The sequence below is a fragment of the Panthera leo genome, chromosome B1 (genome assembly GCF_018350215.1).
Source record: "Panthera leo isolate Ple1 chromosome B1, P.leo_Ple1_pat1.1, whole genome shotgun sequence".
Taxonomy (NCBI): domain Eukaryota; kingdom Metazoa; phylum Chordata; class Mammalia; order Carnivora; family Felidae; genus Panthera; species Panthera leo.
Genome location: NC_056682.1, coordinates 1,680,912 through 1,810,227, shown reverse-complemented (window position 1 = coordinate 1,810,227; position 129,316 = coordinate 1,680,912). Strand labels below are relative to the sequence as shown.

Genomic DNA, 129,316 nt, shown 5'->3' with positions numbered 1-129,316 from the left:
GAGGGACCTCTCGCCTGCTTCCGGGGACCCGCGAGTAGGGCGCCGCGCACAGGCCCTGAGAAAGCGGGGATCCCCGGCCGCGCCGGCAGCAAACGTGGCCACAGCGCACTCCCCCCCTCCACGAGCGCTCCGCGGGGGCGGCGGGCCTCCGGGGGGCCTCGGGCTGGGCCGAGCTGCGTGCGGACACGCGTTGGGCCGCGGCGCTCCCGGGCCTCCGGGGGCCGTCTCCTCGGCGGCGGTCACCGCGGGGACAGCGCGGGGCTCGAAGCCCCCCGAGACCCAGCGCGGCCGCCGATTCCCAGCCCACTCCCACCGCACGCCCTGAGGGAGGCGGCCACCCGCTTCCCGGGGGAGTCCCCGCGGATCGGACACCCGCCTCCACGCGGGCGCCCGGGGGCGAGACGGAGGTGCGCCCAGCCCACTGCCCACACCCCCACCGCCAGCAGGGCCACCACGGCCACCTCCCCCCTCGCCCACCTCCCCCCCCTCGGCGGCCACCCCCTTCCCGCCCCTGCTGCCCCAGTCCCGCGCCTCCGGGGGCGTCTGGCCACCGCCTTCCTTCCGCGGGGCCCACCCCTACCTCGAAGCTCCGCGCCTCGCCCTCCACCCCGGGGCCCACCCGAACCAGGACGCTGAGCCCCAGTCGGTGGTCTCCGGCGCGCATGCGCGCGGGCCTCTTCCCGCGCACCTGTGAGAGCGCCCGGGGGCGGGGCGGCCGCCTCCCGCGCACCTGTGCGAGCACCCCGCGGGGTCCCAAGCCTCTTCCCGCGCGCCCGGGAGCGCCCGGGGGTCTTCCGGCTCTTCCTGCGCGCCGGGGGAGGGGGGTCCTCCGCTCCTTCCCGCGCGCCCGCGAGCGCCCCGGGCCCCTCCGGCTGCTGCCCGCGAGCCCCGGGGCCCTCCGGCGCGGCCAGGCCCGGGCCGGCGAGCCCTCCACTCCCCCGCCCCCCGCCCCCGCCGCTGGTCCCCGGGGAAGCGCGCCCAAGCCCGGCCCCCGCGGGGCGGACAGCGGCGCCCGGCACTCACCCTCGTCCGCGGACGCTCAGCCGCTCCGGGGAGCGCGCCGAGGCTCGGAGCCGCGGGGGCGGGAGCGGCCACAGCCTGGGCCGGGCGCGCGTGCACACGGGCGCGCGGCCTCCGGGCGGGAGCGCGAGCCCGCGCCGCCGCGAGTCCCGGCTCGGGGGAGAGGGTTGCGGCTCGGCGCCGGGGCCTCCTCCGCGCGCCCCGCCCGCCCGCCGCCCGCTTAACCCTTTCCAGGACCCCGGGACTTCCTGCCGAGATGCGGGCTGCAGGCGTGGAGGGCGGCGCCACCTGTCCCCACGACGGCCCCACGGCCGATGCTGGGCCCGAGCTGCGCCCCGGTGTGAGTGAATCCCCGCAGCCACCCCGCGAGAAGCGGAGAGCAGGTTCCCGCCGGCGGGCTCGGGGTTTCTGCCCCGACCACACTCTTTTGTGTCCTGCTTCCCCTCCCCCGCTCCTCCGTTACAAAACCGTGCGATAAAATGTAGTGTTTACATATGTTTGCAAAATTGGGGACGCTGCGTTGTTGGCATATTTAGTGGTTAAAAACCTACTGCCTACCTCCTTGCAGATTCCAGGATAAAAGACAAAAACGTTGCGAACGCTCAGAGGAAACTGCTGAACTTTGTTCTTCTGTCTGGAAGTGTGGCCTCAACCATCTCCGGCTCCCTGCAGCTCAGACCTGGCATAGGGCCAAGGGGGGACCCTCTGGACCTCACCGAGAACGTGAAGTGTTAGCTCCACAAAACCAGTGGACAAGGGAGACACTTCCTCTGACTTCAGCTGCTTTTTATTCCTACATACAGCTGCTTCCTGCCCAGGTCAGTTCTAATTAAGACTGGACCCCTGATGGCAAACGCTATTTTTAAGTTTTATGCAAAAATTATGATGATTACATTTCCATAGGCCCAGAGAGCCTCAGACTTGACTTTTTTCAAATTTTGCTTTTGACAGCCTTTGCTGGTTTCATACGCTGCGAGGCTTTTGGATTTCAGCGCCAGAGCTACCACCCTGAGAACATCCTTAAAAAACGTTTTCATTCTGCCAAGTGGAATACTTTACCTCGGGATTTGGATCAAAGGAAGCAGAAACCAAGCAAACTACTGGGATGTATTTTTTTTTTTTTTAATTTTTTTTTTAACGTTTATTTATTTTTGAGACAGAGAGAGATAGAGCATGAACAGGGGAGGGGCAGAGAGAGAGGGAGACACAGAATTGGAAGCAGGCTCCAGGCTCTGAGCCATCAGCCCAGAGCCCGATGCGGGGCTCGAACTCACGGACCGTGAGATCGTGACCTGAGCTGAAGTCGGACGCTTAACCGACTGAGCCACCCAGGCGCCCCGGGGATGTATATTTTTAAATTATCAGTTAACTATACCAGAAGCAGATCTTTTGGGGGCTGAACTCATTCCCATCATGCTCCATTTTTGTTTTGTTCTCTTTACTCCAAAAACATTCCAAAATCTACTGGGATCTTTTTTCGCGGATGTTCTGTTCACCTTCACATGGAGACTGTGTGTCACTAGCTCACCCAGCTCCATTGGCTTAAAGATGCCTGGAGTGGAGTTTTAAACTTATTTCCCAGCAATGCCTCCAGCCCTCACCCCCATTCTTTCAGGGGAAGCTTTAGGCTGACCCACAGCTTTATAGCCTCATCCACGTCCCCCACCCACTTTTGTGGATTAGAATCCAGTGGCCCCTAAGTTTTCCCCAACCAAAGGTGGAGTACTGGCCTGTCTTCTCTACCGTTCTTCAAACTTCCAGAGATCAGGTAATACGTCACATTTAACTTTTCTTCCCGCGGGATCTTACTATGCTTGCCATATACTAGGTTCTTAGTAAATGTTTATTGAATGAGTGAAAAAGTAAATGAATTAACTTAAAATATTCATCCAACCCATATGCCATCTGGTAGATAAGGTGTGTGGGGAACCCCATCCATTTTCAGACTTTACATGTTTTATTTTTAAAAATGTACTGTGGTCCCAATATGGCCAATGGAAATTGCCGTGGAACGATCCATGCATTTAATTAGGAAGTCATTCAAACTACAGGGACATCCAGAGTCCCTGAAATCAAACATGGGATCCAACAATACCCAGAAAAAGAAGGACTTGTCGTAAACATTAAATAACGTCCATTCCAACAGTATTTCAAGAATATTATTATTTTACTATTTTAAATTTTCCACTGCTCAGAAAGAGCCTAACCACGCATGGCACACTTGAAGTGTATAAACGAGCTGTGCAGAGCTGTATGAGGTATAAATGAAAATGTAAGTGAAACTCAGAATTGCCCTGGGTGAGATGGTGTCCGGCCCCCTAATAAATGCAGGGTCTCCCGGCCTGGGCACCAGGCTTAGGGGACTCTGACCCCCATCTGGAAACTGCATGGGGAGAGCAGAGAGCACAGCTTTGGAATTCAACAGATGGGATTTCAAACACCAATGTCACCATTTCTCCATCTTAAGAAATTTGCACAGAACCCCTGACCTCTCTGTGGTCTTCTGTCCTCTTCTGTCTGACCAAGGTGACACATGCAAGGCATTTAGCTCAGTGGGTCTTAACTCTAGCGGGAGGACAGCCCCACTCGTCACCTGTGACTTTGTCACTGCCCCTCTGGCTGAGTGTCAGCAAATACTTTCTGTGTTCCCAGTTCTGTGCTTCTGCATGTCGTTTTCATCACACAACACCCAGTACTTACAGAAGATTCAGGCGGCTGGGCAGTCCAGCATTGAGCCCTGTTTGGATGCTGGACACCGGTTTTCTACTTGTGCTGATGCCAGAGAGCAGATAGTTTCCCCAAAGCTTAATAGCCCATAAGAGTTGATGCACTCCTGCCTTCCAATAAGAAGCAATTAAATTCCAGTAGCTGTCAGGAATCGATCCCGTTGCTACATAGTGCTTTGAGTCTCTTGGCATGAAAAATTAACCAGAATATCTGTGTGTTGGTGTGGAAACATCAGTCCCCGCGGCCTTGAAAAATTCTGCCCGTGTCGTACGAACACGAAGCCATCTCCTACACAGAGCTCCCCGAAATTCCCCTGGCCCCACTGTGACTACCCCCTTCGGCTCTGATGGCTCTGGGTCCGTTTGTAGTGTCGTGTAAGCCATTTCTTCAACATGGTGAATATTCTCCTCAGGCCTGAGTTTTCCCAAGCATCTAATTAGCCCGTGCCTGAGAATGTTACGCGCGAAAAAGAGGAATGTAAGTGCCCTGAAATACTGTTGACGATTGGCCATTAACTGGTTGTGTACTGACCGTGTACTTGTGATGTCACTGCACACATTTTCTGTTACGGACAGTCCCGGGTTTAGGAGAATACCTGAGCGGTCCTGATCTGAATAGGACAATGGAGACCTGTCTTTTTAGCCTCAAGCCCCAGGGCCAGCACTGTGAGCAGATCAAGCTGTGCTCGGTGCTGGTCCAGTCGGTGAGAGGAGGAAGCCTGATTGTGCTGAGTGTCTCCCTCCTGCCGTCCTTCATCACTGTGGGCAGCGGAAGGAGGGGGGCAGGGGGTGCTGGCAGGCCACCAGGAGGCCAACAGTTCCTGTCAAGTGAGTCAGGACTGCAATCCCTAAGGGCCGTGAAGTTCATTAGTGCTGATTCTGGTAAACCTTCTCTTGGAAAAGACATACCAACTGAACAGTTATTTTTAAATACTTTCAAGGCATGTGTTTATCCTGTTAGAGCAAGTTATTTACAATCAAATACGATCTCACATGAATCTTCGCGGTATACCTACACGTAAGCGTGCATGTAACTCCGCAAAATACCCAGGTGTAGATACACGCACTGCCAGAGGGCAGTTTTACAGCTGAGGGAACGGACTCTCTCTCAAAGAGTCCGATGTCACTTTCGTGTCACGTGCGGCCGAGCAGGGATGCTAGTCCTGCCCAACCCCAGGCCCTTCTTCACATTGACAGTGAAACACCGTCTTTCCAAATGAATGAGTCCTATCTTCCGAGTACAGATCAAGGAGGCACAAAACCATACTTCGTGTAACGGGAATCGATGCGTTAAAAATCAAATTGGCTTCCTAGTACATCTCGATGGCTTCATCCTGCCACACGGATTTCCACCCCAAGCCCCAAACACTTTGTGCTGTGAGTGAAGGGTTCACTTTTCCAGCTGAAGCTGCCCGGTGGGTGAGTCGCCCGAGACTGGGGGCGGGGAGGGAGGGTGTTGGCCTTGCAACCTGGGGGGTGGGTCCTTCTCTGCCCTAAAAACCATTCTGCTCAACATTCCTACTTCACACAGTGGGCCTGCAGGAACTTTCCGGAAGGGAATCTCCTGCCGTTTGCCCACTGCTCTAGTAGGTTAGGGCCAGGACGGGAGTTCTCTCCTGGACAAGCAGCACTGGGGACGCCCAGTGGTGTGGGTGCAGCAGGAGGGCCCGGTGCCTTTACCGCCACGCCGGGAAGGCAGTCCCCAGAGCGGGGTGCCTGCTGTTCTCAGATCAGTCTCTTCTACAGCACAGTTGATTTCACTATACAAGGAATGCTCGTGGGGCGTCTGGGTGGCTCGGTCAGTTAAGCAGCAAGGTCAGGATCTTGCGATTCGTGGGTTCGAGCCCCACGTCAGGCTCCTTGCGGATGGCCAGGACCCTGCTTGGGATTCTGTCTCGCTCCTGCTCTCTGCCCCTCCTCTGCTCTCTCTCTCTCTCTCAAGATAAATAACTTAAAAAAAAAAAATCCAGTTAAAAAGAAAACAATGTCAGCAATGCCTTAGGTGAGGTGCAAGGTTAAATGAGACAAAAACCAAAATCAAAATGGAAGCACAGTGTTACTGTCTCCCCACTGATAACACAGGGACTGCAAAAAAAGTTTTGTTTTTTTCAAGTTTTCACACAGTAAAGGTCTAATTAGGAAATCTCAAAAGTATAAACTAAATAAGGACACCTTATCCAGTTAAACCCAACTTAAAGGTTCTTATGGGTCAAGTTGTGTCCCCCCGACCCCCGATAAAGGCATGTTGGAGTCCCAGCCCCTCAGAGCGTGACCTTATTTGGAGATGGGGCAGCCAAACTGAAATGAGCGAGTTAGGGCGGGCCCTAACGCAAGGTGAGCGGGTCCTTCCAGAAGGAGACTCCGTCACAGACGTGGACGGGCACAGAGGGAGGCCGAGTGAAGGCAGAGGCAGAGGCTGGAACGATACGGCCACAGCCGAGGATGCCGGCGAGCTCCGGCCCTCAGACGGCGAGGCCGTGACGCAGGGGTGCCGGCCTGGCCTACGGACCGTGGGAGGGCGCGTGGCCCCTGCCCCGGCCTCCCGCGGCCCTTCCTTAAGGCAGCTCTGGGAAAGCAGGACAGGGGTCTGGGGTCTTCGCCTCTCAGACGGTCTGCTGTGGGGGAGCACGTGGCTGTTTTCCTTGTTTTTAACCCGTTGAGGACTGGCCTTCTCAAAATACGATACAAATGAATGGGTGGACAAAGGAGAGTTTGGCAAGGATACACAATACAGACGGCCACTTCCTCGGGACGCAGCTAAATGGGCACACGGCATTCTGTCAAAATGTCACCCGCGTCTCTGCTCCACACGCGGCCTGGGGACACTCGGGGACCCGGCCCGGCTGGAGGATGTGGGTCTGAGGAGCAGCAGGCTGCCGGCTGGTCCTCGAGAAGCCCCGGGCCACGGCACCCAGGGCGGCACGGCTGGGCTCTCCTGCCTCATCTGTCTGGACCTCGACTTCCCGTGGGGCTGGGCAATGGGCTCGCGGAAAAGTAGCCACGGGATGGGGGAGGGGTGGTCACAAAGGGGCTCTAGACTATTTCCAATAAACATACACAGAATCCGGGGCGCCCGGGGGGGCTCAGTCAAACACCTGACTCCTGATTTTGGTTCCAGTCAGGAGCTCACGGTTGGTGAGCTCGAGCCCCACGTCGGGCTCTGGGCTGACAGGGCGGAGCCTGCCTGGCATTTTCTCTCTCCCTCCCTCTCTGGCCGCCCCCCCACCCCCGCACCGGCTCTCTCTCAGGATAAACGATTAAAAGTCTGTATGTGGACACGGAATCTGGCGGCCGGCCAGGGGGGCCTCCGCGTCTTCCAGCACACGGCCTCTTTCCCGCCGCTCCGGGGTTCGGCCGGGCGCCCGCCAGGAGAGCGCTCCTGAGGGACATCGAAGCCAGAGGGCCTGTGTGAACCCTGGCCTTTCGGGTGCGCGATGCTCTGGTTTCGTGGTTACAGAGATGCTGGACGCTGCTTCCTCGGCCCCCCACTCCTGCGCTCAGTCCCCCGGAAGCAGGGGGCGGCCTCGGCCGGAGGAAGGGCCGCCTGGCACAGTTGCAGGGGACGGGACCCCGCAGCTCACAGTCGTCCTGTGCCACCGCAGGAGGCCCGGGGCCACCAAGCCTTCCCAGCTCCCCCTGCCTTCCTCCCGAGAGGCCTCTGCCTCCTGCTGTGTCTCCCCTCCTCGGGCATCTTTGGGGTCCCGCTCCGGAGGGAGCCTCCGTGGGAGGGGACCCCCGGGTAAGCGGACGATGGCACTGAGCTCCTGCGATCATCCGGACCCTTCCAGCAAGGCCGAGCCGGGCGCCTCCGGGAGCCGCCGGACGAGATGGGCGGAAATGTCCACGCACGAAAGCGGTTGCGTTACGGGAGCCTCCCCGCCGCACCTGTGTCGCACCTGACACGGTGCGCGTCCGGGGGCTGCTCCCAGCTCTGCGTCCAGGCCCGCTCGGGGCCTCTCCGAAGCCTGTCCGCCACTTTTCCCCAGGCCGGGCCCAGACCCCGCTGCCCGGTGGGCGCGAGGTCCCAGAGCCGCTGGCTGAGGGTCCGTCCCCGCCCTGCCCGCCAGGTGTCCTGGGCCAGGACCAGCCTGTCATCAGAGACATCCTCGCCTGACGACTTTGTTGTTCGTGCCTTTTATTTCCCCTTGAACGTCTACCGTTTTGCTCTTAGAAAGGAAAAGAAAACATAAATGCGATTACTTTGGACAAGTGTGTTTGGGGAATGAGTTCCACAGAGACTCTGCTGAACCTCCAGTCGCCCCACTGTCCCCTCAGCCCGTCCCGCTCTCACGCCCCCTTCTTTCCCACACGTCACCTCTCTTCTGCCAAGCGAGGGGTCTCCCTGCCCGGCCACAAGGTTGGCCTGGGACTCAGGCCTCCAAGGGGACGGGAGAGGGTTCGAGGAGGCTGCGTTCAGAAGCGTTCAGAAGGGACTGTGCCGGCTGCAGGGATTCACTGCCCTCGCCCCGTGGGGCCGTGAGAGTTCACGGGGTCCCCTGCAGAAAAGATGCCATGGGCAGAGCTCCGGGAAGGCCAGGGGACTCGGGAGACGGCTGTGGCCCCAAACCACACCTCAGCCGCCGTGGAGAACAGTAAGGTGTCATTTTCACACGGCCTGGGGCCGCAGGGCCTGCATCTGGCTTCTGCCCTGAGTCCTTGGGCACTGGAGGCCCACCAGGCAGCGGGCGTGCTGTGGGAACACCCGGGGGGCTGCAGGTCTCAGAGACCCCCGACCACCACCTGCTCCATCCAGGCAGAGCACAGTGCAGAAAACAGGAAGTCGGGACGCAGTCCCCACACCTGGAGAGCCCGCTCCAAACCACGTAAGCCCTGCTGGGTCAGGTGGCACCCGGTGACTCCTGAACAGAGCTCAGCGTGCAGCAGCCCGGGGGCGCTGCTGGGACACGGGGCTGATGGTCACTCCGCGGGTTGGTGCCCCTCCACCCGGTTGCAAGAAGACCTTTCAGACGATCTGCTGTCCGGTCCCATCTTGCCCTTCGCCCCGGAAGGTGTCCAGCAGAAGACGAGAAGCCTCCGCAGGATTCCTCAGGGCCTCCAGCGTGGCCGCCATCTGACGGCACCTCTGCGTGGCCTAGTCCTGCACGAGTAAGAACTCAATCCACAGGAGGGTGCGGGTTCCCTGTGGTCGCTGTGACATGTTGCCATAAAATCTGTGGCTTCGGCTTCAAACAATACACGTTTCTTGCTTGCGGTTCTGCAGGTGAGAAACCCAACCTGGGTCTCCCCCGGCTAAAGTCGGGACGGTGGCAGGGCCGGTTCCTTCTGGAAACTCCAGGGGAGGCCCCGTTTGCTCGCTTCTCCGGCGTGCACAAGCCCCTTCCTCGGCTTTGCCCCTGTGGCTCTCTCCCTCACCCGTTTCCTTCTCTGACCCGCCCGCCTCTCCCTTGCAAGGACCCCTGTGATGGTGCCTGGGCCCCCAGGATCGAGTCTCGTCCCCTCATCCCAAGATCCTTAATTTAGTCACATGTGCTAAGTCCCTTTTGCTGTGTGAGGCAACAAGGGGTCTGGGCACTAGGATGTGGGCATCTGGGGGCCGTCGTTCGGCCCGGCACACGAACTCGCCGAGATGAGCGAGATCTGCAGAGGCGTCTGCACAGCACCGGAGCGGTGTGGCCCCGGGTGGGTGCCCCGGCCTTGGCCCTCCCAACCGGGGCCTGGCCCGCTGCAGGCAAGCAACACATCCTTGTGGAGAGGATGAACGTATCCAATAAGAAGTGAGAAAATCATGGGAAGATCAAAATAACCGTGGCCTGCAGGACGGCGTGGTGGAGACGGGGGTCCAGAGGGCAAGCGCTTTCCGGGGTGACGGCTGCCCGACCACAGGCCAGGCACTGAATCGAGACCTTCATCCGTTATTTTATGTAAATCTTACCAACCTCCTGCATTTTACAGGTGACAGAATTGAGGCTCAAAGAGGTAATTAGCCCGAAGCTGCATGGCCAGCAAACCTAAGTCGCGAAGCCACCGTCTGAATGTCAAAGCTTGTGTTCTCAGCCCCCCGTCTGTATTTCCTGAAAGCTGAAAGAGGTTTCAGGATGCTGGCACAAACCAGGACAGTGGCTTCAAATAATCTTCTGGTCGCTCACTTTGGCAGAATGAACGCTCCAGCTGCTCCCGGGGCGGGAAACGCAGACACACACGGCAGCCGGCACACGGGTTGCGTATGCTTCCTGGCAGTTCAGAGCCCCCGATCGCCAACTGTGGCCCCTAGAGATCCACAAACCCCAGGTGGTGGATCCTCGTCTGGAGAAATCCTGTCCTCTGAGGAATTCCGTAGCGGAGTCAGTCGTGAATCTTTGTGCGGAGACCAAAATTACCGTTTGTGTAAATCTGGACGTGCGCCCGTTGAACTTGCCCAGAATAGGGTGCCGAGAATAGCGCCAAAGCCAGGCGGACGCAGCGAGACGACGGGGACATCTGGGGACAGAGCAGGAATCCCGTATGTTCACACCAAAAAAAGAAATCGAGCAAGCGACCTTCCCTGGAGACGGAGAACGTGAAGAATTGGCGTGGCCTCAGCTCCGTCGGCCGGGGGCCGTCTGTGCACGGGGCGTCCAGCGTCCCCCCTGGCCTCGGCCCGCCTGCCGCCCTGCCTGGATGAGAACCACTGAACTGGACACAGGACACGAGTCCCACACACTTGGCACCACAGGAAAAAAAAAACCAATAATTTTTTGATGAGCAGAAAAACAGAAGAATAACTCCTCCATTACTTACCGGCCTAGAGCAAGGCGCACAGGGCTCTCTCTCTGCGTGCACGCCATGCACCAGCAGCCCTGCACCTCAGAACCTTCTAGAATTCGCCTGTCAGCGGCTGGGACACACTTTACCGGGTCCCCCGGCTCTGCTCAGACGCTGTACGGGAGCAGACCTACCAGAGCAGGACCCTCGGGGACCCCGCCCCTCCCCCAACCTCAGCTCTGCCCTCCCCCTCGCTCCCCTCCCCCACATTCATCACCGCCTGGCCCTGGGCTCTGCCTCGGCCCTCAAACCGCATTCTAGAACACCACGCGCGGCCTACGTCTGGTCATCCTCCTAGAAGGCGGCTGGCTCCGTGACGCTCAGCTGGTGCGCTCCGTACCGGGTCGTCTGTGTGAACCAGAACTTCTAGAGACCCCGTGCATCGTAACTGGAGACAGCCTGGTGGGCACGTTCAGCCAGCAAGCCGCTCGTACGGGTGATCCGTTATCTCTGGCGTTGACAACCCAGACGAGGGAAAAGCCCCTCAATCACGCGGAGCCTCGGGTCTCCGTGGGCACCACTGTGCGGGTACGCTGGCCGCCCTTCTGCCTGTCCGCTCCGCGGCCTGGCTGGACTCCCGGCAGCCCACCCACACGATCCCGGCCAGCGGGGTCCCCGCCAAGGGTCTGCGCCTCCCCCTTTTTCCCCGCGGTTCCCACCCGGTCACCCCAGTCCGGTAAATTCCGGTCCTGGCCGAAGGCCCACCCAGTCCTGCTGTCTGTCACCAGCGTCCGGCTTCCGCGGCTCCGTGCCCAGTCCCCTCTGGCGGGACGCCCGACCTCTCCCAGTCGCGGCGTCCTCAACCGCCCAACGGGGCACAGACCCCCTACCTCCCACGGCGACCGTCTTTCATAAAACCACAAAGCTGTGCCCACGTGGTGTCTGCCGACAGGAGGCGCGGAGAAACGCCGCTTCAAGAGTCAGACTCGAGAAAGTGTCCTGTACGGCAAGATGGCCTGTGACGCACAGACGGCTGCTCAGTCCCCGTGCCAAGTAGGCAGGGGCCACAGCCCTCACGGCACAGGTGAAAAAAAGTCACCTGAGCTTCCCAGGCCGCCCGCTTCCTGCCCTGGCTGGGCCCTCCCGCGCTGGGGGCCCAGGGCTCGGCACCTTCTCAGGAGGGACAAGGGGCCGTGTCACCGACTGCAGGTCCGGAGGGCGAAGGACACACCATGCGGACGCCTAGAAGGACCAACGCGGAATTCTCCCCCACGAAGAGGCGGCAGAAGGGTGCTTTCAACCCAACAAAAGCTGTCAGGCACCAAAGAATTCACCAACCTGCTTTTCAAGGGTTAATTCTTTCTGAGGCTCTTTGGAGAGAGCCAGCAGCAGGGAGCAAACTCAAGCCAGACCCAGGCCGAGAGGCTGCCTCTCTCTCTCTCCTCTTCCGCCTGAATAAACATTGCGCAGACAGGCCCTCGCAGGCGAGCACAGAGGCGAGTGTGCAAGCTGAGTGTGTGTGTGTGCGCGTGCCCAGGGACTGCAGGCGAGGCGTGAAAGAGATGTGGTCTGGAAAGGGGGGAAGTGCTCTGCGCCCCGAAGCAGAACCACCACGCTGGGTGTGGGGGGGGTGCTTTCCAACGGTCTCAGGCAGCCGGAAACAGTCCTGAAACTGTGCGGTCGGGGACCCTTCACGGACGGGTGGCTGGCCACCATCAGCAGCACACCTCGCTTCCCTCAATACACCTGCGCCCCGGCGCGGGACAGAACGCACTTCCCCGCACGTAAACCCGAAAGTCACCCGAAAACTATCTGCTCTCTAGGGCTTAAGCTGTGTCCGTTTTATAGGAGAGAAGACCGGCTAGAAACTACCCCACTTTCCTCAGGATCTAGGACACGCTTATCAGATTGAACCCACAAAATACTGACATACAGCAGCTTTGGGACATGATTTAGGAAATCAAATACGAGGACTCCATTTGCAAAATCCCATTTCTATACAGCCTGTCAGAAATACCCCAGAAAGTGAAGTGAGTCGCCCGTTCGTGACCAAGGAAACGCTGCTGGAGAGCAGGCCCCGAGCCGCCTGGAAAGCCAGCCAGCAGGCCCCGAGTTCACCACACCAGGAAAAAGGCACCGGAGTCTTGGAAGGAAGCCTCTCGCCCAGCTCTTCCCCCGTGTGTCTGCTGGGTTGGTGGCCGGGGGTTCAGAGGGCGGCAGCAGGCCCTGGCCGAGGCTGTTAGGACGTTTCCTCTCTCTCTGCTGGAAGGAGGGCCTCTCACGGGCCCGGGGTCTTTAGCACTTCTGCAGGGAACAGGGTTATCTCAGAAGCCAGGCGTCCCCAAAGGCTCAAACTGCGGAAAAGGCTGTGCTCCCAGCCAAAGAGGCAGACACAGGAGGTGGTGCGGGTAGAGTCCAAATGGATGAGGTCAGAGCTGGGTCCCTGCAGGGGACTCTGGGACATCTGCGTGTCAGCTCAGAGAGGGGGGGCTCGGAGCCACCAGCCCTGTCCAGCTACCCGGGACGGGGGGTGGGGGTGCAGAGACAGGAGGTGGGGGCGTCCCCCACGGGGTGGGGGGAGGGAGGCAGGAGGTGGGGGCAGGAGGAGATGGGGGTTGTCTCCAACCAGGATGGGGGGCAGACCTGTCACACCCCTGTGTCCGTCTCTTACCCTAAGTTTTCCTGGCACGCCATTATCCGCTGAGCTTGTGAGCCGGGCTGGGCCCGGGCTGGGCCAGCTCCTGGAGCTGAGTCCCTCATCAGGTCCAGTCCAGGCTCGGGGCACGGAGACTCCGGGGGCTCCCTGCTGTGCAGGCGGCCGAGTGCCAAGGAGCCTGAGGACAGGACCCCTGGCACCACTTAGATTTGCAGACGTACTTGCCCCCCCCCCCCCAGAACACGGAGCCCCCATCCTGCCTTAACTGTTCACAAGAACCAGATGTCCTCACTTCTTGCCCGCAAGTGCACACCAATCCTGCAGGCACACCGGTCAGAGTCAACCCCACAGGACGAGTCCACACTTCCGGGTTGGCTCCTGGTCCCTTCGGGGGAATGACAGCACCCACCTAACACGGGGGCGCCCTGGCCATGATGGAGGGTCTCGCCCCCGCCCCGCCCCACCCGCACTGACGTCCCTCCCCCTCGGCCAGCACCTCGGCAGGCTCGGTGGGGGGAGCTGGGCCCCATCCCCCACAGCACGGAGCACGAGGGGCCTCCTGGGTGAGCCCTGAGCTCACGAGGCCCCTGGGCGGCGGGACGGCCGTGCAGGGGCAAGTCTCCGGGTGCCGGGTCGCGGCCCACAGGGGCCCAGCGTGGGGTCGGCTGTCTGGGGAAGGGCCTCCTCTGGAAACGGGCCAGTACTTCAGCAGCACATAAGGCTCCAGAAACGAGCACCACCCTGGGGTGGGGGGGGGGGCGGTACGGGAGTGCCGGCGACGGGGGGCTACGCTTTACCCCTTGGGGCCGCAAGTCCAGAGCGGAGGCCGGGCGGGGCCGGTGTGTGAAGGGGGCTCCCTGGCTCACAGATGGTGTCTTCTCGCTGTCCTCGCGGTCCTCCCCGGCGGAGGGGGTGGGAGCTCTCCGGGGACCCTCTCCCGTGTGCGTTGATCGCGGCACGGGGCGCCACCCTCGCCACCTCAGCATCGCCCTCCTCCTGACGTCACCACCTTGCAGGGTGAGATTCCAACCTAAGAGTTTGGGGGCACCCATCCACGGCACTGGCCCAAACCTGGGTCTGACCCTGGCGGTCCCAGGATGCTGCTGGGGGCCAGGCGCCAACCACACGCGGAGCCGCTGAGGCCGCCGGGCCGGGGGGTGTGAGGGGCCCGAGGGAACCGGGCCTCGCCCCGAGGCAGGGAGGCAGGGTGGGGAGCCCCAGTTGGAGGAGCCAGGGCCGTGCCAGGCTCCTTGCGAACCGGGCCCCTGCGTGGGGCCCTAACTCTTGGAGCCCAGGAAGAGCTCAGGGGGCCGCGGGTGAATCGGGAGACAACTATGGCCCCAGAGAGAGGCCGCTTAGCGCCCAGAGCCCCTCACAGAGCGGGACCGTTACCACGGAAGCACCCTATGTGGCGTCACGTGGGGTTTTTTCTAATGACGTCCTTGATGTTACAACCCAAATGCAAACCTCCACCTGTACGGTCTCGTTCTCTCCTTATTTACGCCAGAAGAAAACCTACCGGTTTGGAGTTTTCTGAGACAGTATCAGGTCAGAGTCCTTCCGTTCCCCCGGCCCGTGAAAAGACCGAGAACCTTCACGGCTTCTGCCGCACAGACGTTACGGAGCTCGGGGGGCTGCAGACGCGGTCTTCGTGTTTTACACGAGACTCATTCAACCTGCGACGTCACTCAAAATGTAAAACGGCGAGTACGTGAGTCTCTTGGAAGTGTCTCAGCTCAGCACCCGCCTCAAGTCACAGCACCGTGTTCCTCTCACGCTGGGACTGTCTCTGGAACTCGTACGAAACTCCCAGGCCGGCAGGTGGCCATCCTGAACTTGAAAGGGCCCCTCAGACCCCCCCCAACTGCCCCTTTGTGTTTTATGGGGAAAAAAGGCAATTCGAATACTGTATTTTTAAATAAAAAGACTTTATTTATGACTTCAGGTAGCAGCTAACAGTTTAAGAAAGCTCGGGGAGAGATTACTCTCGCGTGGGGGTATATGTGCACCTTGGGAAATATTTGGCTAAGTCATAAAATTAGCATTTTTTAGTCATCTGTAAAGTGCTGAGAAGTTTATCTCCGGTGATGCCCGCATTGATGTTCTCAAACCGCTCAGTGAGTATGACACGGCGAGGTAAACCCACGCTGCACGGGGTGGGGCCCACCGCTCGCCCGCACGCCTCAACCGCGTGGGGGCTTTGTGACCGCAGAATGCAAGCCTGCGTGCTTGCAGGAGGCACACTGAGGCAGTGTCCCCGGCCTGTGTCCCACCCCAGCAGGGACACACCCACACTCTCTAGCACCATGAGTAACCTCAGAAGGCATATTCGAAGCAGGCACCGAGGTCCAGGTCAGCAGGCGCGGGAAACACCCTGAAAGAGCTGAGGACACGCTCAGTGTGCGTCTCCTACGAGAGGGAAACGTGCATTTCTAATGTGGGTGTTGATACTCTGCGAGGAGGAGGGAAGGATCTTCTGGCGTGGACGCTCGAGTCTAGATGTTGATAACGTATTGAGCATTTTGGTTCAAAGCCGAACGTTATTTGTGAAACGTTACAGACGATATATTGACTAAAACATTACCTGTTAATTTTTAATAGAAAAAAAAGGCAGTACAAAAATACTACTTTGTTAAAATACACAACACGCACATTATGCCGCTTTGGAAAACCCACTTCACTTCAGAAAGCAAATACCACCACCTGGACGGGGGGGACGTTAGCTGGCTCTCTTCGGCGTTACGGACTCTGTGCTGGAATTTAAAGATATACAATATAAATAAAAGGAGAGACTCTGAATCGAGTAAGGTTACTCTAGGAATTGTTAATAAGTTTCTCTACGACGGAATAAGCTGTATTTCCCCGTAAGTTCTGAGTCCGCGAACTCTCTAAGCAGCAGGGCCCGCGAGTGGGTGCGGAGCGTCTGTGTTTCCGCGTGGTCTGCCGCGCTCGCGAAGCACACGGTCGCCCCCGGACGCCAACACGGCTGCAACCCGGCCTGGTCCTCTGTCCCCTCACGGGCGTCTGTGCTGGCTTCCGCTCCGGAAAACACCACCGCGACGGTATCGCACATTTCTTCCCCCAAGACGTGATTTACCCTCAACCAGCGTAGACACGGCTACAGCCCTCGGGTCGCCCGGCTTGGCCGCAAGGACACGGCCACCCAGATGGGCCGCGGACTCACGCGTTCAGCAGGGGGATCTGCCAGACCATGATGGAGGCGGCCAGCTCCTCGGGGCGCTGCGGCCGGGCCTTCCTGCTCACCCGCCGGTGGCCCTGGCCCCCGCACACCACCAGCACCGAGCTGGCTTTCGCCCTCCTGACCCGCCGCCCTCTGCTCGGCAACATGCTGGGGAGCCGCAGGAGGTCATAGACGACGCTCTCCTCCGCTCTGGGCTCCAGGGAGCCCGAGCCCTGCGACGGGGTCAGGGACCCGGACGACGAGGAGAAATCGCTTCTGTGGGTCACGGAGCCCAGCGAGCCCCCCAGCCAGACGGCGTCTGGGCTGCTCTGACTCAGGCCGGGGCCCGGCCCCTCGCCCGGCAACACATCCTTCTGGTCTCCGTCCTGGGGGTCCCCGCCGGGTGGTGGGCTGCCCAAGGGCTTGTCCTTGTCTGTTTTGAGGGCGGCGGTGGCCATAACCAGGAACTTGACGGGCCCGTTGTGTGCGTGGTAGGAGACCATGCCTCTTCCTGGGGGATGGTGGGGGGGAGGGGTCATTCAGCAATCTTCAGCAATCACCGCGTGCAACAGCCCAGAGGGGGTCAACACGCATCTGCCCCCGTCTAAACCACAGAATCCCACACACGACTGGGACACCGACTGACCAGTTAACACGAGAACAGCTTCTCGCAATCTCGTGGATTTTTAGTTAAGTCCACGAAATCTTCCAGAATGACGGGCTAGGATACAACCCTGGTTTTCGTCCACAGCAGCTCCACCCCGACCACCCACAGGGGACTTTTCACAGCAGTGAAACAGCTGTTTTCCTGTTCTCTGTATAAATGCCTTCTCACTTGCTCTACAGAAACATGTTTAATCTTTCTAAGTCTTGATTGAAAATTTAAATGCCAGGGGTGCCTGGGTGGCTCAGTCGGTTAACCATCCGACTTTGGCTCAGGTCACGATCTTGTAGTTTGTGGATTTGAGCCCTGTGTTGGGCCCTGTGCTGACAGCCCAGAGCCTGGAACCTCCTTCGGATTCTGTGTCTCCTCCTGTGTGCCCCTCCCCGACTCACACTCTGCGTCTGTCTTTCAGTTATAAACATTAAAAAAATATTAAAAAAAAAACAACACAAAAATTTAAATGCCAGAAATGTGTCAATTTTAAGAACAAGATGCCTAAGTAAACGGCCAGTAGCTTCCTGCCATTTTCTGTTACAAAAAGGTTCTAGGAGTTACTTCTGTGGTTTTAATTACATTGAGGACTTTTTGATTTAAAAGTGACGTGAATTTAATTTTAAAACATCACCTAATCCAAGAGCACGTGTCAGAAACTACCTATAGGTCTTTTTCGAAACAAAGTTTATTTCCCCCCGAACGTCCTGACCCTACGTTGTCAGGTAGGAACAGGGTGTCAGCACTTTTTAAGTGGTTCACAGGTGAGGGGACCAGGATGGGAAGCATGTGTCCCTTTGTCACCAGATGCTTTAAGGCTGACACGAGGCCCTAGCCCTCACCTTCACCCCTCCTTGGCCAAAGCAGATTAAATCACAGGATTCTTTAGCCGGTGTGAGTGGCAGTGGCCAACCAGTAGGTGCTGGAGGGAACCTAAAGGGGGCAGGAAGGCTCGACCCCAGCTGGGGAGGTGTGATCTAAAAGTTACAGAGGGACAGACACGTCATATGTTATGAGGCAATTATAGAAAATGGAAAAAAACCAGCAAAATCACAAGTTTGGTTTTTTCAGGTACAAATTGGCAAAACTATACAGAAAAATCAACAGGACGAGGGTGTACGACTCAGGAGAATAGTCAGGTATGTCGTGAGGGAGGGGCCCCTGTGCCAGGGGCAGGTGCAGGGTGACCGCTTCATCAGCACGGTCCAACCTGTACGTGTTGGTTACGTGCAATTTCGTGTACGTGCAATACAGAGCTCAAAATAAAAACTGAGATTAAGAAATGAATGACCTGGGTCGCTCAGTCAATTAAATGTCTGACTCTTGATTTCGGCTCAGGTCACGATCTCATAGTTTCGGGAGTTCAAGCCCCACATCAGGCTCTGCCCTGACGGCACAGAGCCTGCTTGGGATTCTCTCTCTCTCCCTCTGCCCCTCCCTGCTCATGCTCTCTTTCAAATAAATAAATATACTTAAAAAAAAAAAATCAACAAAATTGGAATCCTTAGCACTAACAGGTGGCTCCTGAACTTAGGGAAAGATAAGTCTGTTAAAGCCCGTGGAGAAAAAAAGCTTTTTGTCTGATGTCACATGAAATACTCTAAAATTGTCAGTAGGAAAAAACTGTAGAAACAGAATCTTTATTGACATTTTCGTGAGTTTCCTACAAATCTTTCTCTTCTGAGAGTTTTTCCCACATCGCTGATGTTACATCATCAACGTAAAATTTGAGATCTTGGTTTTACTTATGGAATTGACGTTTTGTGTGTATCATTTAAAGCTCTCCACAAACACCATTTCTACTGGCTACATCATATACCAAAATGGCAGTGCAACCATTTTCTCAAGTATCTCTTTCCCCCTAATTTTAAGTTGTTTCCTATTCTGGGCTACTAAAAATTGAACGCTGTATCGAATATCTTTTTTGCATCTTGTTTTTGTTCACGGACTCGGCTGCTTACCAAGTCAGATTTCTCAACTGAAAAATCCTGAATCCAGACACACAAGCCTTTTCAGGCTTGTGATCTAAAATGCCAAATTGCTTCCCGAAAATCCTGTACCCAGTTGAACTCCTAGCAACGTTGTGCAAAAAAGCACACCTCACGTTGTCCAGAGGCCGGGCTTCCTTCTTGGCCACATAAAATATAAAAAGCATCCACTCCCACTGAGCAAAACCACACAAAAACGACAGAAACTAACAGGTGGCAGTTAAGGTAACATGAAAACGTGTTTGGGGGGAAGATTCTCCCTGGGCCACTAACAGAAGCAGCAGAAAAACAAAAGCAGGAATTGATCCCAATTAGCAGACAGTCCAGAGTATGCCAGAAAAGAAGGGAAAACAGAACCCCAGATAATCTACACGGTTTAAGCAGACCCTCCCCCCGGCTGCAAAAGCGCAAGGAGGCAGACGGGCTCAGCGAGCTGACGGGATGGGATGGTGCGTGCGGAGGGGTCCACTCACCGGTCACTTTGGGGATCCCCTGCAGACGAGGCACGGGCAGGGCCACCACGAAGCCCAGGCTGGTGCCGACCATGAGCAGGCCATGGCAGACGAGCAGGCTGGTCACTGACAGGCGCTGGTGCCCTGCAGGGGGCGGGGGACGGAGTCCGGTGTCTGCAGCAGGTGGGGGCGGGGCAGGTGCTCACCCCCACCCCCCGGAGCGCTCCCCGCCCAGCCAACCCCCTCCCCACCGGCAAGTGGCTCTCCAGCTACACAATGCACTCAGTCCCTGCCCATCCAGGAAGAGGAAGGCCACAAGCCGAGCATCGTTTCGGCCCTCCCCACCCCTGCCCCCTTGAAGGAGCGGCCTCACCTCACAGGTGACACAGAACTAACACGTGATCTGTGTTCTGTGTTCTACGTCATGCGCCCAGCACGACTCCCCTACAAGCTCATTGGCACAGCTCATCAGTGACAGCAGGTGACACGGAGCTAACACGCGATCTGTGTTCTGTGTTCTACGTCACGCGCCCAGCACGACTCCCCTACAAGTGCCCCGCAGCACAGCTCATCAGTGACAGCAGGTGACACGGAGCTAACACGTGATCTGTGTTCTGTGTTCTATGTCATGCGTCCAGCACGACTCCCCTACAAGTGCTCGTCGGCACAACTCATCAACGACAGCAGGCCACACCCCAGGCTTCTGTCGGGATGGGGAAGGACGTGGGGCATGGTTTGGGAAATGTCATATGGAACGGTGGCACCAGGAAGGCCTTCACGGCATGGCCCTCGGATCAGTTTGGGTTACAGCCACGGCCCTGTGGCCCAGAAGTGCACAGGGCCGCCTGGCTGGTCTCCTGTGGGCCTCTGTCCTGAAGGGTGCCGGGGGTGTCTGCGTGATCACCACCACTCCGCGGGTGGCACCACTCTGAGCGAGACACACGGCGACCCCCAGCCTCTCTCTGCCAGCTCGAAAGTCGGCGCGTGGACCAGACGGCTTTCCTTGTGTGTGAGGCCACGGTGGCACCTAAGCTGACATGACCCCATCCTGCACAGACAAGGTTCCTTCCAACATCTCTGCTTCGACCTCAAGTTCACCTCCCGTAAGAAACATGGCAACAAGTGGCCTGGTACCAAGGCCAAAGCTACATTAACACGACTATTTTTACGAATTTTTTTGCAATGGCAAAAACAAACAAGAAGGGGCGCCTGGGGGGCTCAGTCGGGTAAGCATCTGATCCTTGGTTCCGCTCAGGTCATGATCTGGTGGTTTGTGAGTTCAAGCCCCGCGTCGGGCTGTGCGCCGACAGCACAGAGCCTGCTTGGGATTCTGTCTCCCTTTCTGCCCCCCCACTGGTGCACACTCTCTCTTCCACTCTCTCTGAAAATAAGTAAATAAGCTTAAAAACAACATCTACAACGAACAAAACTTTTGGCTTTGTTTCTCAACACAGGCTTACATCCTGTCTTACAAGCTCATAATGGTTTACGTTCCCAGGACTTCCGAACGTCTGACTGAGGGACGTCATTCTGGAGATGGGTGGGTGCTGTGTGAATTCTGTACACACCACAGAGCACAGGTGCACAGGCACCGTCAGATGCGATGGGGCCAGCGGACGCGGCTGAGGGATAAGATCCTCAGCACCGTTCACAACCGCCATCAACGGGCGACAAGCTGGGGGGTGTCCACATGCTCGCGGTAGATACTCTAACAGAGGCAGGGAGCGGGGGCAGCACAGAGCCTCTAAGAGTGGGATGCAACGCTTCAGCAGGGTCCCTCTCTCTGCACGGGCACCCAGAACACCCCACAGGCAGCGGACAGGGCCCAGCCGATGGCTAACCCGGGATTAGCTGCTGGCTAACCCGGGATTAGCTGCTGGTTAACCCGGGATTAGCTGCTGGCTAACCCAGGACCACTTAATCCAGGATGGCAGCAGGAACCAGGATACCAAACCCCGTCCTCAGTTTTGCTTCCTAATTCACAAATCATCTTCAGTCTGGTTTAATTTGCTGACTTCCCCTAGGATGTGGTCATTGAGTATTTCTTTTTAAATTATACTGATTTTACTTTTTTTTTAATCCTAATTTGGCCATCGTACGCGGCCACGTCTCTCCTGGAAGGCAACGCGTTCGCTCCGTGGGGACACAGAAAGGCTGACTTCACATGACCTCTCAGAACTTCTCGGTCAAAACAGTCTCCCTGGAATATTCTAGACAAAGCAGCAAAACGTGCCGCTTGCATCGTGGGGTAAGTAACTGAGTGGGAGCCCCAAGGAACAAGGCCCCGTTACACGCTTTCGCTGTAAATTCTACACCAGCAATCTGCTCTCCAAGGTGTGTGTGCTCCTCCGGAGGCTGCGTTATCCCGTGTTCGACCACGTGAGGGCCGATGTGCTGTACGTCACGGAGCCTGGGTGTGATGGTTTTCAGAACGGAGCTCTACCCAGAGGCAGCAGACACGGCCCACCCAGCACAGCCACATCCTCCTCCAGGAAAAGCACGCTGGGGCCTCCAAGAATTATTCGGGTTCCGTGAAGTTCTGTTAACTCCCAAAAAAGGTGTGAATTACCAGTGTATCAGTTTTGTGTTCGATTTTTGTTCTTTTTGGCTTGGGCAGTCTTCACCTCCAGAACCTACTGGAATTTCATCGTCCGGTAAGAGCACAAAAGGGTAACTTCACATGTTCCTGCCACGTGTACACAACGAAACCCATGTGGGCAACCCATGAACACGACTCTCGGACGGAGGCTCCGGGTACGTGCCAGCTCTGGACGTGCAGGAGTGCGGGAAAGCCGCCGGCAATCACAGGCACCAGTGTCCAGAGAACGACACAGCCCAGCGGCCTCCGATCGGCGCACCTCCGTGCCTATAGAGTGAACACAGAGTCCCCCGAAGCCGCAGCCAACTAACGCTTGTCTCCAGGAAGCACCGGCCTGAGGGTAAGACCACCGGTAAAAGTTCAAGGGAAGACTTGGGGCTTGGGCCTTCTCATTCTCTACATCACAAAATGCAACGAGAATCAGACCAATTTGGGGGCACCTGGGTGGCTCAGTCGGTTGATGTGGACTCCGGTCATGTCTCAGGGTCGTGAATTTGAGCCTTTGCATCAGGCTCTGTGCTGATAGCCTGGAGCCTGCCTGGGGTTCGCTCTCTCTCCACCCCTCCCCTGCTCTAGTGTGCACCTGCTTGCTGTCTCTCTCTCTCTCTCAAAATAAATAAACTCAAAAAATTTTTTAAACATCAGACCAATTCTGGATCACATCTTTCTGAGGACTGTACCCCACAGCCACTGAGGAGACGAGACAAAGACAACAACATTCCGAGCATAGCGGACTTTGCTCTAACCACCCACCCCCCTCCAAGGCCGCTACACAACCTTCACGGAGAGTCTGAGACGCAGGTCAGGCGTAAGATGCCCCCGGACGTTGGTGAAATTCGGGAGAACACGCGTCACCCGAAGGCTCCCGCCCCTATCTGGCCTGGAGGCTTGCTGGTTCTCCACAGCCTGACGGCGACACGGGAATGAAGACCCACGACCGAGGGGACGTGTGCTGTGACCACAAGGACAGAGCCGAGCCCCATTGGACGCCGGCGTCCGGCCTGCGGAGGGTGGGCTCGGGGAAGCGTCTCACCGCACAGCCTCTCAGTCCCACCAGAGCCCAGGTGGGTCTGTGACAGCACAGGAGAGCCACGCAGAGGGAGGCAAGAGAGTCATTGACTGGAGGGTGAAACCAGTCACGAAAACGCTCGTGAGAAATGAAGGAAACACCCCCATGTGTGGGTCTGTAAACGCAGCGTGGACGTGAGGCCAAGTGAGGACAGGGACAGAGCTCAGCCCTACGAGAAGGGGCCCAGCCCGTGGCACTTGTGGGCTAGCCTGTGGGGGGTCTGGAACCGCCTCGACCTTGAGCAACAAGGGCAAGATGGCAGCAGGTCCGGGGCTCCCCTGGGGCTGCTTGGCCAGTGAGCCCCGCAGGGCCGCGGGGTCAGGACTCTGGGGGCTCAGAGGGCAGTCCCCCGGACGGGCCGGCCGCCCACGGGCACGACGAGAGCCTGCCCGACACACCATCTGATACGACGGATCCAGACTGCACACACCTGCTCCACCAGCTGGCGTGCAAAAGAGAACACACCAGGTCCCCAGGGAAGTGCCCATAAACCAGCGTTTTCTTATATGCAAGCTCGTAAGTTGTGTCAATCGGTGCTCCTCGCGAAACAAAAGCGCCCTATGGTACTTAAGAAACGACGTGTACACAGCTCGTCCTATGGATTAAATCTCCCGACCACCACACACGCGTGCACATGTGGAAACCATGAAGTGGAGAATGCGTTAGCTTGGTTGCGACGAGCCCTTCACGACGTGCACACGTGTGCAAACAACGAGCCACACGGCCGGTGCGGTTTTACGTGCCAGTCACCCCAGTACAGACACGAAACACAACCAGGGAGCAGCTGTCCCTCGCTCGCCGAGCCCCAAACGTGTCTTGTCACCGTCCCTGCTTCCCACTGTCCTCTCTGCCCCCAGCCGGCCCGCCTTCCAACTGCAGTGTGCTTCCCCTGGTCAGAGGCCAGCCTTTCTGGAACCTGAACCCAGACTATTCATTTCTCAATGCGTCAACGGTGACCGTTCCTCCAGTACCTTCCGCTCAAGCTACAGACATCTTCAACACTGTCACTGACCCATCTGCCACCAACCCACCGCCAACCCACCACGAAATCTGCCCTGAGTCTGTAAGATTCTGAGAACTTGTTTCGCTACCGACATGAGCAGGGGACCCAGACAACTTCAAAGAGCTTTTTTCCACACTCACGTACTTGCAGAATTTAAATGTCATCTGACACGTAATCCTGATTAAGAGGCAACTTGATCGGGGTTCTCTAACCTGCTCAGCCTTTCGTGATGAACTTTTCCAAAGTGAATCCTAAATTCAGTGCCTTTACTATCCTGGTTCCCCCTGCTCTCAAACACCAGCAGCACAGCTCCTCCTTCACATGTACACACACACATACACACATGCACAGGTGTGGTGCACACACCACACCCACACTCACCCACACCCACACTCACGCGTGCAAGCATGCTCACGTACACACAACAGCACTCCAGGTACACACACACTCTCATCGCCTGCGAGCACCCATGCACACAACACCCCCAGGTGCATACAACGTGTGCACACGCACGCACACCGGCACTCGGGCCGTGCGCGTGGCCGTCCCCCGCCCGGTGCTCCTCTCCTGGCCGCTTGGATACGCACTGCAGGGCTCTCTGCGCTCCTGACGCCCCCTCTGACTCTGCACAATCCTCTCACCTCCTGACGGTGGTCCCTGACTCTGTCTGCCCTGTCCCCCTGTCCCCCATCGCTCGCCGGGAGGGCAAAGTCCCACACAGGCCCCTTTCCCGACTCGTCGTCCGCATGCCAGCCCCTCCTTCCAATTTCCCACGGGGCTCCTTCGCTCAGCACCACACATGCTAGCTTCCTCCAAGCCGGCTCTGTGGGACCCAGTGTCGCTGATGACTTCACGTTCTTCCCGAAAACCCAGGCCCCAAATCTCAGGCTTTCTAGCCCTTCCTCTCCCCAGTCGGTCCCACCTCAGGTGACTCTGCTCACTGCCGCTTGCCGGGGTGCGTCCCTCGGGACCACAGGACGGCCCGCCACCCTCCCGTCCTCGCAGCCCGCTGCCGGGGAGCCCCTTCCACACTCATGACCACACAACCTTCCCGGCCTCCTCCTTCCCTCTACCCCTCCGCCCTTGCACAGCAGCCACCTGCTTACGCATGTCTGTCACACGCGGACGTGCCCCAGCTACAAGCCCGCACACACCAGCGATGTGTTCCGCGTACGACCTACACGCATGCAGGCACCAGGTATGCGCTCACACACACAGCTGCACGTTCGTTTATATGTGACACACACACACATTAACTACACGCCTATATGTACCAGATATGGGAATACACTCTAGCTCCATGGGTGTCCATACCAGCTACACGAAATACGAACGTATACATATTGGCTAGAAATTTATACACACTGGCCACACACCGGCAACATGGTCCTCGCATGTGCTAGGTGCCTGTTTGCACTTACTGGCTACACGCTTATGTACACACTTGCATATGTGTTTACACAGACACATATGTATGTATGCAACTAGGTACACGTTCACACGTGCCAGCCACGTGCACACACATACCAACCACGTGAATCTACCCGCATGAGCTACATGCACACGCGAGCCACACATGTATACACACTTGCCACCCAGACACACACACACACACATAAGCTACTTGCCACCTCACAGCCGCACTCCTGCACCTTTGCTGGTTTTGTCCCCTGTCCCACCCCCCCCACCCCCGCTAGCGGCATCCTTCCTGCTCTGTGTCTGGCGGCCTCCCAGCCTAGAAGCTGCGTCTCTGGCTTCCCTTGGGAGCTGTCCCCGCCCCAGCAGGTCTTTTCCTCCTCTCTGTTCTTCAGCTTGCTCCCAGGGTGGAGTCTTAGCAGGCTTAACTGGCGCACACGGGCTATGATCAACGGCTCCTGACCTACGAAAGTGGTGCTTGAATACGGTTCCACGCCAGCGCACAGAGTCGCGGTACGCACAGCGCCCTCGCCCGGAAGGGTCGCGCCTGCGCGCCACGTCCCCCCGCCGTGTCCTCCCTCGGGGGACATCCCCCACCCCGCCCCCGGGTGCAGTTACCTGGCAGCATATGGTGCACAGGCGTGGCTATGTTGATGTCCTGCAGATGCTTGAGCGTCTCCGTGTGGAAGAGGCGAAGCGTGGAGCCAGAGGTGAAGGCGATCCAGATCCCCACGCCAGCGACGACCATGTGAGAGACCACCATGCCTTCTTCCTGGTGGGCGTCCAGCTGATTCTGGAGAGATCAAGGAGAAGCGGTGGACGGGGCAGCGGGTGTGCCTGGAGCCCCGCCCACCGAGGAGGCACAGCCCGGCGGGGCGGGAGGGTGGGGGGCGGGGCGAGAGCAGGAAGACGGGAGGGACAGAGGGACGGAAGGCCCGGGAACAGGGAGACACGATGGCCAAAGGAGGCCAGCCAGCGCCCCCGACTTTGGTGGGGAGTCAGCAGCCCTCCCCCAAATCCCGAGCGGGAATGGAGGTCCACACCCCGGCCTTGGGCGGCCCCGAGACGGCCTGTCTGACCCCACTGCTCCCAGCGCTCCTGGGCTGCCCACGGTGTCTGGGTTTGCAGTCGCCCCTGGCCTGCCCACAAAGGCCACCTGCTACTTGTCTGTGTGACCAGGTCCTTCCTCCCGGGCTTCTGGCCGAGCTCTGCCCCATCCACATCTCCATCCTGACAACCCTGCTCTATGGGGACCCACGGGGGCAGATTTTGTGACTTGGTCACAGCGCGGATGGGCCAGCACTGGGCAGCTGGCGTGTTGTCTGCTAGGTCTGGAGGAGGGGTGTGAGCCTGGAGACTCCGTGTGAAGACACGGGGTCCTCAGGGCAGACCAAACCCCACACGGTCCTCCCCACACAGTCCTCCAGATGGAAACACTGGAGGCTGAGCCACACGGGAAACAGGCGGGCTTACTTCTCTGACCCAAGGGCTGGTCCCAAAAGTCTAAGCACGGGGGGGCTGTGTAGAGCCCGCTGAACTGCCCGCCTTCCCCGGCTGATCCTCTTGGGCCTACAACATGGCGGTCACTACTCCCTGGGGGAGGAAGGCACATCTGGGGGGAGGGTTGTGCCCGTTACACAAGCTCGGGAATCAAGGAGCAAAGCCACGTTCTGTCCTTGCCACGGACACTCCAGGAAAGACGAGGAAGCACAGGTTGCTGGCCCTCAATCCCGGTTTCTAATTCAGTAGGCTGAGGGTGGGGCCCAGAACTAGCATTTCCAGAATGTTCCGAGGGCCCGCCGCTGCTCCACACCCCCTTTTTTCCACTGCTTTCCGGCAAGTTACTTTATCCATTCACTGCGGTTTGTCCTCCTTTCTGTCCCGAGTCCCGTCACATGCGGCTTTGATGTGCTCCCAAGATGCCGCGGGCACGTCTCCAGTGCTGCTGGCGCAAGCTGTCCGCGACTGCCCGCTGACGTGTCTCCTGCACTTCGCGGCCGGTGGCCTGTCCTCCCAGAACCAGCTCGTCCTGCAGGCCTGCAGGTCCTGTGGCCCCCCCACCCACGTGCGTGGTCTCCAGCAGCACCCCCTTCCGCTGAGGCAAACCGGCCTTCGGAGAGCACGACTTCCTCACATCTGCTCACGTTAAAGCCCCTCGGTGGCTCACCATCCACCCAGCGTGGTGGTGTCCCTGCCCCGGCCAGACGTGGCTGCTGTCGTGGGACACCTCCCGCCCTGGCGGCCGTCTGCGATGCTCACAGGGACCGAGGAATAGCCCTAAGCTCGTCCGTAATGAACGTGAGGTCCCTTCCGACCCCACCTGTGCCGCCCTCTCTTCCCACCAGGCTCTCAGGCTCCCCCGACCTTTCTCGCACGTGACAGGCGTCCCTCCTCACAGGCTCTACGTCGTCTCCTTCCAGGAATTCTGCTCGGCCGGGACAGCCGGCGGCATAGGGCTCTCGGGCAGAAATAATCCAGCGTTTCTGTCCTGCCCTGTGTGTCCCTGGCATCAAAGCCACGATTCCGCTCTTTCCTGCCAGCTGCCTGGCGCGGCCAGAGCCACCGCTGGCTGACTTTCTGCCAGCTGCAGGAGGTGGGGTCTTGCAGGACTCTGGACTGGCACATCAAGGACAAGCCACAGAAAAGCTAGTTGTGGTCCAACGGAAAGTGCATCGACCTCGAGCCCGTCTGGGACCCAGCGCGTCCAGGTGTGGCACCTGGTGACTTCCCGAAGGCCTGCTGTCCTACGCCGCCCTCGGGGGTCTCGCGCAGTCTAACACCGTCCACCCAGGCCCGCGCGGACTCGGTGTTACTCTGACCGCGGTCAGCCCACGCTCCGTGACGTGAAGGAGCTCCTACAACGGGCTGGAGCCTTACGGTCCGCCTTCTGACGTTACAGAATCTGCCACCACGCGTGTCCGTGAGCGGGTTTCACGAACGTCTTGAAATGTGTCTCAGTGAGTGCTGGCAAAATGTCTTCAAGCCCCTGTCCTGGCTGAACCGGCGACCCTTCCTAAGGAGAGTCTAGACGAAGATTTTTGGAAGTCCACGATGACTAAAGTTGATCACGAGTTTGTGGAGATTGGCAACAGTCATTCCAAAATGCCCTCAGGGCCCTCACGGGGATGACGGGGACCCTCCCCTGGACAGATTCCTTTCTCTACCACCTTTGGCGTGATGCTCAGAGGAATTTTTATCTGTGACAGGATTTGTTTCATTGGCGGAAAAAAAAAACAAAACCTTTGCTACCTGAGTTCATTTAGAGTAGAGGTGAGAAATGGTCATGTGTAGACAGAAAATAATTAGGTACGTGCAACTTTTAATAAAAAAAGAAATATATAAAATGGGCAAAAAATTCAAAGGTATAATAAGTAAAATTCTTTCTCTCTCATCCCTGCTACCCTGCTTAGGACGGCTTTTTGTGTGTCTCTGAAAGTACACACACGTGCACGTGTTAAGCAACTGCTAACAACAGGTAATACGTAAAGCGCTCTGCGGGCACTCTCTGTACCTGTACGTTCACACAACAACACTCTGCAACCTGCCCCTCCTCCGCTTAACTGAACACCTGCCAGCGCTGCCCGCTCATTCTCTCCTGCCACTGCCAGGTATGACGTTATTTGCCTAGTTCTCCCACTGGTGCTCGTTGGGTATTTTCAACCATTCGTGATATCACACGACGTGGCAATACGTAACCTCACCCACACACGCGTGAGCTTATCTAAGGAGCAAACGTCTAGCGGTGGCATTGCCAGGAAAAGGATTGAGCCCTTTGAATGCCAGACGCCAACGCGGGATTGCCTTCCGGAGACGCCGCACAGTGGCCTCCCTCCACTGGCTGAGTCCCGGAGCCCTGGACTTGCCCAGGACCAGCCACGACGCGCCCACAGCTCGCCAACGCTGGAAAGTGAGAACGTTTCACCTTTCGCCCATTTGAAAAATGGCTCCTTGTTACAATAAGCGCTTTCTAGAGATGAGGCTAACACACGTATGCCCGTACGTACGGGTAAACACGTGTGTGAGTACACTGGCCGGGTGTATGAACACATACCTGTGCGCTGCACGATTCTTAGTTTAGTGCCCTATTCGTATTTTTCTCTGAGCTGCCTTATGTCCTCTGAACATTTTTTACTAGCTTGGCTTCTTTCTCTTAAAGTTAATAAGAATTCCCTTTAATAAGAACATTACCTCTCAGCCACAGATGTGGCATATATTTTCTTCATTTTCATTTACAAAAGTTTCTATACAAACACACACTTATTAAATGTGCACAGAAAATGTTCTAAAACCACACCAAATTTATTTTCTTTATTATGGCAACTTCTAGGCATGTGTCATGCTTGGAAAATCTCTCCCGCTACAAAGTAATGAGAACATTGTACTGCTTTCTATCTAAGTTTATGATTTTGTTTATGTTTTTAAAATTACCTCCATCTGTAATGTTTACAAGGGAAAAGGCTCGGGGCCAGAGGCACGGCTCCACATTTCCACATGGCCCGTTGTCTCCTGATCCTTTGTTGAACAATCCACGGATTGCACTGATTGGAAAAGGCCACTTCGATCAAATGTCAAGTTTGTCCATGTCCTTGAAGACTATTATGTTCGTACTGAGCACGTTTTTTAAAGTAATGTGTTTGTGGTCGTTAGCAGATAAATAAGCAACAGTTCTTTCATGGGCGTTAGCTGAGTTATCTACTTAATATGGTCTTCCTCAGATTTCCCTCCCAAATCTAGGAGGAATTTTCTCTCCGTGCAGGGCCACATGCAAGAGGCTGCCAGCATCAGCTGGCCAGAGGCCCTCTGACCGCCAGCATCGGAGGCTAACTGGGGCCAGCTCTAAGATGCGTCTCTTCTGTGCCACGCACTCAAGGGGCTTACCTCTATTGTGTGGGTCTCGGCGCTGATCGTAAAAACTTGACCTCCCGAAGCTGCCCATAACGTGTCCTCCGTCATTACGAGACTTCTAACTGGTAGCACGCCTAGTTTTATCACTGTCTGAGGTTCGGGACTCCAGGATCCATCTTGAAAAACAAAAATTTTACTTTCAAATTCAGTTATCTGTACACAGGGAGTAGGGACAGGATCCCAGCTCATTTTAAGTAACAGGCAAAATATCATCAGTAACCGTGACATTCACACGTGGTGCTGGGCGTCCAGAGTTCCACGAGCACCATTTCCACGAGGCAACTCAGCACGGTGGCAGAGCCCGGAGCGCACACGACCCCAGCCCGGCCACCTGGCGCGTGTCCCGCACAAACGGCCCGCGAGGTGGCCGTGACAGTGTGAGGCATGACGAGGTGATTGATCAGCTCAGCAAGGTGCCCGGCGCCCAGGTGTCTCATACGCCCTGTCATCTACAACACCAATACACGAAATGACCCCGTCGTCAGGAGGAGGGATCCACACCCACACGGTGCGGGCCAACGTCCGCACCTCCCGCTGCCTGCTCGCTCTTTTGAGCTTTCCCTTGATACGCATCCTGTATCATCAGGATGGACCGTATCTTCCCTGTATTAGAACAGTAAGTCAGAACTGGGAGGAGAGGCTTTCGCTCGCTCTGGTCCTGAAGCACAGGCCCTGATGAAATATGTCGCTTTGCAAATACTTTCAAGGATCTAAGGATGAGGTCTGTCATACTTCACATGAAGTAGAGTCAACAACTTGGAGAGCGGTAAAAAATATGTAAAGCAAGACTAGACACACGTTTTCAACGTGACTACATAATTGTCCTGTGAAAATTTAAAATAAATTTTTCAATTTTCAAAGCAACCACAAATTAAGCCATCATGCCTAAAAACATCTTTAAAAAATTGTTTTTTACATTTATTTATTTTTGAGAGACAGAGAGAAACAGAGCACAAGTGGGGGAAGGGCAGAGAGAGAGGGAGACACAGAATCCCAAGCAGCTCCAGGCTCCGAGCTGTCAGCACAGAGCCCAACGCGGGGCTCGAACCCACGAACCGTGAGATCGTGACCTGAGCTGAAGTCGTCAGATGCTTAACTGACTGAGCCACCCAGGCGCCCCTATGCCTGAAAGCATTTAATGGTTCATCCACCAGTGCCTCTGACTTCCTAATCAAACCAGAGCTTTGCTCAGGGACGAGGGAACAGTCTTGGTTCCGAACCAAGTTCTGGCTTCTGTGTTCTAGATCTGAAGCACTGAACCTTTTAATCCAATCCCTCTTTATGAATAACTTTAGCTGAGGTTGTGCAACCACCAGGAGGCAACCAGGCAGGTTCTGAATTCCATGGCACACTTTCAAGTTATAATTCAACTTAAATGGAGATGCTTTTATGCTACAATTAAGCCAAAAGATGTTGCAGGACAATTACTGGTTCCAGTGGACAATGACCTGTAAAATCATTTGTAAAATCCGCACTGGACCCGGAGTATCATCGTGTGGTTACACATGCGTGCACACACAAGCACACGCTCACTAGCAGTCACACGTGCACATACATACACACAGAAGCACACAGGCCTTCTCATCTGGGACTCAGAGCCCTTTGAGACCCCGCAGTCTCCACTTTCGATGGGATCACAGAGGCTCCGAGCTGAGACGCGATTCTCCCCAACACTCGCACGGGACTGAGAGAGCAGGGCTGTGGATCCCTGCTGCCCCTGCCCCTGCCCCTGCCCCACGGGGCCTGCCCCCCCGATGTGGCCACGTCCTCCGAATCAAGACGCTTGCTGCTGTCAAGTTATTTTGGTTTGGGACTAACTTCTAACAACTGAACTTTGTTTTCCGACCACCTAAGTCACTCCTTCTACAGATCCCGTACACAAGATCCTCTGGGGGCCACGGGGAGGGCACAACGTCGGTCCCTGGGATGCGGGCCTCAGCTCCAGCTGACACGCCACCTGTCTGGGGACAGCCTCTTTCTGCAGTCTTCCCTCCAGACCTGAGTCCTCAACCAGGCTGTCCAACCACAGCTGGGTGCAAACCCATGCCAATGACATTTTGAGCCCACACTTAAAAATCTGGAAATTTCCTACAGAACATTCCAGATTTCGAACGCCCTGAAAAGTCAGATGCTTGCAGCAGTGCCTGGCTGAGAAGCAGCCTTTCCCCCTCCGGCTAGGCACATCGTCACCCCTCAGAGAACACGACAGTGGGGAAGAGACACCTCTCCAAAGAAGACATTCAGACGGCGGACAGGTATGTGAACTTGCGGTCAGCACCAGCATCATCAGAGAAATGGAGTGAAAGCACAATGGGCCATCGCTCCACACTTGTGAGAATGACATCATCAAAGACACAAGAAACAACAGGTGTTGGCGAGGATGCGGCAAAAGGGGGACCCTCGTGCACAGCTGGTGGGAGTGCAAACTGGTGCAGCCGCTCTGGACGACAGTGTGGAGGCTCCTCAGGAGATTAGAAACAGAACTACTCTACGACCCAGCTGTCCCACTTCTGGGCTCTTACCCGAAGGACACGCGAACAGTAATTTGAAAAGGCCTGTCCGCCCCGTGTTCACACGGCATTATTTACAATCGCCAAGACACGGAGAAGATCCAAGTGCCCCCCAACGTGTGAATGGACAGAGATGTGCTATGCATACAACGGAATATCATTTGGCCATAGAAAATGAGCAAATCCTACTGCTTGTAACGTAGGAGACAGGTCAGACAAAGACAGACAAACCCGCTAATGGCTCTTGGCCGCCCTCAGGAAGGGCACAGACCCCTGCTCCCCACCCTTTCTAGCCTGCGCCCTTCCCGGGGTCCCGCAGCGGCCCGGCCCCCTGGCCGAGCTCCACAGGACGGGCACCTCCAGGCTGGCTCCACGGCCTTCCCGCACACGACTCTGACCCCAGCACCCCCCAGCGCTCTTTGGGTGCCCTGAGAGCTATGTTCACCTCTGGGTACTGTTCTGTTCGCCCCCGGATGTGAGGAGTAGGACCTGTGCCCATCTGCAGCCGCTGGTGACCAGCTCAGGGTCCCCTGAACCAGCCAACACTCAGACTGTCCCTGAGATGGTGACTGACCCCAGTACAGAGCCGGGGGGAGGGGGGTTCCCGAGGTGGACCACAGGCGGGCAGGAGCCAGGGCGGGGGTGGGGGTGAGTTTCCGAGGTGGACCACAGGTGGGCAGGAGCCGGTGGGGGTTCCTGGGGTGGACCACAGGTGGGTAGGAGCTGGGTGGGGGTGGGGTTCCTGGGGTAGACCACAGGTGGGCAGGAGCCGGGGGTGGGGGTGGGTTCCCAGGGTGGACCACAAGTGGGCAGGAGCCAGGGCGGGGGTGGGGGTGGGTTCCCGGGGTGGACAATAGCGGGCAGGAGTCGGGGCAGGGGGGGTTCCCGGGGTGGACCACAGGTAGACAGGAGCTGGGCAGGGGTGGGGTTCCTGGGGTAGACCACAGGTGGGCAGGTGCTGGGGAGGACCACAGGAGGGCAGGAGCCAGGGTGGGGGTTCCTGGGGTGGACCACAGGCAGACAGGCAGGTATCAGGAACAGAAAGGCCCCAGGGGGGCCAGGCAACCCCCATTCCTTATGGGGCCTCAGCCCTTGGCTTCCCTCACTCAACCCTTCTGATAAATTTGCCATTTTACTTTTCCTCGTCGGGGACCCAACTGGACACGGGGCTGCCCAGTTGCCGTGGAAACCAGCCAGGATGTGCAAACGGCCCGGACTGGGCAGAGGAAGGGTAGGTAGGGCGCTGAGCGCTCACACGTACCGTGTCAGGTGGGGCCCCGTGACAGGACCAGCGCCCTTGCAAGAAGGGGACGCCCCAGAGCGCGTGCTCCGTCCGCCGCGTGAGGACCCTGTCCCTCGGTGGGGAGGCGCCCTCCACAGCAGAAAGCGACTCTCCCCAGGGACCCGCTGCCACACCCTGCTCAGGCCCCGCTCTGTGGCATCTGCTATGGCGCCAGAGCCAGCCAAGACACGACGTCTTAGCGCTGAGGCCCCGGGGCGGCAATCCCACATGTCCGTGTAACCCCTGGACGAGAGGTGCAGGGAGGCCTGCCAGCCAGGGGTGAGGTGAGAAGGAGCCCCTGAGAACAAGAGCTTCCGCAAAGGGGCGACAATCCGTCAGATCAGAACTGGCAGGAGCAGGTGTGGACACAAGGGCCCCTGCCTCTGCCTCTGAGAGCTGCAGCCCGGGGGGCCCCGGAGGCCCCGGGGAAGAGATGCCCACCGGCCCCTCTGCTGTCACCGGAAGCCACTGGAATGCTCAGCCAAGCCTGTGACAAGAGAAGGAGCCTGAGGAGGAGGGACGATGGCCGGGCTGGTGGGCTGGTGACAACCTCGCGTAGCCGCTCACCCGGGTGGCCTGCAGTGCCCCCCCTCCACCGGGTAAGAGAGCCTTGCGGGGCCGGGGGACAGAATCGTGGCTGCGGGGAGACAGACGCACACAGAGGAAGGTACTTGGCGGCCTGCTAAGGGGTCACCAGGAGACCGTCCTCTGAAACAGCTTCCCTCCTGTGCAGCTGGGATGCTCCTTTCGGGGCTGGGAAGTCACGTGCCCGGGACAGGTGGGGGTAAGCGCTGGTGGGGATGTGACCCAGAAGCACACAGCTCAGTCCACAGCAAACCCCCGGACACGGCCACGAGACCGGCCGCGCAGACGCACGCACAGCGCAGACGCAATTACCTTCCGCCTTCTGGTAGACGGCCACGGCCCCGTTGACCAGGCCGGCATACAGGCTCTGGGCCGCGCAGGCAAGGCTCATGACCGTGGACTTGTCCGGGGTAAAGAAGTGCTGCAGACGCACCTTCTTGGAGCCTTGGCTGCTCTTGTAAATGGAGATGCTTCGAGAGAAGAACGCAAACCTTGTCAGCGCATTTGCTCGGGAAGGAAGGGCAGCCTCATCTCATCACAAAGTGCTCGTGACGCCCCAGCCCTTCCCGCCTCCTCCCGCCCTGGGCAGAAACGCTAATGCCTCTCAGCCCCCTTCGCTTCATTTTAAAGGAGAAAGTTTGGGTTACACAGATTTTAAAAAATTACTTCTTTTGATCTGTCTTAAAACTTCATATCAGGAAAACCATGTTAACTTTCCTTTAAAAGGTGTCTGTGTTCAATACGTTTACAGCACAGACTCTGGCCGTGTTTTTTCCAAAACATGAAGAGAAAGGTACTTTTGAAATCAGGGATGAGAAGAAACACGTCAGGGGAAGCACCAGGCAGCACGGGCGCACTTGCTGGTCGTGTCAAAGGTCAGCGACCCCAGCCACTCTCGCCACGCAGCGTCACCCAACAGATGGAGCAGGTGACCGTCCGGCTCCTCGTCACGGAGCGGCACGCGGGGCTCACCTCCCCTCCTCAGTGCCCAGGCAGATGGTGGGCACGCCCGGCGCGGCCCCGGGCTCCGCAGGGATGAACACCATGCACAGCGTCCGAGACTCCACGTTGAAGCACTCGATGACTTTGGGGCTGGAGCTTTGAAAGGAGACGATGGCGATCTGGCCCATCTGACTGGTGCAGCTTCCAATCTGAGGCAGGGGTGGGGTGGGGGTGGGGGGGAGAGAGGAGCGCTAAGAGCTTCCACAGCAGCTTTGGATCTGAGGCAGGGGTGGGGTGGGGAGGAGCACTGGGCGCTTCCACAGCAGCTTTGGATCTGAGGCAGGGGTTGGGGGGGGAGCACTGGGAGCTTCCACAGCAGCTTCGGATCTGAGGTGGGGGGGGGGGGAAGGTGCACTGGGAGCTTCCACAGCAGCTTCGGATCTGAGGCAGGGGTGGGGAGGGAGGAGCACTGGGAGCTTCCACAGCAGCTTCGGATCTGAGGTGGGGGGGAGGTGCACTGGGAGCTTCCACAGCAGCTTTGGATCTGAGGTGGGGGGGGCGGGAGGTGCACTGGGAGCTTCCACAGCAGCTTGGGATCTGAGGCAGGGGTGGGGGGGAGGAGCACCGGGAGCTTCCACAGCAGCTTCGGATCTGAGGTAGGGGGGAGGTGCACTGGGAGCTTCCACAGCAGCTTTGGATCTGAGGTGGGGGGGGGCGGGAGGTGCACTGGGAGCTTCCACAGCAGCTTGGGATCTGAGGCAGGGGTGGGGGGGAGGAGCACCGGGAGCTTCCACAGCAGCTTCGGATCTGAGGTGGGGGGGGGGGGGAGGTGCACTGGGAGCTTCCACAGCAGCTTTGGATCTGAGGCAGGGGTGGGGGGGAGGAGCACTGGGAGCTTCCACAGCAGCTTCATATCTGAGGCAGGGGTGGGGGAGGGAGGAGCACTGGGAGCTTCCACAGCAGCTTCATATCTGAGGCAGGGGTGGGGGAGGGAGGAGCACCAGGAGCTTCCACAGCAGCTTCGGATCTGAGGCAGGGGTGGGGGGGGGGGGAGCACTGGGAGCTTCCACAGCAGCTTCATATCTGAGGCAGGGGTGGGGGAGGGAGGAGCAGCTGGGAGCTTCCACAGCAGCTTTGGATCTGAGGCAGAGGTCGGGGGGGAGGAGCACTGAGAGCTTCCACAGCAGCTTCAGATCTGAGGGGGGCTGGGGAGGAGCACTGGGCGCTTCCACAGCAGCTTCGGATCTGAGGCAGGGGTGGGGGGGGGGAGCACTGGGAGCTTCCACAGCAGCTTCGGATCTGAGGCAGGGGTGGGGGAGAGAGGAGCAGCTGGGAGCTTCCACAGCAGCTTCAGATCTGAGGGGGCGGGGGGAGGAGCACTGGGCGTTTCCACAGCAGCTTTGGATGTGAGGCAGGGGTGGGGGGGGAAGGTGCACTGGGAGCTTCCACAGCAGCCTCGGATCTGAGGCAGGGGTGGGGGAGGGAGGAGCACTGGGAGCTTCCACAGCAGCTTCGGATCTGAGGCAGGGGTTGGGGTGGGGGGAGGAGCACTGGGCGCTTCCACAGCAGCTTTGGATGTGAGGCAGGGGTGGGGGGGAAGGTGCACTGGGAGCTTCCACAGCACGCGGAGGCCTGACACTCCATGGCAACGAGAGAACCGACATGCCCACTATGGCCGGTGCGATTAAGAGGGTCGGGGGCGCCTAAACGATCTGCCGTCAGAGCACATTTCTCTTCAACTCACGAGGCTGCTCTTCCCGTTAATTCTCATAACAGGAGGGGGGTTTCGGCTTTTTACAATTCGTGTTTCCATCCCTGAAAACCTGCGTCCCCAGCACCACACAGGTGACGGCCAGCTCAGGCACCACTTGAGTCCTAAGTACCCGAATACCGAGTCTCAGCACTTTAACACTAACGCTCACCTAGGAAAACGAGCTCTTGAGACGAGGCAGCGTCAGAACGCCTCCCCACGTGGTCACCAGCGTTCGCGTGCGAGGCCGTGTGCGGGCGCCTGTGACACCTGTGTCACCGCGGGGAGGCCCGCGAACCTATCTGCCGGGTCACTGAACGCACTCGGCAAACTTCGTTTCCAATTTGAAGTTAAACTGTTGGTTTACTTATGATTTTTATTTTTGAGACAGAGACACACGCACAGAGTGTGGGTGGGGGAGAGGCAGAGAGAGAGGGAGACACAGAATCTGACACAGATTCCAGGCTCCCGATGCGGGGCTCGAACTCCTGAAGCACGAGATCATGACCCGAGCCAGTCGGACGCTGAACCGACTGAGCCACCCGGACGCCCCCAACTTAAATTGTTGTTTAAGTGGGAAAGAGTGGGATCTTGCTCTCGGAAGAACTGACCCCACAGAGCTCGCGAGGTCCTGGAGGGGAAAGTTGGCCGAGTAGGTGGTGTTTAGGCTTCACAGACCCTCTGTCCTTCGTGCCGGCTTTGCAAATGTTGCCACACTCCCCTGACCCTTCCTGCGGTGTCTCCACGCTCACATAAGCGTCCTGCTCGGACAGCCTTCCAGGCGAACGGTGCCACCAGCCGGCCCTGCTCTGACCGGCAGGGGCGGGGTGCGACCAGGAGAGGGAGTGAGGTACCCATTCCACGTCGGACTGGTGGGAAAACTCTCTTCACGTTCAAAAACTTTAGGGAGATAAGCCCGTCCCACCCTCGGTCCTGGGTGCACAGAACAGCCCGGTAATGAGGCGGCCCCTTCTGCGCACTCAGGGAGGCCACTGACCACACAGAGGCGCTGGCTGGGGGCAGGAGAGGTCGCCTGAGCACTGGGCACCTCGGAGCTGTAAGACAGCAGGGCGCCCGTCGGGGAGGAGGCCGGGGGAGCGCAGGGAGCGGGGCACAGGAGACCTCAAAACACAGTGCATGGCGACGCACTTTGGGTGCAGGAACCAGAAACCCCGCTTCAACTGCAGCGTAGTCCAAATGCAACACTTCATTTGGAAGAAATTAACTACTAAGTTTCCAGTGTAAAAAAGCCAGCAACGGCTTGGACAGGGAAAAAAGAAATCTCGTGAGATTTAACCACCCAAATTAAAGAAACATTTAAATTCCTATATTCGTTAAATTGGTTGAATCTAACCTGGTAAAGTTTTAGATGGGAAAGAAAAGGCAGGGAGACTCGCACATCTTTCCCAAAAGTGTTCAGTCCCCTCTCCTGGTCCGTGACTTCCGTGTTTATAAACACAGCCCAGGACACGCGGGCAGCGAGCACGCGTTCCAAGTCTGAACCTTTCAAACCTACGGCTTCTCGTCACGCGGCCCACGGACCCTGATTCTTCAGGGACCCGCATTAAAGACACGCAGCGCGTCTTACCCACAGGAAACCATGCGCCGTGGACGACGAATCCGGCTGAACCTCATTATTCACACAGGGCTCAGGATTGTAGGCGGCACATTCGATCTAGCGGGAATAAAATCAAACGCCCACATTTAACACAGGACCAGGAGGTGTCCAGACGCCACGGTGCCTTGAGCGGATGACAGACTTCTGACACTGAGACACAAAAACCGCAGGTGATTACGTATTAGAGATTAGAATGGGAGGAAAAAAACAGACTAAAATCGGCTTTTTGGAGGCAACCCTCTAAGGAGCCACATGGGTCATCACTTGAGTATCTTCGGACCCCAGGACACGCCGCAAACGTCTCGGGGCGCACGGGCGGCTGCGGCGTACCGGATGCTGGTGGCCTGGGCACGTGGACGTGCGGTCCTGACCTCTGCCTGCCAGCCCGCCTCCCTGGGGAGCCGCAGGGGGCCCAGGCTCCAGGCCCAGGTGTTGACCTGAGACCAGGAAGCAGGAATGTCTTTACTTGTTTCTCACGGGAGGACACATCCACATGTCCCCGAAGACACCCGCTGTGGTGCCTCAACAGGCAGCACAGGACCACGAACAAAACAGCCCCTCGGCCCAGAGTTGCTTCAGCAAACAGTGTGCGACCCTTCAGGCAAACACGAAGCCTCTGATTGTGACCCACTGTCGGAGGTGGATGCCGCCCTCTGACTGTGACCCACTGACCGTGACCCCCTGTGGGAACTGGGTGCCACCCTCTGACTGTGACCCATGGTGGGAACTGGGTGCCGCCCTCTGACTGTGACCCACTGACCGTGACCCACTGTGGGAAATGGATGCTGCCCTCTAACTGTGACCCACTGACCGTGACCCACTGTGGGAACTGGGTGCCGCCCTCTGACTGTGACCCACTGACCGTGACCCCCTGTGGGAACTGGGTGCCGCCCTCTGACTGTGACCCACTGACCGTGACCCACTGTGGGAACTAGGGGCCGCCCTCTGACTGTGACCCACTGACCGTGACCCATGGTGGGAACTGGGTGCCGCCCTCTGTGACCCACTGACCGTGACCCACTGTGGGAAATGGATGCTGCCCTCTGACTGTGACCCACTGTGGGAACTGGAGGCCGCCCTCTGACTGTGACTCACTGACCGTGACCCATGGTGGGAACTGGGTGCTGCCCTCTGACTGTGACCCATTTTGGGACCTGGATGTCGCTCTCTGTGACCCACTGACCGTGACCCACTGTGGGAACTGGAGGCTGCCCTCTGACTGTGACCCACTGACCGTGACCCACTGTGGGAACTAGGGGCCGCCCTCTGACTGTGACCCACTGACCGTGACCCATGGTGGGAACTGGGTGCCGCCCTCTGACTGTGACCCACTGACCGTGACCCACTGTGGGAAATGGATGCTGCCCTCTGACTGTGACCCACTGACCGTGACCCCCTGTGGGAACTGGGTGGTGCCCTCTGACTATGACCCACTGACCGTGACCCACTGTGGGAAATGGATGCCGCCCTCTGACTGTGACCCACGGTGGGAACTGGAGGCCGCCCTCTGACTGTGACCCACTGACCGTGACCCATGGTGGGAACTGGGTGCCGCCCTCTGACTGTGACCCATTTTGGGACCTGGATGTGGCTCTCTGTGACCCACTGACCGTGACCCACGGTGGGAACTGGAGGCCGCCCTCTGACTGTGACCCACTGACCGTGACCCACGGTGGGAACTAGGGGCCGCCCTCTGACTGTGACCCACTGACCGTGACCCATGGTGGGAACTGGGTGCCGCCCTCTGACTGTGACCCATTTTGGGACCTGGATGTCGCTCTCTGTGACCCACTGACCGTGACCCACTGTGGGAACTGGAGGCCGCCCTCTGACTGTGACCCACTGACCGTGACCCACTGTGGGACCTGGGGGCCGCCCTCTGACTGTGACCCACTGACCGTGACCTACAGTGGGACCTGGATGCCGCCAAGCCAAGGGCAGCTGAGCCCACAGGTCTGAGACGTGTGCCCTGGGAGGACTAAGGGTGCCCTGCAGGCGTCAGATGCGCGACAAAGCCCCAGCGCCAGGCCGACGGCTGAGCAGAAAGGCAGGCCTCGCCTTCGTGCTCTAATGATCCTAACTGGCTCCCCGCCACACAGCCACGGAGAAGGGGAGACCGTAGTTGACTTGGGGCGACAACATGGGGCGCTGTCCCCACCCAGACCAAGAGGGCACACAGACAGTGGGCCCTGTCTCCCGGTCCACCCTCCTGTCACCTTGAACTCCTGCTGTTTGGCCACCGTCACTGCCATGTGTCCCACGAGGAGGGGGTGTCTCTCCTTCTTAATCTGATTCCCATCATCCTCCACGCAGAACCAGCCCATGTGGTTCTCCTCCTCTGTGGTCAGGTCAGAGAGAACGGGGAGGGACAGCTGAGCCATCGGCAGCTTCCTGGGGGCCTTGTGGAGCCCAGGCTCGGGCCACCCTTCCCCCCCAACCTGTGTGCGTGGACCCCAGGCTCGCCGCCCCCCTGCCCTGCGTGCATAACCCAGGCTCAGCCCCCCAACCCCACCCTGCGCGCGCAGACCCCAGGCTCGGGCCTGCTATCCTGCGTGCAGACCCCAGACTCGGGCCCCCTGCCCTGTGCGCGTGGACCCCAGACTCGGGCCTCCTCTCTTGAGCACGGACTCCAGGCTCGGGCCCCCCTGCCCTGGGCGCACGCACTGCATGCTCAGCGCCCCCCTCCCCCGCACTGAGCGTGCGGACCCCAGGCTTGGGCCTCCTGTCTTACGCACGGACTCCAGGCTCGGGGCCCCCCACCCAGTGCGCACGCACCCCATGCTCAGCACCCCTCCCCCGCCCTGCACGCAAGCACCCCATGCTCAGCCACCCCCCCCCCCCCATTGAGCACGCGGATCCAGCCTCGGGCTCCTGCCCTGGGCGTGTGGACCCCAGACTCGGGCCTCCTCTCTTGAGCGTGGACCCCAGGCTTGGGCCTCCTGCCCTGGGTGCATGGACCCCAGACTCGGGCCTCCTGCCCTACAGGGGATAGCAGAACTAAACATTCATCTCTGGAAAACAGCACAATCTTTCCTCAAGGGAAAAGCAGTATGTTCGCTGCTTTATCTGAGAAAGCGCGTCCGTCCGGCGTTCCGGTGTGCTCCCCGTGACTGCGCTGGCGCAAAGGGCTGAGAGACGTCACTTGTAAAGCACCTAAGGCTGTTTTTCTTGATCCCCTTTTTTTTAAGCAACGGAAATGTCCAGATTCAAATACCACAGATACAGTGAGAGGGTTTTTGACAACGGGACAACGGTATAGGACAAAAAAAAAGTGAAACGAGGACATATTTTGCTAGAGAGCAAGTTGCCCATCTCAGCTCTGGGCTCTTAATGAAAGCTCTTAAAGACACAGAGAGCTCGTTTCCAGGTTCAGCTCACTCCTCAGGGAGCGGGCCATTTCCTGGGTTGTGGACTTGCTGAGGAGTCTGGCCTGATGAAGCATTAGATTATTCAGGAAGGAGCGGGGGCTCCCGTGGGACAAGGGCGTTTCACTCATCACAGCTCCGGGGGCGAGAGCATCACAAGGGCCCAGTTCCCTTCTGTGTCTAATTTTCATTTAACGACCACATCTCAAAGAGAACTGCACACACATGTGTACATGCACGCACTATCCAGCGTGAGCTGAGCAACAGACCCGTGTGTGTGAGTCACACACATCTCCCTACGCAGGTCTAGAGAGAGAGGTCTGCCCGATACGTGGATGGAAAGACAGCAAGGCTTTGGACAAAGGAGCAGGAAAGTAACCATGAGGTCAACTTGTCTCGGATCAAACTACAGGACTTCCTTTTCCTGCTGCAGGATCGTTGAGTGACTACTCGGTGCCACCCTATACTTTCTCCCAGGTTGGGGAGGGGGAACCACGGCTAGACCCAGACCCGACTCCCGACTCCCGGGCCACAGACTCACGGGCCTTTATTGCGAGTGCTGGCAGTCTCAGCTGATGTCAATGTTTTGTTACAATAAAAGGGACGGCTTACTTTTTTCTAGGATCCCTAAATTATAACATAGAGGTCTTAAAAAATCACTCATCCTGGAGCCAATTTTTCCCGTTTAAAAACATTCTTTCAGGGACACCTGTGTGGCTCGGTCGGTTAAGCGCCTGACTTCAACTCAGGTCATGATCTCACGGTTCTGTTCGTGAGTTCGAGCCCCATGTCAGGCTCTGTGCTGACAGCTCAGAGCCTGGAACCCAGTTCAGATTCTGTGTCTCTCTCTCTGCCCCTCTGCCGCTCGTGCTCTGCCTCTCTCTCTCTCTCGAAAGTAGATAAACATTTAAAAAAATAAAAAATAAAAACATTCTTTCAGGTGAATGGATGAATCTATCGTCGAGGTCATTCTCGACCTGGTTTTATCCTCTTAGGCACATATTTCACCATCACGGAGAAAACCAGGGGACCAGCGGACGCAGCCTGGTCGTGCGACCATCCCTCACTTAGCTCCCATGAGCCCAGTCTTACCCAGGGCGAGCTTGGCCATCTTTAAGTTGTTGGTCCAGGACTCTTTGATGGCAGGCGTGAACGTATTGAACACAGCCGTGAAGAACGTGGGCCGCCCGGACCTGCCAGGGACAGAGGAAAGGCATTCGTGTCCCACAGTGTGCCCCATCCGGGACACTGCACCCTGCCTGCCCGGCGCCATCACCAGACCACGAAGGCTGGCGTCACGACAGAGCGGGCTGCCCAGCCGGCCAAGGAGGCCCCTGGCAGGGTCACTACTAACTTGTCCTGCTTCCCGGGAAGCTGTAACTGGAGTCTGCAGCAGTCCGCAGCCCTGATCTCCTCTTCTTTCTTCAAGATGAGCCTTTGTAAACCCGACGTCCAGTCGTGGGCTACTGACTGGTTTAGGTTCTGCCAACGAAACACATATGTGCGTGTTTTACGTGCGTTAACAAGGTGGGGCCGGCGCAAGGAGGACAGCAAGGCGGGACCAGGAAAGTTCAGAGGAGACAGTAACGCTCTGTTGGATTCCAAACACGAACCCCGGGGCTCGGGCCGCGTGCCGGTCTGGCTCAGACATGTCTGAGAGGGAACTGCTACTCAAGGCCACGCGCAGACGGAGGACAGCGACCCTGAAATAGTCCCGCCCCACCCGAAACGGGAGAAATCACGCGGTCGGACTGGTTCTTAAAACCACCGTAATTGTCACGTCTGGTGGGACCCGGAGGCACGGCCACGCTCTGACAAGGACTTACAAGTGACAAAAGAATTCCGAGTCACGCGGCTTCGACCGTTACCTGATAGTTCCCCTTGAGGTTACCGATCAGCTGAGAAATCTGACCGATGACGTTCAGGTCATGTAGGAGGTTCTGCAGATCCTGGTACAGCTGTCCCGGCCCCACGTACACCTGGTCTGCAAAACAAGCAAGCAGCACGCACCTGAAGCGCCGCCTGCACCTACGCTGGCGGGGGGAGAAAGCACTAAAATTAAGATTCCGGTCGACCTAGAATGTTTTTAAAAAGTGGGTACTTTCAAGCACTTGGTGGTTTTTCCTTTTCTAAGTTTTTTTTTTTTTTTTTTTTTTTTTTCCTTTTCTAAGTTTTAACTGTGGAATGATTTCAGACATAAGAAAGATGCACAGAGGTCCCCCGCGTACGCCCTTCGCCCTGCGTCCCGGGACGCCGCGATCTCACGGAGCCACACGGACACAGCACCGCTAAGTAACATGCAGCCTCCCCACTCACGTCATCTCGGTGCGCGGTCCCACACGCACTTAGCTGCTGTGGTCTCCTTAACTCTCCTCCAGTCTAGGCCCGTTCCTTGGGCGTCTGTCTTTCATGACCTCAACTTTGTGACCCGAGCCGGTGAGCTGTTTCACGGAGCATCTCACGCTCTGGCTCTGACGGACGGTTTACCACTCTGGGTGTTCTCTAAGCCTTGTTGATGTCACTGCGGTAAGCGGTGTCTACACACGGCACCGGACGCAAACCAAATTTCCCGTAACCAGGGTCATCCGACACCAGAGTGGGCTCCCCAGTGCGCTGTCTCTAATGTGAACAACAGGAACACAGACAGGACTCTCGTGTCCGGGGGGAGGGGGGAGGGGGACAGCGTCCCTCCAGGGCCCGCCCCCCCTGCTGCCCTGGACTCAGGGCGGCCTGCAGGTCACAGGACGCAGTTCCAAGTATTCTGTCACTTCCCCCCACAGTCACACAGGCAGGATTCGCACACAGAACCACACTCACAGCCCATACTTTGAAGGACGTGCAGTGGTAGCCACACTTCTCTCCCACGTCCACGGAAATATACCGCCTCGCGTCCCCTCGACGGTAACCGGCAACAGGCGGAGCAGGAGCTCCGACCCAGGGACGAGGGGAGGCTCCACTGAGTGAGCAAGAGGTGTCTCTCGGGGCTCATGTTTCCACGGCACCAGCTTCGCGGCGTCAGCCCAGGAGCCAGTGGTCAGAGCTGCCCTCAGAGCTCAGCACGAGGCTGTGCCGGGTTGGGCATCGACACTCAGTAAATGAAATTGAGTACGTATGTTGTTAGCCAAAATTATCTTAAATCACAAACGTACTGTTAGGGAAGAACAGGATGTAAAGTTGACCCATGTGACCACCGGGACGGTTTTTCAGGCGTGGCCCAGAAGAAACCAGGTCTCCTGGTTGGTTCCAGGCTCCACTGACCGTGACTCAGAATCCTTAAGAATTGTGAACAAGGTGCCCTGTGTTTTCACGGTGCACGTGGCCCAGCACATGGGGCGGTGGGGGGGACAGAGATCTGAGGCAGGTTCCGAGCTGTCCGTGCAGAGCCCGCCATGGGGCCCCACGAAAATCAGCAACACTCTGGGCAGGTGCCGGTCCCGCCCGCCCTGTGTGCCCCCGAGGACGGACAAGTACAGCCACGCCGGTGACTTTCACACTCATCTTCAGGGACGGCGACGGGACGGAATCCTACACAGTCGCACGCGCTCCCCCACAACATGCTCAGCCTGCACCCATTTCTCCAGACGTCTGAAGACCTTCTCCTCGGGACGTGTTTGAAGAGGCGACGGTGGGTCTCCTCCAGTGAAGACCCCGGCCCCTCCCCGGCCCCCCCTTAGCACAGTTCCCTGAAAACTGGGGGTGCCCCAGACGTGCCGGTGAACGGACGGAGGCTGTAAGGACCCTGCATGAGGAAAACCCTGGGGTGCCTGGGGGCTGAGTCGGGTAACCTTCTGACTCCCGATCTCAGCTCAGCTCACAACCTCACGGTTCATGAGTTCGAGCCCCGCGGGATTCTCGAACTGCTCGGGATTCTCTCTCTCCCTCTCTGCCCCTCGCCTGCTTGCGCACGTGAGCTCTCTCTGTCTCTCTCAAAATAAATAAATGAACGTTAAAAAAGAAAGAAAGAGAACACCTTGTCTCTGGCGACAGGTAAATTCATTCTCCCGTGAATGCACTCCCAGACAGGCTGCGGCCCCGTGCACATAACCCAGCCGTGGGGGCGGAGGCGGCAACGGGGCCCTGAGGTCGCCAGCTCCGACTCAGTGTCCGTGAAAACTTTTCAGCCACCCCGGAACAAAGCACGGAATTTTGCGAAATAACTTCAAGAGGCCTGTTTTCTGCAACGAAGCGGTGGGGCCGCAGAGGACCCGGCACGCACCCGGGGGCACTGGCCCGCAGCGCAGACGTTAGCGCCAATGGAACGTCACGGGCCGGGGAGGCGGACCCGGCAGCTCTTCTGGGGACGAGGCGTGTGTGCGGCTCCTGGGGCCCACGCACGGCGGCCACGCCGGCAGCTCCTGACAGCGGTTGCTACGCAGTGACGCCCACACTCCATCTCCAGCACTGAATAACACACCGAATTTTCCGGGCTGGCTTTCAGAGCACAGCCATCCCAACAGCAGGAGAGTCATGCGGCTATCCACAGAGCACAGTCGTTCCTACTTCGCGGCTCGAAATAATCGAGGCATGACAAATCAAGAGAATCCGAAGGAACGCAAGCAGTGTGGGCGCATCTGAAGCCGTTCTATAAAAACCCTGAGCCGCTGGGCACAGGCCTGCTGCACCGTGACTCGTGGACGGGCACGGTTCTATCTGCACGAAAACTAAGCCGCTCGCCGGCCGCAGGCTGGTGCGAAGGAGGTCGATACTATCGATCGGCTACACAGAGTGGGTCACTTTCTGGCCCCAACAGCAGACTGTCCCTCATTCCTGATGAGTCTGGACCAGGTGGGATGACCCCTGCTGCAGAACTCGCCAGTGACCACGTTCCCAGCCGGCGCCTCTGGAGCACAGGAGCCCAGACCCCCTGCCCAGAAGCCTGAAATTGCCCCGGAGAAGCCCGACTTGAGTTCGGTCTTCTAACGCACACGGAATCTACACATTTTAATTTGTTAAAAAAAAAAAAATTATCTTTAACCTGGGAGGCATTTAAACCACCAAACACATTTACTCCACACCGGTCTTTTCAGAGCCCAGAGCTAAAATTGCAATCCACCGTGTGGACAGGGAAACCACGGGACTGATGGCCACACAGCAAAGCTGCACCCCTAAACCTGGAACCCAGCAAACAGACGTCCCACAGACGTCCGTGTGTGGGGACCTCCTGAACTGTAGTCTCGGTGCCCACCGGACCCCCAGCTCTGGGCAGTGTCTGTCCACCGGTCACCGCCAAGGTAACGCCCACTGTCCACGTAAGGTGGGTGAGCCGTACTGTAGGAACACCATGATAAAAACGTTAATGCTGAAACAAGTAACACGTCCAACACAGAACTGACACCATTAAATGACTGTGTCAGGAAACCGGGACATCAGGGTGGGCAGTGACCCTGCAAAGTGCCCTTCCCAGGACTCCAGGGCCACAAACACTGCTTCCTGGAGCTTCCTTGAGGCCTTTCCATCTGGAAAGCTGCGTCCAGAAAATTCCCAATCAAACCCTTCCATGGCCACAGTCTGTTAACGATGGGCGATTCCTCCATGGACGGACAAGCACGTTAACTCTTTCTCCTGGAGAAGCTGGTATCACCTGAACATCACCAGCCACCTTCATTCTGCTCTTTGTTGTTCTGAGAAACAGACAGTTTACCAAGTAACCAGCAGTGATTCAGTTTTCCTTCTCTGACCCAATGCTTCGTTCTCCCGGCGTCTGACCGCACATGTAACAGAAGCCACGAGAGCAAGAGGAACACAGGATGAAACATGGGACAAGGGCCGCTAGGCCCCAAAGCAGCGTCTCAGGTCCCCAAGTCCACGCAGCTCCACACTGACCTTAAAGCCCTTCCTTTCAGACGCAACAATCCCTAGGTTGCCTGGGTGGCTCAGTTGGTTGAGCGTCCGACTTCAGCTCAGGTCATGATCTCACAGTTCGTGGGTTCGAGCCCCACGTTGGGCTCTGTGCTGACACCCAGGAGCCTGGAGACGGCTTCAGATTCTGTGTCTCCCTCTCTCTGCCCCTCCCCCACTCATGTTCTCTCTTTCAAAATACATACTTCAAAAGCATTAATGTTTAATATAAAGGCTCATTCCATGCATAAAAAGGCTTACTGAAAGTTCTCATTCATAACTCGGGCAGAGGCCAGCAAGTGAGTGCAACTCAGCCAGGTTTTATTTGGATTAAAAGAGAGAGGGAAGGAGAAAGTCATGAATACTATGCTATTCCAAAATCCACAGTCCAAAGACCACAGTAATATTTAGTAAGAAATATTACACAACTGTTGAAGCATTGCCAAAGTTATCAGGACTCCCTTGGCTCATCTCACCCCGTCAGGCGCACAGCCCAGCACCCCCTCCACGAGGAGCCTGGGGAAGAGACAAAGGGCTTCCCAGGCTGGTCCATGCAGAGCTGAACCTACAACCCAGATCCACACACTCAAGGATGTCCTGTGTGGCAACTCAGTGCACACTCAGGAGACAGGAGCCAGAGCCCTAACTGCTTATGTGGGAAATGCAGAACAGAACAGAAATCAAACCTGGGGAGACTGAATGCACCCATGTGATGGGGCTTCCCCATAAACCCACAGGATGCACACCAGTGGAGACAAGCTCAAAGATGAGGGTTCAGTCTACACTTGTCAGCCAACATAAAACACAGGCGCCAAAGACGACATCATCCAACGGCTTGACCATCTACCTGGGTCCTTGGATTCATGTTGAGGCCACGGAAACAGGGTCTATTAGGTCAGTGCAGATGCCAGCCCCACGACGCACAAGCACGTTAGTAAAAGTGTCACTTACTTGGCTTAGCGTTGGCAACGACCGCCAGGCTCTCAGGTGGGTACACCGGGGGACACCTGTTTTCTCCAGCACCTTCATTATTGCCGTACTCTATTACTTCTACGTGTCCGAGAGGAACACTCCACTTTAACAAATACCTTTGGCTGGTGGACGTCGTGCTGCTGTCCGAGGTGCTGAAACATCGTTATTTCATGGTTAATTACGAGCGCAAGTCTTGATACTTTTTATATCCCTTAGTCAGGTGAGTAACATCCACCTATTGAAACATCCTGCTCATGACCTTCTTACCAACAGTTACCACTTGGTTCCATAATGAGGCCTCCCCTTAGATGAGAGGGTAGGAATTCTTCACTGTCTAATCCAGGAAAACGGGAGAACACGAATGCTGATCTCCCAGAGAGCTCTCAGTTTCCCACAAGAGCTTAGAGGGAATGAACTGGAAGACCCCTGATGACTCTTTGAGCAAAGATGCTCGTGGATTCTGGCAAATACTGTTAACAGGGAAACTCTCCTATGTGGACAGAGATATTCTCTGGTCATTTCATTTGAATAAACCTTAAAGTTCCTCGTACTGTTTGTTGTGGCATAAGCATTTTAATAAGATTGAATCATGTCATCATACTCCATGTTTAAAATACTTATTGACTGTGGGGGCAGCTGGGTGGCTCAGTTAGTTGAGCATCCGACTTTGGCCCAGGTCATGATCTTGTGGTTCAGCCTGGAGCTGATTCTGTGTCTTCAGATTCTGTGTCTCCCCCTCTCTCTGCCCCTCCCCTGCTTGTGCTCTGTGTGTCTCTTTCTCTCAAAAGTAAACAAATATTAAAAATATTTTTTACTTATTGGCTGTGTAGAATTTACACAAAAAAAATCCCATGACCTACATAGACTATTTTCTTCTTTAACGATAAAATGAAGCACGCAGAGAAACATACCAAGCATACTGGTTCAGGTAGGTGGAAAATGCCAGAGCAGATACCTGTGTGACCACCCCCCAGTCCAGGCTATAGGGCTGCCAGCACCCTGAGGCCCTCCAGGTGACCAGGAAAACCCCACCCCTCTGAAGCAATCAATGTTCTTACTCCTACTGATAATCAATTTGCTTTCTTTGAGATTTTTTTTTCCAATCAAAATGTATTTGGGAATAACCAAAATGTCAGACAGCATGCTTTAAACTGAAATCCTTGACCTGATAGGAGTCAGCTGGGACCAAAGCTCCTGGACCTCTCTCTGCTATGAAAGGGTTTGCTTTTCAGCTTGTAGCCCACATGGGAAGGGGGAGAAGGCAAAGTTCAGACGCTGCTAGGAAATGAAAGACTGAGTTCTATGAATTAGATGTGCTTTATATTTAAAAATGAAGAGGTTTGTGAACTTGACCTCAAATTTCTACCCATCCTATTTGAATCAAAAATCTTTGCTTCTGCAGAGGTTTGGGATCTCGATGTTCTGAGGTTATCAGGGGGTCTCCTGGGGCTATTTTAACATCTCAGCCAGAGCAAAGTGGGTCCTCCCTTCACCACTTTCCAGGAGAGTCGCTGATAACACATCAGGGGGAACTGAACTGTTCCTCTTTACTCACTTTGTAAAAAGGTGTCAAAACTCGGGATCTATGCCACAGCCTGGGCATTATTTTAAAAAATAGACCTGGCAGCTAACACAGCTACATCCATTTTTAAGGATTCATTCGTTTCTTATTCGGCTTGAAATTTTTAAAATTACATACAAATTTCAAAAGAACCAAATGGACGCGGCTCCTTTGGTGGATCACGCACCTGGGCTGCCCACGAGATGCATGATGCCACGTGCAGGGAGGGTGGCCCTCCCACTACATTCAGACAAAGGTTGCTTACGAACAGCAAATACGTTGGGCAAGAAACACCCACACCTGCTCTGTGCTGAGCTGTCTACAAAGTCATCTCACTGTGTGACCTCATCTTTCACGGCAGCACCTCCCGGGCAGGCAGGGGGCGTCTGGGGCAGCCTCGCCCAGAGCCAGTGTGGGGAAAAGGCACTGGCTTCACCTGGGAATGGGGGGTGGGGGTGCTTCCTGGGCAGTTAAGCCTGGGAGCCATGCTGCTAACCACGTGCCATTAACTTCCGTGTTGCAGGAAGCAGCACACGGGCTGGGAAGCCAAGAGCAGAAAGGTCTTGCTGGGGAGACACACCCCGCAAGCCTCCCCGGGCATCCAGACTCGGGACACACCTCACAACGCACGGACGCCACTGGCTGCTCCTTTCTACATGTGGACGAAGGCAGGGACCAGACCACACCAAACGTGGCTGCTTCCAGAGGTCAAAGTGTGGCCACGGCAAATTGAACGATAAAGGCTGAGCCACTGACAGGGACCAAACAAACAGGATTCTTGCCAAAGGGGGTGGTCGTTTAAAATTGGTAGATTTCCCAGGGGTGCCTGGGCGGCTTGGTCAGTTAAGCCCCCGACTCTTGGTTTCGGCTCAGGTCACGATCTCACGGTTTCGTGAGTTCAAGCCCCACATCAGCTCTGTGCTGGCAGCACAGAGCCTGCTTGGGATTCTCTCTCTCTCTCTCTCTCTCTCTCTCTCTCTCTCTGCCCCTCCCCCACTCATACGGTCTCTGTCTCTCTCAAAATAAATAAACTTTAAAAGAAATAATAATCAATATAAAATAAAATTGGTAGATTTTCCAGCCTTCTCTCGTAGCTGCCTCAGATCAAGTGTGGCCAAGGAGGAGCCCTAACAGAGGTGATGGTTACTGGGCAGGACCGTGCCAGGCGCTGAGCTGGAAGTCTGACGATGGTCCTGGGCTGGACCCTCACAGAGGTCCCAGGGGTGGCTGGCTTCCCCACCATATGAGCACGGGTGTGAGGCTCAGCGAGATGGGGTGGTTCCCAATGTCCTGAGAAGGCCGGGCTGGGACGGGGCTGGAACCCAGGCTGTGCAGCGTAAGCCCATAGAGACTCTCCCACCCGGCTGCCCGCTGGGGCCCCACTCAGCCTGTGCTGGGGAGGACCTAATGCCTGGCTTCCGCTGGGAGGGGAAGGCCTCACTGTCTCCCTGGCCAGTCTCCACGCTGTAAACACACACGGTGGGCGATTTCAAGCAGGCAGTGGTTTGGAAACCGTCTCCCAAGCTCCTGAGCGTGAACAGCAATCCTTCTCAAGCCATGACGAGCTGGCTCAGGATGTCAGCGTGTGTGACTTTATAAAGCACCCACAGCATTCAATTCAAAACATGCCATTTTACCTCAGTTCCCTTACAATCCACCTCTTCGTGTAACTTCTCAGATTCAACCAGCTACAATATTCTAGGTGTTGGGAGGTTTTTTTGTAATCTTTATTTATTTTTGAGAGAAAGAGAGAGCGAGCGAGCGCGGGGGAGGGGCAGAGAGAGAGCGACACACACAGAATCTGAAGCAGGCTCCAGGCTCTGAGCTGTCAGCAGAGCCCGACACAGGGCTCGAACTCTCAAGCGGTGAAATCATGACCTGAGCCGAAGTTGGATACTTAACCGACTGAGCCCCCAGGCACCCTGGGAAGCAGTTCTAACAATAAACAAATTTAAGTGTAGGAAATGCTGAAGCACTATACCCTCGTTTCTTCGGTTTCACAGTGAACATAAATGCCTCCAATATAATTACATAAGACGCACTCATCAAAAATGTATTCACAGAGAGGCAGCTAAGGAGAAAAATCTGAGTGAGCAATGATCACAACAAGACTGCAGAATGATTTAGGAGGCAAATAAAAGAAACTCAATGTAGCTTCTGGTTCCAACACTGGCCTTACGTTTAAAGAGAAATAGGCCAAACATCCCTAATCTCCTCCAGCAGTGACCTGGCGACTTAACAATGGACCCCTGTATTATTTTTTTAATTTTTCAAGTGTTTATTCATGCTTTTTAAGAGAGTGACAGAGTGTGAGCAGGGGAGGGGCAGAGAGAGAGAGAAGGAGACAGAATCCAAGGCAGGCTCCAGGCTGTGAGCTGTCAGCACAGAGCCTGACACGGGGCTTGAACCCATTGTCCCTGAGACCATAACCTGAGCTGACATCGGACGCTTAACGAGCTGAGCCCCCTGGGCACCCCAACACTGCACCCATTTAGCCCTCAGCTTGTTGGGGACCCGACTCTCCGCAAACCCTCGGCTTGATTGGGACCTGGCTCCCCGCAATCCCAGGAGAGGGACGAAGACGTGCACACAGACCAGCGCAGCACGGACGGGAGCGATCATGGAGTCACCCGCTCAGCCGGGACGCACCCCGCACGCGAGCGTGAAGATACCCTGGTGGCCGCGGCGGACGCTCACCGTGTGCTGACCGTGGCACACACCAACACGTCACTCAGCATGAAGATCCGACGCTCCTTGGTTTTCATGATCTCCCCTCTGTCGTTGTACACGGTTTCGATCATATCGTCAGACCGCACGAGGTACCGATTCCCACTGCTGAGAAGCTGAACATTCAAGGTCATGCTCGACACGGTTCCCACAATCAAGTTCATCAAAAGAAGAAAACAGGTGAGCAAAAGTCTTGCAAGATACAGGCATATAGAGTGTCAACGTTTACAGATTTTTCTCACGGAGAGTCCATGTAATTTCAAGGCAAGCACGCTTCATATGTATGCTATTAAGAATCCAGAAAGTGGCTTTTTTTTTAAGCTAAATAGTTGTATGGCCAGCGTCTGCAGTTATCCTGAACAGCGAGAGGAGACTAACCCTGTCCTCGTAAACACAATGCCTCCGGCAAGGAGGGCTCATTGGTTTCCACCCGGCGCTCATCATATTCCCTTCTCCTTAGATGACGTGCCCGAGTGCCTGCTCCATTCCTCACACACCGCCGTCCACACCTGGCCACCACTCTGTTCTTTACAACACCGCACAGCCGAGAGTACTTACGAGTGCAATGCTACTTGGTCTTACTCTTCCCAGGGTAACAATTATGGAAACATCTTTGCTTCTTGTGATTCCCCACATTTTATTTCATTGAGCCAAACACGACACCCTTGGTCTTCGGAGACATGCTTTGTATTAATTAGTAAACTGAAGTAAGTCACACAGAAGTCGGACTTCTTGCAACAATTCAGCCCAAAAGGACATCTGGAACCCTCAGCCCAGATGATCAGTAGCGTGTCTGGATTGTAAATCTGCAGCGGCCGAGCTCACCGCCTACCTATTCTTGACGTGCTCACAGGGTAACGGGGCTGTGAGCACAGGTACGGAATCGGTAGTGAGCGACACGGCTCTGCCTCCTCGTCCGCCTGGGCCCACTCTGTGCCGCACAGGTTTGCAAACGCTATGACCACAAGCGGGCATGACTCTCAACCACGCAAACTGTCATTTAATGCAATTTTTGGCTCATAGAAATTCCCATACAAATCACTTAGAAAATCAGGAAAACGCGTTCCTTAAAACGTAATACAGTAAAGTTCTCGTAGTTAAACTACTGAGTGTCACTTTGTGCTCAGAAATTACCCCTAATGACAAAAACAAAAGGTGACATTAGCAACGATACATATGATAGATAACTATCTATCTATCTATCTATTGACAGCTCCTGTCAATAACTTCTTCTGGGGGCCAGAGCCATGCATAGCTATGGAAAAGCCCACCTAAAACCAGCTTAGTGTCGCAGGAAAAGGAGTTGTGAACGTAAAGAGGAAACAGAGCTCTGCCCAGGAGCTGCTTTCCTGCCATATTTTGGCCCGTTTCCATGATGAACACAGCTTAGGACACACACAGAAGGGTGCAGGTGAGAACGTAAGCAACACTTCCTGATTTTATCGTGACCATCCAAAAGGAAATACTGCATTCTGGCAACAGATTCAGCTACAAGAGCTGATGAAAACCGCCATGGCGGTCCCGGACCCGTCTGCGGGTCTAATGACCGTGGGAGCCCCTTCCCCGAGAAAATGTGCCACGACCCGCCTGACGCTCCCCACCGGCTTCCAGACCAGGGCTCTGGGCCACGGCGTCACTGCAAAGCGTCCACGAGATTAGTAGCAAGCAGGTGACATACGGATGGCTCATTAGTACAAAGCAAACCGAACACCAGCCCAGACCGGGACGCCTCGGGCAACCTTGTTCAGGTATCGCTCGTTTATGGCTTTGGCCACGTGCTTGATCTCACAGCGCTGGTCAGCGTCCCTCTTCCTCTCGTTGAGCTTCTCCGCCAACGTCTCCAGCTCCGTCAGCGCCATCTGAAGGGGCAGCCGGTCAGGGTGCCCTTTGGACGTGTTCTTCAGCATGTCCTTGGGGAGAAGAAACACGGTGAACAGGGGGCACGTGCTTGCTGGTGCGGAGGCGCAGACGGCTGCACAGGCATGCGTCCGGCCAACACCCACGTGGCGCACGAACCGGCAGCGCTCGGGCTACTTGTGGGGAGGAATAGAATGAGCACGGCGGCCAGGATGGTAAGCTAGCTGACTCACGGTTTGGCTGAACACCAGAGCGGCTCCTTGTGCAAAAACAAACTCACTCAGTGGCTTTGCTGATGGAGGAAGCCAGCGTTTTCCAATAACAGGCACCATAATCACAGGCACACCACATCTCGGAAACGTCCCGTGCCCGGCAGCGGTGTTCAAGGCCAGGCCTAGACCATTTCCCTCTGGCGGAGCCGGACCAAGGGAGCCCGGCCCCACGCACGGCTCCAGCTGCTGTGTTTCAACAGGTCCGTTCCCGAACGCCAAGTGGGCACGGCTGCTGGGGCGCCTCGGGCCGCAGCCCCGGCTTCCCCGCACACGGCAGGGCCTCGCCCCACCCCGGGCGCCCCACCTCTGCCAGAAACCTCTGTCCGCGCCTGCAGGGCCACGAAGGGACGAGCAGGCTGCAGGAAGGATGTGCGGCAGGGAGTGACGTGGTCACCAACAGAATGACGTCACGTGGGTCAAACACGGGGGACGCTCTCAAGAGTGACATCTAAGTGACAGTCCTGACGTCGCCACCTCGATTCCACACAGGCCCTTCCACGTTCCAGCTGCCACAGACGACGTGCTGACCTCTGCTGGGGGAGGCAGATGCGTGCGGACGCGCCCCCCTCGGGCCAGCCTGGCTCTCCGCTCAGCCTCCCCATGCTAACACCTGCTTAACCCGAGCTCGAACTCAATGGCACCCTCGTCTGCTAAACCTGCTTTTCGTTTTCTATCGGGAAAAAAACAAAGCACCGCACAAATGATGAAATACTTCTGGTCTGAACGAACACTGTATGCTGAGCTGCGATACATCTGCGCCCCCGTGAGTCACATCAAATCCTGGCAAGGAAAGTTGACAGTCTCACGATGGGTTCTGGCTCCACCGTCACCTGCTGGCAGCATCTACCTGCTATCTGAGCGCCATCAGGACAAGCAGCAGGGAGGACCCGCCAGATGCCGGGACAGAACCACGTGAGGGAAGAGGGGAGTCCGTCGTTCTCTCCGGACTGTTACTTATTTGCGGACAACGCAGGACAGGAGACAGGAGCGGGATACAGGGAGACGAATTCCAGGAGGACCACGTGTCGGAACCCGCAGGCCCAGGAGAGTGGGGAAGGTTCAGGGAAGGCTGCGGGGTCCTGGCGCCACAGGGGCCTGGGCACAGGAGAGCCAGGGATCAGCACACAGACAAGGAGGGCAGGGTGCTGACGGGTCACAGGAGGGGAAGGAAGCACGCCAGTCACCAGGCCGTCCCTCCCCGCGCACTGACAGTTCAGGAGGGAGGGAGGGCACTGTCCTCCAGCTCCTGGGAGCTGGGTCTCCGGGCGCCCCCACGCAGCCCTCTCAGGTGCACAAACTTCACCCCGTCCGGCTCCTGCTGTGCATCTTCCTAAGTAACCCGGACCCTCCCTGAGCCACCCCAGAGTGAACCCTGAGGGACAGAGGGCGGGCCACCAGGGAGCCCGCTCACACGTCTGGAGACATCTCGGGTGAGTCTCCCGGGTGCCCAGGTAGGACGGGGAGGGGTGGGGGAGGAACACCACAGCCCCAGGAAACAAGGGCGGGGGGGACAGCAACACGCCTCCTTTTGTTAAGGGCACTGCTCTTAGACAAAAATCAGAGAAACGTCACCCAGGACCATGTCCTTGCTCTCAAGCAGTACGAGGCTCAGAGCTTGTCCCAAGATGCTTTTGTTCTGTTGCCCACGGCCTTCTCACCCTTCTGGAAAAATTGATTTTGGTAAAACCCTGGGCCAAAGGTTTGCCGTCGTTTATTAACGGCTAACCAAAAGCCGACAAGCCAGACTGCAGACTACGTCCGACTTTAATTAACTAAGGACAAAACGCTACTCACGAGCGAGGTGTGATGACCCGACAGTACCTCGGCGCACGCGGTAAACGCGGGCGACCGGCGATCACTTAGCAGCACGTCACTAAGCGCGGTCTGCCCAAGCACTCGAACATACACCGCACGGGTTACAAGTGCTTCCGTCTTTGCTCTTGGCGCCTGGGTCGTGACCTACCGACCGCCAGCACCTGTGGCCCGGGAGGCTGGTCCCCGTCTAGCTAAACAAGGAGCTAACTGGTTTCTGGATGTGACACCTTTCTTCCTCACCACCCTCTGCCACCCTCTGCGGTGGACGGACGCAGGCCTGGAGCCTCACGTTCGGAGAGCCTGGCAAATACTTGTCGACTGGAGGAATAAAACGCGTTTCCCGGATATTCTGATCTCGGGGCAATCAGCGGGCTTTTGTTATTAACATTCTGACCCAGGCGTTTGGAAACCAGACACCTGATCTAACACTTCTGTGTGACTGGACACGCGCCGGGAAACACAAGTGGAAAAGGGAGAAAGACGAGAGTAACCACAGAAGCAGCCGATGTTCACGTTTCACGTCTGTACCTTTTTCTTCCTATTTTCACGACTCCTCTGCGTAAAAGGAGTCGGTAAGACGGGCAAAGCCGCCCGACGTCCTCGGGAGGGCAAGCTGAGGGATCTAAGAGACCCAACGCCGCAGGGGCCAGCAGGACCGTCCTCAGAAATGCCATTTTCAGGCAGTTCCGGGAGGTGGGTGCAGAGCGCCCCCGGTCGCGGGGTCACGGGCTTTGGAGTGGACAAGGGGTACACACGGACAGTGCGTCACACGGGAGCGGGCCGGGCTTCCCGGGACGGTATTTCGTACCCCCGTTCAGAACCAGTCCTGTCAGAAACAACACATGTACTAGTCTGAATAGCGTTAGTCTGAACAAACACGGGGTCCGCTGGGAAACCTCTTCTCCGGGGAACCTCCCGCTCCCTGGACCGTCTGTGCACCAAGCTCACGGCCGGCACGGTCGGTCTGAGTCTCCACTCAGTCTCCTGAGCCTGCGCCCGCCCCCAGGGCACAGAGGATGGGACGTTTTCCCCGCAACCCTGGACCCGACCCTGACTTGGCAGAGGGAGCGGGTTCCTCTCCGCCCCGGGGAGTCCGGCCACCTCCACCCGTGCACGAGAGCGCGGGTGGGGCCCGGGGCCGTGTCCACGCTCGCTCGGGGTCCCTGCCCACGACCCCGCGTGCCCTCACCTGCAGCAGGAGGATGAACTGCGGGAACCTCTGTATGGGCTTCATCATCAGGCTGTAGAGTGTGATGCGGTCGGGGCTGCTTTCCTGGCACTGCTGTGAGGAGAGGCCTCGATGACCCGAGCTGCTCCCGACACCGGGGCCGCCCTCCCGCCCGACACAGACGCCTCGGCAGGGCGCACGCCCCGACCTCACGACCCCCCAACGCCTCGCACGCCAGCACAGGCGAGCCCCTGTGCTTTAGGTCTGAGCCGGCCGGGGCTGGATTCCCGGCTGAAATCTCCCGTTGTGTCATCCGCTGCTTTCAGGGCCACCTCTGGGGGCGCCTGGGGGGCTCAGTCGGTTAAGCTCAGGTCATGATCCCACTGTTTTGTGAGTTCGAGCCCTGCATCTTTGCTGAGCATACAGCCTGCTTGGGATCCTCTCTCTCTCTTCCTGCCCCTCCCCCTCCAAAATAAATAAACTTTAAAAGAAATAAAAAAAAAAAAAAAAAAAGAGCCACCTCTGATGCCAGGCAGCGTTTATCGTTTACCAATTCATTTAATCCTCTAAGTGCTGAGTTAGTTTCTGGGACCCTACAATCACCGGAAAAGTGCACTTACAAAAAAAGAAGAAAAGAAAACCACAGAATCCCAAACGGGAGTCGTGAGGACCCTTAACGGTAGCCCGCCACGGGCGCTGGAGCGAGATCTCCATGGTGGCCATGGACCCTCCTGCATTCGGGCCCAACCTCCAAACTCCCTACTTCAGGCTCCAGGTGTGAGGGTCTCAGGGGTGGGGGTGTCCCTGGGTCTGTCCTGTCTGAGCTGCCCCAGCTGAGTGAGGGCCGCCTGGTCCCTCGACCCGCCTCTCAGCCTGGGACGGACACCCCACCAGGCTGGACCGTTGGCAAACCGGGGTGGGGTATCCAGCTCTCTCCAGCTGAGGGAGTTGTGCAGTCTGATGGCAGAGGGAGGGCTCAGCCCCCTTCCCCAACACCGGTTCCCGGGCTGGACCAGGAGGTCACGGGACAGTGGGAGCCGTGGCCAGCTCCCCTGCTGACATCTCAGATATGGTCCCCAAGACAGTTCGGCCTCCTATAAGGAAGGAACTGTCTGAATGGCCTGTATTTTCTTCCCCAGGAGAAGAAACGCCGTGGTATAGAAAGACCACCGGGCACCGAGGCCACCGAGGCCACCAAGGCTGGGGGCTGATTTAATCCCTCGGCAAGCCTTGACTGGAGGAGGAGGGGAATAACGCAGCCTTGATCACGCTGTGGTCAGCGAAAATAGTTTCGTGTTCGCTCACTGCCGGACAGCCTGAGCTTCGAGAATACGGTTCAAGTAACAGGACCAAACTCTGGCTGGCTCCAGTGTTACAACGGGAACTGGAGCCTCGTGCAACTGAGGTCTGGGCTCGGTGGCTGGCCGCCGTGAGCGTCTGCAGGGATCCCGTCGGTTCTATGCGCGGCAGCCCCGTGGCCGTGACCTAAATATCCCGGGTCAACGTCCCCCAGCAGGAACCCCACGACGTCCAAGTCAGACAAGCCTGGGGAGGGTAGCCCTCTCCACCTGACATCAGAGCCCCACTGGGGGCCACATCCTTGCGGGTCAGCTCACTGCTCTGACTCGAAGGGGGCCAGAGAGCTCCACCCAGATCCCGAATGTTCGGTCTGCTGCTCCTGATACTATGCTCAAGGACAGGAAGCCAATGGCAGATCCTTGGGGGCCCGACCCTCACATTCTGTCCATCCACGTCTACGCACGTCCGAGGACCCGACCCTCGCTTTCTGTCTATTCACATCCACACAAGTCCGAGGATGTGCAAATCAAGGTTGTTTTCAAAGAGCCAAGCCACTGCTGAAAATTCATCTTTATTTCCAGCGCTGACCCCACACCTTGGCGCCAAAATCTTTGCACAGGACGTTACACGTTTAGAGGCAGGGTTTGGTAAAATCTCATTGTGAAGTGTTTTCGCATGGAACCTGTTATCAAAAGGTGTTAAAACCTAAACGAAAAAGCAGCAAGTTCTTACCTTTAGAAATTCAAGGAAAGCAGGTTTCGTGGCACACGTTTTCTTGAGGATTGCCACGGCTGTGCTGAAATTATTCACATACTCGCTGTAGGCGTCCAGCACCATGGATTTGGAAAACTGAAAGACCAGAGAACATTGGGAAGCGTCAATGATGCACAGAGCCCAGACCCTCCCCTTCCAGGACGGGATAAAAGGTTTGAAACCTGCCCTAAAAGCCACCTCTAGGGCACCACGATGTCTGCGAAGGATGCACTTCATTATGCCTGGGTGTGATTCCTTTTCCGTCTTTAAACAAACTCGTCAGGAACTGTTTGCACAGCTGATCTTACTCTGCTCCCCCTGGTGCCCGTGCAGGCAACCCGTTTCACATCCCCAGCGGGCTGGCTCTCAGGGAATAAGAGTTCCTGACTACAGACATGTGGACATGATCATTTCCGACCCCCTTCTGTAAGCTGCGGCCGATCCTCACTGCGGATTTCCCCTGTGGGAAAGACTGGCACACAGGCCCCAATGTCCCAACGAGCTGGCACTGACTGTCCCCTGGAAATGCTCCGGGGCAAGAAGAAAATCAATCCCCTCCAGCCCTTGTGGCTGAGGTCAGTGTCCTATCCGTCCGTCTGTCCGCCTACTGTCCTGTTTTCCTAGAAACACCAGGAGGCACAACCACCACCCGCTGGTATTCTTCTAAGATCCGGCAAGTTCTCGGGATAAACAGGACTATCCATAGCGGGTATCTGGTGTGACCATCACTTACGGCAAAATGCTTTCACCTAAATTTTATACATATGTATTTATTTTTTTAAAGTTTCTTTCCTTTAAAAAAAAAGTTCCCAAGGTAAATAAATATTTTAAGAAGAGAAATAGAGTAAACGTTTATGCTAAACCCAGAAAATAGCCAGAAAATGCAAGAACAAAGTAAATATCCACGGTTGCTTTGTTTTGTTTTTCGTAAAGGTCCCCGAAAGGGATCCTACAAGTATCTCAGGAAGAGCTCTTGTTTCTGTGTTCAAGGCATCCTGTAATTTATATACATCATTAAGGACACACAGTCGTACAGAAAAAAGGAAAAGGTTTCTTCATTGTTACTACAGCGTTCACAGAGCGTTCGAGCACTTGAACCTCCAGCTTTGATGGCATTCTTGTCTTCACGCAGCTAGGGAACCCGTTCTCCTGAGCTACAACCTCCCGCATCCAGAGAGACCGCTCCCTCACGCACGACACACGGCCACAAACGACCGAAGATAAAACCGCTGAGTGAGACCGGAGGCTGGGCTTCCCGGGCAGCGCACGGCTCCCGCTGCCAGGAAAGGCTCATCCTGTGTCAGCGGCCACCCGGCCACCGCATCCGCACCCCACTCCCCGGTCACAGAGGACAAGCTTCAGGGAAACGGGTCGGTATTTCCCCACAGGGCGTTTTCCGCCGCCCCCTGACAGGGACAGGGCTCAGGGCGAGAGCCACCTGATGAGGGCGTGAGCGGGATGAGGCAACAACCCTGTCAACAGAGCCGTGGCGTTGGCCACAGGCCACAGAAAGCACGCGCAAATCGCCTGCTGGTGCACAGTCCGCCCAGACCTCCCCCCGTCCGCCCTTGGCCTCCGTGACCCTTCCCCCTCCTGTGCGCTGGGCAGAGCGCCCTGTCCTCACGGTGGCCTCGAGGGGCCCTGCAGGGCACCAGGGCTCCCCGCCGACACCGACACCCCGTGTGACGCAGCCGCGGCTCCGGAGCCCAGGACAGCGTGGGGCGGCTGGGCCGCCGAGCATTACCGAGGCCACGAAGACGTCCCCGATGGTCTCCACGGAGTCCCACTCGGCCACGCGGCTGGCCAGCGCGATCTGGAACATGCCGTGGCACTGCAGCAGCTCTTTGACCCGGTAGAACACCGTCTTCAGCTTCCTCTCACTCAGGATCTTCGGTTCCATCTCCGACAGTGGCTTCTCGTAGCGCTAAGAAACACACGGGGGGGGCGGCGTGCGCCACACACGGGGGGGGAAAGCCACTCACGACAGCGTTCGCCACGAATCGCCGGACTTCACGTCAACACGCAGACACGGCACTTAGGGTCTTCTGAGGGTTCGGCAAGTTTGATTATGTCATGGCTCACACACACGCACACACACACGTGCAAGAAAGGTGAGTAAAACCTGCGTGTACTGTGTGACACGGTGTTTCGGTACCTCCAGAATCCTCTTGAGAGCGTCCACGTAGTTCTTCTCACTGTCCACAACTGAACCCAGGATGTATCTTCTTACCACCTGTTGGCAATTTGAAAACACGATGGTAACAGAGAAACATACTTGCTCTGTGGCTATGATTTTGAAATGTTTTATTTTTTTAATTAAAAAAAAATGTTTTTAACCTTTATTCATTTTAGAGAGAGACACACACATAGCGTCTCTCTCTAAAGCGGGGGAGGGGCAGAGAGAGAGGGAGACACAGAATCCGAAACAGGCTCCAGGCTCCGAGCTGTCAGCACAGAGCCCGACGCGGGGCTTGAACTCACGGACCTGGAGATCATGACCTGAGCCGAAGTTGGACGCTTAACCAACTGAGCCCCCCCAGGTGTCCCCAATTATGAAATATTTTAAACCGCAAATTATAAAGCGTAAGTACAGCAAGACAAGTGAAATTAGAGCGGTAACAACAAATGCATTCACTTATGCAACAATTATAAGCTAAATTAATTGTACTTGACGTGTCCTACGCTGACTTATGTGACACTTCACGTATAAATTGAGTATAAGAAAGCAGTTCTAGTCTTGACTCAAAGAATGCTATTAGCAACATTTATCTCATAAAATTATTATTCTGAAGTCGGAAAAGAAGAAGCTTTTGAAAGATAGAAGAATAGATTTTTCTTTTTGGCCAAGAGCTTCTGACCAAAGACGCACCCACGAGGCGGAGTGCACAGTGGGTGAAGTAACCCTCCACAGTCTGGGACGAGCCACTTCAGACAAGGACGTCACTGTTGTCACTACACAGGTACATACACGGACAAACGTCTGGCCGCACGATTCCTGGTAATGGCCAATGTTGATGCCTGGCCCTTGCATCAAGCCTACACATATTCTGGCAAGTTATTTTCTCCAATAAACGGAAAAGAGAGCACCAAATTTCAGGAAGGCTGCCTCTCGACCACACACACCCGCAACAGTGGGGGGAACCACCAGCAGGGAGTCAACACTCACCGCAGGAACCACACCGCCACCCAGTGGGTGGACACGGCACCTGCCACAGGAGAAAGCCCTCAGTCCAGAACATTCCAGGGCCTCCAAGTCTTCCAAAACATGACTGACGCGGGAACAATTCTCTGCTCCACAAGAAGGACCGTTCAATTCACAAAATTAAGACGCAGATCAGTGCTTCCAGAACACGTAGAGAATAGAGTGATGTACTTCAAGAGCCCAGATGTGTCTGGGATTAAAGCCAGCTCCCACGAGGGCGCCCACCCGCCCAGCCTGGTCGCCCAAATTTCAGATTCCCACACACTTCAAGTCTCCCGAGGCAGAATATTCAGGGTCAAACCCAGGAATTACAGACATTTTTAAAAGTCCAGAGAGGATCCTAATATGTCAGGTCAAAGAATTGGGAGTCGGGCATAAACTTGGAAATACAAAAATAGAATAAAAAATTCCAGCAGGTTTTGTGGCTCCTACAGGTTGGGATGGCCCTTCTAGGAAGTTAAATCTAACGAAGTGAACAGTGTGCCCCACGTGGACACGGGTGGTGAGGCTCCAGGGTCGTCGGGCTCGTCCTGAGGGCCCAGCACTGTGGCTGCGGATGGGGGAGATCCAGGCCCAAGTGGGCGTCTTCACCACGGCCAGGTGGACAGATCAGGAGAAGCGCTGGCCAGGAGGGCGGACAGCACGAGGGCCCAGCTGCTGGGCCCAGGAGACACTCAGTCGGGGGGGCAAGGGGGGGCAGAGCCCCGTCCCCAGGCAGGGCCCCCAGCCCGCGGCATCGATGGCACTTTTCGGGAAACAGCAAGCAACCCATGAAATAAGAGAATTTCTTGTGTTTTTCTTCCCAAACAGGGCGTGAAGAGAATGCTGGATACGTAACATTTTAGTTACGTTACCTCATTTCGATTTGGGGAGAAAACGATGTGATAAAGAACACGAGCACCCCGGTCTGACGTCTCTCGGGACAAGTCCCACGGAGAGCATGCCCGGTCGCCAGAGGGGAAGGGGAGGGGTCCCCGTGAACCACGACCCCAGGGAAAGCTGGGGGGACAGAGAGATCCTGAAGACGAACCCTTCCGTAGCCCCCGTCCCGGTGGCCTGTCCCCTGGTGCTGACCTCACCGTGTCCACGTGCACCGTGCCCACGTCTGCGTCACTGTCCCAGGAAGAAACGTGCACAGACACGGCATCCCTGTCTCAGAGAACGGGCCCGGGTGGTGAGGGGCGAACCTCACAGGACTGCCCAGCGAATCCCAGCGCAGGGGCTGGGGCCAGGCCCACGGGACACCGTCCTGGAGGCCCTTCCTCAGCACAGACCCCCTGTGGCCAGCACACTCGTGGCCAGCACACAGCCTCTACGAGCGCCCGAAACAGACTGGCGGGAGCGTGCATCTAAGACCCTCCCGGCTCAAAACACCTTTCCACTCCTGTCTCCTGACAGACGCTCACAACACCCAGCCTCCACCGCCGAGTCCCGGCCTGGACAGTGACGCCCTACGGCCACCTCCCCCCACCCTGCCCCGCCCGTCCTCTGTCCTCTGCACAGCCGTCCCCCTGTTCCATCACAATGTCCCACCCGTGACTGCCACCTTGCCTGGGAGTGCTCTGCGTCACACGTCCCCGACACCACAGCCTCGGACAGGAGGGTCCAAGGCCCAGTCACCCCGCGGCCCCCCAGGACTAGAGAACACAGGAGCGGGGCAGGAGGGACCCAGGCACAGAGACCCCAGAGGAGCGTCAAGGCTGTTTTCCAACCATCAAGCCCCTTTCTCATACTTCTCTCAGTCTCGTGAGGCTGGAGAACGGGGGACACGGGCACACGGGGCTACGGCAGAAAGGGCCCAGCCGCACCCCACGGGGTCACGGCCACATCCCCCCGGGAGCACCACACAGCAGAGGATTTACGGCTAATCTAACTGACTTAGATTGGAGGAGTTTAGGTTTGGGGATCAGAGATGTGGCTGGAATGTCGGGCCCTGCCCGCCCATGGCAGGTGCCGCCCCGGCCTCCTCGGAGCCACGGTGTCCTCCCACAGGACGCGTGCGCTCACGGAGGGACGTGCGAGGGTTTCCTGACGTCCAGAGCGCTCGTGGGGGTGCCGCGGGGAGCAGACGCAGTGATGGCTACAGGGCATCTGTCACCTGGTCAAACGCTCTTTCGCTCCTGACATGCTCACAAGTCAACCCCTCGCCCCCGACACGTTTCCTCATCACCGCAGCCCCTGCTGCTTGGCTCCCCCTTCACCTCGAAGCTCGAAGCTTCCCAGTCTGGCCCGACGATGATGAACAGCCCCGGGCCTCCCCCCAGCTCGGCTCCCATTCCCCAGACTCTAACCTTACCACCCGCACCGGCCACGCAGGCCCCTCCGTCCCGGCCTCCGCTCTGCCCCCCGTACGTGTCCACCTGCCCGTGCCCACAACGTGAGTCACACTGCGCACGCACGCAGCGCCCCCCCAAGAGCCCCAAGAGTCCTGAGGCTCGTTTCCTTTCACCCAAAGATAACCGAGAGGACATCACCAAATTTCTCTTCCCTCTGCTGCCTACTTCCAGACATCGAGAGACTGCTTTATGCGCGACAGTAACGGTATCAGTTGTTGGAAATCCGTGTTTTCATCTCTGTCAGAGGCACAGTTGACACAAACGCACACGGTGTCTCTGTCAGGAAGAACGGGTGTAGACGGCGCCCGCACAGAGGGCAGCTCCACACCCTTCTCACGCTTACTCTGGGGTGGGGACTCGAAGTGCTCGAGGACCACAGAGCCCGCGTCCAGGCCACAGCCGCCGACCGGGGCCGCCGAGACCCACTGCTGTGCCCGAGGACACGGAGGGGCCGGGAGCGCGCAGGGGGCAGTCACCGGCCGCGCACGCGTTTGGGCACGTCTCCAGCCAGCACGGCCGTGCCGGCCAACGGCCCCGGCCTACCTGCTGCTGAGACAGACCCTCAGGCATCGGCGTCAGGATGGCCTCCGGGTGCCTGCAGTCCACGTCGATAAATAGATTCTGCTCCTCTTCGAGACAAGATCTGTGATCTGAAAAAATAATGCACTTGTTTGACACTGAGACAGCACGCCCGTAACACTGCAGCGCGGTGAAATATGCCATCGAACCGATGCGTCGGGCAGACACCTCCGTTTCCTGTGTTCTCTTCCCGCCTGGCAATGACTAGGTCAAAATTTTAACAAACCCAAGACGATATCCTCTCCACCAGAGGAACACCGTGTCCGTCAAAGTTTGAAAATTCCAATACCTTGGAAGTTTCGTTTCAAAAGGCAGAGGGGTGTCATTTGAGTACCCAGTCGGTGAAGCAGAAATAAATACCTCAATTTCCTCGCCTATAAAATACGACACCCAGAGTCAGAGAAGGGCAGGTGAAAACAGCTAAGAACCCACAGTCAGTAATCGACGAAAGCTAAGTGGAGACTCCGTGTATTTCTTGACCTTCTGTGTGTCTTTCTCACTGGAAAAACACAGCTTCCGCCAGATCAAAACATTTAGACCAAATCTAAATTTATTTTTAAAAACGCAGCTGTAGCTAAATAAATGAAAGAATCTGGGGTGCCTGGGTGGTTCAGTCTGTTGGGCCTCTGACTTCAGCTCAGGTCATGATCTCACAGCTTGGGAGTTCGAGCCCCGAGTCGGGCCTGCTTCGGATTTTGTGTTTCCCTCTCTTCTGCCTCTCCCCGCCCCCCCACTCACAATCTGTCTCTCTCAAAAATAAATAAGCATTTAAAAAATTTAAAAAAATACATTAAGAAAAAAAGAAAAAAGAATCCACAAAACGGCTGGAAAACAGAAAAGCAAAGGAATTCTTAGGTAATAGGACCCCAGAGATTATCGAATTTAAATATCCCAAACGCTGGCTGCATAGAAAAATTCCTGAGGAGCTTTTAAAAACCTCCCAGTGTCCGCACACCTATGAGGACGGCCAAAATCCAGAGCAGCGACCATGCCACGTGCACCAAGTGCTAGAGAAAACGTGGAGCAGCAGGGACTCACGGCTGGTGGTCGTGCACACTGTGCAGCTAGTGTGGTGCTGTCTCACAAAACGAAACCTGCTCTTTCCCCACAATCCAGCGACGACACGCCTCGACATTTACAAGGAGTGGAGAGCCCGCGTCCACGTATAAGCTGTGACGGACGTTTACGGCACTCTGTTCCCACCTGACCAACCTTGGAGGCGACCACAGCGCCCCCCAGTAGTGACGGATAACTAAACCGGTGCGTCCAGACAGCGCAAGATCATTCGGCGCTAAGAAGAAACGAGCCCTCAAGCCACGAACGGACACGGAGGTCTGTTCTTAACCACGTTACTAAGTGAAAGAAACCAGTCTGAAGAGTCTACACCACGGATGATTCCAACTCTGACCTTCTGGGGAAGGCAAAACCGTGGACACAGCAAGGCGAGAGGCCGCCGGGGCTGGGAGGGACGAACGGTGGGGCCCAGGGGGGTTGACGGCAGTGAAGCTCCTCTGTGTGACGATGGATCCCCGTGGTTGTACTTTTGTCCCAACCCACGGAATGGGCCACATCAAGACGTGCAGTGCGGACCCTGGGTGGTGACAACGTGCCCGGGCGGGTGTGTCAGCTGTCTGTGTGACAACGTGACAACGGGGGCAGGGGCGGATCTCCTGCTCAGTTTTGTTGTGAATCTAAAATCGATCTTAAATAATAAAGTCTTACGAAGAAATAGAAACAGAACCTTCTGGTGTCCAGACCCCTCCCCTTGAGTGTCGCTGACTGGTCCCGGGGCGCTGGGCCCGGGCAAGTGCGTGCACATCCAGGCTGAGGAACCGCGAATTCAGCGTTATCTTCCCATGTCACAGCTTAGGACACGAAGGTCGTTGGGCTCAAGGACATGCCTGACGACCTGCTGTGTGACCCCGTGGGCCTCCTCCCTGCCTAGCTTGGGGCTTCAGGCCCGCCCTGCGTGCTGGGTCACTGGCCTGCAGATCCTAGTTCAAGGCCTGGGGTGGGCCAGAGTCGGCGTTTCTGCCCAGCGTCTGGCATCCAGGGCCCCAAATCCCAGGCTCAGCCCCTCTCAGACCCTGCCTCTGCTCTCCAGGGGCAGGTGCACGCCCCCACCCCCCCCCACCGTGAAGGTGTTCCTCCTCGGGGTGCCCAGCATACTGCCAGCACCTCATTGGGGCCGTCCCCTTCCCAAGTAACCCAGTGGGGCTCCAGAAAACCTTTCCTCTGTCTTGTTTCAAGGTGAAGATGTTGTTAGCACTAAAATGTATTAAAAAATCTAGTTTTGACTCCAATGACTTCCCCTTACAGAAGCGTGGCCTCACCGTCCTTTCCAGGCACCGGGATCAGCAAATGCTACACTCACACCGGCACTGGGTTTGCCTCTTAGAACGTCTGTGCAAACAACAAAGTCCCGTTTTTACAAGAACACGTCAGACGCCCCCTGGGAGCGTGTGCTCTCGTCCACACTGCACGTACTAGCCAGGCTGTAAGGACACGCCAGTGCGTAGACATTTTCTCCGACGTCCGAGAATCCTTGGCCCACAGCCGGGCGTCAGCAGGAATGCAGCAGACACAGCCCATCTTCCTGACAGACGGATGGACAGCACAGGCTACACCCCCCCTTGGTGAGAGTCTCAGAAAACCTGAAATTTCTGGAATCATCTCAGAGCTTCCCACACCAGCAAGAGCGTTCCTAACATCTCTGCTTAGAACGAGACCTTCTTATAGCTTCGTCCTGGTGGGAAGCACACGTCTGTATGAGGATACACCGCACGCGAGATCACCCGTTACCACGCCTTACTGAGAACAGACTTGCTGAGAATCATGCCTGACTGAGGTCCCAGGGTACCCGAGGGGGTTTCAGGAGACACAGCAGAGAGTGAAGCCCCCCGGGGCAGTCGGGGGGGAGGGGGTTTCACTAAGGGCCCACGACGTGCTGGGAGGAAACAATAGACAGAAAACTGAAGTCTATTACCTACGCGAATTCTCTTAACTTTCCGCTGCTTGTCGTGTCTGTGTGTGTGTGTGTGTGTGTGTGTGTGTGTGTGTGTGTCCCCGAGCTACTGCACAAGTCCGTGCAGGCCCTCAGCGGACAGTGTGCACCCTCGCCCCCATTTGGGAGCTGACACCTAGGCGGCCCGCTGAGTCAAACACCAGCTGAGTCAAACACCACTGTGCTGAGGTTGCGTGTGACGTGCCCGTGGCCGTGCTCCCCACCCCAAAGTGCTGTGTCGGGGGGACCGCAGGCTTGGAGCACCTGTCTGCAGGCTGGGCCACTGACCTGGAGCCATGAAGGACTTGGTCCTAATGAGAGAGCGGCCTCTCTTCACGGCAGCCTTGGTCTTCTCAAGCCCGTCTTTAGTGCCCTCCTTCGCAGCCTTCATGAGTTTCTGCATCTGTAAAAAAAAAAAAAAGGGAGAACCGTGAGAAGCGGACCATCGGTAAAAATCCACTAGCTGCTTTTACTTTATTTTAAAAGAATACTGTCAAGTAGCTTGGTCTTAAAACATCGCCCGAAACTGGCTTTTTGATGTGGGAGCACTTACTTGCTTGGTGTGTGTGTGTGTATGTAACTTGGGCCACATTTTGTTTGTTTAAAAGAAAAAAAACGAGGACGAAAAGCAAACTTGAAAAGCAAGCCCTTCTTTGACCTGGTTTCCTGCTGTGTGTAAACGGCAGCCTCCACTTTTCTTACGATCACTTATAAACACAGAGCCTGGCGGACATCAGAGGGAGCAAGTAAAACACACACGCGCGCACACACACACACACACACACACACACACACACACACACACATATACACTCAGGCAGCCAGCCCCAGGTCACAAGGCAAACGCAGGAAACCAGGAAACACAGAGCCCCGGCTGCCTTCCTGAGCTCCCCGGGGGGCCAGGCCAGAGGCTCGTGGGGGCCCCACCGCAGGTTAACAGACGAGGAGGCAGACGGGCGGGAGTCAGGAACACCACTCCACACCGTCACGCCGTGTAGGGAACCTGGCTCACCCACCCCGGAGTCCTGTGGGCACTCCCGTGGGCCATCAGTGCCCAGAGCAGCACGGACCCGCTCTGGCACACCCCTTACGCTGGAAAATTCTGAGGTCTGAGGTGTGGGCTATGGGGCTCCAAGCGATTAGAGAAAACCCAAATGGCCTCCTACAGACAAAGCAGGATCCCGCCGAGGGGACGTCCACGCTGCCTGCTGCCCTGCTCCTCCTGCAGACTCCCTCCGGCACGCTCATCTGTCTCTACCTCCCTCCTCAGCCCGCCTTCCCTGCCAGCGTGCCTCAGGATCGGACCATCAGCGCTACCGCCGGCACCGTGCTGCCCGGTTACAGCCGGGGACGCGGCTGTCCACGCTGCACTGTGTCCCCGCGGAACACACTGGTGTCAGACACGCACCGCGGCCCAGCTGTTTCTGTACGTCCTCTGTCTCCCGCCACCCAGCGGGTGACCCCGAACCACGTCCACGCTGCCTAGCCGGGGCCCCGCCCCAGCCCCCACAGGACACGGCCACTGCAGTCTCCTGGGAGACACAGCCACTCCGGGATTCTCTTGCGTCCCTTCCTCCCCATCCTGGGGACGTGCCCTCCACCACACTCGCCACCTCCCTGGCCACTCCTGTGGCCTCTGCCCTGCTCCACGCGCCCAGTGCTTGTCTGCCTGCAAGGCCTCTCGGCTTTGTCTCCTGACCCACACGGCCCTTTCAGACCCCTCCCTTTCTTACCCCACGCCAGACCCCTAAGCCTCGGCGTCAGCCTGACCCCAGTCAGGGCCCCCGTCCTCGAGCTGCGATAAAGACCCAGGTTCCGGGGAGCTGAGACGCCCGTCCAGGTCACACGGCAGCCAGGGAACAGCCGGGGCTCCTGACCCTCCCTAACGTCTGCTTCTCACTGGGTGAAGGGTGTCTGCCTGGCCCGGCCCTCACCCACTCACCCCATCTTACTGCTCGCTGCCCCCCAACGCACACTGTTCGCCCTGCCATGCCCTGCTATCTGCACTTGATTCCAGACTCCTCCATGGAGCTGGCCTCCTTCACGCTTCCCCCACGGCCAATGACTGAGCTCGGGGCTCCCCAGAAGACCCCATCAGGCCCCAGACGCTCCCACGTGGGAACCAGCCAGAGGCTCCATGGAAAGAAGTGACTGCCAGCATTTTGCTCCCACTTTGGGGAGCCCGGGGCTCAAGAACACTCTGGAATTGAGCAGGCGACCATAACGGGAGACACTTACTTCTAAGTGAACGTCTGCTTGCAGGTAGATGCTGTTCAACACACACGAACAAACAACAGAACATCAGACGGACAGGTGTAACGGGAGTGACAATTACTCGACAGTGTCCTTGTAAAACACATCTCCGAGAACTGACTGGCACCACATTCAAACCTCGCGGTTCTCCGACCTCCGGTCTCCGGAGCCCTTTGTACCCGGAAAGATGCCAAGGGCCCCAACGAGGTCCGTTGATCTGGCTTTCACTCATCTACCCTTACTGGATAAAGAATGGAGACTGACAAAAAATATCGAACTTTTACGAATATTCATTTAAAAATACTAATAAGCCCATTCCGTGTTGTCTAAGTGACGCATTCGTGAAAAGTTACTGTGTTTTCCCAAACCACAAAACAGGCAGTGCTGTTCTGCATGGCTGGCCATCTCTTGCGGCCGGGGCAGCACACACACAGTGGAGCCTCGGGGAAACTCCCGTCCGTGCGTACGAGGACGAGAGAGAGGAACGCAAACGGTGTCTCGCGATTAATCTGACCTCGGTGACATCTGGAAGCCCAGGACCACACGCTGAGAACCAGTGTTCGCACAGAAAGGGCCAAACTTAGTTTCCTTGGCGCTTCTGTTTAAAGTACGGTCTGTTTCTGAACAAGCATTTTCCACGCGGCTGGTCGAGAAGCGAGCCACACTACCTTCAGTTCATGTTTCTGCTTTAGTTGCTGAATCTCTGTGGCTGCCACCGTGCTTGCCATCAAAGCTCTCATCGTTCTCTCATAGTGCTCCTTGAGACGGGTTAGGTCATGGGAAAGCTACAGCATAAAGAGACACAATCTTCTCACAAAAACGCTCCCTCTGGTACTCTGAGACGATCGTACATTGCGAGGCCCGGGGGGCGGCGTCTGGGGAAGCCCACGCACCACGGGGAGCCCCCAGCTCTGGCCCACCGACTCCTGAGAGGGAAAAATGGGGCGGCTTCTCAGGAGCCAGACTGGAGACTTTTCTGTGCCAGCCCAGGACAAGAAAGTGAACGAAGGGCTGAGGGTTGTCATTCACGTCCACGTGGATGACGTCACAATGATCAGACGTGTAAATACAATACGTATAAAACTATTCCTTATGTCAGCACCAAGGCACAGGACACCGGGGTTCACGACTGCACTACAGGGCGTCAGAATTTGGAAGTGGGCGGCACTGATTTTTAAGTCTCCAAACTGACGTGCCTCAGCTGACGGGGAAGGGGCGAAATCTCGTAAGACGCCGTCCCCCGTGATCACGCACGCCTCAGATGTGGAAACCCAGCCCTCAAGGCTTCTCGAGACAGCGTCTCCCATGTCAACACAGGCAAAGACACTGTGCGCTGTGAGCAAATTCTGACTAGAGAATGGACCCTTCTTGAGTTGACCTCAACCACTTAGGGTGCTCAGTGGACCGTTCTAACACAAGACTTCAAGGAGACCGCTAGGTCCTTCCCCCCTCCCCCCGACCTCCCTCACGCCGGCCGTGCTCCCAGTGCCCCCAGGGTGCGGCCAAGCTGGGGCCAGGGCGGTGGGAAGACCCCGCCTGATTATCCCACACCTTGAGCCACGGTGTGGCACTTCACCTGCTGCCGAGCGGCCTCTCGTGTGGCACTTCAAGGGCCTGCCTGGTAACCCGGGTCCATTCGGAGGGCGAGGAAAGCACGGTTCGTTCAGTGAGTGTGCGAGCAGCTGGTCAGCGGGCCCCTGACACCCTACCCACCCACAGAAGGACACCCTACCCGCCCACGGAAGGACACCGGCGTGGCCTCACCACTCTTCCCGGCACCTGTGCTCGACTCTCCAATCTCAAGCCCAGAGTGTCGGGTGCATAGAGTCAAGCATGACCAAAGGATTTAGTGTCCGCTGTGCCAATGCCACTGGCAAAGGGGGTCTAAGGGACGGCTGTAGGACGGGAGGTGCTCGGCCACCTTCCCAAAGCGGAAGGCTCGTCCTGAGTGTCACAAAGCAAGCTCACGGAGTGCGGGAACTAGGCCCCTGTAACCACCTGCCAGCCGGAGGTCTGTGGGGGCTTCAGCCAAGAACCCGCGCGTCCACGTACTAGGGGCCCACGGCATCTACCCACGCTGTCATGGTGGCGAGGCAGCAACTACGGCCCGGCCTGCACCAACACAGAGTCACACGGGCCAGGCTCCGTGCGCCTGTGGCCCGATGCTCGGCCTCACACCGAAAGCACGTGACATCTGCAGACACGCGTGGGGATGTCGGTGCACAACAGCCCTTTCACTAGCAGCCGGAGCCCACGACCAACAGCACGGGCACAGCCGCTCAACACTGAAAACCAGAATCTCATTAAGATCATGTGCCTCAACAAAAGCGCTTGTAGGTCTCACGTCTGACAACCACCCAATTCTAGAATTCACACTCTCGACCTGTGAAGTTCCTCCTCCGGCCTTCGCTTCCGGAGACCCCTCCCCGCCACACACACACCTTCCACTCAGGACAGAGAACGTGGGGCAGCTTAGGAACTCCGGCCCTCAACATCATTTTGTAACATATTCTATCTTTAGACCTTCCTTTTTGTGTAGAAAACGCGGAAGTTCAAAACGCCCCTTAAAGGGAAGCAGGCTTGTGCCGCGTCTCAGAGAGACCCGATTTGGTCCAGTGAGCACAGAAAGCATGCTGTCTACACAACACAAAGAACGAGGGGACAGTCACATAGGACCCCCTGAGTGATTTCATTTATAAGAAGGTAACTTCCCATCCTGCTACGATTACACTTACAACGTGAAATAAAGGAGCCTCCCCTGCGGCCAGGGTCTCACACCCTCCCCACACCCGGTACCAACGTCTTTAAGGGCACTTCAGTATTACGGAATGAAAATTCTGCAGTCCGTGCCTGTGCTAACACGAGACGTGTGTCTCTCACGCAGGCTGAACACGTACTTGCTTCCTGTGGTTGCTGCGCAGGAAGGACCTGGGGACCCCATTCTTGCACTCGGAGTCACTCTGCTCCTCGTAACTCTCAAATTCACTGGAGCTCCATCCGTATTCCAAAGAGCTGTTTCCACCTTCGTCTCCATTCTCGACGTCGTCATAAATCATTTCATCTGAAGGCCAAAAGGCCAAAAGGAAATAAAAAGAACACAGAATTCTCTAGTTATGTTTTACCGATCACCGAGAGCTGGGGTCTGGAAGCGTGTCAGAAACCCGCGGGGGCAGCGTGGAGCCTCGGGGTCGGCTCCCTATACAGGTGGTGGGGAGCCCTTCCAGGGTGCGGGCAGAGACGTGCGGGGCCGACAGCGCTCCGGTGAACCCCCAGCCCCAGGTGTATCCCGAGGGCTGCTGGTCTAGAAGAATCCACCATGACAATACAAAACAAGTTGCCGGCCATACAAAGATAAACCCACGGAGTATGAACGAGTTATGCAAGTGGGTGATAGAGATGCTCAAATACGAACACACGTGAGGCTCACGGGAAACAGTTCTAAGTTTTGCCTTTGTGCGAAAAACCGTCTCATAAATCTCATCTATTACTGTTTTTAAAATATTTTCATCACATGAGTCATGCAGAATTAGTGAAAAACACGTTTATGCCACCAAATACGATGACGGGGGCTCTTTACTTTAAAAATTCTGCAGTCTTTAATTCCCGTCTTTGGTCTCACCATCTCTTCTGCAAAAGTGAATTCCCGGAGCAAAGCGGCCTTGCGGGCGCCCCCAGGGCAAGGCACACGTCTTACCAACTAGCCCGCTTCCTTTCTGACACACACAAAGGCCTCAGGTCCCAAGAAAGTAGTTCTGTGAGACTCCCTGACAATTACAGAATACTCAGTGGAAGTAGAAAACACACATGGAGTCTTGTGCACTGGGACTTTCCGAGAACAAAAACATCGTTCTACAAACTTCTGGAACATCAGTGTCTCTCTAAGTTCTCCTGCTTATTAAACACATGAGCATGAAGGGTTATTTCAGCTGGAGTTTCTCAGGTATAAATGATGTGCTAAGAGTGATTTCTGCTTAAACTATCACTGAAGGAGAGTACCATGTGAGATAAAGACATTTCCACACCTGGGAATACATTTTTGTTTCCCAATTAAATTTATTCTCTGGGCACCTGGGTGGTCTAGTCAGCTAAGTGTCCTACTTTTGTTTGGCTCAGGTCATGATCTCATGGTTCGTGAGTTCAAACCCCACACCAGGCTCTGTGCTGACAGCGTGGAGGCTGCTTGGGATTCCCTCTCTCCCTCTCTCTCTCTCGCCCCTTACCCTACTCATGCGTGCACACACGTGCACACTCTTTCTCTTTCAAAATGAACACTAAAGAATTTATTCCATATGCATCTTCAGTCATCCTCTGTAATAAAACTTGCCCTTAAAAATTTTTCAGTAATTAAACCTCGATTAATAGATTCTCTAGGGCCAAGAGCAAGCTTTGTAGGTATAATGACATTTAGAGGCAAATATTTGCTTTCACTGGAAATGAAAAGTAGATACAAGGTTGTCACTGAGGATCTCAGATTACTTGGCCTCACGTTCTCTCTCCACCGAATTCAGATTAATTTTGAATATAAAACAGAAATCCAAACTTCTGGTTAAAGGCTCTGAGAGTAAATGTCATCTGGGTAAGAACATGCAACATTTGAAAACGAGCTCATTTTCCAGAAGCCACAGGAGCGTGGGTCAGCCACAGGTCAGCGTATCTGCCCTAGATGACCACCAACTGGGCAACTGGGTCAACAGGGCAGGTGGATTCCAGGGATGCGGCCAGACCCTGACTCAGCTGCCACGCAGGTCGGGGCCGAGAGCCATCCTGATAAAGGCAGGTTGCCATGGGAAGGACCTTGTGACCTCCATGGCCTGGTCGGCAGGAGGCATGCAAATGCAGAAATGTGCCTGTGCACTGTCCCCTGGTGCGGCTCATGAATCCTGAAGCTGCCCGACTAGCACTCCCTCCTCCCTCCATGAACCCCTGTGGACATCGGGCTACTCTTTGTGCGGGAAACAAGTCCGGACGAATAGCCGGGCGGGGTTGCTCACACCTGCAGAGGGACGTCCAGCCTGTGGGGGCGGAGGCAAGCTGCAGGTACACCCAGGTCAACTGGGCGGCTGGTCCTGGCTCTGGGGAAGACAGCCGAGGGTCCTGCTCTACTGTGAGCCCTGCTCTCAGGCGGGCTGGATGGCTTGTCCATCTTGGGGAGGCAGGAGCTACCAACGCCAGGCACCATGGACCACCTCTAACTCAGGTACATCTCCACTCAGCAGTCAGAATGTGGGAAAATAATGCTTCTCCGTGTTCTGGAAAAGGCAGTACTATCTGGGCCTCACCCGCACACTGAAACTTTCAAGGACTCTGAAGAGCCTTGTTAAGGACAGATGACTGATGCTTTGTGAATTACAATGCCCTCCTGAGCTCCCAGATGCGCAGACTGGTGCTTTCTGAGAGCAGACCGAAAAGCAAGCACAGCCCCAGGGCCTGTGTTTCTCCCACAAGGCCAGCGAAGGGAGAACTGGTCTACGCTGGATTTTACTTGGCAGCAACCTTGCTACCTGCCCTGGGCCAGGACGGACCTAAGAAGTGCCACTGCAGTGGCAGTGGCCACACAGTCCTGTGAGTGTGCTTAATGCCACTGAACTGTGCACTCTAAACTGGTTAAAATGCTCAATTTTATGCAGTGGGCACTTTACCACAATAAAAAAAAACAAAAAACAAAAAACAAAAAAGGAACCCTGGATGGTCATCATCATATCTCATAAGAAATTCTTCAGTATCCTGCCAGTATTGTGACAGAACTTAACCCAAAATGACCATATTTTGCACAAAGCACACAGGCCTCCACTCTCCCTCAGACACCTCTGTCTCCCCAAGTTCACCAGCTGGACAGCTGAAGTCCTGAACAGCTGGAGGAACCTCAAAGATCTAGTGCCACCTACTTCACTAAAGAATATAGTTACTTATCAAATATCGAAATGCACCAAAAAGCATACAATAGCAGGCCTGTCTGTAGACCCCGCCCAAACCCTGCTTCAGTGCCCACTCCTGTAAAGGCAGCAGCACAAGGCAACATGCATACAGCCAGAGCTCTGGCCCCTCCGCCAGGCCAGCAAGAACCGTTCTTGGCTTGTGCCTGTCCACTTACCTCTGAGGTGTGGGTTTACCCGAAGGCCACATGCAGCCTACCTCTGTGTGTCTTGCTTTTTGCTCAACATTGCCTTTGGCTGTATACACACACACAAACACACCATTTATTCATTTTTAACTGCAATATAATGGTCTGTTGTATAAATTCATTGCCATATGCTGATCCCTTCCCCGAGTGTGGGGCCACTATGTTCCCCTTCATCTTTGGCTCTTTACAAACGGTGCTGCAGATAAGCATCCCTGCACATGTCTCCCGGATAGCGGGCATGAATTTCTCCAGGAAACACACCTGCAAGGGAACCACTGGTTTATATCACCATTTACACATTAGCTAACTCTTACTAAAGTGTTTCTCAAAACAACTGCAGCACCAAGATGCTTAATGAGACAAAGAGCAAAGGGCCACAGAGGGAGCCAGAACCCTTTGTGATCCTAACCAGGGAGGGTCCTGGCTGACGTGGGACTGAAAGCAACTGTGGACGCCCATCAGGGTCAATATACCAAGGGAACTGCGTAAAAGAAACACATTAAGACATCTTTTATGGCCACAAAAGTTTTGAAAGTATTTGTGGGAACCTTGAGCAGACTCTTATGTATTTAACAAATAAAGAGAGTACGAGGGAGGTATTCTTTCAGCTGACAGTTCAGTGACTCTTGGCTGAGTCCACACACATCAGGGCCCTGCCGCACGCTGTCCTTACAGGGACGTGGCTGGCTCTATGCAGAACAGCTGTCACCTTTAGTAGGTAAACTACTGGCAGACCTTTTGCCAGTGTTTGGGATTTAGAGGGGCCAGATCAACGTTCTGTGTTGGCAAAGGCCTACCTGGTAGCATAAATTACCTAAAAATAAAAATTTCAAGCTTGTTTTTACAGAAACCAGTCTTTAAGCCCCACTTTATTTGCAGCATGTATTTAATTAACTACCTAGGAGCACATTTATTGATAAGAAATTCCAGTTCTGTTTATAAAGGGACCCAAATGTCAAGTGTTTGTCTCCCTCAACGTAGGAATCTCAAGGGCAGGGGTGACTCTGTTAGCTGAAACTAAACTGGTGCTCGGTAGGTAACAGCGTCCAAAAGCATTTTGGAATGAATAAACTACCATGTGCTTTTAACTCTTCATCAGTTAGTACGCTGGATGTGGATTATAAGAATGTGTCCTTTTTAGGTCGAAAATGTTTCCTTCTATCATGAGTTTTTAACATTGAATGGCCACTGAATCTTGTCAAGTGCACTTTACGGAAATACTAAGATGAGCCTATGGTTTATGTCCAGAAGTCTGTTCCTGTGGAAAAGGCGGTAAAGGAACCTGCTCATGTTGAAGGGTCTGTCACCCCCTGAGACCAATCTGAAGGGTTCAGGTCGGCTTTTGCTGATTTGTTGGGATATTACCAGATTTGATTTCTTTACATTTTCATCAGGATGCTCAGCGTCACCCCTTCAAGCGAAGGGGGCTCTACGTTTACACCAACACCCTAAGATGGGTTCCCTGCTCCTGGGTAGCTGGGGTCCGCTGGGACTACACGCAGAGCCGAGGAACTCTGTTCCCTGACGGTTTAGCAATTCTCAGACGAGGACACTGGTCCTAGTGGGCTGCCGGGCAGATTAAACAGTTCATTCTAGATTGTGAATCGTTAGACATTAGCGTGTTCTACTTCAGGTGCAGTCCACGTTTCAACTAGTTGACATCAAGGTGTTTCTAGAATCCCTTCCTGGCGTTTGTCTCTACCACACTTTCTTGTTCCCGATCCATCCTTCGCTTCCCTCTCCTCCCGACAATATCCTTCCTTCCTAACACTACCAGGGGCTTGTCTGTTTTTATATTATTTTTGGAGAACTGCTCTTGGGTTCTGTTGATATTTTCTGTTGTTTCTTTGTTTTCTAACACTTTGGCTGTTATCTTTTGTCCTCCTACTTTCGCTGAGTTTGCTCCGCTCTTCTCTTACATCACGGAGCAGAGGCTCGGATCACTACTCCCCCACCGTCTTTTCTTAACAGGCGCCATCGTGACTGCAACTCTTCATTATTTTAAATCTTCCCCATAATATTTTATGCCATATTTTCATTATTATTCAAGTCATAATATTTCTACTTTCCATTCTGTTTTCACCATTGTCTGTGAGCTAAGTACTAGTATTATTTTTAACTTTCAAGTGTTTCTTCCTATTGATTTTTTCTACTTAGGGAATGAGGCCTAAATGCCAATTGTTAGGCATTTCTTAATATTTGCTTTGGGGAATGCTATATGGTTTTTATAAATATTCCATGTGTTTGAAAAAAAATTTCAATCTTTAGGTTAATCATATACTATATTCTTCCACAGTTTACTAATTTTGTATACAGTATCCAAGACAGTGGAGGGAACGGTCTTAAAATCTCCCACTCTAATTATGTACTTAACTATTGCTGATTATTTCTCAGTCATATTTTGCTTTCTGTATTTAGAGGCTATCTTGTTAGGTACACACAAGTTTAGAACTGTTATAATTCTCTCTGGTGAAGGACTCTAAACCTAATGTTTTATAGCCTAAAATTCAATATGTTATAGTAATACTGGCTATATTTTCGTTGGAACTGGTCTTATATTTCTTTTTCCATCCATTTACCTACAAATGTTTTATATCCTTATATAGCCGTCACAAAAATATGTGGCTAGCTTTGCTACTTCATCCAACATGAGAATTTTTTTTTTTTTTATGGGCCACTGAATTCAGTTTATATTTACCATAAGTAGCAATATATTTGGACTAATTTTGCCATCTTTTTTCATACCATTTGCCATAGTTTCTTACTTTCCATTTTCTTGCTTTCTACCAGACTGAGGTTTTCTCTACTGGTTTGGGAGTTAAATAATCCATTTCTGTTCTTTTAGTAGTTACCCATAAGATGCAGACCTGACCTATCACAGCCAAAAACACACATCATTATCTATGCTCTTCCTGGAAAACGCACAGACTTTAGATGCTCAGGGTCAGTCCACCCTCCAGCTGACAGTTACCACAGCCTGGGGCTTTGGTCCCACCCTGCAAATGAAACAACACTATTACTGCTATCGTGGTCAATACTCCTTTCGATTCATTCACAAAGTTATTACTTGCTCACTGTCGTGTCTGCTTCTCATTAGGTTCAGTAACCTTTTCCTTGAAATGCAACGTGACAGTTTTTAGAGTCTAAGTGGTAAATCTCCCCAATCTTTATCTAATACTGCCTTTGCTTCCCTCTTTTTAAACACCTGTGTTTTCATATGAGTGGACTGATTTGTGCCCAGCAGTTGTTAAGTGTATGTGCCTAGGTATGGATTCAGGCTTAACCCTGCTTTGAACTTGTATTTCTACAATCTGAGAACTTAGATCCTTCCTGAATTCTAGAAAAGTATTGGTACTTCCTTCTTCTACCTTCTCATTAGTATCATTTATCAAATACGTGCTAGTACTCAGCCTCCATATTTCTTACCTTTCCACTTATACACTCCACATCTTTAATTCCCTCTGCTTTACATGTATCAACTATCCTATTTAAAGTTGTAACACAGGGGCACCTGGGTGACTCAGTCGGTTAAGCATCCAACTTTGGCTCAGGTCATGACCTTCCTGAGATTGAGCCCCACATCGGGCTCTACACTGACAGCTCAGAGCCTGGAGCCGGCTTCCGATTCTGTGTCTCCCTCTCTCTCTGCCCCTCCCCTGCTCATGCTCTGTCTCTGTGTCTCAAAAATGAATAAATGTTAAAAAAAATAAAATAAGGTTGTAATACAGCCACACACATCTATGTGCTCAAATATTCTACCCCATGGTATCAATGAGGCACTACAAGACATAATAAAATCCGTAGGAGGTGTGAATCTAGGGTCTGTGTGCACAGTGACTACTCATTTTTTACACCCAGCGGGAAAGACTGATAAACTGAACCTTCTAAAACTCAATTTCAGACAACTCAAACCTGGTTCAGAGTCTGAATTTTCTCTTGGCACGTCGTCATAAATGGCTTCTTCTGGATCTGGAATAAAAAGAAGGAAACTTTCAAAACCGACCAACACCAAGTACAATGTCCACTGTTCAGGGCCAGTCTCACACGGCGTTATAATGATGCAGAAAGCTAGTTCCAAAGGGCAGACACATGCACCTTCCCAAAGCAGAAGTTTTCTGGGGACTGAAGGATGACGCTCTACGTGAGCCGGGTATGAATGGGGAATTTTATGGTTTCTAGGCCAATTTAGTCCATTATTTTGTGTTCACCTGCACGTCTCTATGTGGCTCTTTATAAATATTTTTCAGCTTACGAAGTTAACGTGTTCCAATGTACGAACAATACAGAGGTGCCACACACGGTTTCAGAAACAACGGGACAGCCCAAGAGGTGCTATGTTAACAGGAAACCTAAAGTAAGTCGATCATCTATGATATCTTGAACTACTGGATATAAAAACTGGGCACACGCAAGGATGAGAATGTTCACCTGTTAGGATAAAGTCTCTCCGACTACACTATGTGGAACGTTCGTGTCCTCTGAGACTAACACATTTTCTTAAGAAAAGGTCGGGATCCTTCCGGGCCAGACTACTGAGCGAATACGGTATGAAAAGGTCGTGTACGAGAACAGCAGTGAAGCTAGAAATGCATTTCAGTATTTGTAAGTTTGGGCCTTCGTGGAAACCAACCACGTTATGAGGTCTTACTTACACACTGAAAACCGTGAAGGTCACCGCGACTAAGCAACAACAAGAAGATGAGGTAAGTACTCCCAACTCTGCCTCTGCTCTCAAGCCAGTTACATTCTGGGAAGGGGGAAGGGGGAGGCAGCAAACTGGGGAAAGCCCCTCGTTCTCCTCCTGCCGTCAGGCCCCCGTGCGACAGACACCCCCTTCCTTGTAATAAGATTAACTGCAACCGTGATATGCATTTCCACTCCCGACAATGTGTGGGATGCTCGACTACGCACCCGTGAAAACCACGGCCGTGAGGCCCACGAGTCCGCTTACGTGCAGATCTGATTGTGACACCTACGCGAACCTGTTTGTGATACTTTATTGTAAGAACGCGGTATGTGACACATACACACAATATAATCGACGGTGTATGTGATTGGTAAAAAGCTTCCGGTCACCAGCAGGCACCAGTAGGAGTCAAAAGTTATACCCAGATTTTTTACTTTGGGGGTTGTCAGCACCCCTAACCTGTGTGTTATCCTAATTAACTGCCACTTGTGCAATAAAACAAGTAATGGGAGAAAGTCACACAAATTTTACTCTGGAAATAAAATTGCTAGCGAACAGGAGGAAAATAATTTCACCCCTTAATGATCCCCATTTAGCGGCCCCCTAGCAGAATCCTCTACTTATGCTAGGCTCTTTGTTTGACAATGTCATAACTAAAACCAGAACACGACACATTCCAGGAGATAACTGAACAATCAGGAGACTGTTAAGATGGTTCTTCCTTGTAAGTCAATCATACAAAATTACACAGAAATTAGTGAGCCAGTAGATAATAAAGGGATAATTGGAAAAGCCATCTTTACTTTTTTTAAAAAATTAAAAGTCAAATCTAGTTAAAAATAGCTCAGCTTTCTAAGCCACATGTGGAACAGAAGTCTGGTATGCCATCTGGACAGTGGGCTGGCTTAACCAGCCATCCACCCCCTTTCCAAAATGGTAGCCTGAAAAAGCATCTCCGTGAGAATCACAAGAAAATGCCTGGTAACGTCTCCGTGGTAACTTGCTGAGTGCGGGCCCGTGTAAGAGCATCAGTTCCCCGAACACGGGACCATCGTGACAGGACCCAAGGACTGTACTGGGAAGAAACAATCAGGAGGAAACCCGTGTGGGACGGGGGGAGCAGAGATGTTCTGACTGGAAACAAAATATGGGCTTCAGAGAGCCTGGGGACAGCAGTGACAGGCAGCTCTGTTGGTCCTTCAGGAAAACGAATGCAGTTCTGAAGGGACGTGGGAATAATCAGCGGAACCCGGCAAACACACATCGACCCCTGGGGCGGCGTCCACGCGGGGCCTGGCGAAGATGAGGGCACGGCCCCGCCAGCTTCCCGGAGGTCAGTGTACTTACTCTCCATCCACGCGGTGTTGGCCGGGTCCGCCGCCCACCGGGCGAGGGCACTGTCCTCCTTAGGCGCTCGCTCGTCACTGGGAGAAAACAAACCAGGAGACCACAAGGGTGAGCGTGCTTCCGGTCAGGACGCTGCCGAATGTCCCCAAAGGGTACGTGAGCTCCAACGTGTGCACGCTGTCCCCAGATGTTACTCCGGGCGTCCTGTGCTGGGAACGTCTTCTGAGTCGCTGCCTATGCATCTTATGTAGGACCCCGCCACTCACCCCACAACGCGGACGTGTATGGAAGGACCCACGCCTGTGGTCCCACCACACCTTCCCACTTGGCTTTTTCGGGGCTCCTTTTACAATAAACACTTAGACTTAAGCCCTTGAAAAGTCAGTGACCTCCGCCCTAACCATCTCATTAGGAACCAGTGGCTGACCTCGCTCTGTATCTACGGGGACAGGGGATGCCCTCCCCCGGCCCCCTGCACACACCCCATTTCTGGGATACGTGAGTAATACATCTGGGGCCTTCCTTTCCCTTGTGCGGGTGTACTGAGGCCGTGCCTTTGATCCAAACGCCCCGGGGGCTTCACCCCCCCAGTGGTCTCTGGGACGCTGAGGGGGCCACCGGCTGACACAGGCGGGGGCTTCCGCCCCCTCACCCAGCAGGTCAGAATCTGCACGTGCTCGTTTTATCGGACCAGCCGCGGCTTCTCAACACAGACGCCAGGTTCAAGCTTTCGTTCCCAGCGGTTTGTACGTGCTTCCGAACGCCCGCCACGTGCCCGGGACAGGTGCTCGCACAACAGAAACAGGAGAAACGAGGTCTCTGCTCCAGGGGGGCCTGAAGCGTCTTCCAGTTGTTCGCCAGAACTTCTTGCGGGCCTGTTGTGTGCCGCACACGGTACCGGCTGCAGAGACACGCCCGAGTGACAGACGGGCCTTCTCGCCTCCGGGAAGGGACCTCACGCCGCCAGAAATAAAAAGTGCTCACGACTCAACTGGCGCTGTGCTCTAGTGCAATGGTCCCGGGGGCCAAGTCACAGGGTCACACACAGGGATAGGAATGCTGTCCCGCAGGCTACGGCAAGCCTCTGGAATGCTTTATTCAGAAGAACGACAAGGTCGGCTTCATTCAACACAGCTGGGACAAGACCAACCTCAGGGGCCCGCGGTCTAGGGGAGCTCTGCAAGGAAGAGCCAAGCGGGGTGTGGAGCACTTCACAGGAAGGGAAAGAGGCTGGAACTAGGGTGAGTGCTCAGAGACAACCATGGGCAGCTCGGAAAAACGCACACGTGCAAAGGAGAATCATTCATACGGAGTTAATGCCACACTTCACGATAAGTGACAGAGATGGCGGGGGTCACTGCAGCGTGGTCTTTTCTATCATCATTTTTGTTAGTTTTCTGAAAGTTCTAATGGTTAAATACAAGATTTAAAGGCCAGGGAAGATGGCAAAGGTCTTAAAAATGTCCAGGTCACAGACACTTTAGCTACGCAAGCATGTGCGACACAATACGCTACATTGTGGATGCATGTAAGAAAAGAAGCCGAGTCCGTCCCCACACTTAGTTGAGGAACGTGTCACATAAAAAAAAAAAGTATTCTCACACTTTTCAAGTCTAAAATTATATCAAAATGAAGTTAAGCAAAAAAACAGAAAATCTAAAGCAAAAATGGATGATATTTAAACTGCTCCCGAGTGTTTCCGTAGGTTTAAAAAAGGTCGCTTTCCGTAGATTTAAAAAAGGTCGCGCTTTGGAAGAGAATCTGAGCTTGCCCTCTCACGCCACTTCACGTTCTTTTTGTTCTAAGAAACGATCCTTTCAGCAGACGTGTTTCCCACCGTACATCTCAGATCACCAGCGATAATGCGCCACCCGCTCGTGTCTCATCTCACGCACACTGTGATTCTACTGCGGGGTCTTGGTGGACCTGCTCTGCCACATGTAATGTAAACCAGGTGGAAAGAGCTTGTGCGTCCCTCTCTGCAAAGACACCACTCTTTTAGGGACGAGTATGTCTTTCTACGTTCAGAGGCCAGCCTACCACCCCAAAGAAAAAGCCAGGTGAGCGTGAGAACAGCACGCCAAGGACCCGAAACCCGAGTCAGGAGTCCGTTCTCGCTTTCCGTCTCCTCTGCTGGTGCCTGCGCGGGTGAAAGGAAACACCGCAAGCCGCCATATGGGAGGGAGGGAAGTCCTCGCTGGCGTGCTGAGACCGGTTTACTTCCTCTCAGTCTCTGATGCCGATCACAGGCCAGGCACTCAGTAAAGGCTTGGCGAACTGAGACGTAACAACTAAAAGTGGGTAAACAAACAGAGCCAGCACGCACCAAACACAGGACCAGGCAAGGTGGTGGATATTCTAATGCTGGGTAAAGCCCGATCCCACAAAATGGCCTTTAACTCATAAAAGGTCACAGAAGGCAAAGACAGAGATCATATATTGAATAGAGGTCCAATAGAACAAGAAGATATAACCATTACAAACATACAACTAACGAAGGAGCCCCAAAATAGATGAAGTGAAAATACACGGTACTGAACACAGAAATGGACCATCTCACAGTGACAGCTGGACACGCCAATGTAGTACTGTCAACAGCAGAACCACCAGGCAGAAGATGCTAAGAACGCCACAAATCAACTAGACCTAAGAGACATGGCAGAACGTGGCACCCACCCACCCTCACGAGTCAAACTACAAAACTCTTAGAAGAAAACAGTGAGAGAGCTTCATGACACTGGATATGCCAACAACTAACTGGACAGGACACCGAAAGCACAGGCAATATAAAAGAAACAAAACACATAAACTGGATTTCATCAAAATTAAAAACTTTTGTGCAAAGGACACCATCGAGAGAGTGAAAGGACAACCCACAGCATGCAAAGAAATGTTCACAAATCACGCATCTGATGAGAGATTAATATTCAGATTATATAAAGAACACCTACAACTCAACAACAACAAAGAAACCCAACTCAAACATGGGGAAGGAACGTGAATGACATTTCTCTGAAGAAGACATACAAATGGGCGATGGGATGTGATGAGGTGCTCAGCATCATTAGTCATCAAGGAAATGCAAATCAAAACCACCGGGAGGTACCATTTCACACTCCCTAGAATGACTACAATCTTTAAAAACTGGAAAATAAATTTGGTGACCGTATTGGAAGCAGTTCATTGCAGGTGGGAATGTGAAATGGCGCTGTCTCTGTGGTAAAGAGATTGCTGGTCCTCAAAAAGGAAAATATAGACTCACCATAAGATCCAGTGCTCCTCTCACAGGTACAGAGCCAAAGGGATAGGGAGCAAGGACTTAGATGCTCATACACCTGTGTTCCCAGCAGCGCGATTCACGACAGCCAAGAGGTGGAAACAAAGCAAGTGTCCTTCGAGTGGTGAGTGAAAAGGTCATATGTGCTTACAAAGGAATATTATGCAGGCTTGAAAAGGAAGATCCGGACGCATCCTACAACACAGGAGAACCTCGCAAACATGATGCAGAGTGAAACAAGCCAGAGACAGAAGGACACGAGTTACCTAGATCGGGCCAATCCACAGAGACAGGACACAGAGTAGGGGTTGTCGGGGGCTGGGGGAGGGGGGCGGTAGATTACCACAGGAGGGTTAGAGCTCCTGTCTCAGATGATGAAATATTCTGAAAGGGGAGAGTGGTGACACAGTATATGCACGCGATGCCACTACATGTTACACTGAAAAGGGTTCAAATGGCAAGTTTTATGTTGTATATATTTTAACACAGTTTTAATACGGACAACGCAGTGTACCAAAAGCCACAGGACGCTCCACCTCGAACAGGTGTGGATAATGCATCAGTATGGCTGCACAGCCGCCAAGCAACAAGCATGACGGCGTGCTAAGCCTTGGTCAAACCTGCTCTCCCCCTTCACAGGATTCTCAGTCCAGCAGCAGAAAGGGACAGGGGAAGTCACAGTGAGGGTGCACTGTTTTAATCAGTTTTAAAGCCGGTGTGCCCACACAGCTCTGGATGGACAAGAGGGAACTTTATAAAACGAGACACTAAGGCAGGGTTTTGAAATGCATGCAGGAGTTTGCCTGGAGGACGGGCTTTTCCTGGGCATCTCAAGGAGGAGAAATAGCGTTTTTGAAGGCAAGTGGCATGAAAGAAAGGTCTACAATCAAATCAGTTTGAAGTACTCTCGCTGAAAGCTGGGTCAGACACACTGAAAAATCCCCTCCGGCCCCACAGGGTTCTGAGACCCTTCCCAAGGCTGAAGTACACACAGAATCTCCACGGTGGAGGCCGAGGAGGGCCACCTCTCTGGGGCCTATCTGTATGTGCGTTCGTACGGTCTGTCCTTCTACACAGACAGTATGAACCTCTAGCTGAGTCCTCGTACTCTGACACCCATCCTGGGAGCCCCTGGGCGAGAGAGCAGATGGATGCAGGACTGGGAGCGGAGGGTCTGGGGCGGGGAGTAGGCCTGGTCGGTCACCACCTCACAGCACTGAGGGCAGGCAGGACAGGTGTCCCACACTCCACATTACAGGGAACGGTCATGGACCCAGAGCACGTGTGTAAAATGAAAAAATTTACCTGTTTGCTGGATCCTCAGAACTTAAAGAATTAAATGGGCTGTCTTCTGCTACTTCCTGTGTCTCTGTGAGGAAAGAAAAAAAAATCATATAGTTTCATGCTTAGGGTAAAATTGTAGGAAACGGATTTTTACATTTAAAATGGTTCCCTATTTTCCATTCTTATGAATGATAGGCTTATCTTAGCATAAAAATGATTAACTGATAGATTTAAGGTTTTTTAGGTTAGATTCAAAATAAGATGTTTTCAAAACAGGATTACAGTAAAAAGTGATATCCAAAGGCTCCTGAAACAGCTGGAATTAAACCCAAAGAAAGCAGGCTACAGTAAGAAACAAATTTTCTCCTGTGTCTTAACTTTTCATGGGAATTTACAATTGTGATTTATTGGAAAGTATGTCTAAATGGGAGCCTCCAAAGATTCTCAAGGGAGAGTTACGTTCATGATATCTGGCAACCAAGTTTTTATATACTCACACGCACGTGCACACACACACACACGCACACACACAGTCTGTCACACATGTCCAGCTGACTGCTGTTCTCCCACCTCTGGGTTTGATTTACCAAGCGGTGATGAGCTCAGGCTTAGCCACGTGCTCAACCAACAACTGGTTAATTGCTACACTGGGAAACTGTCCATAAACACCGTTTTAGAAGGAATTTACTGTGTGCTAGGCAAACGTTCTTGACCACTTTCAAAGCGCTCAGCAGTTAACTCAAGGTCCAGGAAGGCTGGGCTTAATGCAATAAGCTTGGAGATCTCACTCATAAAACTGGTCCCCTGATCCCGCTAAACAGTAACAAATACCCCTTACCCGGTGGTGGGATTTGCCTGGCGGTGCACCAGGAATTGTAGAGGCATGAACTCAACAAGTTCTCGAGGCCATGGAAAACCTAGCTGTCTGCCAAGGAGCACATGCCAGGTCAGAGGCAGGGCCACGATCTGAACTCAGACCTGCCCGTCCAAAGACTTCCCACCACACCACACTCCCCCCAAAAATGGCCCACATGACTTCCTAAAAGACAAAGATACTCGACAAAGTCAACGAAGAAAGGATGTGGACTGGCAGCGAGCGTACTTCACACAGTGACTACCTTCCCCACGGCTGTGTCAGGGGCCCCTCTCACCACCCCTGAATGCACGCCGCGCGTGCCTCAATGCACCCACCCAACACCTTCCTTCCCGGCGCTCCCCCTTCTGAGAAAGCAGATGCACCCGGAGGTGATGTCTGCTAAAACGAAAACTCTGATGACAGTATGGTGAGCATACTCGAGAGGAAGTTCTCCCGCTGGCCACGCACACTGCCCACCTCTCACTGTTCTGGAAGGATCTGGAAGCCCATGCCACGAGGCAGAGCACCATGAGTCTCTGGCCACTGGAGGACCACTAACGAACGAAAGTGGAGGCTCAGTGTTGGTTCTGGGCAGTGGGGAAGACGACGGGTTCCTGCTGTCCCGGACTCTGGGGCTCATGTCCCAGGGGAGCCTCTATGCGAGTGAGGGAGCCTCAGCGAGGACGTGCACGCTGAACGAGCCCACAGAGCCAGGCCACCCTGTGTCCACGAGGGAACCACACGGTGCAGATGGTTAGGAAGCCGGCCAGGGCACCACAGGACGTATGTGCACACGCGTGTGCTCATGCAAGAGTGGGGGAGGGGCAGAGAGAGAGAATCCCAGGCAGGCTCTGCACTGTTAGCACCGAGCCTGACGTGGGGCTCAACCTCACGAACCTCGAGAGGATGACCTGAGCCAACATCAAGAGTCGGATGCTCAACCGACTGAGCCCCCCAGGTGCCCCCCCTTCTCCTCTCAATTCCATAATCTACTTCCGTATTTTCACATCGTTCTTACTTGTCAGAGGCCACAAAACACGAATAGCATTGTTGACCACGGTTAATTTCCAAGATTCCTACCAATTACAAGAAAGCATAGGTGAAAAACCTCAACCCTAAAAACCTGTGGTTTCCAAACAAATTCAAGAGCTTCTTTAACGAAGACTTTTTTTTCCCCTCAATGGTCACAACTGGGAAGGAGAGAACGTGTTTACTGAAATCTCGCACAAGCTGTGATTCCGTGTCCGAGCAGCCTCACGTCCCTGAGAGCCTCTACACCTGGGACAGCGCCCGTGCTGCGTCCTCGGATAGGGAACACACGCAGATCTCGGCGAGAGAACAAACGCTCGGCTGGGCTGCCTCACTGGCCACACTCGGAACGGAACAGGCCGCCCTCTGCTCAGGGAGGGCCGTACTTGAACGTCCCGCTGCCCTCACGCACGCGGACCCACAGGCACCTGCCGGGGCAAGGTGACCCGGGCCGGCTCCGGCGGCTCTACCAGAACACGGAGGACTGCAGGACTCACGGACGACAGGCGGTCACGGCCCGCAGTGCGCGGCGAGGAGGAGGACACTACCTTCCTCTTCCAGGGACGCGGCGCGGATGACGACGGGGCTGGAGTAGGCCGGCACGAGCAGCGGGAGGTTGCAGGGCACAGCATAGCCGCAGGGCACGGGCACCGAGTACCCGCTGGGCACCGGCGGGCTGGCGCTCTCCTCCTCGGCATCCGGGTCGGCGGGCGGGGGCTGCTCCTCCTGGAAGGGCGTGATGTCGATGACGGAGTAGGGGTTCACCCGTGTCGGGACCTCAAGCGTCGTGCCTTCCACCGGGGCCTCCGCGTCCGTTCCCCTCCCGATTTCACCTCCTGGAGGCAAACACACAGTGTGGAGGAAGGGAGGACAAGTAGAGCCACGCCCCCCCCAAAGGGCACGCAACACCAGGGCACCCAGGAGACGCCCAGATCTGGGAGTACAGGGCGGAGCATCGCTGGGGTCAGCGCGCGACACCCCAGGGCCTGGCAGCTCCCAGGGCCGCTTCTCTGCTGACAGGCATCAGGTAGAAGCTGCCGGACCAGGGGAGCCACTGACTGTGCGGAGAGCCCTCGCTGTGGACAAGAAACCAGCCCTCGTGGTCGGGACAAAAGCAGCCACCTCCAGGATCCAACACGGACTCCATGCATCTCAAAGAGCGTTAGTTTCAGAAACGTTTCCCACCACGCAGCAACACGGTGCTGAGATGTGGCCGATACCCACCCCCTCCGAGAGGCCGCCAGGGGCTGCCGAGCAGCCTGACGCCCGTGGAAAATGCCAGGGACCAAAGGAGCGTGGCCAAACTCCAATGAGCCATCACAGCTCACGTCCCGCTCCAGGACACCGACTTCCCCCCCACGTCACTCACCCGCGGTGAGGACAAGCTGGCCGCTGGGCCATGGGCGCTGGGGGCGGCCCGGGGACTCACCTGAGCCAGACGCGGCATCCGCGCCCCCCCCACTGGCCGGGGCACCCGCGGCTGGCCGATCCGCTTCTGGAATCTCGTCTCCGCTGTCGAAATCGAACTGCTCCCCCTCGTCCTCTTCGTTGTTGTTCCTGTCGTATTTCACCTCGTTTTCTAACGGTGAAAAGAACACAGACTCAGCCGCCGCGGGAGCAGAGACGCGCTAGCATTCAGTGCCAGGGACTGTGCAGGTGGCGGAAGCGACGGGCAGAGGATGAGGGAAAGGAAGCGCCAGGAAACGAGGGAGGCCACAGACTTCAACACTAGTGGATTCCGCTCAAGCCCCACGGGGCCCCAGGCCCCTTCGGTTCTGTCCACGCCAATCACCCACAACGTAAATGCCACCCAAGGAAGGGGACCTCGCAACCCCTGCCCAGGCCAGGCCCACCCTGCGGTCCCCGTCCGGCACGCGTCCCCGCGTGTGGATGTGTACGGGGCAGGGTGGAGGCCGCTCAGACCCACAGATGCCGTCCACCAACCCGTGAGAGGCCACAGCGCCCTGGTGACAACGCCCAGGCTAGGGGGCTGGGGCAGGGGACAGCCCAGTGGGGAGGGAGCCTCTGCTGCTCCACGGCACCCCAACACTGGGGCCGGAAGTCAGAACACAGAAAACTCCCAAACCTGACGGCCTTCTCCACTGGTGCACAACTCACTCCTCTGTACCCAGACGGTCTGCGGGCGTCTGGTGCTCACACAGATCACGGGAAGTCGGTCATGGGGACCCGTCTCCCAGGACGGGGACCCTGCACACCCACACGGGGACCCTCTCCCAGGATGGGGACCCTGCACCCTTGGGGTGTCCAGGGCGGTTCCCTTGCGAAGGAACGAGTAGGTGGGCACTACGGAGAGGGAGAAATGACCCCAAGATGGAACCCAAACCGCTCACTCTGCAAGCAAACCGGGGTGCTGCAGGGTGGGCCAGGGCATCAGGCGTCCCCATGGAGAGAGAGCTCCGGTCCCACCGGGCTGCAGAGGGATCTGCTGAGAGAGGCGCCCAGGGCCCAGAGCGGGTTCCCTCCTCCCTTCCAGAGGGTTCCACCCAGCGGTCACACAGGCCTGAGTGTGGGAATGTGGGATCTGAACCAGTCATCTTAGAGCCAAAGACGCGTGAACACGGGCTGGGAAGCCAGCCACGGGGCGGTGGGGTGACAGAGCCAGCACCCCCGAGCCAGAGCCAGGTGGGTTCTGGGGATGGTGGGGGCGGGGGTGCAGAGAGGCTGGGGAGGGGTCACCTCCCCTGGGTCGGGGTGGGGGTGCGGTGAGTCGGGGCATGGACTGTCCCAGCATGATGGGGGGCAGGGAGGGGGCCTCGGCCCCTCCAGTTCCACTCCCAGTGCCTCTCACTCCTGGTGCAGGGCCCCGGTCAGCATCGCCCCAGCAGACGCAGATGCTGTGCAGGGGGCGATGTATGCTCTCCAGGAAGGAAATGTTCCACAGCCACCTGGCAGCTGGGGGGTGGGGCCGGGGTGGGGGGAGTGGAGCCGGGGGAGAGGGGAGGGGGGCTAGGGGGTAGGACGTGAGACTCAGGCTTTCAGAGGTGGCCTGGTTTCTAGGGAGAGAAGGTGACAGAGCTGGGGCTACCTGAGCCAGTCTAGGACGGTCTTTCCGGCTGTGGCCTTGTGGGTCCAGATGAACCTTCGATGGTCCAGAAACAATGGTCTTAAATACCAGGTGCTCATTTTTCCCTTCGGTCTTTGGAATTGGCAACACGTCCTAACAGGTGTTTTGAAGGAAACACCTTACCACAGAGGTCAGGGTGGACAGGCTCTGTCGGGGCAGGAGGGAGGGGACCCTCAGCGGGGACACAGGGGGAACGAGACTGCCGGGTCCACAAGCAGCATTCTGGGGCAATTTCTCCCCAGTTGACACGTGCTAAAAGCATGACAGGGGCAAATACCGAAATGGAATCCAGAAAAGGCTTCAGAAAACTGTTCTGGTGAGAGTATGCGTTGGCGACTTTGTGGAAGAGAACTTGCCAACACGTACCAATGCCGGACAATTCTGTACATCCCTTGTCGCAGAAATCCTACTGTGAAACACTTATCTTAAGGAAATAATCAGAGACCGTCACGACACTCACCTGAATGTCCTTTAGTAGGAAAGAGACTTTACGTATTACACGTTTATACAGCCAGACACTCACGAAGCCATTGAAGTTATCTGGTCGAAGCTTATTCGAGAATTTGGAAAGAGGTCTTGACGTATTAAGTTAATAGTCTTTCTAATCGGTCTTTCCACACCCATTTAACAGAAAATAACACACACTGATGAGGGTCTGGAGAAACTGGAACCCCTTGCAGCGTTGGCAGGACCAGAAAACAGAGCGGCCGCCGTGGCAACTGTAAGGAGGCCCCTCACGAAGGAAGCACAGAACCAGAACCACCGAACGACCCCAGGATCCTGCTTCCGAGCCTCAGCTGGAGGAATTAAAGCAGGCACACAGATCCCAGCGCGCCCACACAGGTGTGCAACCACACGAGTGTGCCACTGTGTGAGCGTGCAACCATTCAAGCAGGATAATTCACAAACAGCCAAGAGATAGAAACAAGGCAAGAGTCCACGGACAGATGAACGGCCAGATGGACTGTGGTCGACGCACACAACGGGGAGCACTCCGTCCTAGAAAGGACAAATTCTGACACCTGTCACCACACGGACGGACCCTGGGGACATTCTGCGGAGCGAAGGGAGCCAGTCACCACGGGACAGACACAGCGTGACAGCACCCACGGAAGACAGGACGGCGGGTGCCGGGGGCCGGGCAGGGGATGGGGGTCAGGATCTCGTGGGGACAGAGCTTCAGTCTGGGAAGATGGAAAGTTCTGGAGGCGGAGGGCACTGCTGGTGGTTTTCGTGCTCCCGGGGGGCACTGAAGAACGGTAAATGTTCTGTATATTTCACCACAATAAAGGGAATCATCCAAAGACGGTTGGTTTTACTAATTTCATCCCGCTCACACACAGACCCAAATATTAACCGTGGCCTCTGCAAACGACTGGTACTTTCTCCACTGAGATTCCCTGCATTCGGCAAACTCCCCACAACACATACGTTTCCTGCCTGCCGTGAGGCTGTGTTCGGGTTCAGACCACATTTCCACTTGGGCTAAACTCCGGGAGCAGGCTAATTCCCTGAGGTTCGTACTTAATAAACACAGACGCACAGCTCACCGCCGCCACCGAGTGAGGACAGCGTCACAAGAAAAAACAGCAGACACGGACCGGACCTGGGGGTGGACGCAGCCTGTGTCCGCGGATCAGTCACGCGACGTGCGCTCTCCCACCAAGTCGGGTCTCGGGCCCAACGACAGGGAGGTCGGCGCGTGGGTTCTCGGCGTTACCGTTAGGGAGTCAGTCAGCTTACTCACAGGAGTAACCTGGGGAACAGGTCCCGGGGCGATAAATCTCTTCAACACAAAAACCAAAACGCACAGGATGCTTTCCAAATACAACTGTTCCCACGACTAGATTTGTGTTTGCCGGGTCAACGTGACAGGGAAACAATACGAGTTAAACACCCAGCCGAAGGTGATGACGGGAGAGCTCGAGTTGTGACCCGGCGACGTGACACATGGAGATCCCGCCACCGACACGTTCCACGGGGCGCAGCAGGGACTCAGAACCACCTGCCTGCTCTCCCTCCATCAACCCTCCTCTCGGAAGTCACAGTTCATCACTGCCGGACTTTAAGAAGTAGATAAAATACACCTGAAAGTGATTTTATGAACACTGCTTCAAACAACAAAGCCTAGGGCGCCTGGGTGGTTCAGTTGGTTAAGCATCTGACTCTGGCTCAGGTCGTGATCTGGTGGTTTGTGGGTTCGAGCCCCACGTCGGGCTCTGTGCCGACAGCTCGGAGCCTGGCTCCTGCTTCGGATTCTGTGTCTTTCTCTGTCTCTGCCCCTCCCCTGTTCACACTCTGCCTCTCTCTCTCAAAACTAAATGAATATTTTTAAAAACTTAAATAACAAAGCCTGACAGGGTCTTCCCCTTAAAGGAAGAAGGTAATTCTTGTTCTGTGCCTTCAGCAAGTAAGATGGGCAGCACAGGGCCAGGCCCTCACGGACAGGCCGCCGTCGCCCAGAGTCCACGGTTTCCATCCAGTGAGGCGCACCACACGGGTGTAGACAAAGGCACCGTGATGTGTGGCCACCATCACAGCGTCAGACACAGCAGCCCAGAAACGCCCCCTGCACTCGGCCAGGTCACCTCCCCTGCCACCCCCAGAATGCCTGATGCCTCCCCACCAGCTAGTGACCTGGCTTCACGCGCTATTGGGTGCCTTGTCCCCAGAGCCAATGCCCGTGGTCCTTCCCCGCTGTCCCCTACGGTGACCTCACCGCCCCGTTTAACATGACCATCCTTTGGCATCAATGACACTACAGTCTCCCGGCTCCCTCCCACACACCCAGCTGCTTGTTTCAGTCCCTCTTGAGGACAGAACCGTGTCCCCCCACACCCTAGGCTGAAGGTCTAACCCCAGGACCTCAGAACACAGCTACGTGTGGAGACGGGGCCTCAAAGGTGATTAAGGTAGAATGAGGTCGCCAGGGCGGCCCCACTCCAGTACGACGGGTGTCCTCATCAGAGGAGGTCAGGACACACACGCGCCGAGGCACGACCCCGTGGGGACACGGGGAGGGACGGTGTCTGCACGCCAAGGAGAGAGGCCTCTGAAGGAGGCCGGGATCCCTGACGTCCGCCTCCAGGCTGTGACAGGTGCAGGCCTGTGGCACCGCCCACCGCACTCAGAACAGCTCCCCAAGCTGCCTCTGCTGCCCTCCACGGACCCCCTTGCTTCTGCCCCCCCCACACAGAGAGTCCCAGTGCACCTGACACTCTCCCCACGGGGAGGCCGGCCGGGCCTGCTGGAGGCCCTGGTGTCGCCTGCACAAAACCCCAAGTCCACACCCAGGCCCCCTGCTGGAGCCCCAGACCCTCATCGAAGGAGCTCTGCTGGGGTTTCCATGAGGCCCTCCGACCCAGCCCTGCCCCCACCCCCTCCGTCCCCGCCCACTCCCAACCTGCCCTGCCCCCCACCCCCTGTGTCCCCGCCCACTCCCAACCTGCCCTGCCCCCACCCCCTCCGTCCCCGCCCACTCCCAACCTGCCCTGCCCCCACCCCCCTGCATCAGTCCCCACCCACTCCCAACCTGCCCTGCCCCCCACCCCCTGCGTCCCCGCCCACTCCCAACCTGCCCTGCCCCCACCCCCCTGCATCAGTCCCCACCCACTCCCAACCTGCCCTGCCCCCACCCCCCTGCATCAGTCCCCACCCACTCCCAACCTGCCCTGCCCCCCACCCCCTGCATCCCCGCCCACTCCCAACCTGCCCTGCCCCCACCCCCCTGCATCAGTCCCCACCCACTCCCAACCTGCCCTGCCCCCCACCCCCTGCGTCCCCGCCCACTCCCAACCTGCCCTGCCCCCACCCCCCTGCATCAGTCCCCACCCACTCCCAACCTGCCCTGCCCCCACCCCCCTGCATCAGTCCCCACCCACTCCCAACCTGCCCTGCCCCCCACCCCCTGCATCCCCGCCCACTCCCAACCTGCCCTGCCCCCACCCCCCTGCATCAGTCCCCACCCACTCCCAACCTGCCCTGCCCCCACCCCCCTGCATCAGTCCCCACCCACTCCCAACCTGCCCTGCCCCCCACCCCCTGCGTCCCCGCCCACTCCCAACCTGCCCTGCCCCCCACCCCCTGCGTCCCCGCCCACTCCCAACCTGCCCTGCCCCCCACCCCCCTGCATCAGTCCCCACCCACTCCCAACTTGCCCTGCCTCCCATCCCTCTCCGTCCCCGCCCACAAAGCCCCGTGGGTGCCCGTCGCTAAGGGTCACAAGAGTCAACCGCCCACAAGGCTGTGCGGATCAGGATCTCGGGTCTTGAACTATGGGGTTCTCCGTTGTCAAATAGCGGCCTTCAGTCCACACCAAAGCCAGAAGGCACAACCACAGGCTACCAGCCAGGAAGCAGCCATCCACCCACAGAAATGGGGACACTCTCCCCCCACCCCGTAAGGACGCTGGCCACACGCCCAGAGCCCGGAGGAAATCTTCCAGGGGAACTGAGAACAGGGGTCCACGGGGGGATCCTTTCCACCTCCCGGCTGCCTGCCGCCCAGGGTCACTTCCCAGCTCACAGGGCCTGGGGCCTGGCCCACAGACGGCTTGACCGGACCAGCCGGGCCCCACAGCGACAGGCCTCGCGGGCAGCCTGCTTGTCACTCTGAACGTTGAGAACAGGGTGGGTGTGGGCTTGCAGGGAACGCGGGGTGGTTCTGCCCGACGCCCTCGGCAGCCCCCCACCGTCCCGGCTCCTGCCTGGCCCTCTTTCCCTCCTCTACTGAGACCGAAGTCACAAATAAAAACGTGCACGTTTCAGGAGCACACGGGAGGACTCTGAAATAACCACCCAAATCGGGCTGGTTACCGTGCACCCCACGTTCAAGAACCACTTCTCTCCCGGGGAGCACATGTCCGAGCTGCCCCCTCAGCACACTCCCAGAAGACAGCCTTGCTGCCCGCCCCTCCACCGCCCCGGTCACATCACTGCTCTCCACGTCCCGGACGTGCTCCCGCCCACCGAAGCCTCGCAGAGCCTGCCCGCGGCCCCCCCGATGCCCTGGGCTTCACAGGCCGTGACTCCCCTTCCCAGGTCCCCACCCCGGCCCATTAGCACAGCCACCCACACCCCGGCCGTGTGGTCAGGGCCCCCCTCCCGTCCCAGACCAAGTGCAGAGGTGCATCTGGGGGCGAAGCCCGTGGGTGGACGGGCGTTCCTGCAGATCCACTCAGTATCACTGCCAAGGCTCCGTCACGCACGGGACCAGCCCCAGCCGGCTGCTGCCAGCAGATGTTGGGACACACGGAACGAGAGAAGGGCGCGTTCCGGTTCCTTTGAAAACAGCGGACAAAGCGTGGGGGAAAAAGGCACGCACCGCCATCAGATTTTCAACAGTCGCAAGCCCCACACAGTCTTAACAACTGGTGCGGAAAGGGCTTCTGGGCCTTTCATTTTCTAGCTTTTCCCCAACAAGTGCGGCGAGCCCACCCTGGGAGCGCCACTCTGCTCTGCCGTGACCACGCTCCAGACGCGGCCCGGCCCAGCCGCCCGGTGTGCGCACCACGGGTATCCCGGGGAGAGCAGTCAGCACGGCCCATGCAGGCCACGGAAACCGTTGACGTTGAGGATCCAGGGACCGTCCCACGGAAGGCAGCCCACAGGCTCCCTGAAGCTGGGTGTGCCAGCCCCGGGGACACGCCCGGCCACGTGTGTGTAGGCTACACCCAGCTCGTAGGGGAGGAAGCAGTGAGCAGTTCTGGGACCTTCCCAATTATGACAATCGAGTACGATCCAGCCTGGAGGAGCCTCAGTGCCACCCCCCCGACACACGGCGGACACCTGCACGGGGGCCATCCAGGACCCCCTCCCCAACCAAAGCCTGCCGGCCGCAGCCCAAGGAAGGAGCCAGCCCCCCCAGAAGGCACCCCGCAGAAGGAGCAGGTGCACGGCCTGGGCTGCGGGATTCCTGGGGTGCCCTCCAGCGAGCCACCCTCACCCCGGGGCTCAGGAAACTCTCCAAGGTCGACAGCTGGGTCTTAGGTCACACCTGAGTACAGACTCTGGCTGAAGGTGGGCAGGGGCCCCTCTGGCCACATAGCCCAGCATCACTGGCTCCTTCTGGACCAGCCCTACCCACATGGCTCTCCAGTCGAGCTGAGCCTTCCTGGGGGGCCCGGCGCCCAGCAGCCCAGGCACCCCTCGGCCCGAGCCCTGCTTCCCCACAGGAGCGGCTCCACCTGTGGGCTGCCTTCCTTCTGTTCCGACTGGGAGCCCGAGGCCCAGAGCCACCTGCAGCGCAGAGCCGGGCCGGGGCACTATCCAAGGGCCCACGCCTGCCGGGAGCGGGAGGGCACGGAAGAGCCACGGGCCCTGCGTGGGTTCCCCCCACACTCTCGCAGCTTCACATGCTGAGGGTTCTGCCCTTCAGGCCCTATAGCCTCCAGGTGTGCAACGGACACGCGAGTCTGTCCACGGGGGCACGTCTGGGGAAGACTCGGGAACGGGGAGCCCGGAAGGAGGCCCTGCCCCGTGAGCGGGGAGTGACACCAAGCCCCCGATGCCCCACCGTGGCGAGGGGATGGGACAGGGAAACGTTAACTTGCACCCCTCCCTCACGGTCCTCACAGTGGTGGAGGGAGGCAGATAAGGAACGTGCCCAAGAGCTGGATGGGACGACTCCCTTCCTCATCATCCTCCAGGCCACCCTCCATGCCGGAGGGCACTGATGGGTCCCCACAGGTAGGGCTCACAGCAGGCTGTGCTGGCCCGTGCCCCGCGGGGGGGCCCAGGGCCGGGGAGGCGCTCAGCCAGGTTACCCCAAAGTGAGGATGGGCCCTGGTGGCCAGGGGATGGGGGGGCGGCCGAGCTCCACCTCGTCGGTACCTGTGGTCACCCCTCCCCGTCCCCGAGGGGGAAAGGGCCCCCGAAGGACGCCCCGTTACCTTCGGGCGCGGGGGCGGGCGGCTCTGGCTGGTCCATCGTGCAGCTGGGACGCTCACTCCTGGGAGCCCTGGGGAAGGAAAGACACCACGGTCACCACAGGCAGAGGCCGCCCTGGGCTGCAGGGGGCTCTCCAGGCCAGGCCAGTGGTCATCCACGGCGGCAGCTACGGGACCAGCCCCTCCCCCACAAGGCCTGCCAAGTGTCCTCTGAGACCACGCCCAGAGCACGGAGCACTCAGTCCAGGTGGCCTCACTTCCCCCCCGGTCCTCGCTGGGAGCTGCGTCTGCGCCCAGGCTTCGGGGACGGCCCCTCCCGCCCTGCACACGTCTCCCGGTCCCGTTCCCTCCACTGCAGCCTCGCGTGAAGCCCTCGCCGCCCGGGACCGTGGGCCACGCTCACGATCTCCTCAGCCTTCAGTCTCTGAACCCTGGGTCTAGGCCACATCTCCGCACACGTTTTCCTCTCTTTTTTGCAGATCCCGTTCCCGTACATGCGATCAGAGGAAACCCAAGTCTGAGAATGAGCGTGAAACCAGCCAAACCGTGAGGAGGTCAGTGCCCGGGCCGCGAGGCGGCCGTCCCGTAAGCCCCCTCCCTGTTTACGAGGGTTTAGGGTATCAAACACCTGCCCGGCTCCCACCAGAACGATCCGGTGAAAATGTCCAGGCTCCGGTGCAGCAAGGACAGCAGCAAGGGACAGTGACGACGGTGACAGTGCCCTGGCCGCCATCCGCACACAGCGCGGAACATGCTGGAGGAACGAGGGTTTAGGGTATCAAACACCTGCCCGGCTCCCACCAGAACGATCCGGTGAAAATGTCCAGGCTCCGGTGCAGCAAGGACAGCAGCAAGGGACAGTGACGACGGTGACAGTGTCCTGGCCGCCATCCGCCCACAGCGCGGAACATGCTGGAGGAACCAGGATACAGCCTGCTGTCAACCCACGTGGCAGAAGGGACTGCTCGTGTGGGCTCTGGCAGGGCACCACTGGTACTGCCCGCCCAGCCACGCACTGAGCACACACAGGCCACACACTGGCCCCCACAGCAGCCACAGACCGGCCCCCGCACAGGTCCCACCTGGGCCACGCCCTAGCCACGCACAGGGCCCCACACTAGTCGTGCACGGGCCATGCACGGGTCACACACCAGCCACACATCAGCCCTGCACACGCCACACCCCAGCCCCCGAAGTGGCCCCCACACGGGCCCACGTGGGCCATGCACCTGCCATGCGCCCGCCTCTCTCGCTTAGCACCTCCCTGCTGTGCGCTTGGAAACACCACACCTCCAGAAAACAGGTTCCCTTTATTTTCAAAATGAGAAAACCAAGGCTTGGGGGTCCTGGAGAAACCCACCCACAGGGAGACCCAGGACAGACATGGACGCACACGCTGGGGCTGTGATCTCTGCTCCCTGCTCTCCTGCGGGCCACCAGGAGCCCCAGAGTGTCCGTATCTCTGAGCCCAAGCCTCCACCTGGAACGGAGGGACGGTACGGGCCTCGGCGGCCGTGGGGATCAGAACAGGGCCCAGCACGCAGGGGACACTCGGTGAATGGCAGCAGGTGGTGGTCCAGCTACACTGCCATCTGTCCTCTGTGAGACCATGTCCACCCCCAGGCCCTCTCCAGAGATCTGATATGACACACACTCAGTGGTGTCAACAGAGGCCACAGCAAAATTTGGCCACAAACCGGAGTTAGGTCTCTAAACAACTCAGACAGACGTGCACGGACCACAGCGAACCCTCGGGAAAATAACGCGGGAGGAAGCACGTCTGGCCAAGAAGCTGCGGCGACCTCAGGTGACCTGCTCCCCAGGGACGGGGACACAGGAACCCAGATGCTAACAGGAACACCACGCCTGCCAAGTCAGCAAATGTCCCTGCAACGTCCACCGTGGTCAAGGCACCGAAGTTGAGTCTGCAGGAAGTCACAGCCCGGGCGCACACACGCTCTGCTGGCCCAGCTGGCACGGACACCAGAGGGTCCACCTGCTCTGGGGCAGCGGTGCCAGGAGGGGCAGTGTACGTGACAGTCTGCAGGAATCACGCAGCCCTCCGCAGCACGAGGGGGGAGGGCCTTCACCCTCAAATGCAGACACACATTCCAGAGGTGAGCCTGCAAATCTCCCTGGAGTGCGCCAGCCGAGACCCGTCGTGACGTACATGAGGCCGTCGAGGGCGCGGGGGGCTCTTACTGGTGCTGCTCACACAGGGAAACGCCAGGCTGGTCCCAACACTGGACCCGGCCCCTCCCGGCGCACCAAGACCCCGCAGGCACCGGGGGGAACAGGAAAGAAGAGACATCCGCGGGAAGAGGGGCCAACGGATGCCACAGTCATGGGAGGAAGCGAGGAAAAGAAGGGAAACTGGTATTTTTAGCCATCTGAGAGGTGAGTGGACCAGGGCTTCCGGCTCCTAGGCATTCTCTCCACAGACCAGGGACACACATCCTGCACTCTTAGCTGCAGAGGACGACATTCCCACGTGGCAGAGCCCACGGGAGCCAGAGGGGCTCTTGGGCTTTAGAGCAAAGCACAGCTTTCTACGCGGTATGATCTCTGCACACGTTCTCCTCCCGCGTGAGACGTGCTGGAGGCCGGCCATAAAAAGGTATCCTTCCCGGTGGGGACAAAGTGGTGGCGTGGCTGCTGGGGTCCCTCCTGGGGGAGCTCAGCCACATCGACCAGCCACACCCTCTTCGTCTTAACTCGATTCTCTTCTCTCCATCACACGCCCTACTCGGCTTCCAAACTCTTTAAACCTCGGTGCACAAATCTCATTAATGCGAATTGTTTGTCCTTAAAATACTTCAGAACAGAGTCCAGTTGGGCTTTTCCCCACGGGTAACCGCGGGACAACACGAGAGCTGCCCCGACGCCCGGCCCGCTGACCAGCACGGCTCACCCCCACAGGGTACCTGCTGCACACAGGACCCGTTCCAAGCAAGCCCGGGGCTCGCTCACCGTGCGCCCGAGCTGGGGCTGGAGCCCGGGGCCCCCCGTGCCGCGACCTGTGCTCCGGTAGCCGGTGAGCACCAGGCAGATCGCAGAGTGCCCGGTGACGGTTTGCTTCCAAGATCAGCGTCCGCAGGAAGCCGTGCTCCTGAGAAGGAAATGTTCTAGGCAGCAAACACACAAGTCGGCTTCCGGAAGTCACAGAGGCACTGACCGTGCCTGCAGCCTGCCCGGGCACCGTGTCTGCACCCCCGGGCCCTCCAGGCCCCCCGCAGCCAAGCAGGTTCTGAAGCCACTTCTCTGCACCATCGGGTGCCTGACAGTGAACACCCTCCCCGGGTGCCCTCTGGGCTGGCAGACGGCGTTCTGGGGACTGGGCCGGGCTGCAGCCCACTCTGCCCGAGACCAACCCAGGGACACAGGACAAGAGTCGCTGACACGATGCCGTCCTCCGACGGACAGAGCGTGAGATAACTCCGGTCCGGGCTGTGTTACTGCTGTCACTTTCCAATTTCGGCATCCTAATGAGAGATTGCATCGTGCACCCAGATTGCGGTTTTCGACCAAACGATGACGCATCCGGTCACGGCAGCGGCCAGAGGTCAAGCGCTGCAGGAGGATTTTGTGCCGCGGGTCTGGAGGCCATGTGGCTCCACGTCACAAGATGGTTTCCCAGGCCAGGGAACACCCCAGATCGCTTCCCTTGCCTTCTGCGACGTCACAGAAATAGACTTGAACCTTTACTCCCGTGGCATTTTTTTGTGTGTGTCCTGCACGATCCGTGGAGATGCGCAAGGTAGCACCTGGGGCCGGTGGGCAGCAGGATGCTGAGGCACAGGGGGCCGGTGCTTCCTGCGGCTCGTACCCTGTGACCGCAGCGACGCTGAGGTCTGGAATCTGAGGACTGCGGCACTCTCGCCACCTAGGCCCCCTCCCCCGAGAAGCAGGTGAATCAGCAGCAGAGGGCTGGGGGCCGGACTCTGCCGACACCCCGCCGTCCTGACCCCTCCCGGCTGGACCAGGCTCTGCTGTTTGCGCCTCGCTGTCCTCAGCTGTGCCGCCCGCCCGAGGGCCACTGGGGGTGAGACGACCCCGTGTCCGCGAGGCTGGGGCAGCACCCCGGAGGGGACAGGCTCTCGGCACATCGGGCTCAGCTCTGCTAGCGCACGGCACCCCACGCACAGTGCGCTCGGGCTCGGCTCCCCGACATCCACCCCAATGGTCTCCCCACTCTCTGGGTGGGCCTCCACCCGAGCCCGCCGCCACCAATCGTGCCGGGATCAGAGCACCTGCCAGCGTCCCAGACTAAGGGGCTGGCTCGGAACATCGGCACAGAGCCCGGCTGGGGCAGGGAGCCTCGGGGCCCCGTCCCTCAGGCCTAGGGGGAGGCGGCCCCGAGGACAGAGCCTGGGGCTGAGGGGCCAGGGGGCTGGACGCTGAGCCATCGGCGTGAGCCAGGAAATCCCGGGGGCTCACAGCAGGTGCGCTCAGTTTGGTACTGGAACCAGGAGCCTCTGGGTCGGCGTCACGTCCGTAGGCTGTCCCTCAACAGAGACCACGAGGGGAGAAGGGAGAGCACCCGAGAGCTCAGCGAGCACGTCCTGCTGGAATGGCAGGGTCTACATTTAACCAGATTCCACAGCAGACCAAACACGTCAGCCCCCTGTCCTCACGTTTCCAGACTTTTAAGTAGAGGTAATGCTCACAAAAAAGGGGAGGGGTGGGGAGGAAAGAGGGTCTTCTCTGACACCTGCAGGGAACATCGCTGTCCACCTGGCACTTCCGTCCCGTGATCGCCTGGATTTTACCGCCGGGGCGAGAGCGAGGCATCATCTCGCCAAGGCTACACGGGGGGCGGGTGTCTGCGCATTTCTTACCATAAGAAATGTGCCCGTGTCACACTGTCGCCAGCCCTGAGATCTCTTCCCTCCCGCACCCACTGGCCCAAAAACAAGTAAAAGAGAAGCAAATGTACCGGGATCAACGGCTATCAGAGAACCTGAGGCACCAGCCGCTCTTTCCCACTCGCCCCTGCTCCAGGGAAGGGATGTGAGGTCTCCCCAGAGGGCGAGCTGCCCTAGCCAGAGGCTGGGACCCTGCATCCCATCTGCCGTCCCCAGCTCACGCCAGCCATCTCCACGCAGGCCACCTCCATGCAGCCTCTCCCGGCACTCCCCCTGCAAACTCTGATCCCTCTCTCTGCCCTCCCTCCCACGGCTGCGCCCCTCCTGCGTGGCCTCAGCTCCCAGCCACAAGGAGAGGACACATCTCACCTGTGGAAAAGGACAACGCCCAGCCTCAGCACGACGAAGCATCACCACAAGGAAATCCTAATAGGAGCAGCCCACTTGGGGGCCCTAGGACGCAGAATCCGGGGCGTCCTGGGAGGGAACGAAGGACAGGATGGGGACCAGAGGCTGGAGAAGCAGGGCAGACAGCCCAGCCAGGACTGCACTTTGACTGAAAGTGTCCATGAATGGAGCGCAGCCCACACCCGCGCTGCCCCTCTGCCTGCCCTCCAGGCCCTCCTGCCCTTCCCCCTGACCCCTGCAGCTCACCAGTTTGTTCGCCTCCCAGGACCTCTGCACCCCTGCCTCCTTCCCCCTCCCAGGACCTCTGCACCCCTGCCTCCTTCCCCTTCCCAGGACCTCTGCAGCCCTGCCTGCTTCCCCCACCCAAGACCTCTGCACCCCTGCCTCCTTCCCTCCTCCCAGGACCTCTGCACCCCTGCCTCCTTCCCCCTCCCAGGACCTCTGCACCCCTGCCTCCTTCCCCCTCCCAGGACCTCTGCACCCCTGCCTCCTTCCCTCCTCCTAGGACCTCTGCACCCCTGCCTCCTTCCACACACCCAGAACCTCTGCAACCCTGCCTCCTTCCACCCACCCAGGACCTCTGCACCCCTGCCTCCTTCCCTCCTCCTAGGACCTCTGCACCCCTGCCTCCTTCCACCCACCCAGCACCGCTGCACCCCTGCCTCCTTCCCCCTCCCAGGACCTGTGCACCCCTGCCTCCTTCCCCCCCTCCCAAGGTCTCCATATCCCTGCCTCCTTCCCCCTCCCAGGACCTCTGCACCCCTGCTCCTTCCCCCTTCCTGGAGCTCTGCAGCCCTGCCTCCTTCCACCCACCCAGGACCTCTGCACCCCTGCTCCTTCCCCCTCCCTGGACCTCTGCAGCCCTGCCTCCTTCCACCCACCCAGGACCTCTGCACCCTTGCCTCCTTCCACCCACCCAGGACCTCTGCACCCCTGCATCCTTCCCTCCTCCTAGGACCTCTGCACCCCTGCCTCCTTCCACCCACCCAGCACCGCTGCACCCCTGCCTCCTTCCCCCTCCCAGGACCTGTGCACCCCTGCCTCCTTCCCCCCTCCCAAGGTCTCTATATCCCTGCCTCCTTCCCCCTCCCAGGACCTCTGCCCCCCTGCTCCTTCCCCCTCCCTGGACCTCTGCAGCCCTGCCTCCTTCCACCCACCCAGGACCTCTGCACCCCTGCATCCTTCCCTCCTCCTAGGACCTCTGCACCCCTGCCTCCTTCCACCCACCCAGCACCGCTGCACCCCTGCCTCCTTCCCCCTCCCAGGACCTGTGCACCCCTGCCTCCTTCCCCCCTCCCAAGGTCTCTATATCCCTGCCTCCTTCCCCCTCCCAGGACCTCTGCCCCCCTGCTCCTTCCCCCTTCCTGGAGCTCTGCAGCCCTGCCTCCTTCCACCCACCCAGGACCTCTGCAGCCCTGCCTCCTTCCACCCACCCAGGACCTCTGCACCCTTGCCTCCTTCCACCCACCCAGGACCTCTGCACCCTTGCCTCCTTCCACCCACCCAGGACCTCTGCACCCCTGCATCCTTCCCTCCTCCTAGGACCTCTGCACCCCTGCCTCCTTCCACCCACCCAGCACCGCTGCACCCCTGCCTCCTTCCCCCTCCCAGGACCTGTGCACCCCTGCCTCCTTCCCCCCTCCCAAGGTCTCTATATCCCTGCCTCCTTCCCCCTCCCAGGACCTCTGCCCCCCTGCTCCTTCCCCCTTCCTGGAGCTCTGCAGCCCTGCCTCCTTCCACCCACCCAGGACCTCTGCACCCCTGCTCCTTCCCCCTCCCTGGACCTCTACAGCCCTGCCTCCTTCCACCCACCCAGGACCTCTGCACCCTTGCCTCCTTCCACCCACCCAGGACCTCTGCACCCCTGCATCCTTCCCTCCTCCTAGGACCTCTGCACCCCTGCCTCCTTCCACCCACCCAGCACCGCTGCACCCCTGCCTCCTTCCCCCTCCCAGGACCTGTGCACCCCTGCCTCCTTCCCCCCTCCCAAGGTCTCTATATCCCTGCCTCCTTCCCCCTCCCAGGACCTCTGCCCCCCTGCTCCTTCCCCCTTCCTGGAGCTCTGCAGCCCTGCCTCCTTCCACCCACCCAGGACCTCTGCAGCCCTGCCTCCTTCCACCCACCCAGGACCTCTGCACCCTTGCCTCCTTCCACCCACCCAGGACCTCTGCACCCCTGCATCCTTCCCCCTCCCTGGACCTCTGCAGCCCTGCCTCCTTCCACCCACCCAGGACCTCTGCACCCCTGCCTCCTTCCACCCACCCAGAAACTCTGTACCCCGCCTCTTTCCCCCTCCCAGGATCTCTGCACCCCTGCCTCCTTCCTCCTCCCAGGATCTCTGCACCCCTGCCTCCTTCCCCCTCCCAGGATCTCTGCACCCCTGCCTGCTTCCCCCACCCAAGGACTTCTGCACCCCTGCCTCCCCCCACCCAAGGCCTCTGCCATGGCTGAGATGAATTCATGTGCATGTCAACCTTCTGGTTTGTTGTTCTCTGAGCCCAGCCCAGGCCCCCAATCTGGAGTCCAGGAGGAAACACCATCCCCCTCCCCTAGAGAGAGAAAGGGGAGGGAAGGAGCCTTGTCCAACCCCACCCCGCAGGGAGTGCGTGTGGCTCGGGGTGGGACACATCCAGGAGCCTGTCCAGGCACGCTCCCTCTGGAAGGGCGCAGGCTGCTGAACGCTGGCTCAGAACAAGGAACACACGTAACCTTGGCTGATGCCCAGGCCGTAAGTGCACATTTGTAGAGAAATACTTCCTTATTTAGGACCTACTAGTAAGGAACAAACTCCAGAAAGGGGTTTTGTGAAGAGGGAGGAAGAGGAGGGGAAGGGACACAGGAGCTCCTGGTGGGTCACACTGTGGGCAGCTGGAGGCCCAGGTCGAGGGGAACCCCCTGCCCCGGGGGTGGGGTCCACACGGGCTCTGACCATGTCAGTGACATGGCTGTGTCCTCCTGTCCTCTGATGGTCAATTTACCAAGAGGAGACTCACCATCCAACCGCACGTCCCCCGGAAAGCTCTGGAAGGCCCGTCTGCACTGAATGCACAGACTCGGGTCATCTGAGTCAGAGCAATCCAGACTTTTCTCTAAACCTCAACTTCACCTGCACAAAATCACAACTGCTTCACATGATCAAGACTTACCGAGGAGTAAGTGAGATCTGTCTTTATCAGCCCAAGTCTTTGAGAAACGCTTTCTTTAAATATCAAGCTCGGAAAACAAAATAGCAGAAAGTTGCTCATGGAAGTGAACGGTCTCTAGAGCTGCCTCTGCTCCCAGAGCCCACACCCTGTGCTCCCACCAGCCCTCCTCCCGGAGCCCACACCCTGTGCCCCATCAGCCCACCAGCGGGGGCGCCGCTCTCTCTGATTAATTCTGGGGCCGGGTGCCCTCCGCAGCCTCTCCAGGCCTCCCTGTTCTTTCCCACACCACACTGTGCCCGACCCAAGGACAGGGCAGAGCATCCCAGAAAAAGGTCAGCTCACAACGTGACCCAGAGTAAAACCACAAGCCCCTCCACTAAGACCCACGTGCCCAGAAGTCTCATACATAAAGTGAACTCCAACTGTAAGAATCATCCTCAGAGACCAGGACAGGCAGCCTCAGAACGGGGGTCACCTGGGACCCGGGCCAGAGTCTGAGCGCTGCACCCCCAGCAGGACAACCTCCGTGCCCAGGGTGCAGGGCCTCCAAGGGGTGGGGGCCGCCCAGGAAGGGAGCTACTTACGGGAAGCGTAATCGAATGCTCCCACAGAGAAGTGTTATCACATCGGTCAGACCCAGGATAAGAGCCATCCCCCCCAGGGCACAGCAAGCCTCCTTCCTCACACACGTGGGGAGGGGAGTCCGTGAACGTGCTCCGTCCCCCGGGACACGGCCCCCAGGGTACTGGGGTGCCCACACACCCAACACCAGCGGAGCCACACCGTGGACCCTGGGAAGAGGAAGGAGAGGGTGTCCAGAGGGCGCAATCACTGTGCCCACACTGCAGTCCTGGGCAGGGAGGCAGGAGAGCAGGCTAGGACTCTGCCAGCACGGCTGAGGCAGGGCTGCGAAGAGAGTGCTTCCCGGAGGAAGACAGAGGAGGGCAGCACGAGGGGAGGGAGGCCCCCCCACCTGCAGGGGGACCCCCCCCATCCAGGGCAGGGCCTCGTGCTTGGCTCCGAGGGGATCCACGGATGTGTTTGAGCAGGGAACTGATGTGGCCAGAGAGGCCTTTTTAGAAGGTTACTCAGGTATCGGGGTCCACAGGGCACCGGGGAGGAGGGCCAGGTGGATGGAGGGTATCTCCAAGACCACGGGGCAGGAGCAGAGGTTCATGACCATGAGACGATGCTAATTAGGCAACTGAAGACTCCTTAGCCTGCAGCCCTCCAAAGTCGTGGCCATTTCTTCTTCTTTTTTTTTTTTTTAATTTTTTTAATGTTTTTTTTTTTTTTAATTTTTTTTTTATGTTTATTTTTGAGACAGAGAGAGACACAGAATGAGCAGGGAAGGGGCAGAGAGAGAGGGAGACACAGAATGTGAAGCAGGCTCCAGGCTCTGAGCTGTCAGCACAGAGCCCGACGCGGGGCTCGAACTCATGAACCGCGAGATCATGATCTGAACCGAAGTCGGACACCTAACCACTGAGCCAACAAGGCGCCCCCAAAGTGGTGGGCATTTCTCCTTCAACCCCACCAAGTCTTAAAGTACGTGTGACAGGTGGCCAGACAAAATCAAACAGGAAACCCCAGCCTCACACGGCACATCAGACAAGACGGACTTCACATGCAGAGCATTCGTTTCCGAAGCAGAATACACGCTCTTCTCAAGTGCATACAGCACATTCTCCAGGACAGATCGCGTGTTAGGTGACAAATCAAATCTCGACAAACTTAACAAGACTGAAACCATATCAAACGTCTCTTGTGATCACACTGGAATGAAACTAGAAACCAATCACCGGAAAATGGGGAAAAACACAAATATGTGGAGACTGAACGACATCCTAGTGAACAACCAGTGAGTCAAACAAGAAACCCAAAGGAAATAAAAAAAAAAAAAAAATACCTTGTTTCGTTTGAGACAAACGAAAACGGAAACACAACACTCCAAAATCTATGGAATGCAGCAAAGCTACTCTGAGACAGAAATCTGTAGCCATAAATGTCTATGTTAAGAAACAAGAGGGCTCCTGGGAGCTTGGTCGGTTGGGCGTCCGACCTCGGCTCAGGTCATGATCTCACGGTTCTTGAGTTCGAGCCCTGCATCAGACTCTGTGACAGCTTGGAGCCTGGAGCCTGCTTCGGATTCTGTGTCTCCCTCTCTCTCTCTGCCACTCCCCTCCTTCTCTCTCTCTTTCTCTCTCTCTCTCTCTCTCAAAAATAAATAAACATTAAAAAAAAAAGAAAACAAAGAAACAAGAATGGGGTGCCTGGGTGGTTCTGTCAGTTAAGCATGAAACTCTTGATTTCAGATCAGGTTGTGAGATTGAGTCCCCTGTCGGGCTCCATGCTGGGCATGAAGCTCGAGTAAGACTCTTTTTTTCATTTTTTTTTTCTTAATTTGAGAGAGAGAGGGAGCACACACACGAGTGGGGGAGAGGGGCAGATGGGGAAGGAGGGAGGGGGACAGAGAGAGTATCATAACCAGGCTGTCCGCTCAGTGTGGAGCCTGATGAGGGGCTCAATCCCACTCTCCCTCTCTTTCCGCCGCTCTCCCACTCATATATGCTGTCTCTCTGTACATAAAAAATAAAAAAGAAACAAGAAATATCTCAAAGGAACCACTCCACTCTACATCTCAAGGAAGAAAATAACAAAGATCAGAATGGAAATAAATCGGACAAAAAGCAACAGAAAAAAATCAATGAAACTACGAGTTTCTGAAAAGATACAACTGACAAACCTCTCACCAGACCTACTGGGGAAAAAAACCAGAGAGGACTCAAATAAAACCACACGCAGCAGACGAGCCATTTCATCAGATACCAAAGAAATACAAAGGATCATAAGAAACTTAGTACGAACAATTTTAAGCCAACAAACTGTACAACCTACAAGGAATGGAAAATTCCTACAAACAACTTACAAAGACTGAATCAGGAGGAAATAGAAAATCTGAACAGACCCGTTGCTAGTAAGGAGATAGAATCAATCACCAAAAACCTCCCAACAAACAAATATCCAGGGCCAGACAGCTTCACGGACGAGACCTACCAAACATTAAAGTTAGAATTAATACCAATCCTTCCCCATACTCTTCAAGAAAAACAGAGGAATGGGAAACACTTCCAACTGCATTTTAGGAGGCCAGCATTACCCTGATGCTAAAACAAGACAAAGACAATATAATTAAGGAAAATTACAGTCCCGATGAACAAAGACGTAAAAATCCTCAGTGACATAGTGGTGAACCATAATGGACGCCGCATTGAAAGGATCAAACGCCGTGACCAAGTGCAGTTCACCCCAGGAATGCCAGGCTCAACATCGACAAGTCAACGAGAACCACCTACCAACAAAAAGGAGGACAAAGATCACAGAGTTATCACCATCAGTGCGGAAAAACCATCTGACAAAATTCGACATCTGTGTATGACTTAAAAAACAAAACAAAAAACCTGAACAAGTGGGTATAGAGACAACGTACTTCGACCTAATAAAGGCCCCATGTGACAAGCACACAGCCGACATCACACTCAGTGAGGAAAGCAGAAAGCGTCTCCTCTAAGATCAGGAACAAGACAGGGATCACCACCTTTCTTCATCACGGTGCTGCAAGTCCCAGGCTCAGCAATGAGGCAAGAAAAGAGACAAGAGGCATCCACACTGGGAAGGCAGAGGCAAAACTGATACTCTCCGCAGACAGCGTGACGCTGTCCATAGAAAACCCCAGAGACCGCACCAAAAGACTGTTAGAAACAAATTCAGCAAAGCTGAAGGACACAAAATCAAAGTACGCACGAATCGGCTGTACTTCTACACAAAGTAACAAGTTACCAGAAAAATCAAGAAAATGGGCGCCCGGGTGGCTCGGTCAGTTAAGTGTCCGACTTCGGCTCGGGTCAGGATCTCACGGTTCGTCGGTTCGAGCCCCACATCGGACTCTGTGCTGACAGCTCGGAGCCTGGAACCTGCTTCAGATTCTGTGTCTCCCTCTCTCTCTGCCCCTCCCCCATTCAGTCTCTGTCTCTCTGTCTCTCTGTCTCTCTCAAAAATAAATAAACATTTAAAAAAAGTGAGGGAGAGGGGCGCCTGGGTGGTTCAGTTGGTTGAGCATACAATTTCAGCTCAGGTCATATCTCCTGGTTCATGGGTTTGAGCCCCGCGTCGGGCTCTGTGCCGACAGCTCAGAGCCTGGAACCTGCTTCGGATTCTGTGTCTCCCTCTCTCTCTGCCCCTCCCCCACTTGTACCTTCTTTCTTAAAAATAAATAAATATACATTTTTTAAAAACCGGGCAGAGGATCTGAAAAGATATCTTTCCAAAGAAAACATACAGGTGGCACAAAGGCACATGGAAAGGTGCTCTCACCATCAGGGACCATCAGGGAAATGCAAATCAAAAGCACATTGAGAGATAGCCTCCTGCCTGTCAGAACCGCTAAAATCAAAAAGACAAAAGGTAAGGAGCGCTGACAAGGATGTGGAGAAAGGGGCCCTGGAGAAGGCACGCAGGTTCCTCGAAACATTAACCCTAGAACTCGCCCACGGTTCGGCAATCCCACTTCTGGACAGTCATCCTAAGACGCGTGTAAGCCACCGAAGTGTCCACGGAAGGAAGAACGGGAAGAAACTACGGTGTGATACACACCACGCCACGCGGACTACTACCCTGCCGTGGGGACAGAGGTTCTGCTCTCCGCAGCGACACGGACCGGCTGGCCGCGTCACATTGGCTGAAACAAACGGACAGAGACAAGTATCAAGTGACCTCGTCTTACGTGGACTGAAAACGAGCTCATAAGTACAAAGAACGGATTGGTGGTTGCCGGACGCAGGGGTGGGGGTGGGAGAAGTGAGGGGAGGGTGTGAGAGATCCAAGATCCCACCGACAAGATCAGTCGGTCCTGGAACGTTCCATAGGCAGGGACACTAGCGCTAAGAGCACACTATGGCACGCGGGCCCCCCGCTGTCCAAAAGTACAGTGTTCCGACGAAATCCCTCAGAGCAGAGATAGAAGGAATCATCATTCATTTCTATGGGAAAATCTGTGACCGTGAACAGACCCCAAAAATTATTCTCTCAGGTTTTTCTTGGGCCACAGGGACACATGCCGCTAACAGACGCCCGAAATAAATGGAGAAGGCACAGATGGGGACAGGCGGCTGCACGCAGAGCGTCCCTAGGACAGAGCCGGGCTGTGCCCCTCTGGCTGGAGGACACACGTCTATTTTCACGGATCGACTGTTTTCACAGAAGCGAAATCCTCCTCGGGCTCTTTGGGCGAGGGAAACCAGGTCCTAACGTGGGTCTTTCCAAGAAGCCAAGTGGCTTAGCGTGACCTTTCAGAAAGCAGGAGACGCTCGTATCTGAAAGTTGCCACGGGGGTATGCAAAATGTTCCCCCAGAGACATCGCCGGCCCCAGCGGGAGGCACCTTGCTCAGCATATCGAATTGTGAGCACTCCCACCCCCAGAAATGTCCTTCTTGCCCTCGCTCAGGACAGAACTTCAACAGCTGGGAGTTACCCCGATCCCCCTTTCTCCTGTTCCCAGCATCTAACCCGTTGGGAATCGGGGCACTTCCGTCTTGAAATCATTACCGGAATACGACCAACCACTCCCTCCAAGGCCACCTGTCTGGCCCACACTGACTCCTGTCTCTTGCCTGAGTTACTGGAAAAGCCTCACAAGTGATCTCCCTTCCCCATCCTCAACCCTCTGTAAACTGTTTCCAAGACTGCAGCCAGGATGGCCCAGTTAAACAGGGGTCACGTGTGGTCACAGCCCTGCCATGGCTTTCTGTCACCCTCTGTCACTTCCCTGAGGCCAAGTCCTACCTCTGTCTTCCGCAGCCACGGGCCGTCTTGCTGTTCCTGGACATGCCTGGTACGCTCCTGCCTCAGGACCTTTGCACGTGCGATTCCTTCTGCTTGGAAAGGTCTCGTTGCCTTATCACTCACCTTCTTTAGATCTTTACTCAAGTATCGCCCTCCTAGCGGTCCTACCTGCTCCCGTGTGAACAGCATCACCCTCTCCTCACCTTCACACCCCCAGCCCTGCCTCCACCTTTACTCTTCCAGAGCATTTATCATAGTCTCTAGTCCATTTCAGCAGGCCTATCATGTCAGCTTAGTAGTTGAACCCATTTGATTCCTGGTGCGAAGCCCGGGGGGAAAAGGTGCCTGGGGCCCTTCCGCAGCGCAGAGCCAGAGAGCAGGCTGGCCGGCCAACTGCGCCCCGGAGCACCATCAGGAGAATGGGCCTTACTAGGAACACACCTGCGTGTGAAGCCACAGCCGCCTCGGTTACAGGTGAGCGCGTGCACTTCCTGTTCCATCCAGAACGCTGAGCAGGGACCCGTCCCGGGCTGCACATCTCCCTCTGGCTGGGTCCTGCCTAACAGGGCCATCTCCTCGCTGCCGCGAACACCTGTGCCCGGTTCCCGCACACCCCTGCGGCCGGGCAGAATGGGACACCTGTCACTCCCTCCTGGTAAGTCGCACAGTGCGCAGGAGGGACAGCAGACCGCCCGGGCTCTGCCTCACTCTCACACATCAGGCCCGGACCGAGGCCCTCACGGAGGCCGCTGGCCCCTGCGGTCCTAGGAACCTGGCGGCGGGAACGGGATCTCAGCTGCAAATGACAAGTGACCCCCTCCCCGCAGCACAGTAGTGGTGGACAGGACGCCCCAGCGTGGCCCCGTCAGAAACGCTTGTGCCGCCAGACTCCCCGAACATGCCCACGACATTCCCGCAGCTCCCGGGAGGCAGGTGGCACGCGGGGCACGAGTAAGCCCCCGCCCCGCCCCACCCCCCGCGACTGGGCCGCTGCCCCCCGTCCCGCCGAGTCCAGGCTCCAGAGCGGTCTTATCACTGCTGCAGCACAGGGCCGTGGGGGGCGGAGCCCAGTCCCTGTCCTTGGGACGAGGCCAGTGACGGCCCACAGCCTCCCGGCCGCCCGATCCACCCGGCCCGCAGGCCCAGACCTGCTGGCACAAGTGACGAAAAGACACGCGGGATTCTTTCCGCTGGAGCTCAGCGCCAGCCTCGGGAGCGCGATCCTCCTGCTCTCCGGGACTCCCCGGGCTGTGTCTACACTGGCCCGTGCAGGCCTCCCATCCAGACGGCTCAGCAAACGCCCTCGGGGTTCAAGTCACTTCCCAGCCGCTGTTAAAAAGGCAGAGCAGCCAACAACGACGGCTGTGCTGCAAACTCGGACGACAGCCCTCCTGACACAGCCCTTCCAAGCCCTGGCTTCAAACTTCGCCCGCTGGCCACGGAGGACCACGTCAGCATCAACACCTCTTCCAATGCACTTGCCTCCCGGTCCTTAAAGCCAGGAACCAAGCGCAAGTCGCTGCTCTCTTCTCCGCTCAGAGAAATGAGAATAACAGAATGAAACCCTCAGTGTGCCCAGCACGCTTGTGTCAAGATGTAATGCCCGGGCCTTTCTCACACGGGCAGCACTTCTCACTTCAACGTTTATTTATTTTTGAGAGAGAGACAGACAGAGCACAAGAGGGGGAGGGAGACAGAGAGAGAGAGAGGGAGACACAGAATCCGAAGCAGGCTCCAGGCTCTGAGCTGTCAGCACAGAGCCCGACGTGGGGCTCGAACCCATGACCCTGAGATCATGACCTGATGATCTCAGATGCTTAACCGACTGAGCCACCCAGGCACCCTAATGTTTTTGTTTTTATTTATTTTTGAGACAGAGACAGAGAGTGAGTGCGTAGGGGGCAGAGAAAGAGGGAGACACAGAATCCGAAGCAGGCTCCAGGCTCTGAGCTGTCAGCACAGAGCCTAACGCGGGGCTCGAACTCATGAACCGTGAAATCACGTCCTGAGCCGAAGTTGGGGGCTTAACAGACTGAGGCACCCAGGCGCCCCGTCCCATGGGCAGCTCCTAATGACCCACACTAACGAGAGAAGCCAGAAGTTCAGAGGTCACGTATATATGTGACATCGTGGCTTTCCTTATAACATCTGTATCTCAGAGGAAATGTCTACATTGCCTTCTTAAAATAGTAACGATGATCACGGCACTGTCACGAAAGGGTCTGGAGCTCCACAGCCAAACCATGTGGCCGTGGCCCGGATAAGAATGAAGACACACCCTCAGCCCACAAAGCGAAGCCCACATCCTCAGGGACCCCGACACGCCTCACCCTGGAAGATCCTTTGCTACGCGAGGTTGTCCGTGTACAGAATACCCAGGCACCCTCCCCCATTCCTTCTGCTTTCTTCATGAATTCTCCAGTTTGGGACTTGTGAGTGGTCGGTCACTGGGTCAAGCTTCCGGAGTCTAGGAGGGGCCAGCAGGTAAGCAGACCCCTCGGAGCCCCCGTGGAGAGCTAAGAGCCGCTCGATTCCCTCCGGACGTGCAATGCGCCACCGCCCCCCGGCTCCTACACAATGTACCCCCCTTCTCTGTGTCTCCCTGTCACAGAGGCCACCCCACACAGTTTTAGCTGAGGCTGTGTTTTACTGTAACCAATTTCTGATACTGGAAGGCGGTTCGTGGGAGAGAAAAACATGAACACTACAAAAGATTCAATATTTCAAAAAATCTTTTTCACGTGAAAATATGAAATAAAAACACACACAGCCCCTCCTACCAGCAGGTACAGATCGCTTCAGTGACTCAAAGAAAAGCAGGGGAAAAAGAGTACCTGTGGTTCTGACAACCATTCCTTTTCACGATCGGAGCTTTGAAGATTCACGAACAGGCAGTGAGAAGCGTGAGGTGTGTGTGTCAGGGAGGCTGGGGGCGGAGAAGGTCCCGGGTCTGTCACCTGCCGTCAGCCAGGGCCGTCCCTGTCACAGGCGAGGCCCCGCCACAGCCTCCCGCAGATGCACTCAGCTCTCATCTGGGACCCCGGGTCAGACTCACCCAGACCTGGAGCTCCCGTGCCTACCGCACAGCTCCAGGATCTCCCGGCCTTCCAAAATTACACTTGCAGGAGGCTTGGTTGAGAAAGCTATGATCCCACCTAATCGAAGTTTCACACCTACTCTCCCTTTCCGTCTTCTTTCTCTCCACTCCCCTTCTACCCGTGCAGACTAGGAGTAACGTACCAGCTGAACACCAACACGCTCTGAGACCTTTCTACCACACCCTGTGCAATACAGCAACATCCCACAACTCGGGTTTTTAAACTATTATTTACGGAACAATACAGCCAAAATCCCCCCATTTTCATTTCACTCTGCAGACCATTTTCTGTGTAAAAAGCCTTTCCATAGAAACTGTGTTCCTGCAACTTTGTAAGTGAGTAGACTTGAAACTCTGTGGCATGACCTGACTCACCCCGGGTCAGGTGAGCGCTTCCAGACCTCAACCCAGGGCTCCTGACCATCAAGCCCCTTGCTGCAACCGGCCTGCCTCTATCCAGAATTCCCAAAGACTTTCCTCTTACCTTCACTGCAAAGAAACTACATAGAAAACACAGCAGATCAAAATATTGAGATGATAAATTTAGTAAAAGTAGAAAGGTAAAAGGTAAAAAATGGGGCGCCTGGGTGGCTCAGTCGGTTAAGCGTCCGACTTCAGCTCAGGTCATGATCTCGCAGTTCGTGGGTTCGAGCCCCGCAACTATCTGGCTCTGTGCTGACAGCTCAGAGCCTGGAGCCTGCTTCAGATTCTGTCTCCTTCTCTCTCTGCCCTTTCCCAGCTCTCTCTCTCTCTCTCTCTCTCTCAAGAATAGACATTAAAAAAAACAAACAAAAAAAAAAACATTTTTAAAGGTAAAAAGCTATTTTAAATAACTCTCAATTTCCCTCTTCCCTAATTGTAACCCCTGGTGGAAGGTTAATCAGTTATGACACAGCACCTTAGACAAATGACAAGGAACCAGGAAATTCTGTATCTGACTACAAACGGCCCCCGTCCCTAACCGTAGACGTTAGCCACTCAGTCATATGCTAGGGCCAATCAAATAAACACTGTTAGTTGTGGAGCAAATTATATTTCAAAAACACAAACACCAAATCTTATCTTTCCTTTCTAATAAAAGTTACTTCCTACGAAACAGATATGCGAAATAGATTTAGTGAACAGTAAGTGAACAGTGAAAACCTCACCCCTGCAATGTTCCACCTGGCGGGGCACTCAGGCACGCCTGCACCAAAACCGCACACTGACAGCTTCTTAGGTTGCACTTTGCGGCTCAACCAGAGAGGAAAGAACAGCCCGCGAGGTTTGGAGTTAATGAGAAGTTTCACCTCTAGCAAAAGTGAGTCACTGACATGAATACTGCATTGCGCCAATCTGCTGCTTTCTCTGAACACGGATGCATCGTTTGCCCAGATGTTGATGCTCAAAACTGAGGGTCTCACAGAGGCGAAGTGTCGCCAGCTGGGGGTGAGTCGGTGCCTCCTGAGTATGGCCTGCACCCCTGCTTCAGTCTCTGGAGCCGTGATACTCTGAGAGAACGGGGACACATACTTGCTTCCAAGATGTAATTACGTTCATCCTGAAGCAGACCAATGACTTTGTCTTTACAGGAAAAGGGAAATTACTGTTCCAGATAAACACCTCAGTTCCTCCCGTGACTTGAGTGGGGTCTGGTTGACTCCAGCCTCCAGGCCCCTGCCCGGAGGACCCTCCCACACAATCCTGACAGCCCATTACCACTATCCCACGGGGGAGGACCCCAGGCACCCTGCCGAAGCTGGGGGGCTGCTCGTGGGCTTGCTCCCTCCACATCTGTGCGCGGGGTAACAGGAGAAATTCCACCCAACTTGGCGGCCACTCGTGGTCTGTTACCTGCACTGTCTGTACCCAGGAGTGACAGGTGACACCCTGAAGCTGGGGGCTGCTCATGGACCCCCTTACACATGAGCTGTATTGTCTGTGCCAGGGGACAGGGGACACCCCACTGGGTGGGGTGCTGCTCACGGTGCATCACCTGCACTGTGGGTGCTCAAGGGTGCAGGGGACACCCCTCTGCAGTTGGGGGGGTTGCATATGAACCACTCCTTGATGTCTGTGCTCAGAGGAGACAGGACACTCGTCTGAAGTTGGGTGGCTGCTCATGGGCCTGTTACCTGCACTGTGTGCTGGGCTGAGGGCACAGGGGCACCCCACTAAAGTTGGGAGGCTGCGTTCAGTCCTTTAGGTCCACTGTCTGTGCCCAGGGGGAAGGGCACACCCCGAAGTTGTTCAGGGCGGGGGGCGGGGGGGGGGCGGAGGAGAGGGGGTGCTCATGGGCTGGTTAGCTCCACAGTGGTGCTCGGGGTGCCAGGAACCATCCCGCAGAAGCTGGGTGTTGCCCGTGGTCCATTACTTGCACTGTGTGCTGGGGAGAGGGCACAGCGCGCACCCCACTGAAGCTGGGGGCTGCGTGCTGTCCGTTACCTGCACTGTTCCTGGGGAACAAGGCCCCCACCACCAGGGGTCTGCACCTCCCGTAAAACTCCGGGTGGGCGGGCAGCCCAGAGTTCACGGATCTGTGGGATTTAGCGAGTTTAGGGGGCACTGGACGGAAGAGAGACTTTCAAAGGAAAAAGCAAACTCGTCCGAGACCCGCGATTAACTCGCTGGACGCGCCCTTCAAGGACCCCAGCCTCCCATTCCTGGGCCCGCGCCCTCCCCACCGGAACCCCCGCCTCTCCCCACAGGACCCCAGACTCCTTGCGACCGCCAGTCATCCCTGCCCCCCCCCCACAGACCCCCGGACCCTGCCCCTGGGTCTGCACCGTCCCCCAGGGATCCTCACGTCCCGGCCCGAACTCACCCCCCAAGTACCCTGGCCCTCTAGCTTGCACTCACCCAGGCGGGACCACCGCCAGCCGGCCCTCCGAGCGCCCCTCACCCTGCCCCGCTGCTGCCGCCCTGGGATGCGCCCTGGCCCCGCCCACAGGGAGGCAGCTCCACCCCCACGGTCTGACTGGGCGGCTTCGACGGTGCCGGGAGCCCATTGGATTCTACTCCTGCCCGTCCTCGGCCACGCTCCGCCCACACGCCCGCGCATTCCTGCGGGGCCACGTGGCCGCCCGCGGCCCCTCCTAGGCCCAACGCCCCGCCAGGCTGCGCACGCGTGGGCGGGGGGCGGGGGCACGGTCCCCCAGACTCCCGGCCCTTCCTGAGGACGGTTAGACTGTGCACATGTGGGCGGGGGGCATGGGGACGCCCCCTGCAAACGCCAGCCCTTCCCGAGGACCCTTAGACTGTGCACGCGTGGGCGGGGGGAGGCATGGGGACGCCCCCTCCAAACGTCAGCCCTTCCCGAGGACCCTTAGACTGTGCACGCGTGGGTGGGGGCAGGACCACCCCCCCACTCCCACCCTGCCCCAGATACAGGCCTTTCCCCAAGCACCCATAGACTGTGCACGCGTGGGCGGGGTCGTGGGTAAGACCCCTACCCCCTACCCCCCCCCCCCCCCCCCCCCGACACCCGACGCTTCCCCGAGGACTCTTGGGCTGTGCACGCGGGGGAAGGAATCCCCCTTCCGCCCACTCCCACCCCGCCCCAGACACTTGTCCTCCCCCAAGCACCCATAGTGCACAAGTGGGTCGGGTCGTGGGCAGGACCCCTCAAATCACCTGGCCCTTCACGAGGACCCTTGGGCTGTGCACGCGTGGGCGGGGGCAGGACCCCCCCCCCCCCCCCCATACAGACACCTGTCCTTCTTGAGGACCCTTGGGCTGTGCCTGGGCAGGGCCCCTGGGCCACAGACCACCCCCCAGAGCACCACCCCTTCCTTCCAGTACTGGTCCAGCCTGCAGGCCGGTCCTGGCCCCTCAGGAGGTCAGCTGCTCTCAGACCCGCCAGGGCTTGGGCCTTAGGAAATGCAGCGAGTTCACACGTTTCCCAGCCAATTTTCAGAGGCAAGGAGTAGTGCTCTGAGAGACACAAGCGCGCCTTCTGCTTCCGCCCCCCAATGCGGAGCGCGTCCTAGGCTTTCCAGCCTTCGCAGACTTTGAGTCCATCTGTGGTGGAAAACCGGGGCACGCTGGGTTCCGCAGGGGAGCGTCCAGCCTGGACGGGAAGGTCGCCCCCGTGCTGTTGGACTTGTTAACCAGCGGCGCCTGTTTCATGATTTACAAAGAAACGCACTATTGTTACCGTGACCACTGAAGGGAGGGACTGGGGACCCAGGTGTCTTTAACCAGACTACGAAGAAACCGAACTCACGGCTGGAGGATGTTCCCTGGTACACGGGCCTCACAGGTAGCACGGGTGTTCTTGTTTTTCCAAGACGTGGGCTTCTCCCCTCTCCTGCCCAAATCTCTGAACCCCAGAAGCGATTTAAGGCCGGGATTTTACAGCTGCCAGACATCTCAGAGATCTCTGGCCCCACTCACTTGGCTTAGAGAATAAAACCAAGCAGCTAATTGTCGTAATTAATTGAAACATTAAGTGCCCCTACAGCTTGGCTGCTCTGTGTAAGTTCATTCGCTGACAGTTTTGACTAATGTAAATCACGGTCCTAATACACAGAGACTGTGGTGATTAGGAAGTAAACAATAGTAGGTCAGGCAATATTTTAGCAATATTTACTGTTTTAATGTTTCTTTATATTTGAGAGAGAGACAGGCTAGGGTGTGAGCGGGAGAGGGCAGGGAGAGAGGGAGACACAGAATCCGAAGCAGGCTCCAGGCTCCGAGCTGTCAGCACAGAGCCTGACGTGGGGCTCGAACCCACGAACTGTGAGATCGTGACCTGAGCTGAAGTCGGAAGCTTAACCCACTGAGCCACCCAGGCGCCCCTAGCGATATTTATTATTAGCATTTGCTCATTTTGTAGAATAGGCTGAGCTATTTTTAAATCCTATTTCAGACCTGTCTTACTGCATGCTCTGAAGATACTGGCGCCTGAATCAATGAAAAAACATATTTCCTGTCAGTGAATTAATAACAGAAAAATATTATAATGTCTGTATTCCTAGGGTTCTTTCAGGACCTTACTCAAAGGTCTTCTACCCAGACAATTACCTTATTGGTCATGGTGAACAGACGTTAAAAGATGAGCTGAATTAGTTCTAGTTTGCCACACAGCAAGAAAATCCTGACGCTTGTTATGTTTCCGGATCAAGAAGGCCCGCAGTAAGAGGGAAATAGTAGCAGGTATAGAATAAACAAAGGATTTGGAGTCCATCTGGGGGATGCTATTCTGGTTTCTGACACTGAGAAAATCCTGTGACTTACACAGTCTCTAACCATATAAAAACATGACTAATAATATCTACATCACAGCTCAGAAGCTTAAAGGGAGACCTTGGGGTGCCAGCGTGGCTCAGTCGGTGAAGTGTCTCTTGATTTCGGCTCGGGTCATGGTCCCAGGTGGTGGGATGGATCCCCGCATTGGGCTCTGCGCTGAGCATGGGGCCAACTTGGGATTCTCTCTCTCTCTCCCTCTGCTCCCCCCCTTTCCTTCTCAAAATAAATAAACATTTAAAAGGGGGAACTCTACAAAAAGGCACTGGGATGTCTGGCAAGAGCAGGTGCTCAGTAAGTCATAATAATTATTTGGGTCTATTTTTTTTTCCCCAGAAGAATGAAAACATATTGAATCAACATTTCTAATAGATGGCTCACAAGCTTACTTTCAAAAACTTAAGGACAATCACAAAGCTACTATTGTGTCATATTTCACTCAGAAATTGTGTTCGGGGACCTATGAGGACAATGGAGTAGTCCCGTCATAACTAGCAGTACGGATTGGAGTTTCCCATTTCCAAATGGTGGTGTTGACACTTGTAGCTTGGGGCCGCCAGAAAGGGCATGTGGGGGGGACCACAGGGCAATGCGCCCGGCGGGGCTGGGTCAGGCGGAACTCTGATTTAAGGCTCCAATCCTTCTAGCTCATTCCAGTGTTCCTCACAGATGTATTGCCATTTTCTGTGAGCCCTGATATGGAAAAGGTTGCGAATTTCCACTGAGATTCCTTCTTTGACCCTTAGTATATTTAGAAAACTTCGGTTTAATTTTTAAACATTGACTTTTTGGTTTTCTTTTCATTATGACTAAGGCTTAACTCCCCTGTGGTCTAAACATATAATCTATATAATTTCAGTGTTTTCAAGCGTGTAGACTTGCTTCATGGCTCAGCGTATAGTCTATTTTGGTAAATGCTCCATGAGCACTTGAAAAGAACGTATTCTGCGTGTATTATGTAATGTTCTATACGTCAGTTAGGTCATATTTGTTACCAATTTCCGGTCTGCTTTTTCTATCAGATATAAGAAAGGCGTATTAAAATCTTCAAACATGCTATTCTATTCAACATTGTATTGGAGAATCTACCCAGTGTTATAAGGTAAGAAAAACAAAAAGTATGAAGAGAGGAAAAACTTGATTATTGACAGATGATATGATTGTTTCCATAGAAAATCCAAAGTAATGTGCAAATAAACTGTTAGAATTAAAAGGGGAATGTAGACATTTGAGATGGATCATAGCCTTAAACTATAAAGTTTCTGGGGAAAAATGTAGAAAATATGCATCTTAGGGTAGAACACAAAATGCACTTACCATTTAAAAGGATTCAATGGGACTTTATACAAATGTGACATTTATCTCATGATCATTAAGAAAATGGAAAGGCAATGGGGCGCCTGGGTGGCTCAGTCAGTTGGGCGTCCAGCTTTGATTCAGGTCATGATGTCACGGTCTGTGAGTTCTAGCCCCGCGTCAGGCTCTGTGCTGACAGCTCAGAGCCTGAAGCCTGCTTCAGATTCTGTGTCTCCCTCTCTCTCTGCCCCTCCCCCACTTGTACTGTGTCTCTCCAAAAAATAAGTAAACAAATAAATATTAAGATCAATTTTAATAAAAAAGAAAATGGAAAGCCACAGCCTGGAAGTTAAGATGTGCAATATACATACTGAATTCCTACACATCAGCAATAAAAAGACAGTCTATTCAAAAATGAATATTTCACAGAAGATTTGCTGATGGCCAAGAAGAACCAGAAAGGGTGCTCAACAGTGTAACTTTCAGGAAAATCCAAATTAAAACCACAATGAGATACCATCACACCCATGCAAGGACAGTGAAAATCAGACTGACCATAGCAAGTGTCAGTGAGGACAGTGAGCAGCGGGGACAATCGTGTCTGCCGAGTTCTCCAGGGACAGAGTAGACGGGAGACACATCTGCAGAGTCAGAGGCTGTCCTCAGGCCAGGGGGCCCCGACAGCTGCCTCACAGCCTGCCCTCGGGACTGCTGACTCCCGGCCATCCAGACACCCCGCCAGCCAAGTGCCTACAGCCAGTCTCTTCATGTGTCTCCTAGTGCCTGTCCCTGCCCCTGCCTATGGACGGGGTTCCTGGGCATGTTGCTCAACTCAAGTTGGCGGCCACTGCTCTGGGCGGGAGGACAGCGCGGCCACTGCTCCGGACAGGAAGTCGGCAGTCACTCCTCCGGGCGGGAGGACAGAGCAGGCTTTGGAACCAGACCACCAGGCTCAATCTCTGCTACCTCCCAGCTGGGTGACCTTGACATGTTCTGGACTTCACTAAGCCTCAGTGTTCTCCGTGTACGCAGGCTTATTCTCGGTCCCCAGCGTGGGAGGCCCTAGGGAGTGAAGATTAACTGTAGCCGTGGGCACAGACCTGCCCACACTGGAGCTAGGAGTTCTAGTGTTTGCTAACGGTTATGTCAGGGGTCAGGGGACAACGTGGTGTGATGGGAGAGTAGTCAACCAGGGGGATCAGAGCCGGTGCCACCGGCAAGGACCGGGAGAAGCCTGGGGGTGGCCGACATCACTGCAGGGAGCTTGCTGGGGCAACGCCAGGGTCTGACGTGGAAGAGACACAGAGGACACACTGCTGGTTTAAGGACAGCTCCCTCCGGCGCCCGGGCTGTGCTCAGCTAACTGAAGTCTTGGGCCACCAGTGCTCCTGTGTGTCTGCTTCTTCCCCTGCAGGCTCTGAGCCACGGGGGTGCTCCCGCTTCTTCTGGGCCTCCCGACACCAAATACAGGGCCAGAAAGACGCCACTTGTTCAGTCAGCATGCGTGCGACAGTATACCGATACCCTATGTGTCTCACGTTCTGTCCACAGCCCCACCTCCTTCCATCCCCTCCAGCCACCCCTCCTCCCAGGCCGGCCCCTCCCAAGCTGTGTCCCAGGGACACTGCTCCCCCTGTGTTTGTGTCCAATCCCCCACATGCACTCCGACCCTTGCTAGCCGTGCCTGGCTCGCAATGGGTACGCAGGACCCACTGGGGGACAGTCCGGCCCGTGTGGGCCACCAGAGGATACACCGGGCTGATAAGAAGGGGCTGTAGATGAACTTGGGGCAGCCACTCCTGGTGAGGCACATCCCGATCCCTGAGGACAGAGTCAAAGACACATAGTGAGGCGGACCGCTTTGCAAACCATGCACGGTTCCTTTCCAGTCAACTGATCGCTGTGTCTTTATAAAGTTCTGAAAGTAAAACGAAAACAAGCAACTAGGTTAACACACACACCGTTCAAGAATCGGTCAGGATTGGCTTCTAGGTGGTCCTAGTGGGGGAGGGAGGCTGTGCTCACTTTCCTGACTGTGGTGATGGTTTCACAAGTGCGCACAGACGTCCAAACTCACTAAATTGTAACTTTGATTACACACAGTTTATCGTACGTCAGCTATCCCTCAACAAAGCTGTTAGACACAGATCAGCGAGAGCCGGGAGCAGCCTGGCCTGAGACCCCTTGGCTTAGGTCTCACACACAGCAGGTGTGCCCTCTCTTGACTTTCCTGGCTGCACTCATGGGGACTCCAGTTCCTGTCCCCACATGTTGGACGGAGTTGGGATTTAGGGTCAGATGGTCATAAACGTTTTCCCACTGATGTGGCGGCCCAGTAGAACACCGGGGGGCCGGCGGTGTGGGGTGTCCACAGGTGGAACACCGGGGGGCTGGCGGTGTGGAGTGTCGACAAGCCCTGCCTCAGGACTACACCATGATTGCACAGATGGGAGGATGGCAGGCGTCCCTGGCGTCCACCTGCTGAACGCCCCACACTCACAACAGGACATTGCCTGCCTAGCTCCAAGGTTCTCTCTAGCGGCCGTTCTCTCCTTGAGTTGGTGTTGGGGAACTTTCTGCTGCTTTTGCTCCGGGAAGCTGCCTCAAGGGCATTTGGAGGTTACTGGTCTTTGCAAATTGGCATTGCATATGTCCATGGCCCACGGAACATGTTTGCAAAACTTAATTGGAGGAGACAGTGGGGAGACAGAGCCAGATGCAAAAGATGGGCCAATGGATAGGCGGCAGGTCTCCCGACGAGGTCCCCAGTGAGGCTGGTGGGGAAATGCCCGGCGCCTGTTTCCCACAGGACGGGGTCTGCCCTCCTAGCTGCAGACCTAGAAGACCTAGAACAAATTCTTTTGCTCAAAACTGTCTGTCCTCCCGTGTACAGATGACCAATGGGGAGCGTGTGTGGACGGGCTAACTGGGCCCGGATCCCGTCAGCTGCGCCACCCACGCATGTTGGCCAGTGGAAGACGGCCGTCAGGAGAGCAGGAGAAGGGAGATGGTCACGTGGACCCCCCAGCAGGGACGTGGCCTTCTCTCCGCATGCCCTTTGCAGTGCTGGCCCGACACAGTGGCACTTCCCACCCCGCCCACCGGTACCCCCTTGGATGGATGGCGGGCCAAGTGGATGACCTGTGGGGGGAGGGGAGGAGAAAAGGGACAAGAAGCCCAGCGGAGGGTGGAGGGGCCTGGCGAAGCTGGGGGTAACACTGCCCCTCTGTTTCAGATGGGTCGCTAGAATCTGGTGGGGAGAAGGAAGCATTGTTCCAGGCGGGGAACAGGAACGTTTTTGTTCCCAGAGAACTTGCAACAACGACTAAGCTGTTTTCTTGCTTTGCGCTACGTCCAGTGGAGGAGAGGCCGGGGGTGGGGGGTGGGGGGGCTCTCAGGACAGCAGGCGGCTCCATGTCCAGACCCCTGCAGCACCGGGGAGGGGCCGGTCACATGCCACGCGTCCATCTAAACGCTCCAGGTGGCTCCTGGCTCCTGCGGGGCTGACGCTCGAGTCCTGAAACCCATCCGCAGGGCCGTGCCCCTCCTCACGCGGTGCGCACGGACAGCACAAGCTCTTTCCCTCCCCCACGCCCTTCCTCGGCCTCCCTCCTCCCCCCACCCCCCCCCCACCCCCGCCCAAGCCTCTGGCAGAACAATTCCAAGCTGGAGGGGCTGGAGCTGGCAAGGAATGTTGAAGAAGGGAAAGAAGAAGAAGACTCCTGTGGATGATCTACAAGGTTCTTTTCTGTTCCGGGAGCCATGGTTCTGCCCACGGCAAGCTGCGGTTCTCAGTGCTGCCGAGCGTAGGAGTCATCCGTGCCTAGCGAGACACACGGCCGAGACAGGCCTGTGCCCCAAAGCTGTCCCCTTGGCCTGAGGCCCTCCATTAGTGGGAAGCAGGGCATCTTGTGCCCCAACCATGCGCACTCATACTGATTCCGCGGTCACCCCGGTCCCCGCTGCCGTCTGAGGGCCGTCCGGAGAAGCACAGGGAGATCGTGGTGCTGTGTGAGCCGGGGCAGAGGAGGCCAGGCCGTGGTGCCCGCCATGGACTCCGGGAATTCGGTGCCAGGAGGCCGGTGAGCGCAGAGGAGAGACAGCCGTACCCACGGCAGAGGCTACGGGAAGCGTGGCGGGAGCGATCCCACGCCTCGCAAGAGTGTGCTCCCCGGGTCCCTTGGGTGCAAGCTGCACCGCCCATGGATGCAGAGTTTCCTTCCACCAGGTTCACGGACGCTCCCTCCACGGTGACTCCTTCTTCCAGCAACCCCATGGGGCTGACCGGCACCTTCCCTCTCCTCCCATCTTACCCAGGAGTCCTGAGGCTCGAGGGTGACCTCGCTCTGCCCCTTCCTATCCTCACGCAAGACATGTAGTCCTTGGCTCTGACCCGGGACAAGGTGTCCCTGCTCCTGCCCAACCCCATCTTGGCGACTCTGTTGCCCAGAGTTCAGCCTTGTAGTCTGGCTTTATTTCAATGCACCAAACAGGCCAATCCTCCTGACCCCCTTACCCTCACTCAAACTTGCAGACGCACAGCGAGGGCGGGCGGGGCTGCAGCCCAGCTCCCCAGGGCCCTTCCTGGAAGGCAGAACCCAACCTAGGATGTGTTCTCATTCCCAGCTGCCTTGTCTGCTCCCCCACCTTTTCCAACGTGGTTTTTGTTACACTTCTGCGATATAATTTTTAAAAAGCGTTCATGTATCTGCTCCCAATTCCTGACACAGAGCTCCAGAATTCCTTGCACTCTCCTGGGTGGTAGGAACACAGTTGTTCCAATGAGGTGACCCGGCATAGCATC

The 129,316-nt window shown here is 56.2% G+C and overlaps 1 protein-coding gene and 2 long non-coding RNA genes across 12 annotated transcripts in view; 1 reads left to right on the top strand and 2 right to left on the bottom strand.

Annotated features, from left to right (window-relative positions):
• Positions 1-1,091, bottom strand: part of LOC122216823 — a 14,243-nt gene extending 13,152 nt beyond the window's left edge. The window contains exon 1 of the long non-coding RNA XR_006201137.1: positions 1,024-1,091. This is a non-coding gene — a long non-coding RNA (uncharacterized LOC122216823). The remainder of the gene's footprint in view (positions 1-1,023) is intronic.
• Positions 1,092-15,670: 14,579 nt separating this feature from the next.
• Positions 15,671-120,903, bottom strand: ARHGEF10 (Rho guanine nucleotide exchange factor 10). 10 transcript variants are annotated; one of them, XM_042934148.1, is made up of 29 exons: positions 120,829-120,903; positions 100,636-100,703; positions 92,091-92,240; positions 91,210-91,497; positions 88,798-88,861; positions 84,216-84,292; positions 82,094-82,150; positions 74,958-75,121; positions 72,729-72,845; positions 70,096-70,210; positions 66,768-66,874; positions 62,842-62,919; positions 62,431-62,610; positions 60,666-60,782; positions 58,656-58,748; positions 55,262-55,432; positions 53,493-53,638; positions 49,214-49,386; positions 44,293-44,408; positions 43,779-43,906; positions 43,517-43,617; positions 41,276-41,397; positions 39,030-39,116; positions 35,722-35,900; positions 35,062-35,219; positions 30,346-30,488; positions 26,086-26,260; positions 19,402-19,554; positions 15,671-16,796 (listed from the first exon to the last, which is right to left on the bottom strand). In XM_042934148.1, the coding sequence occupies exons 2-29, from the start codon at positions 100,670-100,672 to the stop codon at positions 16,285-16,287; spliced, it is 4,008 nt and encodes a 1,335-aa protein (XP_042790082.1). In that variant the 5' UTR covers positions 100,673-100,703; positions 120,829-120,903; the 3' UTR covers positions 15,671-16,284. The 10 variants fall into 10 exon arrangements, with proteins under 10 accessions (XP_042790082.1, XP_042790083.1, XP_042790084.1 ...); XM_042934149.1 differs by lacking the exon at positions 120,829-120,903 and adding an exon at positions 109,052-109,197; XM_042934150.1 differs by lacking the exon at positions 120,829-120,903 and adding an exon at positions 105,867-106,183.
• Positions 120,904-121,511: 608 nt separating this feature from the next.
• On the top strand, positions 121,512-127,713 carry LOC122217314. Its single transcript, XR_006201400.1, has 3 exons — positions 121,512-122,230; positions 124,239-124,318; positions 127,406-127,713. It is a non-coding gene; the product is annotated as an uncharacterized LOC122217314 (long non-coding RNA).
• The last annotated feature ends 1,603 nt before the right edge of the window (positions 127,714-129,316 follow it).

Coding starts and splice junctions, on each gene's coding strand:
- ARHGEF10 (XM_042934148.1), bottom strand. CDS start 100,672: ATGGACCAGCCAGAGCCGCCCGCCCCCGCGCCCGAAG. Junction 84,293..88,797: donor TCTGAGGATCCAGCAAACAG/GTAAATTTTTTC, acceptor GTTTTCTCCCAG/TGACGAGCGAGCGCCTAAGG. Junction 62,920..66,767: donor AGGGTCTGTCTCAGCAGCAG/GTAGGCCGGGGC, acceptor AATTGCCAACAG/GTGGTAAGAAGATACATCCT.